This window comes from Eulemur rufifrons, chromosome 1 (assembly GCF_041146395.1).
Source record: "Eulemur rufifrons isolate Redbay chromosome 1, OSU_ERuf_1, whole genome shotgun sequence".
Lineage (NCBI taxonomy): Eukaryota > Metazoa > Chordata > Mammalia > Primates > Lemuridae > Eulemur > Eulemur rufifrons.
This window is the reverse complement of record NC_090983.1, coordinates 13974175-14118353: the sequence shown is the minus strand read 5'-3', so window position 1 is coordinate 14118353 and position 144179 is coordinate 13974175. Positions and strand designations below refer to the sequence as shown.

General features: G+C 40.8%; 1 protein-coding gene across 2 annotated transcripts; it reads left to right on the top strand.

Annotated features, from left to right (window-relative positions):
* Positions 1-63522: 63522 nt before the first annotated feature.
* ACSL3 (acyl-CoA synthetase long chain family member 3) lies at positions 63523-122042 on the top strand. Of its 2 annotated transcripts, XM_069466879.1 has the most exons (15): positions 63523-63710; positions 87870-88287; positions 95218-95395; positions 96654-96763; positions 98307-98445; positions 100444-100594; positions 101905-102028; positions 102287-102358; positions 103834-103973; positions 107154-107326; positions 108977-109051; positions 110385-110576; positions 111991-112105; positions 113373-113530; positions 119308-122042. In XM_069466879.1, the coding sequence occupies exons 2-15, from the start codon at positions 87910-87912 to the stop codon at positions 119463-119465; spliced, it is 2163 nt and encodes a 720-aa protein (XP_069322980.1). In that variant the 5' UTR covers positions 63523-63710; positions 87870-87909; the 3' UTR covers positions 119466-122042. The 2 variants fall into 2 exon arrangements, with proteins under 2 accessions (XP_069322980.1, XP_069322979.1); XM_069466878.1 differs by lacking the exon at positions 63523-63710 and having other exon boundaries at positions 87868-88287.
* The last annotated feature ends 22137 nt before the right edge of the window (positions 122043-144179 follow it).

Here is a 144179-nt window from a genome sequence, read left to right as displayed (position 1 = left end):
ATATGAATTTTTTGCAAAGGAGTTGAAAAAGGATCTTACAATGTCCTTAGGACAAAAGGTGAAGTATGAGCAGAATGATCATGAGGTGAATTTATCACATGTTGAAGGGCCCTAGCTAAATGGTGATCAGCTTCACTTTAGAAAGAAGTAAAGGGGGACAGGTTGAAAGACTCTACTCTGACCTTCTGAGAGTGACAAAGAGTATAAATTTATCACAATTACAGATAATATCAATCTGGAAGGAATAACTAATGCCCTGAATAATAGAATTAGTATCTAGAAAAAACTCAATAAACTAGAAATACAAGTCAAATCTGATACCATAAAATATACTAATAATAAATACAAATTCTTTTCTAGGATCCCTAGACCAATTACATAAATAAGGAAGATGAAGAGGTGAAAAAGGTTCATGATCTTTCCTTAAGAGAGAGGGTCTCGCTCTGTTGCCCAAGCTACAGTGCAGTGGCATGATTATAGATTTATGTTCTTTAGTTGGCTGAATCACCAGCAGGAAGTGCAAAGAAGGTCATGCAAACTTGAACTACCTTAGTGATAATCCAGAACAATGGAGATAATTTTCTGACTTCTCTGGCTTTGCTGAAGCCACGTGTTGATCAGTGGTGTCATTGGGGGCAATGAAGTCTAACAGAAACATTGATAAACTGAAACACATGCAGAGGAGAGCAAACTGAAAGATGGGAACCCGTGAAGTCGTGTCTCATGAAGACCCAACTGGAGATGCTTCATGTGGCTATGAGGAGAGTTAGAGGAGATATGACAGCTGTCTTCAAATATTTGTAAGGCTGTCACCAAGAAGTATCCAAATTTATCTGCATAGCTCCCACAGGGCAGAACCAGCAACCACAGGGACAAGTTGGAGGAAGGGTGATTCTGATTCGAAATAAAAAATCTTTTTAGACCTGCCAAAAATAGGACAGACTGTCCCCTTGCCCTGAAAATTTTCAAGCAAGTAGAAATGGCCCGTGATTGAGGAAATCTGTCCATCACTCACAATGCCTACTTAAAATCCATCCTCTACTTCCTTTTTAACCACACCTCAGTTCTACTTAGGCATGAACGCACGACCCAGAGGACCACAGATCTTAGAGAAATTCCCTGCTGGGGCATTTGGGTGAGCTTTTGATTTCCTGATAAGAAGGGACAGATGTAGCTGGTGGCCACCTTCCTCCTTATTCTACCTGGAATGCAGATGTGAGGCTAAGAGCTGCACAAGCCGTCGTAAAATCATGAAGAAAGGCCAAGAGAATCAGGGAGAATGAGTTCTGACATCGCTGAGCTGCTAGACCAAAGTCAGCAACTGCACATCTACAGACACCTCACTGTGTGAGAAAAATACATCCTTATTGTTCAAGCTGCTGCAGTCAGACATTCTGTTATTTGCAGCCAAATGCATTTCTAACAAATATAGGAAAGTGGAATACGAAGAGCAGTGCAACAGATTTGATAAACTCTAGAGTCCTTCCAGCTCTAAGATTCTTTTAGTTCATAAACTAAGTTAATGTTCTTAAACTTTTCTGTATTTAGCCTGTAAGTATCTTTGTTAGTACTTACTGTGTGATGGTAATATAGTAAGCAGTAAACACTCTCTTATATGCGTACAGTACCAAAGCCTTTTAGTTTTTGCTGAGGGTTCAATAGTATGCTGGAAACTCACAACAATATCATTTTAAGGAAAGATGATTTATCTTTCAGTTGAGTTTTGTATAGCAATCCTAGTGCAATTTTGTAATCTATGATTAGTGCTTCAGACCCAGATTCATATTTGTTTTACAAAGCCTGGCCAGGCACGATGGCTCATGCCTATAATCCTAGCACTCTGGGAGGCTGACGTAGGAGGATGGCTTGAGGTCAGGAGTTTGAGACCAGCCTGAGCAAGAACAAGACCCTGTCTCTACTAAAAAATAGAAAGAAAATTAGCCAGGCAACTAAAAATAGAAAAAATTAGCTGGGTGTGGTTGTGCATGCCTGTAGTCCCAGCTACTAGGAAAGCTGAGGCAGGAGGTTAGCTTGAGGCCAGGAGTTTGAGGTTGCTGTGAGCTAGGCTGATGCCACAGCACTCTAGCTCAGGCAACAGAGCGAGACTCTGTCTCCAAAACAAAACAAAAACAAAAACAAAGCTTATGCCCTTTGGCTCAGGGCCTGTGAAGAGGGTTTTGGGGATTTCCAATAGGTCCTACCTATTTAGGTCAACTTCTCCCCTTCCCTCCACCACACACACAATATGGGAGTGAGAATGTCACACTGAAACTACTGGGGAGGGTGTCTTGGGGAAACAGAGTGGGACTCTAAGCCAGGGGGCAATCTGTGATCATTGCCCTGCTTTTGAACATGGGGAAGAGAGAAGGGAGAAGTCTCAACTCCACTACTTTGTCTGGAGACACTCACTGAATAGCTTCCTCCAAGGATAGCATCTCCATTTCTGTTATACTAGCACAATCCTCGCTGGCTGAAAATCAGGAACCCTCAGATTGAGGAGTCTGCTGCATACAAGCACACTGTCAGAGACAGGATAGGCAGTGACCTAGGAGCAAGGGTTTGCAGCACCACCTCTGCAAGGTAGTAGAGGCACCTGAGCAGGTATACCAGGGTTAGCCGTGGAACAAGAAGGCAGTCAAATCTGGGAGAGTGGAGCCAGAGCTTAGGCCAACTTTGACCACAGTGGAGGTGGAGACCATCCTGGTGCCTTGGTAGTGTCCAAGGGCAACACCACCAAGGGAAGATGAGGGAGCAGGAGGAGAAATTACTCTGAGGGCTCTGTCCTGCTTTGCCAAGAGCAGAGGTTTCCCAGGCTATTTGGAGGAGGGATAGAAACCACATCTCCCTAAGAGAGGGGAGAAAACCTCTGGAAACATAGCTGGGGAGTCTAGCTCGCATTCCATAAACTTTGGTCGTAGTCTTGAGCTGAATAAAGCTTCCATTGTAACCCAGGTCTGGGCTCTCTCAGCAGCAGCAGCAGAGGCAGGTGTGGTGTCAGAAATTTGGACATTGTACATTAGGCCAGTTAATAAATGTGTTCAAACTGTGAAATGCAACCCATTAGTGAGTCATGAAATCAACCTAGTGGGTCTCTAACAGCATTTTAGAAAATCAGAAATAGAATAAAATAAAATAAAATAGGCTAAAAATAAAATACAAGTGCATTCCTTATAGTAAAGGTAATTAATGTGAAACTTCTATTATTGTGTGTGTTTGTGTACCAGATTCTGATGGAAAATATATTTCTTACTGTGAGTCAGGGCTAAAAAATGCTTGAAAGCCACTGATTAAAAGTCTTACTGCCTCGATAAATACTTAACTTGAGTAATATAGCCTTCAGGACATTTTGTAGCCTGTTTCATTTTTATGACGAAACTAACAGGAAGCAAAGTGATCCAGGGTATCTACTGATATTAATTAAACAAATGTCTCCTGATTTGGGGATGGCGTGTTCTGGTTTTTGGTTGCTCTTTTGGCTCACACAAATGTGTATACTTTATTCAGGGAGCGGATTGTTTGTTCTTTTGCTGCTCTTATTTCCTTCTTTCTCATCTTTAGTGATTTATTTCCTGGAACATTATCTACCTCCATTTCCATAATTTTGGTCATTGGTTCCAACATTCCTCCTTTCAATCTGATATGAATTATCTGTTTGTTTGTTTTTTTTTAAATCAAACTGTCTCTCTCTTTTTTTTTTAATGTAGTTCAAGGGTCATGGTGGTGTTCCTGGCTTTTCATTTTCTCACTTGGGTAGGTTAAGGACCTTGTTTTATTTCCCTTGGTTTTACCAAGCACTTGTTGAAGATCTCAAACAAGAACACAGCTTCTAGAACCTGCTGACAGAGGCTGGTGCTAGCAGGAAAAGATTTTCATGAAGAGGGGAATGAAGTGTTCTGCTTGAATACATATTGCTTCGGGGAAATTATCACATATATTGAAGTAATGAGAATACTCTTATAAAATAATTAGGATCATACTACAGAGCCAAGAGGGCTCAAGGACCCTTCCACCTTTGGTCTGGAAGGGGCACTGGAATTCCAGGCTGGGTGATGCCACCAGAGCCAACATAGTCTCAGGTCCTTTAAAACATAGTGCTATCTCATGGGAGGGGATGTTAGGAACTTAGGAAGTTATTGCTAATCAGAAACTTAGCAGGGGGCTATGTATGACTTTCCATTGGGGCCACAAGACTCACTAGTAGACTAGTCTCTAACCTTCATACGGTGCCAGACTCTTAACCCAGTAAGACCTTCATTGGCTACTTGGGCCCTCATCCCTGCCTGCTGACCAAATTGGAGCTTATCTTGCTCCAATCCTGCCCTGACCCTCTGATGTTCTCATACTTTGGCTTTATCTCCTTCTGGGGACTGTACCAGGTCCTCATCGCTGCCGTCTTGTACTTCAGCCCTGCCTGTGCCATGCTCCCCTCACCTGCTTTCCTGAGGGTTGTGTCTTCTGCTCAGTTCCCTCTATCCTGGCCCACCACTGTGATGATCTGCCCAGTAATACACCTTCTCTGTCCCCACCGTTACCATCACTAACACATACATTTTTAGTATCATACAGTAAGAAAATCCTGGGCATTTAGATGTTGGTTGTTCTACTGGTCACCTGTTTTGTTTATGTTACTTTGAGATGGTTTTTATGACATTTATAACCAAAAGGATCCTGACTATAACATATTAATTCCCATGCTGCCATTAACTAGCTATGGAACATATGACTTAATCTTTCTGGTCCTCAGTTTCCTAATCGGATGGAGGAGGGAGTTGTAGTAGGTTCTTTCTAAAGTCTTCTCTCATATCCAAAAGTCTCTGAGCATACTTTTACTGAAGTTGAAAAGAGAGAAAGTTATCAGAAGACAAAAAGTCCAGAATCAGAGACCACCAAAAGCATGAAAATCCACAGAATGAAAGACCTTTTTTTTGCAAATTGTACATTTGATAAAGGATTTATATCTAGAACATATCAAGACCTCTCACAACTCAATAATAAAAAGACAAATAACCCAGTTTAAAAATTGGCAAAGGATCTGAATAGACATTTCTCCAAAGGAATTACACATGAAAAGACTGTCAACATCATTAGCCATCAGGGAAATGCAAATAATGAGATACCACTTTCTATCCACTAGGATGGCTATGATCGGAAAATAACAAGTGTTAGCCAGAATGTGAGGAAATTGAAAACCTCATACACCACTGATGAGGATATAAAATGGTATGGCCTTCATGGAAAATAATCTGGCAGTTTCTCAAAAGGTAAACATAGAGCTACCACATGACCCAGCAATTCCATGCCCAAGAGAAATGAACGCATATATCCACACAAAAACTGTACACAAATATTTACAGTAGCATTATTCATAGTAGTCCAGAGGTGGAAAAAATCCAAATATCCATTAACTGATTAAAGAATAGACAAAATGTGGTATATACATACAACAGAATATTATCCAGCCATAAAACAGGGTGAAATAGCAATATATGCTACAACAGGGGGGATCTTTGAAAACGTTATTCTAAGTGAAAGAAGCCAGACACCAGAGGTCACAAGTTGTATGATTCCATTTGTATGCAATGTCTGGAGTGGCTGGAAATGAAGAATTTTAAAGCTGGGATGCAGTGGTAAAGGCATCGGAACTCAGAATCCTTTTCCAGTTGGGATATGCACATGAACTTCATAAACAAATGTAAGGAAGATACTCTTTAGAAACATGTTTAAGTATGGTTCCATATCCTTATAAACTTTATTTCCCTGTAGGTCTCCCACTCACTGAAACAGTACGTTTCAGGGCCTTAGGAAAAAGGTGAGCAACTTTTGAGACTTGACTCTTAAATGAGAAAACTGCATCCAGAAGCAAGAACACAATCAGCTTGACGGTCACACTTGAGAGAGTGTGGGAAAGAGTGAGATCAAAGATTACTAAATTATTTTAGGTACTAAAGTTATAAATCAAGCACCAAGGCTGGATCATCAAGTTTCAGTTTCTTCCTTAAAAATTAAAAAAGAAAAAAAAAAGGTCTTTTTCACCTTTTAAAAATTTATTTATTTCTAATATTTTAAAAATTTGATATATCATTTTTTTTTTCACGTCATGGCTAGGAAGATATAATGAAGGGAAAGAGTAAAACCCTTGCAAATGGAAGAAGAGAGAAAAGGGAAAAGCAGAGAAGTGAAAACAAGGATTTTTACCTGCTGCTTCCTGAAGCTGTCTGTAGTTCAGGGCTGTCCAACATGCACTGGAGGTGATGGTGGGCAGGTGGCACCAGGGAATGAGACCTCCTTGTATGGCTGGAAGGGAGGGTGTGGAGGTTCTGAGTGCATAATGGAACAGAAGAGGCCTGGGATCAGCACGGATGGGGACCCCAAGACCAGGGAAACCAGCACCACAGGTGCCAACTAGAAGAACCAGCGGATCATCCCCAAAGCCAAGATGGGACCAGGAATGTCTCAGGTGTTTAGACCAGGATACCAGCCCAGCCCCTCTGCAGAGCATCCACCCCCAGGTCCCTGTAAGCTACACCCCCACCCCATAACCCCAAGGCTGTGTGGGAGAGGAGCAGACAGAAAGAGAAATGGGAAACACCCCAAGGGATCTAGCCTTTGTCTAATGGAACTGTTTAAATGATTGAATTGGAATAAACTGCACTAAACCTTAGGTGTTTTCCCCTATTGTGGGCCAAATTGTGTTTCTCCAAGATTCACAAGTTGAAGTCTCAACCCCCACTACCTCAGAATGTAACTGTATTTAAAGATAAGGCCATTAAAGAGGTAATTAAGTTAAAATGCATTTATTTAAGGCCGACCTTTATCCAGTCTGACTGGTGTCCTTATAAGAAGAGGAAGTTTAGACTCACAAAGCCCCCCAGGGACGTGTGTACCCAGAAAAGAGACCAGGTGAGGGCATAGCAAGAAGGCAGTCGTCTGCAAGTGAAGGTGAGGGCCCCAGGAGGAGCCAGACCTGCCAGGTACTTTGATCTAGGACTGTCAGCCTCCAGAACTGTGAGGAAATACTACTGTTGTTTAAGCCACCCAGAGTGTGGTACTTTCTCACGGCAGCCCTAGCGGACTAATATACTCCCCCACCCTCCCCTGGGTTTACCCAGTAAATGGGGGCCTTGAGGAAAAGCAAACCACTGAATAGGAAAATAAAGAAGCTATAGTTTCTTGAATTTGTTCAAATCATTTAGAAAACATTTTTTCAAACTTAATTTTATCTACAAATAATCTACTCTCATTTATCTAGTTGTTGATGAAGAGGAAAGAAAATCTTTACTTACTAAACCTGTATATATTCAAAAGCAACCCCCCCAAACTGTCTTTCTTTATTTCTAATCTGATGGTTTTTAAAAAATTAGACTAGTGCAATTTATTCCAAATTAGTAAATTATACCATATTTTAATTTCAAAGTCAGTCTCAGAGAATGCTAGGTTCATCCTTACATTCAGTAAAAATAAAAGATCTTATTTTCCCACTAAAAAAAAGGCCCCTGAAATTAACTTTACAAGTATTTCCCTACCTTTGGTATTTGAATGTATGTTGCTGTTTTGTTCCCTGTGGTCCATGGTTCTATTTTATATGTTAAATTTTCAAACAGAGATGTGGAATTTTCTCATGAGTATTTCTGCTCAGAAGCATTATTTGAACAGAAACGGGACAAAGTCGGCCAGTCCTCGGTGAGAGCCGCCCTTGGTCTTTGTTCGGGCCCAGGCCTTTCCCTCTTCATTGTAAGTAGGACAGTCGGTGCCTTAGCCGATTGCCCCATTGAAGCCGAGCCCTACAGAACAAAACTGCTGCCTCTGACGGCGAACACGAACCCTGGACACCGTGTGCTCCCGACTGTGCATGTTTCCATTTGGCGTCTGTGGAAATTGTTGCCAAGTCTTTAACAGTTGCAGCCTATTAAACACACTTCCCTAATGTTCACGACTTCCTTTTGCAATCATTTAATTCATCACGGGCTCTGTCTGACAAGTATTAGGACCAACGCCAAACACTGTCTTAAACGTCTGAAAAGAGGGGTTTCCAAGCACTAGTTCCTTCCCCACAGACCAACCCACCCGCCTCTCACGGCAGACCAATTGCTGGGAAGACCGACCTTGGCTTTGACCGGAGGATTTTTCTGGCTAGTCACAGTCCCTCCTCCTTTTCCCAGTCTAGAGCTGTCTGTCTTAGAGCAGAGAATGTGTGGATTCAGCACAAGGCTCCCTGGAGACATGCAAATGCAAAAAAGGAATGAATATTTGGACGGAACATGTCAAGTCAATGCAGATGGCGTGAGGATGTTTGTAGGATTTGCAGGACGGTGGAGCTTTGTGGAGTCTGGGCAGGAAAACAGGTCATCCGTGACACTGTTAGGCAGCTGTGTATCTCTTCTTTTTAAGTCTATTGCTTTTCCAAAAAAAAGACTCCTTGCTAGTGGTTAACTAGCCCAAAATGTGAACCCATGATAAAAATTGCTGTGTCACTTTTTGGAAACCCTCCTTTATTCTTTTATTTCCAAAATAAAGCTGCTCCTCCCTCTCCTCCTCCTCTTTCTTCTACTTCAATAAAATGTTATTTCTGGACATCGTCAAAATTCAAGAGGTATAAAAAGAAATACTGCAGACTAGTACTTTTTTAAAGGGCAGAAATAATTCTCTTAAAGCATAAAGAAAAGTACAGAAGTATAGAAATATTATTTTTAAAGAATTCCATCCTTACCCTCGATTCTTCCTCTGAAGACAGTTACTATTACCAATTTTTTGTGCAAATTTCCAGAGATATTCTGTATATAAATGAATTCTGACATATTATTATTATTTTTTTAATTTTTTGTTTCTAGAGACAGAGTCTCACTCTGTTGCCCAGGCTAGAGTGCCGTGGCGTCATCCTAGCTCACAGCAACCTCAAACTCCTGGGCTCAAGCGATCATCCTGCCTCAGCCTCCCAAGTAGCTGGGACTACAGGCATGTGCCACCATGCCCGGCTAATTTTTTCTATATATTTTTAGCCGTCCATATAATTTCTTTCTATTTTTAGTAGAGACGGGGTCTTGCTCTTGCTTAGGCTGGTCTCAAACTCCTGAGCTCAAACAATCCGCCCTCCTCGGCCTCCCAGAGTGCTAGGATTACAGGCGTGAGCCACCGAGCCTGGCCCTGACATATTATTTTGAGGCTTGCAAAATCAAAACAAGATTTGCAACCCAGTGAAAGACCATCCTGTTGTACCCAGGGAGAAAGGAGAGGTCATGATGTGGATTATGCAAGATCATAAGGCTCCCACCTAGATTTTCTGATCCATGTAGAATTCCCTATAGGATTGTCCAGCTTTTTATCCATAGGTCAAAAAACACAGTCTGTCCCTGCTTAGGTTAGGTACAGTAAAATAGAATCTTTTTCAGAGTTTTTCCAATTCTAAATTGTGGGGCACATGGTGCTGCTAAAAAATAAATAAATAAATAAATAAAATAAAATAAAATAAAAATTGTGGGGCACAAACGAGTAGATTATTTTGCCAGCAATATCGATGTGGAGTCTGTCTTTGGTCTACAAATGTAAATCAGTGTTTTTTTGTGTTTTTTTTTAATATTTTTATTTTTACTTATTCTGGGTACATAATAAGTGTACATCTAAATCAGTGTTTTGATCAGCTTGGGCTGCCGTAAGAAAATACCATCAGAAAATGTTGCTGTGGGTTAAACAACAGATTTATTTTCTTTCAGTTCTGGTGGTTGGAAGTTCAAGATGTAGGAGCCAGCAAGGTTGGTTTGTGGTGAGACCTCTCGTCCTGGCTTGTAGATGGACGTCTTCTCATTGTGTCCTCATGTGGTCATGGTCTTTCCTCTGTGCACAGGAGGGTAGAGAGTGAGCTCTCTGGTATCTCTTCTTCTTGTAACTACACCCATTCTATTAGATTAAGGCCCAGCCCTTATCACCTCATTTAACCTAAATTACCTCCCTAAAGACCCTAACTCCATATACAGAAGATCCCCGACTGACAACAATGCTACTTACGCTTTTTCTACTACAATCGTATGAAAGTGACGTCATTCAGTAGGAACCATATTTTGGGTACCCATACAACCATTCTGCTTTTCATTTTCAGTACATTATTCAATAAATTACATGAGATAATCAGCAATTAATTATAAAATAGGCTTTGTGTTAGATGATTTACCCAACTGCAGGATAATGAAAGTATCCTGAGCATGTTTAAGGTAGGCTAGGCTAAGCTATGATGTTTGGTAGATTAGATGTGTTAAATGTATTTTTGACTTACAATACTTTCAATTTATGATAGGTTTATTGTGGCATAACCCATCCTAAATCAAGGAGCATCTGTATAGTCAAATCTGGGGTTAGGGCTTCAACATATGAATTTGGTGGGGAGTTAGGAAGCGGACACAGAATTCAGTCTTCAACAATTAGCAATAATGATAACTATTTTAATAAAATAATGGCTACTATTTATTTAAGTACCAGTTATGTGTCAGCCTGCTGCATGCATATTACTTACAGTCCTTAGAATAACTCCATCAATTACCTCCAGGGTGACTGATACTGGAATTATGTCACGAGGGGTATGGCTGAGCACTGACTAGTCAGAATGAACACTGGCTAGAAACAGCCAGGTGGTTGCTATTCCAGTGCATGCTGGCTGAGGATGAGCCCTGAATAACCCCAGAGAAGGGGAGGTTTGGAGAGGTTGAGGAAACTGGACTAGCTCACACAGCTGGCAAACGGTGGAGCAGGGCATGTCTGTCATACTCAACGTCATTTTGCCTCTCTGCCATCTTGCCAGGAGCTATCTGTTGGAGATCCCTTTATATCTCCGCCCCAGCAAGTCTTTGCGTGTCTTCCACCATACTCGCATCTCAGTTACAGCGCCTGCCATGGCAGACGTTGGCTCAGGATCAAATCAGTTTGGCTGCTGGCTCCTCTCCGAGCCGTCCCAGACCCCGGTAACAGGGAATCTTCTTCACTGTCCACACTGCCTCACATCTGACACTATAACAGGGTTTCTGTATCTGGGTCCTTGCATTGGGCCCAAACTGTTTTTCCCCCAAAAGGTTTATCTGGGTCTCTGAGGTCATTTGCCTCCTTCTATGAATTTGACCTCCACAGTCTGCCTAGATCAGGGTGTGTGCTAACTCCTGCTTATTGTATAGGTTACACGTTGCCTTTTTCCCCTTCCCTGATCTGATCTTGGGGCTCAGACTACAGCCTGATTTTCCATCACCAAGTACCCAAAGACTGAACACCATGCCCTTTCACGGTGAAATCCTTCCTTTCAGCTACTCCAGCGTCAGCTGCTAACACTTTGCTTCACAGGTCTTTACTCCACTCCCCAGTGAGCTCCTCTTCCTATCCTAAATGCTCCTCATTCTTTTTCTTTCTTCTGTTTTTTCTTGCTTTCATATTCCTTCTTTTCCTCTGATTTGGAGCGGTGATAGCACATACCCAGACAAGCAGCCTTCGTTCTTGACATTTAGAACTTAGAACCACCCCTGTCTCCTGGGCTGTCAGGGGCACAGTGGATCTGTGGGACATTATATGAACCTCTCCATCTGTTAGTAAGTCGGTGACACCAACCGGCAACCAGAATGAGGCCAAGGGTAAGGCGCCATCATTAAAGATTAAAAGGCAATCTTGCTCATTCCAACTATACCACACTTCCCTCCAAATGTCACCTTGCCCAGAGGGACAAGGTAAAGTTCTGTGATCAGTAAATTTGCCGTCACATTCAAACTTTACCTAGACATCCTCCATGTTTTCAACAGAGTTCCAGTGTACGTAGCATTCTTTGGTCCTACATCCTGCTGTATTCATTGTTACTAGAATAAATATTTGTAGAACAAGCAGAACTTTGCTCAGAGGATAAATCTAAAGGATACTTAGCACTCTGACAGATGAAAAGCCACTTTTTGTCTGCCTTTTGTTGTGTTTTCTTTTTTGGGCTATGTATAATGTGCCAATTCAAGGCACTCCTTGAAGAGAGCTTGTTATGAAAAACTGCCTCTAGACAATGACTCTAGACAGCCTTCCCCTCCCTGAAAATATCCCTCCATAGCTCTGAGGGTCTCAGTCTAAGGGTGAGGTCCTGGCCACTTCTTTGCTTTTGCACCATAAATGAAATGACAGTGAAGACATCAGCCTTGCCATGTTGGAAAACTGCCTAGGATGTTTCTTGGAACTGTGAACAATGCCAGGAACAGAAAGCCGTAACGCACACAGAAGGGCACACTTTACGCCCTCATGCTGGAGAGTTGCTGCAGGAAAGGGCTACTCATTTCTTATATTTACACTGCAGTAGTTGACACCCAGAGATCAAGGGACATCCTGGCAAGACAGTGTAGATCCTGAACCAGAAACCTCAGAATTGGCTGCCCATGAGCTGATGTTCCTTTATTTAGTCGTCACTCAGCACATACTTACTGAGTGTTGTCTCTGTGCCAGATACTGCACTGGGTGTGAATGTCCAGCAATGGAGGAAACAGGCCTGAGACCTGGCCTTAAGGAGCTGACAGTCCCCTAGCAGATGGACCGTGGCTCCTTGCAGTGGGTCACCACCCTGGGCACTGAGGAGCAGTGGCACAAGCTTGCTGAGCCATAGGGGCTGTGAGCTGCTCCTGCTATACCCAGGCCTCAGGCCTCAGGGAGCCTCCCCTGTTGCACCCAAACACCGCAGGTAAACCTCAGCTTTTGAAATCTGCTCTTAATGTGTCAAAGACCTTAGCTTTTTCTAGGTTGGAGAAAATTGTTTTCCTACATGACAAAGATTAAAAACAGGAGCCCGACAAGCGGGATCTATACCTAATGTTAAAGGAAAGACTACCGAGGGACCATGCTCCAGAGATCATTTTCAGGAATGTTTAATCTTGTTAGGACAGATTTCTGTGACTGCTGTGAGGGTCTCTGAACCCCAAGCAAATAAATGCAGATGACATTTATTTGCTCAAGTTAATGCTACCTCAAATAAATATAAAAGGGTCACCATCTTTCCCCCAAACTCCCCCTTCCCCCAAAATAATCTTTCCTGAAGCTTATCTTCTTTGGCTGCAGGAGGCATAGGCTTCCCATCAAGTCTTTATTCCTTTTGAACTTGATGCCATCTGCCTTTGGGAAAAATTGTCCTAATATTGCTTTTGAAAGGAATTATTTGAAAGTTTTAAAACCCAGTTCCTGGCCTTTTATTTTTTAAGCTCCAGTCATTCAGTGATCAACTTTCTGCCTATTACTTTGTCACTGCCATTTAATTTGCATTTAAGTACAGACATGCATCGAATAAAATGGGCCTCATATACAATGGTGGTCCCATAAGATTATAATGGAGCCGCCCTATATAGATGTATCATTTTTAAATCTCTTAAATTGTATTTTTGCTGTACCTTTTCTATGTTTAAATATGTGTAGCTGTACAAATACCACTGTGTTACAGTTGCCTACAGTGTTCAGCACAGTAATATGCTGTGCAGGTTTGTAGTCTAGGAGCAACAGGCTATGCCCTACAGCCTAGGAGTGTAGCAGGCTATCCCATCTAGATTTGCCTAAGTACACTCTGTGATGTTCACATTATGACAAAATCTCCTAACAATGAATTTCTCAGAACATATCCCCACTGTTAAGCAATGCATGACTGCAATTATAATTCTTAAAGACAAGACGGTTTAGATTCAGGAAGAGGATGACTAATGACTTATTTTAACTCTGGTGACTAAAACACAGTAAATCTCCTGATTCTGAGTGGCACCTAGAAACATAATTCCTCCTTTTCCTTTTAATTATTCTAATTTTCAAGGTAATATTTAAAGAATGGTGTGGGTTGATATTTTAAGATCCCAGCCTATCTATTGTCCAGAAAATGCCCTGTAGGTGATACACTGAGAGGTGACTCAGCTGTGTTGACAGGTGACTCAGGGTGGCATCCCCCTCTGCTTGCACCTCCTGGGACATGGGAACTTGAGATAAGCACATATCACTGAAGGAGTAGGTGTGGCCCAGGTGTAGCTCATTGGACCAACAGCCCCTAACTCCCCCACCCCTCCACCCCGCATTAACGTGACAGATTTGCTCATTCTGATATGACCTGCTACTTGACTGGAGAATACTTCACCAGAAAGCCACTTGGGGCACTTGGTTCTATAGTGGGGATCTCTTCCAGGCGTACAATTATGTCTGAATCCTAATTCCAGTAGCCTTAGGTGTGAGGTGAGATTTGGATGTCGGGCAGGTTGGGCCCATGGCCCAGTGACACCTACTGGTGTTCATTCTAGGTTCACATTCAACTGTAGCCAGGACCTTAAAGGAGCCATTTTACCAAGTTCTGGAAATGAAAGCTATGCGCACAGCCCATACATTTTTAAGTGTAGTTCCCTCTTGAAGCTGGCAAATTGCTATCCGTACAAAAATTATTTTCTGCCATACACTTCAGGGTTTCCCATTTCCAAATTCAGATAATCACACTGCTATAACTTAAAGTGATTTAAGGATTAATTCATTAAAATGTTAGGTCTTTTTATTATTCAACGTTGCAAATGTAATTTTGGAAATCATATCACTATACCAAATGATGGAATTCTTCAGAGGAAGGACACGTCTTAGAGTTCCTATATGTTGTTACTTGCATGCAATTTTGTGATTACTTTCTTGAAGATTTGTATTGCATTAACTAAGAGGAATTAGTTGTCTTTATCACTCAAGGAAAGGTGAAGAAGTTTATGGAGAAATACTGAGTATATTATTAACTGTTACATGTTTAAGGGTACAGATAAGCTGGTTATGAAGGATCCAACCTGGAATTTCGCTTTGCACTGTTTTCATGGTCCTGGTGAGAGTTCTGGATAGGAAGGGGAGGTGATGAGTGAGGAACAGAGAGGAGATGAAGTTCAATTCCATGCACAGGCAGTTGAATCCAGTAAGACTGGCATCTTAGTCTGTTTAGCCTTCTCTTCATGATTCTACCCCTTCACTCACACAATTTGATGATCATGCTTGATGTGTGGTTATTATCTTCCAGAAAGAAGGCAAAATATATAGATAAACATTCATTAAGCCCTTGCTCTGTGAAACCCATGTACTACATAAACTTTTCAGGAGAATACAAAGGACTATAAGACACAGTATGTGCCCTCTTAAGGACTTTGATTTAGCAGGGGTAACATTAAACACCATTAATGACAGTAGTGATGATGTCACTGGTACCTGTCCCATCCAAAACAGTACCGTGAGCTTCCCACATGCACTCAAATGAATGGGGATAAAGTGGCTAGTCAGTCCCAATGTCCAGAGGACCCCTCATCTCCGGTGCAGAGCTTCACCCATTAGCGGTGCTTGGGCTATAGAAGCCGAAGCGAGAATGCCCTCACTGCCTTCCTATCCTCAACTGGAAGGCTGTGCACATGGAACAAGTGGACTTCCTGCCCATGTTCCAGCCAGTTGCAGAACACGGAGTTGGGCCAGAAAGTCTGCAGATGGCCCAGTTCAGAAGGCAGGGAATACTGGAAGAGTTTTCTTTTTTTTTTTTTTTTTTTGAGACAGAGTCTCGCTTTGTTGCCCGGGCTAGAGTGAGTGCTGTGGCGTCAGCCTAGCTCACAGCAACCTCAAACTCCTGGGCTCAAGCGATCCTCCTGTCTCAGCCTCCCGAGTAGCTGGGACTACAGGCATGCACCACCATGCCTGGCTAATTTTTTCTATATATATATTTTTAGTTGGCCAGATCATTTCTTTCTATTTTTAGTAGAGACGAGTTCTCGCTCTTGCTCAGGCTGGTCTTGAACTCCTGAGCTCAAGCGATCCACCCGCCTCAGCCTCCCAGAGTGCTAGGATTACAGGCGTGAGCCACCGCGCCCGGCCCTGGAAGAGTTTTACTCACTGCTGCACCCTCAGGGTCAGGCATAGAGTAGAAACTCAACAGATACTGGCTGAATAAATGATTGACTGGAGCATGAGTGGATTCCATTAGGTGCATAAAATATGAGCTAAGAAATTCTCACTGTATGTTCCGGGAAAAATGTGGCATTGTTGTTAGAACAAACATAAGCAATTAGACATATATTCTTGCTGCATTTTAAAAAATCACTGCCATTCCAAAGTTACTTTTAATTTTAGTAAACATTTTCCTATTAAGCCATAAAAATATCTTTCTTTTCAAATTTATTTTTCTAGAACCCAAGAAGGTTAATATAGAATCAGTACATTAATCAAGATGACAAAATTGAGGTTACTATTATTTAAAAATTATCTGTGGATTGATTCTATTTTCTTTTACGTAAGAAAACTGTTAGGTATTTCCAATGGAATGTTTATGGTTTGGGATGCAAAATACTAAGGTTAAAATATGCAAATAGAAAAACATTAAGGAACACTGTTGAATTACGCAAATGAGGAAAAAAAACTCTTGAGAAAAGCTCTCAGATTTTTTGTTCAATTGTTTTTATTTTAAGAATTAGTGAACTGTCAGTTATCTTAGTTTATATCACAATGCAAGTAAATTGATTTATTGAAACCACTCTTTGGAAATAATGACAAGAAATCAATCACCCAGGGTATACCATGTCTAGCTATTTAATTTGTCCTGTGCGTGACTACCCAATTTGAGGGAGAGAAATATTGATAGAAGAGAAATCAGTTTTGTGTTGAGAACATTTGTACAAGAAACCATGATTTATCAAGGCTGCCTTCTGATGTACTGGATGTCTATACCTATCAGATCCCTCCTGAGATTTCTTATCTGTGTTCTAAAAGAGAATATTTTTATTATTTCTTGGGACTATAGAAAAAATTATGCTAACTATAAAAACACAGATAAATGAAATAAAAAGTTAAAATATCCTTACTCTCAACAGTAATCACTATTAAGAGTTTGATACATATTTTTTTCTAGTTTTCTTCCTAAGCATAATAAAAATCATACTTTCTAAAGTAACATGATGTATTATACATACTATTTTTTCAATGTTCTTTTTTCAATTAATATCTTTTCATGTCAGTCTTGTCTGGAATAAATGTCTCACCATAAATGATTTTGCAAAACTCAGATTCATTAAGGGCAATATTAAGACATTTGGGATGAACGTTAACAGGACAATGTTTTGGACACAGTAACATAAATGATACAAATGCAGAAGTTAATGCTGATTTTCCTTAATCTAAGAATGGTGCCTTTTTCTCAGATCCTGTGGTATACTGTAGTTTGGATAAAATAGGGTGAATAAATAAAAAAATGACAACAGACTCTTCATTTTAGGGCTAGCTTCATCTCCCTTTTCCAATCCTTCCATAGAGTTTAAGCAGGGTACAAGTGACTTCTATATGGGGTCTGAGTTTATATGCAGTATATTTATTAATAGTTTTCTGACACAATATATTTTTTATTAAGGAGGTTGTTACGGTTGACAATTTGTCTTAAGAAAGAATGCATTTTTTGTCATCCCTAATTTAACGGGGGTTTCCACCATTTTTATTAAAAATAATTTCTTTTAAATTTGTTTTTCGCTGATCCTGATAAAATGGAGTAACTGGACAATTCACTGAATTGCGGTCTAAGAGAAATAACATGTTTGACATTTGAAGTTTGTGTTTTTGCAGACAGAGACTCCAACAGAACGTCTAGAGACACACACTGAAAAGTGAATCCCCAGGACACAGGTAAGGAACAACCGTACCACGTTAGCTGTGGACTTCTCTCCCTTGCTGGTGTCCAGGGCAACGCCATGCCGCCCACCAGCTCTCAGACAGAACAGCATGCAGTGCCAGCTTATGATCTGTCTCCATTGTGGAGATGGATTAAAATCAGTTGAAAGAGCTGAGATTGTATTAATATTTGGAATCTGTGAATTATAATTTTCTTTCAAGTATCAGAAACCAGAACTCAACAGCTGCTGCTTCATCTTCAAAGCACTGTATTAAGGTGAATCCGTTCCATGTGTCGCTTGCCCTCATTTCCCTTCCTGGTCACATCAGCAAGCATGTGGGTGACAATCTGTGGTGCTGGAGAACCTTGCCACAGTGGTATGAGGAGCTCCTTGCACATGGGCTGAGAAATGGAGCTTGGGGACACGTGCTAGATGAAGCCAGTTCATCAATTCATCCAGATGTCTCTGCATATTTCTAGCTGTGACTTTTCCATCCTTTGCTGAGTCCAAGTGCAAACATCTTCTAATAGAACAAACGAGCACACTATCAGGGCAGTTTGATAAAGCTATCTGTTTGGGAAAAATAATGTGTATATGCCTGGATAATTTAAAATATTGTCCCAAGATTAAAACATAGTGCTAAGTGTGTGCATTGGCTAAACCAACCATATCAAATTAATACCCGTAGCCAAGAAGTCTGGTAACAAATACATGGACACTTTGGCTCTGTCTATTGTAAGGTTTTAAGACAAGAGTCCAGGGGAGGGGCGGCACAGCTGAAAGTTAAAGTATCCCCACTAAATCTAAGGTTTTTTTGAAGTACCAGCGCCAGAGAAAGAAAGACTAATAGAGCTGAAAGGGATAAGTAAAGATGGTTTATTGGAGCGCTCCCGGGTGGGGGTAACGAGTCCCCAAGAGACGGACCTGGGTGAGCCTCACAGTCCCACGAGTGGGACTAGAGAAGCCGCCCCGCCCAGAAGTCTGAGTGGGTTTATATACGTTTTTAGGGATGGGGGATGGGAGCTTTTTTGGGCAGGAGATGTAGGCGCAAGGAGTGAGGAATTTCTATGTTTCAGCTTTAGGGTGGGTATTCAGGAATAGGAGGGGCTTCTTTTTCATTAGGGAAGGGAGGGGTGCCTGCCACCAACCTTACATTCCAGCCTTTTAGTGATAATAGGGCGCCATGGTCTTTCTGGCTACTTCCTGCTTTTGAGGGGCGTAGTGGGGACTATGGGCCGGAGTCGGCTGGTGAGGGGTGACTGGAAGGGGAGAGTAGGGGTGAAGAAGCATCTGGTTTACTGCTACTCTGGATAATTCCTACAGGAGAAACTGAGCCAGAGAAGTCAGTTGTCTCTGCAGGGAAGAAAGTGACACAGACGTGGTTTCCAGGGACAGCTGTAGGCAATCTGCAAAGTCTTGGGCAGAAATGACACTGTGGCCCAGGGCACCTCCTGCAAGTCCTGAGGCGTATAGAGTTAATTGAGGGACGACCATGACAGGGAAACAAGGACCCGGGGTGGATGTATTGAGGTAGCGGGTAAGTGTTCCGTTGTACCAGAAGAACTGTCCCGGAGCAGAAGAGGCAGTCGTGGTCACACTATGGTTAGTCAGACAGAGTCTGTGAAGTTGTAGGTTGGGGTCATCCAGGGTGGTGAGAAAGCATATGTGATCCGTATAAGGTTGGCCTGTGGGCTCAGGTTCCCATAGGGGCATTTGACTGAGTGGAATGGAGCATGAGGGACCAGATGAGGGAGTCTTTTAGAGGTTAGAAAAGTTTAGGGGAACAGCAGCCAGTAGGGAGGCACAGAGGAAACAGTGGGAGACATTAGAGATTATTTTATTTTTTATTTATTTATTTTTTTTTGAGACAGAGTCTCACTCTGTTGCCCAGGCTAGAGAGAGTGCCGTGGCATCAGCCTAGCTCACAGCAACCTCAAACTCCTGGGCTCAAGGGATCCTCCTGTCTCAGCCTCCCGAGTAGCTGGGACTACAGGCATGCACCACCATGCCCGGCTAATTTTTTCTATATATATTTTTAGCTGTCCATATAATTTCTTTCTATTTTTAGTAGAGATGGGGTCTCGCTCTTGCTCAGGCTGGTCTCGAACTCCTGAGCTCAAACGATCCGCCCACCTCGGCCTCCCAGAGTGCTAGGATTACAGGCGTGAGCCACCACGCCCGGCCTAGAGATTATTTTAGAGGAGTTTAGGAAGGTGAGGGTATGTTGAATAATATTTAGCCAGGAGGTAAGAGGGGGATGTTTAGGGCAGGAGGAAAGTTGTCCTGCTAGAGTTTGTTCTGCTTCCAGAATATTGATAGATATTTGAACCTGTGTCTGGTGGGCCAGGACGTATTCACGGCTGACGTGAATAGTCGCTGAAGGGTAATAGTCGTGTATGTTGTAGTATAATTTGCCTGTGACTTTAAGTTTTTAACGCTGGTCTCAGGGGTCGAGGATATCTGTGTGAGAGATATCTGAGTCGGTATCTGGAGGCTGAGGTAGATATCTGTCCAGGTGGGCCCAGAGACGTTGCCTGGTGAGGGAGAGAGATGGGAGATAGGAGGCCAAAGGTGGGGGCTGGGCTGGAAGATGGTGGTTAATGAGAAAAGGCCGGCCGTACATGAGTTCGAAAGGGCTAAGGTAGGTAGGATGTCGAGGGGCTGTCCTGATCTGGGTGAGAGTTAAGGGTAAAAGGTCAAGCCATGATTGGCAGGTCTCAATAATGAGTTTGGTGAGGTGGTCTTTGATTAATTTGTTGGCCCTTTTAACCTTTTCTGAGGACTGAGGCCTGTAGGGAACATGAAGTTTTCGCTTGACATCGAGAGTCTCACAGACCTGATGAACAACCTTAGAAACAAAAGCAGGGCCATTGTCAGACTGAATGGAGGAAGGCAGGCCGAGACGTGGGATAATTTTAGTAATGAGAGTGGAGGCAACAACAGCAGTAGTTTCATCAGCAGCGAGAAAGGCTTCAACCCATCCTGTAAAGGTATTTACCAGTGTTAAAAGATGTTTGAAACGCCTATGAAGTGGCATATGGGTGAAATCGACCTGCCTGTCTTATCCAGGGGGGTGACCACACATCTGGTGGGTGGATATAGGGGGTTTGAAGCCCCCTTGAGGTTTAACAGAGGCACAGATGTCACAGTTTGAGCAAATAGTTTTGATGAGAGAATATAGGGCAGGGTGTGAAAATAGAGGCTGGAAGAGGTGGAAGAGGCCCTTAGTGCCAATATGAAGTGAAGAGTGGACCTGGCCAACGAGTTCCAGGGCCTGTGCCTTAGGGAGAGCCAGCTTGCCATCTTTTAGAAAGACCCACCCTTCGGTGGTAGTTGATCCCCCTTGGGTGAGAAGGCTGTCGTGCTCCTCTGGAGTGTAGTGAGGCTGGAGGGAAGGAATGGAAAGGAAAATAAGAGAAGCCAGACTCGGATGTTTTGGGAATGTTAGACTATGGAAGACAGTATTAGCATAGTTGCTTTTTTAGTGACAAGGGACCCATCCATCTGGTGTCCCTTGCAATGTATGACAGTTAATTGGGTGGGTAACTGAAGGGCCTCGGGGAGACTGGAGATAAGAGTGGCGTTAATAACAGGGGAGTCCTTAGTGGAGAGAAAGCCCCGTTCTCTCCATATGGCAGCATGGCAGTGAGGTATTATAAACATGTATTTGGAGTCCGTGTAAATATTTACATTCCTGCCTTGGGCTAGGTGTAAGGCTCAGGTGAGAGCAATGAGTTCTGCCTATTGGGAGGTGGTGCCCTCTGGATCTCAGGAGGCTTCTATTACCTGAGAGGCAGAGACAATGGCATAGGCTGCCCCGCGTTTGTCGTCCTCACCTGTGACAGAGCTGTTATCAACAAAGAAAGTGAAGTCCGCTGTAGGAAGTGGCTTGTCTGACAGATTGAGTTTAGGGGTGTTTGTAAGAGAGAGTTGAGAAGTTTTAGGAACACATGGCAGACAGTCTGATGGTTTAATAGATGGCCAGTGGAGGCATCACGTGTCGCCTTATAGAAGGGTTTGGCAAGGAGAGAAAAGTTGGGGATCTAGTGTCGGAAGAAATTAACAAACTCAAGGAAGGATAGAATTTGTTCTGCAGTGGTGGGAGGCTGGAGGTCGTGGAGGGCCTGCCGGCGATCAATAGTGAGAGGACGGGAAGTAGGGGTGAGACTAAGTCCAAGGTAAGTGACAGTAGGCTTAGACAACTGAACTTTAGAGGGGGACACCTGGTAGCCCTTAGAGGCAACAAAGTTAAGTAGAGAGGCAGTGTGTGTGTGGCTGTCAGAGTATGAGGGGCTGCAGAGTAATAAATCATTCACATATTGGAGGACAGTACTTGGCTGTAAGGGGCATTGAAGATCTTGGGCAAGAGCCTGGCCAAAGAGGTGGGGGCTGTCCCTGAAACCCTGGGGCAGGACAGTCCAAGTGAATTCTCGAGACATGTTCGTGTTGGGATCTTCCCACGTAAAGGCAAAGAGATTGTAGCTGGCTGGGTGTAAAGGAATAGTAAAGAAAGTGTCCTTGAGGTCCGGGACAGAAAAGTGGGTGGTGGAGGGTGGAATATGAGAGAGTAAAGTGTAGGGATTAGGCACCACAGGGTGTATGGGGACAACTGCCTCATCAATGAGTCTGAGGTCTTGGACTAGCTGGTAGGAGTCATTTGGCTTTCTTACCGGGAGAATGGGTGTGTTGTAGGGAGAGTCGGTTGGAATTAAAAGCTTTTTTGTGCAGAAGACGTTCTATGATGGGTTTTAGACCTCTGCGGTGGGTTGGTGAAATAGGGAACTGTGGCCGGGAAGGGAAGAATGAGGGGTCTTTGAGTCAAATGAAGACAAGGGTGTGGTGTGTGGCCACCAGTGGGGTGGAGGTGTCCCAAACCCGAGGGTCTACGAGTTCAGGTGGGAGGGGGTATGTAGGACTTGGTAAGGCGGGAGAGGCTGTGGGCGGAGCTGAGGAAACTGGAGAGAGAGATAAAAGAAGCATGGTGGAGGTTCCGGAGGAAAAGTGGAGGGTGGTGCCCAGCTTGTTTAATAAGTCCCTTCCTAATAGTGGAGCAGGACAAGAAGGCATGATAAGGAAGGAATGGGTGATGGGACGGTCATCTATTAGACAGGTTAGGGGACCCGTGGTGGGGGGTCAAGAGGGATTGCCATCAATACCCATGACCCACACCTGGGAAGAATAAGTAGGGCCTGAAAAGGAAGGCAGGACAGAGTATGTAGCCTCCGTGTCAACCAGAAAGGACACTGCCCTGCCGGCTACCTTGATTGTTACCCTGGGCTCAGGGAGGATGATGGGGTCGTTGAGTTGGGGTCTCTTCAGTCTTCAGCAGCCAGACCCAAAGCTGCCATCGGCAGGTCTAGGGATGGAAGGACTGACCCTCCGGACTTCTATCCCAAGGGGCAGTCACTTTTCCAGTGTCCCTCTTGACCACATGCTGGGCAAGGCATGCTGGGTGGACGTGGCTGCGGGCACCACTTGGCCCAGTGGCCTTCCTTACCGCACTTGAAGCAGGTGCCTGGTGGAGCGCGGCTGGTCGCTTTAGACGAGGCTGATGGTTTTGCAGGTCCGGTGGCCTCAGGGCTGCAAACAAGGCTTGGGCCTGCAGGTGTGCCTTTTGGTGGACACGGGCCTCCCTTTGGGCCTCTGCCTGTTCATCTCAGGAATTGAATACTTTAAATGCCATATTTACCAGGTCTCGGATAGGGGTCTGAGGGCCCTCCTTTGTCTTTTTTTTTTTTTTTTTTTTGAGACAGAGTCTCACTCTGTTGCCCAGGCTAGAGTGAGTGCCGTGGCGTCAGCCTAGCTCACAGCAACCTCAAATTCCTGGGCTCAAGCGATCCTCCTGTCTCAGCCTCCCGAGTAGCTGGGACTACAGGCATGCACCACCATGCCTGGCTAATTTTTTCTATATATATTTTTAGCTGTCCATATAATTTCTTTCTATTTTTAGTAGAGATGGGGTCTCGCTCTTGCTCAGGCTGGTCTCGAACTCCTGAGCTCAAACGATCCGCCCACCTCGGCCTCCCAGAGTGCTAGGATTACAGGCGTGAGCCACCGCGCCCGGCCCCTCCTTTGTCTTTTTGAGTTTTTTTCTGATGTCAGGGGAGGGCTGAGTAATAAAGTGAGTTGCAAGGAGAGTAGTCCCTGCAGGGGAGGTAGGATCTAGGCAGGTTTATTGGATAAGGGCATCTGTAAGGCGGCTGAGAAAGGCCGTGGGGTTTCTGTCTGTCCTTTGAGTGATTTTCCTGAGTTTATTATAATGTACAGCAAGGTGGGTGGTGGCCTGGAGGCCGGCAAGGGCACACTGCAACAAGTGGTCCCTCTGCTGCCCAGACACGATCTTTTTCATCAGTAGTAAGGGTAGAGGACAGTATGATAAAAATATCATGCCAGGTAAGGTCATATGCCTGTGTCAAGTAACGGAATTTTTTGGTGTAGGCTGTACGAACCTAGGCATTTTTTAATCTGAGGAAGGTCAGAAAGGGAGAAGGGAGCATGTACCCATACAAGCCCTTCGGCATCTGCCACCTCCCGTAACGAACAGAGGAGGGGCTGGTCTGAGGGGTTTGCGTGGAAGCAAGTGTGCTGGCTGACTGGAGACATCCTCGGTGAGTGGCCGGGTGGTGTGGGAGGATGGGCGGGTGCCTGTGGGTATGGTGGAGGTCAAGTGGAGGGGGAGGGCTGAGAGAGTCGGGTGGATAGGAGAAAGCAGAAGGGGTGTCTGAAGAGACATCCGGTGGAGAGTTAGAGGGAGAAGAGACGAAAGGGGGTCTAGCACAAGGAGGACTTGTGCAGAGTGACAGGTCAGACAGACAGAAGGACGGGAGTGCAAACAGAAAAAGTCTTGGACATATGGGATCTCCGACCATTTGCCATTCCTGCGACAAAAGTTATCAAGGTCTTGCAGAATACTGAAATTGAAAGTCCTATTTTCAGGCCATTGGGAGTCATTGTCCAATTTCTACATTGGCCAGGCAGTGTTGCAGTAAAGAATGAGGCACTTGGGCTGGATGTCTAAATCCAGGGCCTTCAGATTGGCCAGCAGACACCCCAGGGGCATCTCGCGGGGAAGTTTGGTCACCCATGTGACCTCAACCCAGATGGGAAACAGCCAGGAACAGCTTCCTGGCTACGGAGGCAGCAAAAGTCTGGGGGGACGTCTCCACCCAAGACTAGTGTGCCGGCACGGAAAGGGGTGAGAGGAATTCAGGCGTCCCCGAATAGCCTCAGCCCCAGGAACGGGGGAGCCTCCGACGTGGGCCCACGGTTTAACGGACAGCTTCCCGAAAGGAAGGGAGGCTCCTGGGGGATCCGGATTGGGATAACACGGGGTGACTCACCCTGGCCGAGGTCATCAATCAGGGACTGGAAGGCAGTCAGAGGAGGTCTGGGTCTGGAAAGTGAGAGTTCTCGGAAGAGGGTGGTGCAGCCAAATGCCCCTCCCGGGTTTCGGCACCAAATGTAAGGTTTCTTTGAAGTAGCTGGCACCAGAGAAAGAAAGAGGAGCAGAGTTGAAAGGGATAAGTAAAGAGGCTTTATTGGGGCGCTCCCGGGTGGGGGTAACGAGTCCCCGAGAGTGGGACCCAGGCGAGCCTCAGAGTCCCATGAGTAAAACTAGAGAAGCTCCAGAAGTCTGAGTGGGTTTATGTAGGTTTTTAGGGATTGGGGATGGGAGCTTATTCGGCCAGGAGATGTTGGCGTGAGGAATAAAAAATTTCTTTGTTTCAGCTTTAGGGTGGGTATTCAGGAATAGGAGAGGCTTCTTTTTCATTAGGGAAGGGAGGGGTGCCTGCCACCAGCCTTACATCCATATCTTCCCCCACCTCAGGTGAGCACTTTAATTAGTTTCATGTATATCCTCTTTCCCAGTGTTTATTTATGCATATGAAAAAAACCCACATTTTTATTTTCCCCTTGTCCTACTTAGAAGATTGTATAATAAGTTGACTGTTCTACATTTTGCTCTTTTTAATATATCCTAGAGACCTTATATCAGTATGAAGAGAGCATCCTTATTCTTCTTTCTCTCTCTCTCTCTCTCTTTTTTTTTTTTTTTTTTTTTTGGTAGTCTTGGTCTGAGACAGATATTCTTTTGTAATACAGCTTTATTGAGATATAATTCACATGCTATACAATTCATCCATGTGAAATGTACAATTCAGCACTCTGGGAGGCTAAGGTGGGAGGATCACTCGAGATCAGGAGTTCGAGACCAGCCTGAGCAAGAGCAAGACCTCGCCTCCACTAAAAATTAGAAAGAAATGATCTGGACAACTAAAAAATATATATAGAAAAAAAATTAGTCAGGCATGGTGGCACATGCCTGTAGTCCCAGCTACTCGGGAGGCTGAGGCAGAAGGATTGCTTAAGCCCAGGAGTTTGAGGTTGCTGTGAGCTAGGCTGCTAGGCTGATGCCATGGCACTCTAGCCCGGGCAACAGAGCGAGACTCTGTCTCAAAAAAAAAAAAAAAAAAAGAAAGAAAGAAAGAACAGAAAAAGAAATGTGCAATTCAATGACTTTTACTATATTCACAGAGTTGTGTGTCCATCACCATCTTCAATTTTATTGCATTTTTATTACCTCCAAAACAAACCCTATACTCCAGCCAAATTCTCCACCCCACTCCCACCCCTTTGCCCAAGACAATCACTAACCTGCTTTCTGTCTCTATAGATTGCCCATTCTGGACATTTTATGCAAATGAAATCATATAATATATGGTCCTTTATGACTGACTTCTTTCACATAACATAATGTTTTCAAGGTTCATTCACGTTGTACCACTTGTTCTTTTTTATAGCTGCATAGTATATTATTATGCACAAGCACTATAGTTTGTTTGACCAACCATTTCCCCTTAGATGGATGAGTTGTTCCTAATCTTTGCTCTTTCAAGCAACAGTGTAATGAATAACCTTGAACATATTTCTTTTCCTATGTGTGCTGGTACATATGTGTAACACATTTACTGAACTGAGATTTCTGGAGCAGACAGTAAATGCAACTGCAATTTTGTTACATATTACCAAATCACTCTATTGCACTCCCAACAGCTGGATATGACAAACTTGTTTCCTCTAGCCTTGCCAGCATTGCATGTTATCAAACTTTTGGTTTTTTGCTAATTCTATGGGTTGGGAAAAAAGGGGAATTACCATGTGGTTTTCATTTGCATATTTCTTATTACGGTTGAGATTGATATCAATACTTATTGACAGCTCTCAGAAGTTCCTTGTTTGAATTATATTTTCTTGGCTTCATTAGAGTGGCAGTCAGAATCTACCAGCTATGATAATTTGGTTTTCCACAGTGTTCGATTTTAACAACTTTTATATTTTACAGTTTGCAATGACCGTTACAATAAAGGTATATATTTTAAGCATAAATAATTATCTTCATACCACAAATATAAAAATGAATATAATTTGTTTATTCCCAAATTATTTTGCTCTTCTTTTCCTAGAATAATTGAATAAGAAATTATCTTTCACTAGAGATGACTATTTTGGTTGGCAACATAACTGTTCTTATTATGAAACTGCAATTCACATTAAATAAAAACAAAACATCTATTTATAACAAATTGAACTACTTTATTATACGTTAGATGCCTGTCATCAGTCCCATTTTGAATTTCTCAGAAAAACCTATGCTCTAATATTTCCTGAAGAAAAAAAAACTTTCTATGAATATTCTCCTCCTTTCATATAATTTTATCTAGTGTGTTTGTCTTTTTGAAACTAAGGTTTCTTTAAGGAGTAAGCAAATCTATATATGTTCTGATTTATTTCAGCTTCTTGTACTGAAATTCTGAGACTTCTCCACGAGTTATTTGTATTTTTCCTTGGCAGCGAGTAAGAGGTAAATATTTTTCTCTCAAAGAACACTGTTAAGCACTGAGGTATAATCTGCATATCTACCTAAGAGACTCTGGGGTGTCAGAGCAGGACAGCAGAAATCCTTGCGTGGGGTACCCTTCACCTCCTGAAAGGAACAATGATGAAAGCAGGGCTGGTGGCCAGGCCCTTAGGACCCTGACATAAACACTCACAAAACAAAAGCAGAAACAAGCCTGCCCTAACTTGAAAATGGGCTATCCTGATACCTCCCAGAGAACCAGGCATGAGACAGGGGTGCTTCAAGTAAAAAGTGTCAGAGTTTGAAACAGGTGGTTAATTGCTATGGCGGGAGGCAGAAGTGCTCTCGAGGGTGCCAGGGAGGTGGCCCTCAAAAACTCTAAGACAACAACACACCAGCATCCACAGCAGGAAGAAGTATACACTGTAAGTCAGACCCTCTTGCATTAGCTGAATTCTCTGAAAGGCCACACCATTTAATATTATGCAATAACAAAAACAACAACAACAATAATACAAAATGTAGTGTATTTTGTAACTTGTTTGACCTCAACGGGGAATATGCATGACAAGGGAGTGGCAGGCTCACATTTTTCACTGCTCTGAGCCTGTCCACAAATGACCAAGAAAGCACAGGGGGTACTGACTTGGGGGTTATGATACATTTTCGCGAGTAGGCGAATTTGCAAGTATAGAATCTGGAATAATGAAAAGTAACTGTCAATGCAATCATTGAGAAAAAAATAAATCCTTCCCCACCGTTGAGGAACATGGTTGCAAGAAGCAGTGAAGCGAGGAAGCTGATGTACAAAGAGCGAGCTACAAATTTCATCAGTTTCTCACATCGGCAAAACGGACATAACAATTCCTGATCTGCCTATTTCAAAGGGATGTTTGGAAACTAAAATGTAGAAAACCCAAGGGACTAAATAAATTAGAGAATGAATTATAAAGAAAACACAAACCACAATAGCAAAAAAAACCCCTAAGGTAATTTTTATTTCCTTCTTGGAATCTCTTTAAATTTTTTCACAATGATCTCTATTTAATATGTGCTATATTTATAATGAGAAAGAAATCTTTAAAAGGCAAAGGACCCATGAAAATAACATAAATTCATATGAAACTGCTTTGAAAAGAAAACTTAAAATGTTAAAGATTAGAGGGTATCGCTTTTCTGAAATAAATCAACATAAACAGAGGGTTGGTAAACTGCACTGAATTCCAACCTGCTCTATCATGAACGGAAAAACAAGTCACACCTGGTTTTTATGGTTAATCTTGTCAGAGCCATTTGGGTCAGAACTACGTTTATAGCATTAAAGAAGCTCCCCAGCTTGGTGCAGACTCCGCCTGCCTCCCTGAGCTGCCAGAACTGCCCTTGACTTCATTTGTCCTGAAAGGAAAAGGAAGGGGAGGAGGGCAAGTTATGCTCCCCTGTAACAGCAGCGTGTAATATAACATAAGGGGCCGGGAGATGGGAACGCCGCTCTCCTAAAAGGAGAAGGCTGCACTGTTTCCCCTTGACTTAGTAAGGCAATTTATTAATAAAAAACATAATGCTCTTGTGTTCTTTTGGTTCCAGGAACTAAATCGACCTACTGTTTTAGAAGCAGTGGTGCTTTTGAATAAAGAGTAGGTTTGTCTGATTGGAAAGTACCTTGCCTTCTGTAAACAGTCGTTTACTTGACGTCAAATTTCTCCCTGTCATTTCAATTGGACATGCGACTCTTTTTCATTTTCTAATCTAAACTGCCGTGTGGTGTGGCTGAGGGCAATTCAACAGCTGGGATGTTTTATGATAGAGATAGTCGTTCTCCACCTAGGTAATGTGATCCTAAAATAGATTAAGAGTGAAGCCTAAGCCCTTCAGCCCTTCAGCTCTCCTCTCCGGCTTACGTAAAGCACAAACCTGGTTAATATATTTTATTGATTCCTAGACAATTAGGCCCCTTGCAAAAGTCAGCAATAGCATCACTGTGTAAATACGTAAAATGAATTTTAGATAGGCCAGAATAAAAAAAAAAGTTGTAGAATTAATAAGGAACCATCTACACGGTTATTATTTTTAATAAGAAATATAAAATAATTAATGTTTTTTGAAGCGAACATTGTTTTAACATTAATTCTGTTGACACAACTAACATACTAGTAAGCTGGGTTTAGAACATGAACTAAGTGTGCTCCACGTAGATTTTCACAGAAAAGTCTGCAGTTTCACAATAATCCTTCAAAAGGTCACTTCAAAGGAACCCAGAAATGCTGGCCGGCTTGGGAGGGAGCAGAGAACCAGCAGGAGCTGAGAGACTAGGGAGGGACGCAGTGTGAAATCCAAGGAAGTAGAGTCTGGCAACTAAGAGGTCATTAAAACAGAGATTCCAAGGAAAGGGGTTGACAGATGACAAGTTGAAGCCAATCATGTTTAACTAACAGTTAACACAACTGATGTAGGTAGAAATTTAATTTTAAAAGACTTTACCAACTGGAAGTGGTTATGAACACATGAAATATTTATTATCATCATGATAATATTAATATTCAAAGATCCAGTAGTATATATCATCAAGTCATTTAAATTTCTATATTAGGGTATTTTGGGGTTGTGCGTAGAAGAAACCCAAACCAGCTTAAACTGCTAAAAAAGGGCAGGCAATACGGCAACTCTGTACTTTCCACTGAATATTGCTATGAGCCTAAAACTGGTGTAAAAAATAAAGTCAATTTTAGAAAAAGGAGTTACAGGCAGATCTTGGGGTAATTGAGAGTCTAGATGTAATATCTTTGTAACCTGGATTAATCATTTAGAGCAATCTGGACAAGATCTGCTCCTAGAACTACCCAAATGCATGAGATTTTGGTTCAGTCCTTCATGATTTTGTATCATGAATTAATTATGAGGATATTGCTTTATATAATTCTTTTTTTAGGAAAAAAAAACCATTGTACTGTTGTTAGAGAATCACTAAAAAGTGCTTATATGAGTAAGGCAGTTAATACTAATCCAAAATAGGGAAATTTGGTAGTGGCATTTGTAAGCATATCCTTGCAAGGAAACTGAGTCTGGAACATGGTGAAATTGATGACTGTACTCTTGGCAGAAACCAGTCTATTCTGACCTCTCTGTTAATTCATAGACAAAGTCCTATTTGAAAATAGTACCATCAAGTTACATTTCATGCATCTAAAAAGAGTCTTGGAGTTTGTCGGGCTCTCAGGCTGTTGGAATTTCATGAGCAAGGGAGAAAAAAGAAGAAGAGATAGATAAGTGAAAATAAAATGAAATTAACCAGGGGCCATGAAACAAACATTTGGTTTTGTGGAACATTCAAATAAGTATACAGGCAAAGTATTTTTGCTGACATGTATAAAGTAAGCCTTTCTTTGAAACCATTAGATAGAAGCAGATGTCAAAGGTGAAATAAAAGAAGATAGCATTCTTGGTAGAGCTTAGAGGGACCCCTGAAATCTCTCTCCAGCCCTGTCATTTTAAAGTTGGAGACACTGAAGCCCAGAGAACCCAAGTGACTGGTGCAGCTGAGATTTCTTTCCTCCATGCCTCACTTCTCTTGAAATAAAACACACTAAAAGAGCCAGCAATTCGTAGAGCCTCCTCTGTGACTACAAGGAAGAACAGAAGAAGGAGAAGGAGATCCTTGCTCAAGAAGGAAAGCATTTTTCTTAAATTTCAGGCTGCCTGTTCATCTTCCCACCTGCTCCTAATTATCATTAGTTATCAAGGTACTTATACCCTATTAAAAATGAAATGGACTTGAATGAATAAACTATGGTACATCCAGACAATGGAATATGATTTAGCAATACAAAGAAATGAGCTATCAAGCCATGGAAAGACATGGAGAAAACTTAAATGCGTTATTACTAAGTGAAAGAGGACAATCTGAAAAGGCCACATGCTGTATGATTCCAGTTGCCATTCTGGAAAAGGCAAAACTATGGAGACAGTAAAGACAGCAAAGTGGTTTCCAGGGACTGAGGGGAGGGAGGGATGAATAGGCACAACACAGGACTTTTAGGGCATTGAAAACACTCTGTATGATACTACAATGATACATACAGGTCATTATACATTTATCCAAATTCATAGACTATACAACACCAAGAGCGAACTCTAATGTATACTGTGGACTTTGGGTCATAATGACCTGTCAATGTAGGGATTCAGCAGTTCTAATAATTGCTTCACACTGGTGGGGTTGATAATGGGACTGTGCATTAAACCTTGCACTTAAACCTTGAAGAAGATCTTGGGTGAGAGCCTGACTAAAGAGGTGGGGGCTGTCCCTGAACCCCTGGGACAGGACAGTCTAAGTGAGTTGTCGAGACATGTTCATGTCGGGATCTTCCCACGTAAAGGCAAAGAGATTGTGGCTGTCTGGGTCTAAAGGAATGGTAAAGAAAGCATCCTTGAGGTCCAGGACAGGAAAGTGGGTGGTGGAGGGTGGAATATGAGAGAGTAAAGTGTAGGGATTAGGCACCACAGGGTGTATGGGGACAACTGCCTCATTAATGAGTCTGAGGTCTTGGACTAGCTGGTAGGAGTCATTTGGCTTTCTTACCGGGAGAATGGGTGTGTTATAGGGAGAGTCAGTTGGAATTAAAAGCTTTTTTGTGCAGAAGACATTCTATGATGAGTTTTAGACCTCTGCGGTGGGTTGGTGAAATAGGGAACTGTGGCTGGGAAGGGAAGAATGAGGGGTCTTTGAGTCAAATGAAGACAAGGGTGTGGTGTGTGGCCACCAGTGGGGTGGAGGTGTCCCAAACCCGAGGGTCTACGAGTTCAGGTGGGAGGGGGTATGTAGGACTTGGTAAGGCGGGAGAAGCTGTGGGCGGAGCTGAGGAATCTGGAGAGAGAGATAAAAGAAGCATGGCGGAGGTTCCGGAGGAAAAGTGGAGGGTGGTGCCCAGCTTGGTTAGTAAGTCTCTTCCCAATAGTGGAGCAGGACAGTAGGGGATGATAAGGAAGGAATGGGTGATATTGGATAAGGGCATCTGTAAGGCAGCTGAGAAAGGCCGTGGGGTTTCTGTCTGTCCTTTGAGTGATTTTCCTGAGTTTATTATAATGTACAGCAAGGTGGGTGGCAGCCTGGAGGCCAGCAAGGAACACACTGCAACAGGTGGTCCCTCTGCTGTCCAGATGTGCTCTTTTTCATCAGTAGTAAGGGTAGAGGACAGTATGATAAAAATATCATGCCAGATAAGGTCATATGCCTGTGTCAAGTAACGGAATTTTTTGGTGTAGGCTGTACGAACCTAGGCATTTTTTAATCTGAGGAAGGTCAGAAAGGGAGAAGGGAGCATGTACCCGTATAAGCCCTTCAGTGTCTGTCACCTCCCATAACAGACAGAAGAGGGGCTGGTCTGAGGGGTTTGCGTGGGAGCAAGTGTGCTGGCTGACTAGAGACATCCGCAGCAAGCGGCCGGGTGGTGTGGGAGGATGGGCGGGCACCTGTGGGTATGGTGGAAGTCGAGAGGGGGGGCGGGGAGAGGGCTGAGAGAGTCGGCTGGATAGAAGAAAGCAGAAGGGGCGTCTGAAGAGACATCCGGTGGAGAGTTAGAGGGAGAAGAGGCGGAGGGGAGTCGGGGATCCAGCACAAGGAGGACTTGTGCGGGGTGGCAGGTCAGACAGACAGAAGGACGGGAGCGCAAGCAGAAAAAGGCTTGGACATATGGGATCTCCGACCATTTGCCATTCCTGCGACAAAAGTTATCAAGGTCTTGCAGAATATTGAAATTGAAAGTCCCATTTTCAGGCCATTGGGAGCCATTGTCCAATTTATACATTGGCCAGGCAGTGTTGCAGTAAAGAATGAGGCCCTTGGGCTGGATGTCTAAATCCAGGGCTTTCAGATTGGCCAGCAGACACCCCAGGGGCGTCTCTCGGGGAAGTTTGGTTACCCATGTCACCTCAACCTGGATGGGAAACAGCCAGGAACAGCTTCCTGGCTACGGAGGCAGCAAAAGTCTGAGGGGACGTCTTCGCCCGAGGCTAGAGTGCCGCAAGGAAAGGGGTGAGAGGAATTCAGGCATCCCAGAATAGCCTCAGCCCCTGGAAAGGGGGAGCCTCCGACGTGGGCCCATGGTTTAACAGACAGGGAACAGCTTCCCGGAAGGAACGGAGGCTCTTGTGGGATCCGGATTGGGATAACACGGGGTGACTCGCCCTGGCCGAGGTCGTCAATCAGGGACTCAAAGGCAGTCAGAGGAGGGGGTGGTGCAGCCAAAGCCCCAGAGGGGCCGGTGCAGCCAAACGCCCCTCCCAAGTTTCGGCACCAAATGTAAGGTTTTAATACCGGAGTCCAGGGGAGGGGCAGCGCAGTTGAAAGGTAAAGTATCCTCCCGGGTTTTGGCACCAAATGTAAGGTTTTTTTGGAAGTAGCCAGCGCCAGAGAAAGAAAGAGGAGCAGAGTTGAAAGGGATAAGTAAAGAGGCTTTATTGGATCCCTCCTGGGTGGGGGTAACGAGTCCCCGAGAGAGGGACCAGGGCAATCTCACAGTCCCACAAGTGGAACTAGAGAAGCTGCCCCGTCCAGAATTCTGAGTGGGTTTATATATGTTTTTAGGGATGGGGGATGGGAGCTTCCTTGGCCAGGAGATGTCGGCGCGAGGAGTGAGGAATTTCTTTGTTTCAGCTTTAGGGTGGGTATTCAGGAATAGGAGGGGCTTCTTTTTCATTAGGGAAGGGAGGGGTGTCTGCCACCAACCTTACAATATATAGCTTTCAGACAAAGTTCGAGCTCTCAGTTTAAACAGTCTCAGCATGAAGGAGATCATCTTCTGGTACTTCAGGGCATTTGACCCGCCTCCGCTCTTCCCCAGTGGCTCCAGGTGGTGAAATGGCAGCAGCATTCAAAGACCTCAGGTCTTCACATCATACCTTCTGGAGTAGTTAGCTCCTCCAGAGGCCTTGGGAGTCATGATTTCATTGACCAAAATTGTGTAACTTGTCCATTCCTGAGCCAATGTCTGTGGCCAAGCAGATGGAACATGTTGATAATCAACCAACCCAAATCCTTTTCCAGAAACGAGGTTGATCCCTTGGACAGGAGTGAAATGCCTGCTGTTCTGGGTGGCAGGAGATGGGGTAATGGATAGAGAGGGGGCACACACAACACTCTTCTCCTCCATGCTCTCTTCTTTCCCAATGCCTTTTCATGGGACACATGAGAATGTAGAAAATAGGTCCCCAGATGTCAGCAGCCCATTTGACTGCTTTCAGAACTGTGTCCTCCAGAGTAGCCTATTGTCTCTGGCCATTTCCACGGGGCAAAACAAATGTTCCTACTCCTTTGTTGATGTGATTCATTCAGCCACCATTTCATTATTTCATCCATTCATTTTTCATTCAATATACATTTATGTTCCCCATATTGTGCTCTTCTTCTCATCTCTTCTCTGAAGACTGAGTGAAAGTGCTGGGCCTGGATGAAGGAGCTGAACCCAGGCAGAGCCAGTGCAACGGAAGCAGAGGGGACAATGTGTAAATAATTTTTCTCACTTATATGCAGGCCTGCCAAGAGCTTTTCTTTATGGACATGTAACTCACTCCACCTACTCTTACCTAGAAATGCCTGGGGATTTTCAAGGTAGTTAATTAGCTATTCAAAGATAATCCTTGGGAAGCTGCAATTTTCAAACAAGGTATCTTTTAATGGTATTTTAAAATTCTCTCCTTAGATAACAAAGGTAATCACTGCCATTTGTTGAACGCCTACTAGGCACTACATTATTCATTTTACTTACATTATGTTATTAATTCCTTACAACAAACCTCCAAGGAAGGAAGTATGATCCCACTATAAAATGAAGGCAGGGAGAGGCCAAGTGAATTTCTCAAGGTAGAAAGTGCCAGAAGCAGCAGGTAAACCTAGATCTGTCTAATGCCAAAGCCAGTGCTTATTCCATGGGCTTCTCTTTCCCACGAGTACGCTGCACCATGCCACTAAACACTGCCTTATTTTCATTTTTAAACGTGTGTGTCCTATCAGTGTCTATTTAATTCAATTTAGTAAGTAATTCTGAAACTAACATATAGATTTCAAATGGATCTAAGAGATCATGTAAATAGAACTACATTTTACTGGGAACTAATAGTAGAACTTAGGTTTCCTGACTCCCAACTTGGTTTACTTTTCTGGATCCCACAAAAGAAAATAAAACAGAGACCCTTTCTGAACTTATACTCTAGCTGCGGAACAGATCTTATGAAAGCAAACACTACTCTTATTTATCTAAGCAAATTGTGCAAAGGTAGTCAAATGTCAAATGGAACGCTATCAACAGCAAGAACTACAGGAGGAGCTCAGAGTGTGCATTGCTCCTGTGATTTCTTTTCATTTTCACAGTTGTGGGAGAAAACTTCTTTCACCTTCCCCATTGTTCCACATGGAGAAACTCCCATTAGAATCACATGCCTACATTGGAGGTGAGTTGTCTGATGGGCGGATATCGAGGGTCCCACACCTAATGGTGCATGTTCCTTGATTAAAAGTAATCCATTACAGAGCTGCAAGGCTGCAACCATCAGAGAGGTTCATTCTTTTCCCTCCGCCAGGCCAGTGAGTCGGTGATCCCAGGTAAGTGCATGCGCTCAGGTGCCCTGTCCCACAGTTTAGTCTGCGCCGTATGGGCTCACAATGTTATTCAGCCCTGCGCTTTTCGCCATAGGTGTAACTTCATGTTCTCTAACCAACTGCCCCTTTTATCTCCATCTGTGAGTTTCCTGTGTCTTATATCTCAGTTGCTTCAGAACTCCACAGAGGAAAAAAAGAGGCGTTATGTATTGATCTCTTAAAAGTCCAAAAGCATATAGCATTCACTTTCTTCTTTATTTAAAATCCGACCAACATCATGTCTTATTACCACTGAGGTAAAGGAACTCAAAATAAAACTTCTTTATTAATACCTTTATTTGCTGTAAGAATGCTCAGCAATGATTTACTAAGAGGTGCCTTTTTAGAAAACATGTGACTGCTTCTCACAGGGCCCTTGGTAGTCCGACTGTAGCCAAGGTTTGTGGTAGCCCATATCACAGCCTTCTACCCCCTCTAATTCCAGCCACAGCTGACGTGGATAATTCCTTATGACCTCCAATTACCCCACCTCAAGCAGATGCCCTGTGTTCTCCATTTTCAACCCCCGAGTGTTCCCCCAAGTGTGGGAGGCTGCTCACTTAACCTGAAAGCACAGCCTGGGCTTGTGGAGGAGCCAGTGTAATCGCTCCAGGGTCCTGTCCCGTGGGCGGACCATTCTGGGAGTTCATTCTGAACACTTCCCAGGAGGTCCCAGTAGAATAAAGTCTCTTTGCCCATAGGCATGACAGTTAATGTACTCTTTTATTGGCATTTCCTTCTTTCTGGTCTCTGACTTCTCTCTCCTGCTACCAGGGATCACCCCCAATTAAACTACCTGCACTCAAGTCCTGGCATTGCTTTTGGGGAGACCCAAACAGTCAGTGACAAAAGAGGATATGGTCTATCCAGTAGGAGCAGACTGCTCCCTTAGGGTAGACTCTGTCATCCCAACCTACCCAGCACACACATAGAAGAGTTTCTGTCATTGCCGCTGATCATGTTTAGCTGTCATCACCTAGGGTGAAAATAAAGACTATCTCTTCATCAAAACCATGCCCCTGAATTCTGTCCTTTTCTCACAGCCGGGGCTTGTCCACATTTATTCTTAATTTGTCCTGTTCACTACAATCAAGCAACTAGTTCAAGTGCAAAACAACGGCTCAGAACTGTGAGAAAATGTCAAGGTGTCAGTTAAGCTGAATTACAGTTTCACGTTCCTCTGTTGGTGTTTTCCAACTTTGAACCATTAGACAATGTTTTATGACACCTATTGCTATCTTTTCCCCATTGTAGACAATAGGCTTTTTCTTTTAGATCCTGACCTTTAAGTTTTTCCTAGACCACCCTTCCTTTTTATTCTTTTGTTTGGGTTATCTCTATTGAGTACCCTGTGGGGTTTGTGGAGAAACATATATTTTTATATATACGCACATGCAAATGATGCATCACTTAACAACTGGGATGCATTCTGAGAAATGCATCATTAGGCAATTTTGTCATTGTGCAAACATCACAGAATGCACTTACACATACCTAGATGGCATGGCCTGCTACACACCTAGGCTATCGGGTATAGCCTATTGCTTCTAAACTAGGAGCCTGAGCAGCATGTACTGAATATTGTAGGCAACTGTAGCTCAATGGTAAGAATTTGTGTATCTACACATATCCGAACATAGAGAAGGTACAGTAAAAATTTGGTATTATAATCTTGAGGGACCACCATTGTGTATGTGGTCCATCGTTGACCAAAACATCATCATGCAGTTCATGACTGTATTTCCATTTGGATTCCAGAACTATTCTTTGATATGCTGGATGAAATAATCACTTTGGAAATTGCTTCCCTCTCAATCTTTCCTGCAGTCTTACTATAGATACAGCCTAGAATCCTGCTCCATTTTATCCCCATAGTTGGCTCTTTCTCTTGGAGTCTCCGTATTTGGGGTCCTATCACAGTTTGGGTTCCCTGGGAGTATCCACTGAGATTATTGTTCAATAAGTTTTTAAGGAATGTTCGTGAGATTAACAATTGAGGTAGGTGTGAGGGAATCGAAGTAGAATTGGGCATGGGCTGTCATACAGGTGCAGAAGGCCTCACACCACAGAGCCCTGAAGTCGGGATGGCTCTTCAGAATCATCCTGTGTTGGGGCAAAATGCATGGCCTTGATGACCTCCTTGCAGGCCAGTCCTTGGATGCAGGCTGCTCTGGGAAAAGGTGGTGACTGTAAGGCTAGGGTGGCAGGTACCCCTCTTTTCCCTAATGAAAAAAGAAGTCCCTCCTATCCCTCAATGCCCGCCCCAAAGCTGAAACAAAGAAATTCCTTACTCCTCACGCCAACATCTCCTGGCCGAATAAGCTCCCATCTCCCAGTCGTAAGAACCTATATAAACCCACTCAGACTTCTGGGCGGGGTGGCTTCTCTAGTTCCACTCGTGGGACTGTGAGGCTCGCCCGGGTCCCTCTCTTGGGGACTCGTTACCCACACCCGGGAGCTCTCCAATAAAGCCTCTTTACTTATCCCTTTCAACTCTGCTCCTCTTTCTTTCTCTGGCGCCGGCTACTTCAGAGAAACCTTACATTTGGTGCCGAAACCCAGGAGGGGCGTTTGGCTGCGCTGGCCCACTCTGCGGCTTTGGCTGCACCACCCCCTCCACGACCTCTCACTTTCTGGACCGGGACCTCCACTGACTGCCTTCGAGACCCTGATTGACGACCTCGGCCTGGGTGAGTCACCCCATGTTATCCCAACCCGGATCCCCCAGGAGCCTCCGTTCCTTCCGGAAAGCTGTTCCCTGTCCATTAAACTGTGGGCCCATGTCAGAGGCTTCCCCGCTCCAGGGGCTGAGGCTATTCAGGGACACCTGAATTCCTCTCACCCCTTTCCGTGCCGGCACTCCAGTCTCAGGCGCAGACGTCCCCTCAGACTTTTGCTGCCTCCGTAGCCAGGAAGCCGTTCCTGGCTGTTTCCCATCCGGGTTGAGGTCACATGGGTGACCACACTTCCCCGGGAGATGCCCCTGGGGTGTCTGCTGGCCAATCTGAAGGCCCTGGATTTAGACATCCAGCCCAAGGGCCTCATTCTTTACTGCAACACTGCCTGGCCAATGTATAAATTGGACAATGGCTCCCAATGGCCTGAAAATGGGACTTTCAATTTCAATATTCTGCAAGACCTTGATAACTTTTGTCGCAGGAATGGCAAATGGTCGGAGATCCCATATGTCCAAGCCTTTTTCTGCTTGTGCTCCCGTCCTTCTGTCTGTCTGACCTGTCACTCTGCACAAGTCCTCCTTGTGCTGGATCTCCCACTCCCCTCCACCTCTTCTCCCTCTAACTCTCCACCGGATGTCTCTTCAGACGCCCCTTCTGCTTTCTTCTATCCACCCGACTCTCTCAGCCCTCTCCCCCACCACTCGACTTCCACCATACCCACAGGCACCCGCCCATCCTCCCACACCACCCGGCCACTCACTGAGGATGTCTCCAGTCAGCCAGCACACTTGCTCCCATGCAAAGCCCTCGGACCAGTCCCTCTTCTGTCTTCTATGGGAGGTGACAGACGCCGAAGGGCTTGTACGGGTACATGCTCCCTGCTCCGTTTCTGACCTTTCTCAGATTAAAAAACACCTAGGTTCATTTTCTAATGACCCTACAGCCTACACCAAAAAATTCCATTACTGGACACAGGCATATGACCTTATCTGGCATGATATTTTTATCATACTGTCCTCTACCCTTACTACTGATGAAAAAGAGCGAGTCTGGACACCAGAGGGACCACCTACTGCAGTGTGTCCTTGCTGGCCTCCAGGCCGCTGCCCACCATGCTATAAATTATAATAAACTCAGGAAAATCACTCAAAGGACAGACAGAAACCCCACAGCCTTTCTCAGCCGCCTTACAGATGCCCTTATCCAATATACCTGCCTAGATCCTACCTCCCCTGCAGGGACTACTCTCCTTACAACTCACTTTATTACTCAGTCCTCCCCTGACATCAGAAAAAAACTCAAAAAGGCTGAGGAGGGCCCTCAGACCCCTATCCGAGACCTGGTAAATATGACATTTAAAGTCTTCAATTCCCGAGATGAACAGGCAGAGGCCCAAAGGGAGGCCCGTGTCCACCAAAAGGCGCAGGCCCAAGCCTTGTTTGCAGCCCTGAAGCTGGCGGGACCCACGAAATCATCAACCTCGTCTAAGGTGACCAGTCGGGCTCCATCAGGCACCTGCGTCAAGTGTGGTAAGGAAGGCCACTGGGCTAAGCGGTGCCTGCAGCCACGTCCACCCAGCACACCTTGCCCAGCATGTGGTCAAGAGGGACACTGGAAAAGTGACTGCCCCTTGGGACAGAAGTCTGGAGGGTCAGTCCTTCCATCCCTAGACCTGCCGATGACAACTTTGGGTCTGGCTGCTGAAGACTGAAGAGACCCCGACTCAACGACCCCATCATCCTCCCTGAGCCCAGGGTAACAATCAAGGTAGCGGGCAGGGCAGTGTCCTTTCTGGTTGACAAGGAGGCTACCTGCTCTGTCCTGCCTTCCTTTTCAGGCCCTACTTATCCTTCCCAGGTGTGGGTCGTGGGTATTGATGGCAATCCCTCTCAACCCCCCACCACGGGTCCCCTAACCTGTCTAATAGATGACCGTCCCATTACCCATTCCTTCCTTATCATGCCCTCTTGTCCCACTCCACTTTTGGGAAGGGACTTACTAACCAAGCTGGGCACCACCCTCCACTTTTCCTCCGGAACTTCCGCCCTCCTTCTTCTCTCTCTCTCTCTCCCTCTCTCTCTCTCCAGATTCCTCAGCTCCACCCACAGCCTCTCCTGCTTTACTGAGTCCCACATGCCCCCTCCCAGCAGAACTCATAGACCCCCAGGTTTGGGACACCTCCAACCCAGTGGTGGCCACACACCAAACCCCCATCCTCATTTGACTCAAAGACCCCTCATTCTTCCCTTCCCGGCCACAGTTCCCTATTTCACCAACCCACTGCAGAGGTCTAAAACTCATCATAGAACGTCTTCTGCACAAAAAAACCTTTTGATTCCAACTGACTCTCCCTATAACACACCCATTCTCCTGGTAAGAAAGCCAAATGACTCCTACCAGCTAGTCCAAGACCTCAGACTCATTAATGAGGCAGTTGTCCCCATACACCCTGTGGTGCCCAATCCCTATACTTTACTCCCTCATATTCCACCCTCCACCATCCACTTTCCTGTCCTGGACCTCAAGGATGCTTTCTTTACCATTCCTTTAGACCCAGCCAGCCACAATCTCTTTGCCTTTACGTGGGAAGATCCCAACACGAACATGTCTCGACAACTACTTAGACTGTCCTGCCCCAGGGGTTCAGGGACAGCCCCCACCTGTTTGGTCAGGCTCTCACCCAAGACCTTCTTCAATGCCCCTTACAACCAAGCACTGTCCTCCAATAGGTGGACAATTTATTACTCTGCAGCCCATCATACTCCGACAGCCGTACACAAACTGCCTCTCTACTCAACTTCTTTGCCTCTAAGGGCTACCGGATGTCCCCCTCCAAAGCTCAGCTGTCTAAGCCTACTGTCACTTACCTTGGACTTAGTCTCACTCCTACTTCCCGTCCTCTCACTGTTTATCACCGTCAGGCCCTCCTAGACCTCTAGCCTCCCACCACTGTGGAACAAATTCTATCCTTGCTTGAGTTTATTGGTTTCTTCCGACACTGGATCCCCAACTTTTCTCTCCTTGCCAAACCCCTCTATGAGGCAGCACGTGACGCCTCTGCTGGCCCTCTGTTAAACCCTCAGGCTGTCTGCCACACATTCTTAAACTTCACAACTCTCTCCTATAAGCACCCCCTCTAAGACTCCCTCATCCTGAAAAACCCTTTAATCTCTACACAAATGACCGCCAGGGCCTGGCCCTCGGCAGCCCCACCCAACCTCTGGGACCTACTCCATTTCCACCCCAGTGGCCTACTTATCCAAACAGCTGGACACCACGGTCCGTGGCTGACTGCCCTGTCTCCACGCCTTAACAGCAGCCACTACTCTCATCAGGGAGGCCCTCAAACTCTCCCTGGGACAGAACTTAGATGTTTCTCCACCCACCACTTACAGGACCTTCTAACTCACCACTCTTTAGCCCTCCTCACTCCGACTAGACTACAGGAATTCCATCTCTTGTTTATTGAAAATCCCACCATAACTTTATCACAGTCCTGGACTCTAAACCCTGCCACTCTGCTCCCCATTCCCTGCCTAACCCTGTCCTCACACTCCTACTCAAAAATGGTTAAAGCTTCCACTATCCCTAAACTCGATCTGTCAGACAAGCCACTTCCTAAGGTGGACTTAACTTTCTTTGTTGATGACAGCTCTGTCACAGGTAAGGACGACAAACGCGGGGCAGCCTATGCCATTGTCTCTTCCTCTCGGGTAATAGAAGCCTCCTGACTTCCGGAGGGCACCACCTCCCAAAAGGCAGAACTCATTGCTCTCACCCGAGCCTTACACCTAGCCCAAGGCAGGAATGTAAATATTTACACGGACTCCAAATGTATGTTTATAATAGCTCACTGCCATACTGCCATATGGAGAGAATGGGGCTTTTTCTCCACCAAGGACACCCTGTTATTAACGCCACCCTTATCTCCAGTCTCTTCGAGGCCCTTCAGTTACCCACCCAATTAACTGTCATACACTGCAAGGGACACAGACGGATGGGTCCCTTGTCACTAAAAAAAAACAACTATGCTACTACTGTCTCCCGTAGTCTAACATCCCTAAAACATCCGAGTCTGGCTCCTCTTCTTTTCCTTTCCATTCCTTCCCTCCAGCCTCACTACACTCCAGAGGAGCATGACAGCCTTCTCACCCAAGGGGGATCAACTACCACCAAAGGGTGGGTCCTTCTAAAAGATGGCAAGCTGGCTCTCCCTAAGGCACAGGTCCTGGAACTCATTGGCCAGGTTCATTCTTCACTCCATATCAGCACTAAGGGCCTCTTCCACCTCTTTCAGCCTCTATTTTCACACCCTGCCCTATATTCTCGCATCAAAACTATTTGCTCAAACTGTGACATCTGTGCCTCTGTTAAATCTCAAGGGGGCTTCAAACCCCCTATATCCACCCACCAGATGCGTGGTCACCTCCCTAGACAAGACAGGCAGGTCCATTTCACCCATATGCCACCTCATAGGCATTTCAAATATCTTTTAACACTGGTAAATACCTTCACGGGATGGGTTGAAGCCTTTCTCGCTGCCGATGAAACTACTGCTGTTGTTGCCTCCACTCTCATTACTAAAATTATCCCACGTCTCAGTCTGCCTTCCTCCATTCAGTCTGACAATGGCCCTGCTTTTGTTTCTAAGGTTGTTCATCAGGTCTGTGAGGCTCTCAATGTCAAGTGAAAACTTCATGTTCCCTACAGGCCTCAGTCCTCAGAAAAGGTTGAAAGGGCTAACAATTAATCAAAGACCACCTCACCAAACTCATTATTGAGACCCGCCAATCATGGCTTGACCTTTTGCCCTTAGTTCTCACCCGGATCAGGGCAGCCCCTTGACATCCTACCTACCTTAGCCCTTTCGAACTCATGTACGGCCGGCCTTTTCTCATTAACCTCCATCTTCCAGCCCAGCCCCCACCTTTGGCCTCCTATCTCCCATCTCTCTCCCTCACCAGGCAACGTCTCTGGGCCCACCTGGACAGATATCTACCTCAGCCTCCAGATACCGACTCAGATATCTCTCACACAGATATCCTCGACCCCTGAGACCAGCGTTAAAAACTTAAAGTCACAGGCAAATTATACTGAAACATACACGACTATTACCCTTCAGCGACTATTCACGTCAGCTGTGAATACGTCCTGGCCCACCAGACACAGGTTCAAATATCTATCAATATTCTGGAAGCAGAACAAACTCTAGCAGTACAACTTTCCTCCCACCCTAAATATCCCCTTCTTACCTCCTGGCTAAATATTATTCAACATACCCTTGCCTTCCTAAACTCCTCTAAAATAATCTCTAATGTCTCCCACTGTTTCCTCTGTGCCTCCCTACTGGCTGCTTTTCCTCTGAACTTTTCTAACCCCTGAAAGACTCCCTCATCCGGTCCCTCATGCTCCATTCCACTCAGTCAAATGCCCCTATGGGAACCTGAGCCCACAGGCCAACCTTATACGGATCACATATGCTTTCTCACCACCCTGATGACCCTAACCTACAACTTCATCGACTCTGTCTGACTAACCATAGTGTGACCACGACCGCCTCTTCTGCTCCGGGACAGTTCTTCTGGTACAACGGAACACTTACCCGCTACCTCAATACATCCACCCCGGGTCCTTGTTTCCCTGTCATGGTCGTCCCTCAATTAACTCTATACGCCTCAGGACTTGCAGGAGGTGCCCTGGGCCACAGTGTCATTTCTGCCCAAGACTTTGCAGATTGCCTGCAGCTGTCCCTGGAAACCACGTCTGCGTCACTTACTTCCCTGCAGAGACGACTGACTTCTCTGGCTCAGTTTCTCCAACGCCACCTGCAGCAATTATCCAGAGTAGCAGTAAACCAGATGCTTCTTCACCCCTACTCTCCCCTTCCAGTCACCCCTCCACCAGCCGACTCTGGCCCATAGCCCCTACTATGCCCCTCAAAAGCAGGAAGTAGCCAGAAAGACCGTGGTGCCCTATTATCACTAAAATGCCGGAATGTAAAGCCAGTGACAGGTACCCCTGCCTTCCCTAATGAAAAAAGAACAAGTCCCTCCTATCCCTCAATACCTGCCCCAAAGCTGAAACAAAGAAATTCCTCACTCCTCAGGAGGACATCTCCTGGCCGAATAAGCTCCCATCCCCCATCCCTAAAAAACGTATATAAACCCACTCAGTCTTCTGGGCGGGGCGGCTTCTCTAGTTCCACTCGTGGGGCTGTGAGGCTCGCCTGGGTCCCTCTCTCCGGGACTCGTTACCTCCACCCAGGAGCACCCCAATAAAGCCTCTTTACTTATCTGTTTCAACTCTGCTCGTCTTTCTTTCTGTGGTGCCGGCTACTTCAAAGAAACCTTAAATTTGGTGCCAAAACCTGGGAAAATACTTTAACTTTCAACTGTGCCTCCCCTCCCCTGGACTCCGGTGTTAAAACCTTACAGTGACCTTGGGTGTGGTGGGTTGTCTCAGTCTAGGTAATTCCTAAAGAGAGCTGATAGCTGAGGAACATTCCCAGCAGCTGAGGAAATAAATCCTTTAGCCCTGAAGGAGGAGGTGTCCCGGAAGCATGGTAACCACAAGTGCCACTCCTTAGTCTCCATTATTCATTCTCTAAGTCTCGTCCTAATCTCTGTCTAGAGATCTTCAGGGTAAAAATCAAAGACCTAGCAACATCTTAACAAACAAACAGAAAATGTGTAAAAATTGTGGTACAAGGTAGTCCTATTTTCTTTCCAAAAAAAATTGAAACATCAACCCTTTTTTTTTGGTAAAAAAATGTCTGTGTTCCAAAATACATTTCCGAAGCCTAAAGCTTTCTTTTCCAGATATACTAAACTTTGCGAATGCCCTAGGAAATTGCAGCTGTTTTCAAAAATAAACCTTGGAGCAATTTGAAAATAAAGAGGATCTTCCTTTTGAACCTATGCTCAAAGTTAAGCAGGCCCACAGGCGCTGTGAACCTAACTTCTTAAGACTTCTTCAGAATTTGAAAAAATTGTAATAACAGATGTCCTAGAGTATGTGGCAGGATTTTAAAGTAGCTTAGGGAATACTGAGGAGGCTTCCAGTGTTTTTTCTGAACTTAAAGTACATTCTAAGGTCCTTCAGACTTTGTGAAGTTATGTGAAGACAGGAGTGCAAGCCCATTTGGAAGTATGAACAACTCAGTGTTAAGCCATCGCTGTGGGATGAGCTGTGTTTCCAAGGCTCCTTCTTGCCACCCCCCCAACCCCCAAAAGATATGCTGGTGTCCTAATCCCCTGGACCTCATAATGTGACCTTATTTGGAGACAGGGTCTTTACAGAAGTGAACAGTTTAAAATGAGGCCATTAGGGTAGGCCCTAATCCAAATGACTGATGTCCTTATATTAATGTAGACCCGGAGTCAGGAATAGAGGGGAGATGATGTAAACACACAGGGAGAACACCATCTATGCCAAGAAACACCTGAGGCCACTGGAAGCTGGGAGAGAGGACATGGGACAGATTCTCCTCTGCATTCTTCAAAAAAAAAAAAAAAAAACCAACCCTGCTATCATGTTGATTTTGAACTTGTAGCCTCCAGAACTGAGACAATACATTTCTGTTGTTTAAGCCACCCAGGTGGTGGTCCTTTTGTTGCTGCATCCCCAGGAAAGAAACACAGCTACTCTGACAGCATCTTCTCTGCCTCACACACTCATCTTCCACAAATGTAGCTCAGAAGTTGAACAGACCTGATCCTGGTTCAGTCATTTGGTCACATTACTTAATTTCTCCAGCCTGTTTCCTCATATGTAAAAGAAGAACATTAACAATACCTACTATGGAGGCCTTTTGAGTATTAAATGTGCTAAAATAGATAAGATTCTTCCTTTCTAGGTGCTTATAAATTCAAGGGTGTCACATAAGGCCAACTGGCTATCTTCCAACGAATGCTCCTAGTCTAATGGTGGATAGTCTGATCCTTGTAATTTTTACACCTCTTGGAGATTCAAGTTCAGCATCATTCTTCTGTCCACTAGTGCTGATTGTTAATATTGCTGTCATTTCCTTCTTATCGACTCTCAAGGATCAAGGCCTGAAACAAAACAATTTGTTATCTCTATGTATCGAAGAAATCATAAACCAGAAAAACAACAGCCTAGACCCAGCACTCAGCCTTTCTGGATGAGCCATGGGAATCAGTCTGGGGACCTTGTATATTAATTATCACTGTGGTCAGGCTCAAGAAGTCACCCAGCCAGGTACCAGTGTCCAGTCTCTTTTGAGCCAGATATGTACACGGGGCTTTCTTATTTTGAATGTATTTTTTAAACCAGATAATCATCGTTGGTTTCTGTGGCACAGATACTTTCAAATAATACCTCTGCATTACAAAACTAAATACAGATAGTCTTTGGACTATTGGTTAGATTTGATTATCTGAACTGTTTTCTTGCATTGTCAGAGATAACTAAAAGCCGATTAAACCACAAGATACCATTTCACACCTACTAAAATGTCTATAATCCAAAAATTGGAAAATAGCAAGTATTGGTGAGGATGTGGAGAAACTGGAACCCTCCTATGTTACTGCTGGAAATGAAAGTAGTACAGTGCTGTGGAATGGTTTGACGGTTCCTCAAAAAGTTTACCTAGAATTACCATATGACCTAGCATTTCTTAATTTCTGTTTGAATGAAAACATCAACCTACCTGTTGCCCAAGCCAGAAACCTGCGAATGCCCCCCACCCCGGAATCCCCTTTCCTCCTTTGTCTTTTCCTGCACCCATCTCACTTTCTCTGTCCTGTGAATTCTGTCTCTTGTGTGTTATACATCCAGTCTGTCTTCTCCACCCTCACTGTGCTTCATTTAATTCCTTCTAATCAAAGCCCATCTGGACTACTGCAGCAGCCTGTGTTTGTCTCCCTCTCTTCAATCTTAGTCCTCTGCAATTTGTTCTCCAGGAATGTTTAAACAAACAAACAAAACCACATTTGGTTGTATTTTTCTTCTACCTAAAAGCATTCAGTGGCTAATGCTTGCTCACAAGATAAATTTCAAACATCCAGGCTTGGCATGGCTGACAAGTTCGTTCATGGTCTTTACTACACATTCTTGGGCCACATTCTTACACACAACCTGAGCTGTAGTCATTCTGGCCGATTTGTAATTCCAAAGATGCACTGTGGCCCATCATGCCTGCGTGCTTCAGCACAAATTGTTCTCCCCACCTGGAATGTCCGTCCACCCCCTTGTCCTTTACCTCTCTGTCTACCTCTTACATGTCCTTGGAGACTTAAGCTCAAATATTGTCTTCTCTCAGGAGCATGTCCTGACCACCCTGAGCTGATGTGGAGGCTTCTCCTTTTAACCCTCCCTTATCAGTCTGTGCAGAACTCTACCTACTCCTTATTGCACTGTCTTAATATTGATTTTTGTGTATAATACCTTCACTAGGCTAATTATTGTAGGTGGGAACTGGTTCAAACATACGTTTGAAACATAGAAGGGGACGAAAGACATGTTGAATCAATGTTCCCTGCCTAGAAAATTATTCCATCTCAATCCAAATCACAGGGAATTGATAGACAATCCCTTCCCAGCAATGACAGTAATGCCCCACAGGCTCCTTGAGACTCCCAGGTTGAAGAGAAAAGACTAACAGATTGAGACCCGACAGTCAGAGCCTGTTAGGCATTAGAGCCCTAAAAAGGTCAGTAATGATGATGAGCCTGGATTATCTGGCGTAGCTACTCATCAGGGAAACTGGTAGACATCTCTTGTTTCTGCTTCCTAGTAACACTTCCCCTTCCTGTTACTGATAGTACCTTGATATGCCTCAGAAATAGCAACCTGATCCCTGTGGTTCAGATGGGGCTGACCCCAGGCTTCCACGCCGTTGGTAAGCACATGACCTAAGCCTGTCCAATCAGGACGTTCCATTCCCATTGCCTCAGCAATTGGTGCACAGATTGGGCACATGATCCAGGCCAGACCAATGACAACACCAGGATGTTCTTTGGCGCTATCTAGAGAGAGATGTTCTTTTTCCACTAGAGTTGCTCGTTGGAAATATACAGTAGGATTATAAGGCTGCAGTGACTTGTTTGCCATCTTTGTCTCCATATGGGAGAAGACTTGAGAATGAAGACTGTGTAAAAGAAAGAACACCCGAGAGGCTGAAAAACATACTGCTTATGATACTGTTTGAGTACCTACTCCAACTTTGCATGACACCAAGCCTGTTTTGTTTTGCTTTTCTAGTTACAGGATAAAAATAAATTCCCCTTTTTGAATAAGGAAATTCAGTTTGGATCTCATCACTTACAACCAAGAGTCTTAATTAATATAGAAATCAGAGCAGTTGACAAATCTATAGAGAAAATGTGAGGACAGATGTTCTGTGGCCATGTGACAAATATGTGTTTCCTTCCATCCAAATCATTTCACCCAGTGACCCTCTGGTATATGGTCATTGACCCTCTGGACATGTAGTACAGGTAAGAGTTCCTTGGAGGGAGTGTGAGTCTCAAACTGCTTTAACTATGGCTCATTTAGATAGAACACACTTACTTCCCATTCCATTTGCATTCTTCAAAAAATTTATTTTGTTTTACATTTGTTTTTAATTACCAAGCAAAACATGAGTATATTCTTCTTATAGAAATTGAAATATTACAGAAAAAGCAGAAAGTCCCCTGACTTTCACTTGACCATTCTCTTGTAGTAGTTACCCTGTCTCCAGCTAGTATCCTTTAAAGCCTTATATATAACTCAGCACAGGCACACGCTGGAACACAGCGGTTTGTTTCACATGGGGGCTGTGCAGGGGATGGTGACTGTAATTACGTAGTTTCTTCCCACATGTACACAAAGACTAAAGATGCATTAAAAAGTCCCGCCTGCAAAAAACACCTCCCTTCTCACTCTATCACCCAACCCCAGAGATGTCTCAAACTGCCCCTTCTTTTAAATCCCTTCTATGTATTTAGAAATACATAGAAGCCTGCTATTAAAACATTTTCCATGAAGGGGAGGATGAGCTAAACTATAATTTTTCTCATGTTTTTTTCACTCATTTAAAAGAATTATATTAGTAATATATGAAAATGTGCTTAATTTAAAAGATTAAAAAATACAGACCAGTCATGGTGGCTCATGCCTATAATCCCAGCACTTTGGGAGGCCGAGGTGGGAGGATCACTTGCGGCCAGGATTTCAAGACCAGTTTGGGCAACATAAACATGGCAATACCCTGTGTCTGTAAGAAACAAAAACAAACCACAACAAAAAAATCCCAGAAATATATGGAACATGAGGTGAAAATCTGCCCTCATTTCATAATCTCACCTCACCATTCCCTCCTCTCCTCATTATATTGTATTTTTCTAGTCCTTTTTCTATGCATTTTCATTTTTACATATGTCATGCAGCAATATATTTTAGAAACTTTTCCATGTTAGTTTCATATGATTGAAAGGTTAAGTTATGAAAAACAGAGAATATGCCTTTAGGTAATGACATACAGGATGGGCAAGTTTTGAAGGGTGGGGAGGGGCCAGGAGATTGTTGTACACAAGCCTGAATAGGGAGAGCTGGCTGGGTGGGGTGTTGAACATTTGTATGGGTGTAGCGCTCAGTGGGGCCATGTCAAAAGCAAACTTCACTGATTTCCCAATTTTTCTAGACCTGCTTGTCAAATCCCAAGACTGGGAGGATGGTTGTGTTATTGGCAATAGTAACACTCTAATTGTTTCTATTCCTAATTGCTATTTAAATACAGTATTTTTTTTTAAACTACAATGTTTACTCTTCCTTTTTTTTCAGAAAAAATCAAGCTAAATATCTTTCCTCTCCCTGTGTGCTAATTTCATAACATGAGATGAATAGTCTTTGAAGACTGATTCTTGCACTCTGGGAGGCCGAGGCAGGAGGATCACTCAAAGTCAGGAGTTTGAGACTAGCCTAAGCAAGAGTGAGACCCCGTCTCTACTAAAAAACAGAAAAAAATGATCTGGACAGCTAAAAATATATAGAAAAATTAGCTGGGCATGGTGGCACATGCCTGTAGTCCCAGCTACTTGGGAGGCTGAGGCAGAAGGATTGCTTGAGCCCAGGAGTTTGAGGTTGCTGTGAGCTGGGCTGATGCCACGGCACTCTAGCCTGGGAAACAGAGTGAGACTGTCTCAAAAAAAAAAGAAGACTAATTCTTGTTTTGAGTTCTCTTTTTTATCTGGCAGAAATTTCCTCTTCCTGTGCTCCTCTTCCTTCTTCTCTTCTTCCTCTTCCTCTTCTTTCTTCATTAGTCTTTCCTCTAGTCAATATGTTTGTGGCACCGGGGAATGCATTTTCTTTATTTCTTTCTATTTTGGACTTTCATTCAATTCAGGCTCAATCCTGTGATTATTTTTCTAACATGCTAACTATTTTACGCTGAGGCTTATAGAATGTTGAATACACTTCCAAAATACTAGAGCATATGGGCTTTGGTGTAATATAAGACATACCACCAGGATGACTGACAATCCTGCCCTGTTCTCTGGAAAGCAATGTAGTGTCAGGGAGAAAATCATGGGCTGTAGGGAGTCAAACAGACCTGGTGTATATCTAGGTTTTACCACTTAGTTTCAGGATCTCAAGAAAGTATCTCACAAGGTCTCAGTATTTCTTCTGTAAAACAGGGAAATTCTTCATGGGGTAGTTATGAGATTCAACAAAATTTTATATATGTATATATATATATAAAACATTGATTCAATAAATGAGTGCTGTTTTTCCATCTTAACATTTTGATTTTGACAATAATTGAAGGAAATTTTATACCATTCACCAAGTCAACCAGGGCAGAAAGGGAGAGAGTGATTCAGTGAGAAGATCTGTCTAAAAGAACACACTGCTTTATACTTCTTTTTTGCTGTATTCATTCAGAAACCTGAGCTTGCCTGACCTAGTGCAGGAAGAAAAGGAAGCCCTAGAAATTTGATTCCTGCTTTACAGAGACAGGATGATAGAATATCTGCAAAACACTTACAGGAACTAGCATAATGTCTTGCCACATGTTTGTTTAGTAAAGACATAACCGTAGTTTCACAATATCAACAAGCTACCTTTGCAAGTGTCAATGAATTTCATTTTTAAATCCCTCTTTCATTTTCCTGTTGGTATATCAGGAAGTATGAGTTATGAATGATCCAAAACTAGCTTAAGCAAACACACACACATGTACTGACTCATTTTTCTGGGGAGAATAGGAGGTGCTGACCTCAAGCACTGCTAGATTTGGGGATTCTCGTCCCCATCTTTTTCCTGGGTTCCCCTCTGGCTATGTTGGCCTTATGGCTTCTGAGAGAGAATTGATATGGACTCAGTGAACTTCAAGCTTAGGTGGCTCCAAATCATTAGGGATACAGATGTAAAATGCCAGTGATGGACTCTGATTGGTCTTCCCTGGATCATGTCGACTGCCCTTTGAGCCAATACCTGTGACAAGGGGAGACGGGATGTTTTGATTGGTGGGTTGAGTTCGGTGCTTATTTCTGTGGGTAGTGTGGACAAAGTTTGGTGACCTATAGTTCCTCCAGAAACACACAGAATGGGGAGGGGCTGTTTTCCAAAGGGAAGGAATGACTTTTCTTAGAAAAAGTGGGGGAAGGTTTGCTGGGCAGACAATGCAACAAATGTCCATACTTGAGATAATCTTTTACAAAAGATCTTCTAGCTAGAATTTTACTGTGATTGTATAAAGCAGAGCTTTGAAATGTTATATATATCAAGTTCTTTATACCTTATGAGAGTGTGTTTGTCACATAATTACTTCTGGTAAATGTATCCTAAAGTATTCAGGGAAATGATTACTTTTCAGATTTGCTTTAATAGTGATAATAGGTAGGGCTATATTGAGGTATCTCTCACCAGAACCAACAAATTCTCACTAATTGTCCATTTAGTGGTTTTCTTCTTTCTGTCCTTGCTAAAACTAGCTGATTGAAAAGTGGAGAGATGAGAATTTGTGATTTTGTAGTTAAAACCCATGTGTGATGAATGACTTTGATTTTCTTGAGTATAAAATGAGGCTGGGAAGCGTGTTCTGATGTTTTAAGTACTCCTTGGCATCGCTTAGATTAGTTCTGTGAGGGGGTGGGAGTAGGGAAGGTTATCTTTGAGAAGATTAGGAGACACTTTGGGAAAAACTTGGTTCTTTAAAACATGTATGTACTTTTTTTGCTTTTTTTTTCAGCCTAGATGCTCAGGGGCTGGCAGAAGCTCCTGCTTTTTTGATGAGTAGCAAACAACCAGGATAAACTTAAGGTCTGTCTTCCCATCACTCTTCCCTCCAGCTTTTGCTCCAGCTGCGGAAAGCTCCATTGTGTCCCTGTTCAGCAAGCCAAGGCACTGGATATCAGGGATCCCGTAGCTGTTCTCTGAGCCAGTCTTTTTTTTTTTTTTTTCGTCTCTCTCTGTGCCTGGCTGTAAGGTAAGCAGCAGGTATATCTACATTTGGGATAGAAGGAGCTGACAGTAATGCCGAGTCACTGCTTCTCAAACTTTCATGTGCACACGAATTACTTTGTTAAAAATGTTACTAAAATGCGGATTCTGATTCAGTAGATCTGGGCAGGGGCCTGAGAGCCTGCATGTCTCAGAAATTCCCAAATGAGGCAGCTGCTGCTGGTCCACGGAACACAGTTTAAGTAACAAAACAGTAAATCACAGTTAGGTTTTCCCAAGTTTTAATTAAAGCTGTTCTATACCTAGGTGAAGTAAATTAGGTACTCTTGATAGACTTTTAGTTAATGCTTTGACACTTCCACAATTCATGCAAGTTTGAGAAATACATTCTTAAGCAAGGTGTGATGACAAGAAAGTGATGATTTAAAAATTACATAGAAAATATATAAAACAGATAAAATATAAAACATACAAAAATGTTTTTATAGTTGTATGTGGATCCTAGAAATGTTCACAAGATCATTAGAGATTCAGTATGAATAAGAATAAATTAATAGCAAGATGCATATAAACCACCTTTACAAGTAGGTTTTTTTTTTTTTTTTGAGACAGAGTCTCACTCTGTTGCCTGGGCTAAAGTGCTGTGGCATCAGCCTAGCTCACAGCAACCTCAAACTCTTGGGCTCAAGTCATCCTCCTGCCTCAGTCTCCCCAGTAGCTGGGACTACAGGCATGCACCACTACACCTAGCTAATTTTTTCTGTATATATTTTTAGTTGTCCATATAATTTCTTTCTATTTTTAGTAGAGACGGGGGGTCTCACTGTTGCTCAGGCTGGTCTCGAACTCCTGACCTTAGGCAATCCTCCCGTCTCAGGCTCCCAGAGTGCTAGGATTACAGGCGTGAGCCACCACGCCCGGCCTGGTTAAATATTTTAAATATCCTTCCCCTCAAACGTATAAATTCGACAAGCACTTATTGAGTGCCTGTTACACGTCAGACACTGAGCGAGGCACTGGGATACAGGGGTGAGTGAAACAGACGCAGTTTGTTGTTTTCGTGCATCTTACAGTCTAGAGCTGCGCTCATCTGTACAGTTGTCACCGGCCACATGTGGCTGTCGAGCACTTGAAAGGTAGCTAGTCCAAACTGAGATGTGTTATAAATATAAACATGGGGTTTAAACGAATACCCCCGAAAGTATCTCATTAATAATTTTTATATTGATTACAAGTTGAAATGACAATATCTTGGGCATATTGGGTTATACAAACTATATTATTAAAATTAATTTCATTTGTTTTCTTTTTACTTTTTTAATGTGGCTACCAGAAAGTTTTAAATTATATATGTGGCTCATTGAATTAGAAGAAGTGATGAACACAACTGATAATAAAACGCACAAGAAGCACTTAGCTCAAGGTAGTGCCCCATGATGTTTTTTTTCCTTTCACCCTTCTTCTAACAACTGTACTCTGATTTTCCTGCGAGGAATTCACAGCTGCCTCTTTAACCACATTCTTTAAGTGTTTTGGGGTGCGGACTGGGGAACTCCACCCTAGGATCTAATGGTGAAGCTAGTGGGTGAGGCTTGGACAGATAGAGCCATGTTCCAGACACAAAGATTGGGCAAGGAGGGACACACAACCTCTCAAGAGGAAATAAAATTTCTGGGAGGAGACGCTGAGTTTCCAGGGGGACAGGATCCTGAAAGGGCCTCTGGCCATCTTGCGGCCATGGGGACCTCAGGGTAGAGCAAACGCCTACACTGAGAAAGCAGACCTGCAGAATGAAGTGTCAATGCTGCTCTTTCTGACATCTTTTTAGCCCAGTATCAAGCTGTCCCTGAAGGCAAATATACTCCAGGACCATTTGATTTTGTAAGCCAATAAATTCCATTTATTTAAGCAAGGTTAATTTGCATTTTGTATTCCTTGTAACCTAAAGAGGCCTAACTGGTAAACCAATAGCATGAACAAAACACAGAAAATGGGACAAGTAATTTTGCAAATGACAAAGCAAGATCTAATAGGCCTTTAGATATGATAGGATTGTGTTCCTTATTATGTTTACAGATTCTGCAAATTGGGCAGGATTCCTACAAATGCCAGGTCAAGTTGACACGATACAAGAATATGTTCCTAATCTCTAGGGGAGGCTCTTTAAAGCTGGAGAAACATTTTTCCTGCTATAAATATCAGTTAGTTCCTCATTAGGGCTTAAACGTCACCTCTCAGAGTTGGTTTCTCTGACCTCCCCATTCAAAATTGTCTCTCTTCTTCATTTCTCCCAAATATCCTGTTTAAATGTCTGAAGAGCAATTTTGACTCTGTAATTATCTTTTTTTATTATCTTGTTTACTACTTTTATTTATTTATTATAACGATCTTAAACTCTTTAAGGGTCAGGACATTTTCGGTCTTGGTAAGTGCTATATCTGCAGTGTCTAGCACAGCACTTGTCTTCCGGTAGCACTTACATTTTGTTCAATTAATGTCCAATTAATTAGAGCATTGAATCCAGGCTTGGCTTCCAAATAGTTTTTAATGATTTAGAGAAACCATAGCATTTCCAGAGAAAAGAAACAAAAAGGATGAAAGGGGTGAGAAGCAAGTTCACTAAGAAACTTAGAAAGAAATTAATACGAATAATTTCAGAGAAGAGAACACTCACGGATTATTCATTTCATAATTATATAAAGGCTCTTTATTAGAAAAATGTAAATAAAAAAGCTGCTTTCTACTGTCACAAACTTCTAAAGCAAAGGGAGAAACAAACAAGAGCACTTTCATTGGTCCTAAGGAAGCAGCTTGAGTATTATCAGGTTAAGTGAAGTATTTCAGTCCCCAACATATTGTGGCTTTCTTCAGCTGCTCTCCTTTTATCAAGAGGGCAGAGACTGTTGGTTGCTTTCCCAATAACTCTTCTCCCCTTCATGGCTAGTAATAGAACCCTGATTTTAGTTAGGATGACACTGTGTGCTTCTAAGAAATTGCATGTTCCAGCTAATGAATTTCAGGCTATTTTAATGGAATTCTGATATATAAGGACCGCGAATAGATCCTTTCAATATGTTTTACAATTGTCAGGTCCTTGATAAAATCTAGGTATTCTATTTTATCCTCCAAATGATGAAGGGGGGAAAAGAATAATAAAAATGATTAAAGGGATAGAAAATAGGTTATTTGGGAAAGGTGTTTTTTTTTCTTTTTTCTTTTTTTTCAAGGTATCAGAACTGTAGGAAGGTGTTTTTTTTTTTTTATTTTTTGAGGCAGAGTCCCGGTCTGTCACCCAGGCTAGAGTGCCCTGCATGGCATCAGCCTAGCTCACAGTAACCTCAAACTCCTGAGCTCAAGCAATCCTTCTGCTTCAGCCTCCTGAGTAGCTGGGACTACAGGCATGCACCGCCATGCCCGGCTAATTTTTTCTATATATTTTTAGTTGTCCAGCTAATTTCTTTCTATTTTTAGTAGAGACGGGGGTCTCGCTCTTGCTCAGGCTGGTCTTGAACTCCTGAGCTCAAACGATCCTCTGCCTCAGCCTCCCAGAGTGCTGGGATTATAGACGTGAGTCACCGCGCCCAACCAGGTTTCTTTTTTTAAGTTTTGTCTAGCATGGAAAATAAAAAGTAAAAGAGGACTTAAAAGTATTTCAAGCATGTGAAAGAGTAATTAAAAGGGGGCTGGCCAGTTTTTAATCATTAAAGTAGAACAAAATCAAATTACCTTAAATGGAAGGAACTGCTTAATGAGAGAGTGTTTACCCAATCCGGTATCACCGAAGGCTGCAGTAGAATCTCAATCCCTAGAAAGCTTTATAAAGTCTAGCATGGATGTGAGGGTATCCCACCGTGATGTCTCAGTCACTGATCAACCATGTGAATCCCTCCTGAAGCTGACAGCCTGTGTTGAAAAGAACTTCCTAGAAAGAATGACATTTGGCCACAGGACCTCTTAGAATTCTTCTTTTGATTCTTTCTTTGTCTGCTTGAAAGCTCATAGCTCACTGTAACCTCAAACTCCTGGGCTCAAGCAATCCTCCTGCCCTGGCCTGACAAGTAGCAAGGACAACAGGCATGCACCACCATGTCCTGCTAATTTTTAAATTTTTTTGTAGAGATAAGGTCTTGCTATTGTCCAGGCTGGTCTCAAACTCCTGGCCTCAAGTGATCCTCCTGCCTCGGCCTCCCAAAGTGCTAGGATTACAGGTGTGAGCCACCGTGCCCAGGCCTGATTCTTTGAAATTAGGTAACTAGAAAATTCTTTGAAATATGTTCCAGTTTTTTTTTTTAAACAGAATTATAAATGGCAGACATTGTTGATTGTCCACTTGCAGCAGATTTTGTGGGTGTCCTGCACATACCCCCTTGGCATTCCCATGTTCAGCACGTGCTGATGACATCTGGGAATATCCATCTCAGGGCTTTCCCTCCACCAGTGAGTGCCTAAGGCAGTAATGCCTCCTTACTGGGATGGATCTATAATCTGGGTATGAGTTTGTTGTTCCTGCTCACTGAGCCAGGACCACAAACCGAGGGCTCACAGAATGTCTGATTTGCTCTCATGGACTCCTGTATAACATTGGTCTGGGACAGAGGGACCCACATTATGGCAGAGGAGCAACAGTGGCCATGTGACTATGGGTCTTACCATTTACTTCACCACTAAGAAGTGCTGCCTGATGGAACTCTTAGAGTCCTCTTAAAGGACAAGCAAAGGAGCCAGCTTGAGGATGATGTTCTGTTGGGCTGGGAGTTCACAACGTGGCATATGGTACTTTGAGAACCAAAGGACAAGTGATATTGTGTCCCCAGTAGCTAGAATACCCTGCCCCGGCCCCAGCAGATGATCTGTGATTGAGCTAGATTTACCAGAGTAAATTCATTTGCCAGTGATTGGTTTAGGGGAATTGGGCTGAATACATCTTGGAAAGATGTAGTTCCTCAATAAACATAAACTGACATGTAAGGAGAAGCTGTTTTTCTTTTCTGGTTTTGGATGTGTTGTGCAAGCTAATGCTTGGTGCAGTTGCAGCCACCTTAGAACCGTGAAGGGAGGGACGATGTGGAGACTGAGAATGGCAGGGTGAGAGAAGAGGTGGAAGGAGTTAGGTCCTTGATGACACCATTGAGCCTTTGAGGCAGCCCAGGAACTGCTTCCTCTGGACATTTTGTTAAGTGAGATATCAGATGGTTTTATTGTTTAGGCCATTTTTAGTACAAAATGGGTAATTTCAGGGGATGTCCATGGCAGATATTGCTGGCTAAGCTTTCCTACATGTCTCCCTTCCCATGGCTTCCTCTGTGCTGATGGTTCCTACCTTCCATTACAGAGGCTGAAAATGCCTAACACTTTCCCAGCCTCCCGTGCAGCTAGGGTATGGATGTGTGACCCAATTCTGGCCAATGGGATTTATGGAGTGGTCTGTTGTGAGCCTCCTGAGAAGGGGTTTCCTCCTTAATAAAAAGTGGTATTTAGGGAACATCCCCCTATCTTTTGGCCAGATGCTGTTGTGTCTTCATGTGACACTTGAAACTGTGGCTGCCATCTGTGACTATGAGTGGACGGCCTAAGGATGAAGCCAGTATGCTAAGAATGACAGAGTGAAAGATGGGAAAAACCCATGTCCTCAACTGAACTGATCTTGGATTTTCCCCGCCTCTTGAGTTCTCTGTATGTGAGATAAGAAATATCATTCATTTTAAAAGTTTTTTTTGTCATGTTCTACTCTTTGAAGCCAGAGTCATCTTGACCCAAACATAAGTATCATATGCCACCTTAATTCCTGCCCTCTGCCCCCCAAATCCACCAGAAGTGAAAGAACAAAAAAGTTTCTGTTAAAATCTTAAACATCAGCTGATCCTCGTATTATATTACAATGATTATGGAAAATGCCAGTAGTATTTTAGGATATAGTCACAGACTATTTCTGTGACCCTTCATATGAAACAGATCATTAGGTATTCAAGATAACAACAAAGACATCTCCCTTCAATGTTCCTGCAATTTGGAGAAATAACACAACTATAAAAGGGACTGCCACGCTCCTATAGATGTTTTCATTCAGTTGGACATTATAGTTTCTGAATTAAATTTTAATAAAAAGAAGGAAGATATAGCCCAATTCGATAACTCTCAAAAGCTATCAATAAAAAATGTACTGAAAACCTTTCTAAAAGAAAAGCAACTGTACATGTGTTTTTTTTTAATTTAAAAAATAAAAACCTTAGTAGAAATACTACAGGCATGCCTCATTTTATTGCACTTTACTTTATTGTGCTTTGCAGATACTGTGTTTTTTGCAAATTGAAGATTTGTGACAACCCTGCATTGAGCAAGTCTTATCACACCATTTTTCCAGCAGCATACACTCACTTTGTGTCTCTGTGTCAAATTTTGGTAATTCTTGTAATATTTCAAACTCTTTCATTGTTATTATATCTACTATGATGATCTGTGATCAGTGATCTTTGATGTCACTACAGTAGTTGTTTTGGGGCACCAGGAACCAAGCCCATATAAGACGGTAAACTTAATTGATAAATGGTGTCTGTTCTAACTGCTTCACTGATTGGCCATTCTCCTGTCTCTCCCTCTTTCTCTCTCCTTGGGCATCCCTATTGCCTGAAATACAGCCATATTGAAATTAGGCCAGTTAATAACCCTACAATGGCCTGTAAGTGTTCAAGAGAAAGAGACACATGTCTCTCACTTTCTATCAAAAGCTAGAAATGATTAAGGTTAGTGAGGAAGGTATAGTTGAAAGCTAAGATGGGCTGAAAGCTAGGCCTCTTGTGCCAAACACTTAGACAAGTTGCAAATGCAAAGGAAAAGCTATTGAAGGAAATTAAAAGTGCTACTCCAGTGAACACACAAATGATAAAGTGAAACAGCCTATTGCTGATACAGAGAAAGTCTGAGTGGTTTGAATAGAGGATCAAACAAACCGGCCACAGCATTCTCTCAAACCAAAACCTAATCCAGAGCAAGGCCCTAACTCTCTTCAATTCTGTGAAGGCTGAGCAAGGTGAGGAAACTGCAGAAGAGTTTGATGCTAGCACAGTTGGTTCATGAGATTTAACGAAAGAAGCCATCTTCATAACATAAAAGTGCAAGATGAAGCAGCAAATGCTGATGTAGAAGCTGCAGCAAGTTATCCAAAAGATCTAGCTAAGATCATTGATGAAGGTGGCTACACTAAACAACAGATTTTCAATGTAAACCAAATAGCCTTCCATTGGAAGAAGATGCCTTCTAGGACTTTCATTGCTAGAGAGAAGTCAATGCCGGATTTCAAAGCTTCAAAGAACAGGTTGACTCTTTTATTGGGGTCTAATGCAGCTGGTGACTTTAAGTTGAAGCCAATGCCCATTTAGAATTCTGAAAATCCTAGAGCCCTTAAGAATTATGCTAAATATACTCTGCCTGTGCTCTATAAATAGAACAACAAAGCTTGGATGACAGCACATCTGTTTACAGCATGGTTTACTAAATATTTTAAGCTCACTGTTGAGACTTGCTGCTCAGAAAATAAGATTCCTTTCCAAATATTACTGCTCATTGACAATGCATCTGGTCATCCAAGAGCTCTGATGGAGCTGTACAAGGAAATGAATGTGGTTCTCACATCTGCTAACACAATATCTATTTTGTAGCCCATGGATCAAGGAGTAATTTCAACTTTCAAGTCTTATTTTTAAAGAAATTTTGTAAGGCTATAGCTGCTATAGATAATGATTCCTCTGACGGATTTGGGAAAAATAAAATAAAAACCTTTCGGAAAGCATTTAGTATTCTAGATGCCATTAAAAATATTTAAGACCCAAGGGAAGAGGTCAAAGTATCAACATCAACAGGAGTTTGAAAGAAGTTGATCCTAATCCTCACTGATGACTTTGAGGGTCAAGACTTCAGTGGAGAAAGTCACTTAAGATGTGTTGGAAATAGCAGGAGAACTAGACTTAGAAATGAAGCTTGAAGAAGTGACTGAATTGCTGCAATCTCATGATAAAACTTGAATGGATATCGAGTTGCTTCTTATGGATGAGCAAAGAAAGTGGTCTCTTGAGATGGAAACTATGCCTAGTAAAGGTGCTGTGAACATTATTGAAATCACAACATAGGCTTTAGATTATTACAAAAATTTAGTGGATAAAGCAGTGGCAGGGTTTGAGAGGATTGACAGCAATTTTGAAAGAAGTTCTAGTGTGGCTAAAATGCTATCAAACAGTATTGCATGGTTTGGCAAATGTAAAGGAAAAGAAAAAGAAAAAAACCCAGCATTTCGTTCTACAAGGAAATCTTTTGTAAAAGGAAGAGTCAATTTATGCAGCAAACATCATTGTTATCTTACTGTAAGAAACTGCCACAGCAACCCCAACCTTTAGTAAACACCACCTTGATCAGTCAGCAGCTAACGACATTGAGGCAAGACCCTCCTCCAACAAAAAGATTACTATTCACTGAAGGCTTAGATGATTGTCATGTTACGATGTTTTAGGAATAAAGTATTTTAAAATTAAGGCATGTACTTTTTGAAGACATAATGCTATTGCACACTTAATAGACTATGGTATAGTGTAAACACAACTTTGATATGCATCGGAAACAAAAAAAGTCATGTGACTTGCTTTATTGCTGCGGTTTGGAACTGAACTTGCAATGTCTCTGAGGTATGACTGTACATTTCTGTTTAGCTTAAGTGTTAAACAGAGGACAATTTAGAATTTTAATTCCCCGGAATGTTTTCTTTTAAATATAAATACACGTCCATAACATATAATATATATTCCATAATATGGAAAGACATAATGAAGAAAGATGTTGCTGGAATCTACTAGTCTGTTTTAGGCTTATTGATGGAAAAAAGAATTCAGTATTAGTTTTCTTCTCTTGGAAATTACTTGGTTTTTCTAGAGGCTTTTTGGGGTTCTGGAACTACCACTTCTTTTTGTGTTTTACAGTGTTTTTAGTTGTTTATTTGACTGTCAACATACCACTTTTAAAGCATGATTCCCTCTGCAGAGTCATGAAGGTCTTTTTAGATAAGAAATTCTACAGTCCACTTATCTTCAGGGTGTATCCTTTCATAACATTTCGATAGATTAACCAGCAATTGAAATACCATATTTTGTTGTGGGAGAACAGGTTGCCTGAGTAAGGTATTCATTCCTTGAGGTAACTAAATTGGCCTGTGCCCAAGGTGAGTGAGCTTTCTTTGCTCTGTACATCACTGCTCCACCTAGTTCAAGTTCTGGCAGCTTCCAGATTTTGAGATTCTCTTGAGAAGTGAGTCCTTGCTTTTAGCCTGAGGCTGGCTCATGCAGGCAACCTTTCACCTACTTAGGAAAAGTTCAAACTAAACAATATGTTGGGTTAAAAAATAAAAGAGCCCAACCCTGCTACTACTAGGATAATAAAAGTCTTCTTTCTTGTAGTACACAGTAGTTGTTATTTTACTCATTTGTGTTTTGGTGTGCGTGTGTGTTTTGTTTTGTTTGCTTGTAAGGCAGTCCACCTGAGTGGGGTGGCTTTTTACCCTTGTGCAGTGTCCAAAATGCGATACAATGGCAAACTCTTTAAAATACACACTTTAGCTACCTAAGAAGAACGTTCAAAAACAACAATTTGGAGTAAACTTTATTTTTTGAGAAGAAATATCAATTTTGTATAGTGAATGCATTTAGGGGAAAATGGGTTATATGCTGGGTGAAGTGAGGCCAAAATGAGAAATAATAATGGACACACTTTTAGTTCTTGAGCCTCTTCCGGCCCCAGCCATTTCCAAGAGTCATTTTATTTTGCACAATTTGACAGAAATCTGTGCAAGGACAGAGCTAATCTAATCTAGTTAAAAATGAAAACGAATATGCATATAATCCCATAATCTATATTGAGATTTATACATTACAGCAAGCGCAGTGCGTTTGCAGTTCTCTTTTTCGGGGGGTGGGGGGTGGGAGTGGTCTTTCCTCCTAGAGGGACGGCTCTCCTGCAGACCCTACTGGAGTGCCCTCTCCTCCTCCCACGTTGCGGCCGCAGATCCCTGCTTCCCTCCCCCACCGGCCGCAGTCCGTCCCTCCCCGCCGACCGGGTCCCCCCCCCGCGCCGGTTGCGGCCGAATCCCGGCCGCCGCGGCTCCGCGGAATGACCCATAGTAACCCCGCCCCGCCCCGGGCCCCCAGCACCGCGCTCCCCGGCCCGAATTCGATAGGCCCAGCTCCGCACGCGCCACCGCCAGCGGGCCAATGGGCGGCGTCCTCTCTGCATATGCAACGAGTGCCGGCCGAGGGGTGCGCGTCCCGGGCGGTTCGGCTCAACAGACGCTGGCCTGCCGGCGCCGGGGAGCGGCGCTGCAGTTGCGGGGGCGGACGCGGCAGCAGACGGTCGTGCCCTCGCAGTGCTACCGCGACGGCTGCGCCAGGGTCCCCAAGAGGCGGCGCGGAGCGTGGATGCTCTGGGGCTCAGCCAGGCCTGCGTGGGCCCAAGGCCGGAGGAACCCGGGCTCCGGCGTCGTGGTAAGTGCGGCGCCCGTTGTGGGAGCGGCGGGGGCCGGTTGGCGGCGCGGCCTCCGCGTGCGGCTCGGCTGGGCCCGAGGGTCGCCCCGGCCTGGGGGAGGGACGCGGCCAATCTGGGGGCCCGGGTGCCCAGCGTCGCCGCCCAACGTGGCCCCGGGGGTGTGTGCGCAGGCGGCCCGCGGCGCTGGGAGAAGCAGCGGGCAGGGTGGGAGGCATCCGCGGTGGGTCCGGGGAGCCGGCTGACGTGGGGCCTCGGCCGCAGGGCCCACGCGAGTGGGGGAGCCGCAGCCCGAGCGGCGTGGGGCGGTGCTAGCGCCGCGCCGTCCCAGGGAGGAAGGATGCACTGGGTCCCTCCGGGCGCTTTGGGGGCGGGCGCGGGGTAGGGGGCCGGCCACTGGAATTAGATGGGGTCTACCGCGGCCCGAGCAGTGAGGTGTCCGTGGGAGGGAAACCTAGTCCTGCGATTTCGGAAAACCCATGCTTGGAGGGGCAGGAGTGTCTGTTGCTGCATGGTATGAGAAGAAACTGGGTGTGTGAGTTGGGTCGATCATAGTAATTTGTTCTGGACAATGTTTGTGGTGGTGGGGTTGGAATTTAGACTGATGTCTGAGGTTGAGAGTTTGTGAGTTTGTTTTTCCCTAAGTGCGTTTTAATTAGACGCTAGTAATAGGATGTGTAACACTTAGGGAGTGCTTACTACTGGCAGTCCTGTGGGGTAGGTATTATCAGGCCCGTTTCACATATATGAGGAGCCCGAGGCACAGATTTAACTGATTTGCCCAGGGGGTCTGGCATTATTAGAAAATGTGCTCTAAGCTATTGTATATATAAGGCGCCTCAAAAATAGAAAGAGTGGAACAACATCTTTAAAATTATATGGAAGCTAGAGAGGGAATAGGCTTTGTGAATGAGATTATAGCTGAATAAAATGACAAATAACTGGCATTTATTGAGCCTTTATTACATGTCATGGCACTGTTCTAAGAGCTTTATGCTCATTGTCTTTACGCTGTTAACAGTCCTCTAGAGAAGAGGTTATTCCCATTTTACCACGGGAGAAACTGCAGTTTGAACATGTTAACTTGCTCAGATCTCAGCTAGTAAGACAAGAAGCTGGGATTCAGACAGGCCTGTCTAAATCCAGAGCTCTCATATCTGACCACTATATTATGCTGCCTCTCCTCGGTGGCTGGCGGAATAGTTTTCACAGTGGATTTTAGTCTGGGTGGCCAGGAGAGCTGTAGTTTGATATTATTTTCTTTCATAATCATCACATCCTATTATGTATACTCATATTAGTTCCGAGAGTTAAGGATGCTGCTGAGTTGCTCCTGAGAGTGTCTTAGAAGGTAGTTACAGGGGGGAGGTGGTATGACATGGTAGTCTGTTGCACAGACTTTATTCTTTTGTTTTCTGTGCAGTTCTTACACTTAGGGATGAGTAAGGCTTTTCTTATTATTCTGGCACGGATTTTCTCTTTAGACTTCCTGGTTTCCCTGTCCTTTTTTTTTTTCCCTTGTGAGACAGGGTCTTGCTCTGGCTCTGTTCCCGAGGCTAGAATGCAGTGGCATTATCATAGTTCACAGCAACCTCAAACTCCTAGGTTCCAGAGATCCTCCTGCATCAGCCTTCTGAGTAGCTGGGACTATGGGCATGTGCCACTATGCCCGGCCAATTTTTCTCTTTTTTGTAGAGATAGGATTTGGCTCTTGCTCAGGCTGGTTTTGAACTCTTAGCCTCAAGCAATCTTTCTGCCTGGCGCCTCAGTCTCCCAAAGTGCTAGGATTAGAGGCATAAGCCATTGTGCCTGGCACCTGGTTTCTCTTTTCTATAAAAAATATTGGTTCTGTAGCAAGGCAGTGTTGTTGGGTATAGAGCAGAACGGTCCATTGGACCTAAGGGTCAAGGTGACAAGTCACCTACTATCTTTGGATCTCAGTTTCTGGATTTGTAAGATATTTGGCCTAGGTGACTTAAAGCTCAAATATTCTGAGAGTCTAAAATGTCCTCCTTGAAGGAAGAAAGATGGGAGAAATGCAGGATGAACAAATTATAAGGGAAGATCATCCTTTTTTTCTCTGGGACCAGGGAGTGAGGTAGGGGATGCTGGGAATATAGCAGTGAATAGAATTGATGTAATCCCTGCCCTTGTGGAGGAAACAGACAAGAAGCAAATGATCATACAGATAAACACATAATTCCATGTTTTGATATGTGCAATGAATGAAAAGTATTTTTTGAATGAAGATTATAAGTAGGATTGTGATTTAGATAGAAATCTAGGGATCTTTTTTGAATTAATGTGATGAGATTTTTTTCTAGATGACAGTCTTGAATTCTGAGGCCATAATTAAGTGTGTATAATGCAAGAGTTTGAGAACTTTTGAGCAACAATAATTCTTTTCAGTTCACAGTGTCTGTTCCTACCCAAAATGTCACTCCAGCTCACAGTGCAAGATATGGAAATGAGTTAGAGAACTTTTTCAAGCAGTCAATCTGTCTGCCTTCGGGGTACTTAAAGCTTAAATATTCCTGTAATACTTGTGTGTTCCCCTCTCAAGATGAACAGTTGGGAAGCAAGACTCTTATGTGACATTTTCTTTTTTTTTTTTTTTTTTTGGAGACAGAGTCTCGCTCTTTTGCCCTGGCTAGAGTGATGTGATGTCAGCCTAGCTCACAGCAACCTCAAACTCCTGGGCTCAAGCGAGCCTCCTGCCTCAGCCTCCCAGGTAGCTGGGACTACAGGCATGCGCCACCATGCCCGGCTGATTTTTTCTATATATATTTTTAGTTGTCCAGATCATTTCTTTCTATTTTTTTTAGTAGGGACGGGGTGTCGCTCTTGTTCAGGCTGGTCTTGAACTCCTGACCTTGAGCAATCCTCTTACCTTGGCCTCCCAGAGTGCTAGGATTACAGGTGTGAGCCACCGCGCCTGGCCAACATTTGGTCCTGAAGATAGAATTATAATTTTTTTTTTTTTTTTGACAAGCTAGGCAAAAGGTGACAGGCTTTGTAAATTTTAGATAAGCAGCATAGTAGTTATCAAAACTTTATCCATTGTAGTTTACATTTTACAGGGTGATTTAACTTAAAATTCTCACCTCTTAGAACATTGTTTTTTGATGGCAGGATTGGAAAATATAAACTATTAAATACCTAAATATTTCGGTTGAACATGTATGGAGCTAATACAAATAATTCATTGCAATATATTTACTGAATGCCACCTGCATGCAAAGCACTGTCCTAGGTTTACCATGTTGAATAAATAAAAAGATGAACTTGACAAAGTCTTTGCTTTCAAGGAGCTTTTAGTTTAATGAATACTAATATCCAAATTTAAGTTTTTTTCTTTTTTCAGAGTACCGTCATATGTTGGCTCATTTTATGTCCTTAAGATCCTTACATAGTGAGTCAGAAATATTGAGAAAATGAAGATTTTAGATATAAAATTGTCAGGACATGATGATAAATAGTATATGGAGTGGGAAAAGATGGTATCAAGCACTAGATTTCAGACTCATGCAACTGAAGGAGTGTGTGTGCTATTCACTGAGCTGGGGCCTACTGGGAGAAACTGGGTTTTGTATATGGGGAGGGCATGGCTTTAGTTTAGGAAGTGTTCCTTTGGAGCTGACTTTGAGACCTCTGTTGAGGTACTGGTTTAGTGCTCAGAATCGGAGTGGACATTTCCATTTTGGAGCCCTCAGTTTAGAGGTGAGAGCTGAAACCATAGGCATGGGTGAGTTTGCCTATGGAGAGAGACTGAAATAAGAACAGATGGAGCTGGGTAGAGGAGTTTGAACTTGGAAAAGAGACAGGAGGAGTGGCCAGGAAAAGTGAGAGAACAGCCAGAAGCAGCTGTCCCTGCAGGAGGAAGCGGTTTATACTCTGAGATGCTCCTGTGAGAGGAGAATTGAGAACAGTCCATTAGATTCAGTAACATGAAGGTCATTGGTGACGTTTGAAAGAGATGCTGGTCTGGTGGCAGGGGTGGAAATGGAGAGGAGACAGCAAGTGCAGGTTACTTAAAGTCTTGTTCCCAAGAGGTTTGATTTCAGCATGTTTAAGCGCTGATGGAAGGCTCAGTGGAGAGGGAGAAGTTGAGCATAGACTAAAAGAGGGTTTGTGCAAAGTTCCTGAGAGGATGGAAGCGGATGGGATCCAGAGCACAAGTGAGACTTGTGTTTTAGCTGGGAGGAGGGACACCCGTTCTGCGGTAACAGAAGACAGGCCTGTAATTTACCAGGGAGCCCTAAGCACATTCCAAAAAATTGTTAAGAACTGTTAAATTCCTAAAAATCAGCCCAGTTTTAGCTGATTCATGACATAGTCTTTTAGAAAACTCCACTACAAGAGCATTGTGTGAAATTGATTTAATATATGATTTAGTTTTGATTTCATCCCCTCAGTAGGGTATATATTTTCATCTAACTTTTGATTATAGTTTATTTCTCTTCTGAAAAAGGAGACATTATAAACATTAAATCTTGTGATTCCTTCTCTACATGCTTATTTTTGGTTTTGTAACTAAAAGCTTTCAGACTGCTTCTGTTTTCCTGACATTTTAAGTGTCTTAATTCTTCTTTTTATTTGAAGTTTTGAGCTTCTGTTTTTATTGGAATATGTTTATTTACATGTTTGTAATGTTTCCCATTTTGAGGGATAAAGAATTGGATGATTCAGTGGGCTCAGTTGATCTGCTAATTTTTACTTATAATAGAATTGAAGATATTTAACTTTTTGGATAAGTCACCTCCAAATACAGACTTCTACTTGGTTGTGAAGGAAATACACAGGGGCATGGGTTCATTCCTTTATGTATTTATATTGTGCCTATCTAGCAAGGCACTGGGAATTTGGAAATGATTAATAGAGAGTTCCTGCTCTCAAAGAGCTCACTGTTCATCAAAGGAAGGAGGTGTTTCAACAAACCTTACAGTATAGTGTAAGGGAAGAAGGCATAGGAGCAGGTATATTATAGTATGGTAATACTAATCAGTACCTCAGTGGAAGCAGCTAGGAAATACAGAAGAGGAAAGTAGGCACAGAGTAAAGGAGGAAAATCGGGATATGCAGTGGAGGTGATAGCTGCACCAGGTTTTCCAAGATGAATTAGAGTTTTGCCAGGTGAAAAGGGAGCCAGGGAATAGAATGTTTTACCTTGAATTTGGACTGTGTGTGTGTATGAATTGGAGATGTTATAACAGTATCAAAGAATATTGTTAGAAAAATTTTAATAAAGCTTATCTTACTATTCTAACATTGATTGCTCCAGAGGTAAAAAGCTGCCCATTTTCCCCTGGTTCTGTCATGGTCAACTTTACTGTCTCCTATTTTATGCAGAAAGTAATTGAATTTAGTTATATTCTTTTGATACAAAGCCTAGGTTTTCTTTTTCTAAGCTAATGGTTTTTGGAATAAGGACAATAGCTAACACCTTAACAGCATCCTGTGACTTGGTGCTGTTCTAATTTTCTTATCAGTCTTATGAGATAGGTTCTTTTATTTTTACAGATGAGGAAATGGAAGCACAGAGGAACTTAAGTAACTTGCTTGAATGTGTGCTGGATTTCATCACAGGCAGTTTGGTTCTAGAGTCCATGTTCTTAACCCTGGGCACTGCATCTTCTCTCTGGGGTGACGAGGCATAATTGTTTCTGGAAAGGAGCCACGATGACATTTAGGGGCAATGTTTAAATCTGTTTTAATTACATATAGTTACTTCCCCAAATAAAACCCCTGATTTTTACAGGGAGGGAAAGCATCAGAAATAACAAACTAAATTGAGAGAATTTAACTAGAATTTTCTTCTTGTACTTCAACGTGAGTATTTCAGGATACATTTTCCTTAACCTTCTTTCACAAGAATCATTATCATTGCCCTTTTAGAGTTCTTTTTTGGATCAGGAATATAAAGGAATTTGAGATGCCATAAAAATGGAATGCTAATTCCATTCTCTTTTTTAAAATTTTTATTTATTTTTTTATTTTCTGCAACAGAGTCTTGCTTTGTTGCCCCAGCTAGGGTGCAGTGGCATGATCATAGCTCACTGCAACCTCAAACTCCTGGGCTTAAGTGATCCTCCTGCCTCAGCCTCCTGAGTAGCTGGGATTACAGGTACGAAACATGATGCCTGGCTATTTTTTTTTTTTTTTCTTCCAATTTTAGTAATGTTAGGGTCTTCCCTTGCTCAGGCTGGTCTGGAACTGCTGAGCTGAAGCGATCCTCCCTCCTCAGGTGGGAACCACCATGCCTGGCTGCTAATTCCATTTTCTTTTTTCTCTTTTAAATAAAATATAGACATGTAGGCCAGGCGCAGTGGCTCACGCCTGTAATCCTAGCACTTTGGGAGGCCGAGGTGGGTGGATCGCTCGAGCTCAGGAGTTCGAGACCAGCCTAAGCAAGAGTGAGACCCCCGTCTCTACTAAAAATAAAAAGAAATGATTTGGACAGCTAAAAATCTATATAGAAAAAAATTAGCCGGGCATGGTGGCGCATGCCTGTAGTCCCAGCTACTCGGGAGGCTGAGGCAGAAGGATCGCTTAAGCCCAGGAGTTTGCTGTGAGCTAGGCTGATGCCATGGCACTCACTCTAGCCCGGGCAACCTAGCCTGGGCAACAAAGCGAGACTCTGTCTCCAAAAAAAAAAAAAAAATACAGACATGCTTTCTGTATGTCTAAACTGTATTTCATAACATTTAATCTAGTTAAAGAAACTACTCTACCTCATATCTTTCAGTTAACCACTGCTCTGAATTTGGTATGCATTTCTATACAGTTTTACTACATGTATGTATCCCCAAACAGTGTATTGTTTTGTATATTCTAAAATTTATATAGATGGTACTGTGTGTGTTCTTTTTTTTTTTTTTTTTTTTTTTTTGAGACAGCTCGCACTGTTGCCCGGGCTAGAGTGCCATGGCGTCAGCCTAGCTCACAGCAACCTCAAACGCCTGGGCTCAAGCAATCCTTCTGCCTCAGCCTCCCGAGTAGCTGGGACTACAGGCATGTGCCACCATGCCTGGCTAATTTTTTCTATATATATATTTTTAGCTGTCCAGATCATTTCTTTGTAATTTTTAGTAGAGACGGGGTCTGGCTCTTGCTCAGGTTGGTCTCGAACTCCTGACCTCGGGCGATCCTCCCACCTCGGCATCCCAGAGTACTAGGATTACAGGCGTGAGCCACCGCTCCCAGCCAGTACTGTGTGTGTTCTTGTGCAGCATATTTCCCCCCCACTCAGTGTCACTTACCAGTGTGGTTTCATGAGTTGAATTTCAGCAGTGTGGGTACATGTCGATTTAGTTCATTTATTTCTACTGTGACATGGTATTACATTTTGGTGCTATACCACATTTGTTTTCCCTCTGTTGGTAGACTTTTAGGTTGTTTGAATTTTTTTTTGTTCTTAAAAATATTAATATTACTACTGTAGTATTCTTGAGCACAAGCCTGTTTTTATCTAATTCCATTTCTGACGCTGTAGTTACCCTGTGCTTCTTTTTCTTTGTTCTTTGCATTCTTGTTTTGGTCTTCCTCTAATTTTTTCATTACTTACCTTTGTCTGTTCTACTTACAGTACAAAATTACCATGGGCACTTTTTTCTAAGGCTGTTTTTAGTAACCTTTAGTTAACCTTGTTTTACTTTCTTTGTTTTTATTTTTTTTAATAATAAAAATATCTTAACATATCACTATATCTTAGCAGATATCCTGTAGATACATATCTAATATTATTTCACTTCTAATTCCATAAATGACTGTAGGGATAATTCACACGTGCCCTTTCTCTTGGGAAAATGTTTTGTTTCTCTCTTTCTTTCTTTTTTTTTTTTTGAGACAGTCTCGCTCTGTTGCCTGGGCCAGAATGCCGTGGTGTCAGCATAGCTCACAGCAACCTCAAACTCCTGGGCTCAAGCGATTCTTCTGCCTCAGCCTCCTGAGGAGCTGGGACTACAGGCATGCGCCACCATGCCTGGCTAATTTTTCCTGTATATATTTTTAGTTGTCCAGCTAATTTCTTCCTATATTTTTTTAGTAGAGACGGGGTCTCGCTGTTGCTCAGGCTGGTCTCGAATTCCTGAGCTCAAACGATCCTTCCACTTCAGCCTCCCAGAGTGCTAGGATTACAGGCATGAGCCACCACGCCTGGCCGGAAATGTTTCTGTATTAAAAATCTACTTTTGGTTTAGCCGGATCTGTATTTTAGTGCTTGTTTCCTTTAAGTAATTTTCTTTAAAATGTAGTGGGTAGGAACATAGACTTGGAGATAGGATTGCTTAGAATCCTGGCTCTACTTCTTATTAACTGTGTGACATTGGACTGTTTATTTAACTTAGCTGTGTGTCAGTTTCTTCATCTGTAAAATAGAGACAATAAGAGAATCTATAGATTGTTGTGAGATTTAAATAAGTGTCAGGCATATAGTCAGTACTCAATATTAACTATTTTTATTAGTTTTATTTATTTTTAGAATATGCAGCATCTCACTGTTACCTTCTTTTCTGAAGCAGCATGATTATTTTCATGTATACTCATATACCTCAGGGAAATGTCTAATGTTTTATAACCTCTTGTTAATGGGGATTGGGAAAAGATTGTAGATAGTAGAAAACTGTAAGTTAAGGGACATTAACTGGATTTTGTTAATATAATATGTATAATATATATTAACAGGAATAATTTGGGGTTTATATTTTGCTTTAATTTCCTTGGAAATAGGCATAAAGCACATTGAAAGTTGACATGGTGAAATTCTCATTTAGATAACTATTCAGGGTCTATTTTTGTTAGTTTTAAGGACCTTTTGAAATATCACCTTGAGTCAGTGGTGTTTCTAAATATATTATCCTATATCATCAACCTGTGTTGTTGATGGAGAAGGAACCATTGCCATCGATGTGTAAAACTTGATAGGTTAAATTTGAGCTAGTTACTTAACCTTTCTCGGCCTTCCATTTCAACACCTGTAACATACAGATTTTAATTCATACCTGACAGGGTTATTATGAAAATTGAGGGAGGCAACTGATAGTAGTAGTTCCGGACACACAGTTGGCCACCTGTGTTGGTTGCTTTCTTCAATGTCTCTTCCTCTGCCTTCTCTCTTAATTTCCTTTTTTCCTGTTTTCTCTCTTGTCTATTTTTCCTTTCTTCCTCCTTCCTCCCTTCTCTGACCTTTAGAAGTAGTTTTTGGTAAATGGTAACAAAGCATTCTGAATCCAGCATGTTAGCAAATCCATTATATTAATAACAACATCATTTAAAGAGGGCTAGCAAACATTAATTCCTTCAGGATAAGAGTTTTGAAGCTTTGTGAGGGTATAGATGTTAAATGAGCAATATAGAGGAAAAAGAGGTCATGTTTGGCCAAAGTAGCCAGGGAAAGGTCAGCTAAGCAAAATGAGACTAATGTTGGAATTGAAGAAAGAGTTGAGTGTGAGGAAGGTACTGAAATTGGATGTCCAGGGCAGTGGAGTTTGGAAGAGCAGAATTGACCCATAAAATTAAACCGTCAACTGCTTAGGAGGACCAAGGAAGCTGTGAGGATAAATCACATACTGTGGGGAAGGGAGGAACAGAGACTTGGAGGACAAAAATAATTAAGTCCTTGCATAAACTCATTTATTTACTTATTCAACTCAGAAAGTACTTGTTGAATGAATGAAAAGTTCTAGGAATAGGAAGGGAGACCAAGCAGCTAGCAAGTACAGAGAGCAGCATGGGCTCTGAGTTGTTACAGGAAGAGCACTGGCGATGTGGCCAGAGTTGTTTGTAACCCTGCTGCTGTGACTCACAGCAGCATGGCATTGTCCTTGCCGTTTAGTCTGACTGGACCTCTCTCTCTCTCTCTTTTTTTTTTTTTTTTTTTGAGACAGAGTCTGATTCTGTTGCCTGGGCTAGAGTGCTATGGTGTCAGCCTAGCTCACAGCAACTCCTGGGCTCAAGCGATCCTCCTGCCTCAGCCTCCTGAGTAGCTGGGACCACAGGCACGCACCACCACGCCTGGCTAATTTTTTGTATTCTTAGTAGAGATGGGGTCTCCCTCTTGCTCAGGCTGGTTTTGAGCTCCTGAGCTCAAGCAATGCTCCCACCTTGGCCTCCCAGAGTGCTAGGATTACAGGCATGAGCCACTGCGCCCTGCCTGACTGGACCTCAGTTTTCTTGTCTGTAATTGTTTCTTGCTCAAACAAACAAACAAACAACCAAAAATAACACAGCAAAAAGAAAACAAACAAGCAAAACCCCTGCTTATCCACCACTGTTCTTTTTTTTGTACCTCCGTTTCCACCTCTTCTTTTTACTTGGTTCAGGATTTTGTTACCTATGCCCTATTTCTTTCTTATGTGTCTTTGATCAGTCTTAGCTTTGTGCATTTCCCCTTGTATGTTCATTATGTGTTTACTACCCGAAATTCACCGGGGGCATTTGCGTGGGTCTCTTCCTGTTTAGACATCTCAATAAATAGGATTCTCAGAAACCATCTCAGGGGCAATGGGCATTAAATAGATGGAGCTAGAGATGAGGCAGACCCTTTCTCTGATGTCAGGATCTCACAGGCATTCCATTTTGAGATAGCTGATAAATTCACAAATAATTCATTGCAAAGGAAAATGAGTGCCTTGAGGGTTCAGTGGATGGATAGAGAAGTTCAGACTGGAGTTGGGGCTGGTGGAGGTTTGGTTACCAGAGAATGCCTTATCAATTTAGATGTTAAGAAATTACTAAAATTTGGGTATATGTAAAACAAGAAAGGCCATTCCAGGTAGAGCTAATAGGCAAAGTAAGCAAAGGCAGACAAGGCAGGTAAGGGGGAAGAGAGATGCATACTTGAATATAGAATGTGTGAAGTAGAGAATTGGGAGGTGAGAGTTGAAAAGTAAGCTGACTTTAAGTTGTGGAGGGCCTTACATGCTTGGCAGAGGAGTTTGGAATTACTGTTTTCCTTTTTCTTTTCTTTTGGACAATGAGGAAATTAAGACTCTTGAGTAGAGGATTGAGGTGGTAAAATTTGGGTTGTAAAGGAGTGACAGTGTCACAGTGCAGTGTAGTTGCAGGACGTATTAATGTGGGAGGGGGAGCAGGGATTAGAGGCAGGGGGTAATTAAGGAGATAGTTGAAATTTGCTAGGTGACAGGAGTAAGGACTTAACCTGCCAAAGTAACAGTGAGAATGGGTGGAAGGGGCTGGATATATCAAGTCAATATGCTTCTTTGGTACTCAGTTACTAGAAAAAGTTTAAATTTTATTCTAATAAAATATGGAAACAGTTAACTTTTTTCTTTTTGTGGTCTGAATTGTATGATTAGGAATGTTACAATTTACCAAAATGGTCTTTAGCAGTATTAAAGCCTCTATAAACATTTATAATAATATACCTAATTCTAATGTATTATGTTGGTTTTGGGATTGCTCACATATTGAGTTAAGGCCAGTGGGAAACTTTTCAGCTAGATTAGGTAATATTTCATAATTCCATAGAGTTGTGTGTTTTGAACAGAAATATTTTAAATTGGTGTCTTTATTCTCTGGGTTTACTGTTCAGTTTCTTGTTTAAAATATCATAAACTGGCCTAGTGTTTGAGGGATGTTAGTAGTTTCTACATACATTTGTAGAAATTATAATGCACTTGCATATTTGCTTAAAGTTTTTCTTAATTCTAACATGTTCAGTGAAAAAATTTATAAAATACATAAAAGCATAAATTCTACATTCTAGATGTAGCCAATGCTGAGGTACTTTTAGTCTTGATATCTGTGTGTGTTTTAACATAAGTGGAAATATTGTGTATATTTAATATTTAACCTATCTTTTTTCATTTATCATTATATTATGAGCAATTTCTGTGTTATTAGATGTTCTGTGAAAATATTTTTAGTGGTTGTGTAATAGTCAACTATATGTACGTATCATAATGTATTTGACCATTTCCCAATTATTAGATATTTGCTTATTTTTGTTTCTCCTTAGTATAAATAACTAATGGAAATTCTCAAGGAAATTTATTTTTCTTCATTAAATATTCACAGAAGTTGAATTTTTGGGTCAAAAGGTATGAAAAATTTAAAGGCTCTCATTAAAAATTATAAAATTGCTTTCCAGAGAGATTTTTTTGCCCTCTAGCAGTTTACGAGAGTGTCTTTACATTGCACTTATATTTATATACCAAAACCAGGAGAAAGATGTTATTGCATATTAATAGTATTTTGTCTAATTTTGGGGGGAATTTCTTAGTAACTTACTTATTTTAGTTAAACCAGTCTTAATCTGGATCTCATTTAATAAGCAATAATTTTTGTTCATTAGATATATCCTGCTGAGGGATTTGAAGAGTAGAAAATTTCTAGATTTAAAGTTTTTGTTTAAAGATTTATATGTTTATAATTAAAGTTAATGAAGAATATAAAATTTTCATTTCTGTAAAAATATGAATGGAGAGGTAAAGTTGGGAATAATTATAAAGATTTATTTTTTTATTTTCATTTTTTTTTTATATATTTTTTAACCTTAAAATCCTACAACCATTTTTTATTATACAGGTGAACCCCGATCCTCGTGATGGGCTTATCGGTAAGATTTCTGGTAGCGAGCACGGTCACCAGGGCCTCCAAACTTTTTGGATTCGCAGCGACGCTTCCAGTTTACCTTTCTTTGTGTTACATATAACCTGTTAATGTTAAAGCTAATATGTGCAAAGTGATTAAAACAGTGCCTGGCACATAGTAAATGCTCAGTTAATGTACCTATTATTTTTACACTAAAAATTTCCAGCTGTCTGAGATATATTAGCTCATATAACACAATGTCCCTCCGAGTTTCTTTTGTCCCCATCACTGATACAATCAGTACAGCTGGGGAGGGAGGGAATGAGGTTTTCTTTGAATAAAAAGCCTTAAAGAATGGTGGGGTGGAGGGAGGAGCCTCTCATCCATTAGGGATGATTCAGATCAAAATAATAGTGAGTTGATCTGTATAGTCAGTTGAAATCTGGATTTTTATTCAGTAAAATATAGATTGGCTTTTCACTGGTTGATTTGTACTGCATTCTATATTCCTTTACTTCTGGTTCCGGTTTCTGGAAAATGATTGGAATAAGTTCTGTAAATTTGACCTCATGGCAAATTTTATGACATATTTTAGAAAGAAATGTCTATTTACTGAGGGAGATGATTTATTGACAAGGCTTCTTCTTTTAAAAGATAGCCTTTCTGGACAGATATTTGAGCAGGAGCTAATTGTTACTTTATGGCTTTAAAATATTTTCCCCATACCTATTTAAAGTATTGAATAAAAAATAGCATTTATTAAAGTATACATTTATTTATACCTATTTTGTATCACCTACTTGGCTACAATTCAGGAAAGCAGAAAATAAAACAGTTTTTGCTTCAAGAAGCTCAGTCTGTTGCAGGGACACAGAAAAGTAAAGTTAAAATGCAATTGCAATAAGTTATGTTAATGGTATACCTAATGTGCTTTGAAAGCTGGAAGGACATCTAACCCAGCCTCCTTGGTGGAGAAGGGGAAGAGAAAGGAAGGAGGTGAAAATAGGTGGAGAGAATTCAGTCAAAGATGGGTTAGAGTTTTTCTGAGTTAGCAGGGGATTGGAGGTGGGACTGGGGGAATACAAGTATAAAGGCACAGGGCAAAAAAATACATGGATTGTCTGGGGGAAATTGAAGGCAGGGTCAGTTTAATACTCAGGGTCTATTTATGTAAATCTGAACTGCTTTATATTGAGATTGAAAAGCAAGCTGGCCTGGTGGTGCCTGTAGTCCCAGCTAGCCAGGAGGCTGAGGCAGGAGGATCTCTTAAGCCCAGGAGTTCAGGGCTGCAGTGAGCTAGGATTGTACCACTGCACTCTACCCTGGGTGGCAGAGCAAGACCCTATCTCTCTTTTTTTTTTTTTTTTTTTTTTTGAGACAGAGTGTCACTCTGTTGCCCGGGCTAGAGTGCCGTGGCATCAGCCTAGCTCACAGCAACCTCAAACTCCTAGGCTCAAGCAATCCTCCTGCCTCAGCCTCCCGAGTAGTGGGACTACAGGCATGCACCACCATGCCAGGCTAATTTTTTCTATATATTTTTAGTTGTCCAGCTAATTTCTTTCTGTGTTTTTTTAGTAGAGATGGGGTCTCGCTCTTTCTCGGGCTGGTCTCAGACTGCTGAGCTCAAACAATCTGCCCGCCTCGGCCTCCCAGAGTGCTAGGATTACAGGCGTGAGCCACTGTGCCCAGCCAGCAGATTTTGATTATAGAATTTTATATTCATTTTCATGCTTTCAGGAGTCCATCTAAAAATGACATAGAATTTGAAAGAAAACATTAACAAATAGGATTATGTATGAATAAATTTAAACTTCTATTACAGCTGTTATTTAATGTTTTGAATCTGTTATGGGTTTGCAGCAAGTTCATTACTCTCATTTTTTTCTTGATGTTTAGTTATATTGATATTACAAATTCACATTTAAATATTTTATAGGTTAGACAAGTTTTGATGGCTTTCAGGACTTAAATGCTTATCTTGATGACTCAGTGTTTCATATTCAGATGGTAGCAGAAAATTTTGTATATATGGCCCTATGTAGAGAAATTATTGAGAATATTTTCGTTTGTATGTGAAAGTGACCTAGATTAGAAGTATGGAAGGAGATGGGGACAGCAGCAGGTTTGCTACTCCCTTGGCTTAACAAGAAAAGGTTTTTCAGAGTTGGGCTAAATATTTCTCATAGCTATTTGAGGTGGATCTTTTTTTCCTGTGCCTTCTATTTTTAAAATGTAATCTAGTTTTTGAACACTTACGGAAAAGCTATAGAGGCCAGAAAATGACACACCAGAGAATGAAGGTGAGGAAAGGGAAGACAACTGTGTATCTTAGTAGCTTTGATTTTGAAACATGTTGTTTAGGAAAAGCTTTTTTAGTGGTAAAATAATTGAGAATTTGTGGGAAGAAGAAAATACTGTATGCAAAAAATTTTAAAAGGAAAAATAAAGTGAATAATATATGAATAAAATACAATAGAAGACTAAGCATTGAATGAAGGAAGTAATTCCGTGTTTAAGCCTTATTCTTAGCTATTTCACTTTTAGGTAGTGCAAATGAAGGTAATATAATGTCAGTTGTGATGCAGATAATTTATTCTGTAGTTATATGTAGTTCCATAGCATACAAGTTCTAATTATGTGTATTTTGCTTTTTCTTAAGTTTGTGTTGTAACTGATCTGCCCAAAATATAATTAAGAAACTGGGCTTTGGGGGTGGGGAGGGGAATGGAAGAAGAGAAAAGGAAACACCTAGGGAATTTTACTGAACAATATATAAATCCTTGAAATTAAAAGAGAAGGTATTCTGGGTAGATAGACTTAGATTGCAAAATTATTCCAAGCTGTTTTCACTCTTACTCATAAATGGAATAAGCGTTTTAAAATCATCTTGAAAAATCTTAATTTAGAAACTTTAATCCTTTTACATTTTCAAAGGCTAACCTTACCTGAAGAGCCATCTTCTCTCAATCACGCATGCTTTACTTCACTCATTATAAGTACATTTACTTGTGTTAATATTTTATACGTTTGGGGCTGTTATATTTTGCCTCTGGCCTTTGAATTTTCTTCAATTTTTTATTTCATCTGGGGAAGAAAACGGGTAGATTCAAAAGTGCATTTGTTACTCCAACTAAAACAACCTTTACTTAAAAATTAGGGTGTTTGTTCTCCTAGGTATAGGTTCATGTAATACTGAATATAGTACTTAGTTGGATTGAGTTGGAATTATTAAGACCCTTAAGTATTAACTGCCCAGGTTGATGTCATTATATAATCTAATAGTTCATGTTTTTCTGAAACGTATATATAGCTGGCTTTCATTAACCATTTTGTAGGAAATAACTGGAATAAATAAGGATCGTGGCCGGGCGCGGTGGCTCACGCCTGTAATCCTAGCACTCTGGGAGGCCGAGGCGGGTGGATCGCTGGAGGGCAGGAGTTCGAGACCAGCCTGAGCAAGAGCGAGACCCCGTCTCTACTAAAAATAGAAAGAAATTATATGGACAACTAAAATATATATATACAAAAAATTAGCCGGGCATGGTGGCACATGCCTGTAGTCCCAGCTACTCGGGAGGCTGAGGCGGTAGGATCACTTAAGCCCAGGAGTTTGAGGTTGCTGTGAGCTAGGCTGACGCCACGGCACTCACTCTAGCCCGGGCAACAGAGTGAGACTCTGTCTCAAAAAAAAAAAAAAAATAAGGATCGTACCAAAAGGGTAAAGAGTCCTATTCAATACTGTCTTAATAGTGTCAAGGTATTCAGGTCTTGGCCAGTTAGGGCTTCTAGGGCCTAGTTTCTCTGTCCTGTCATTTGGATAATATAATGGTGATGAAACATGTCATTCCTTCCTGTTCCCTTGTAATGAATCAAACTTGAACAAAATTCTGATATAAAAAGTTATGCTTCTGTATGGAGAAAACTTCTTTAGGCTATAATACAAAGAGCATGAAATACGAGACACAGGAAAAAGTATTCATAGTGTGTGTATTATCTTAAGCAAAAATAAATTTGTACTGATATCTCTGAAGCTCATGGAGTAAGATCTCCAAAACTGACTAGCTAGCTAGGGATGCTAAGGGATTGATACCAATGCCAAACATAAGATGTGTTAAGTATCATTAATACTCTTTTTGCTTAGTATTTTATGTCATAAGGGACTTCATGGATAGTCTTATGATTTCAGCCTCTTCTAACCTAAACCTTAAATGTAGTAAATATGAATCAGTAATGATGAAAATAGCTGAGATTTGAGTGTTTGTAGGAGGCATGCACTACATAATTTCCATATTCTGTTTAATCCTCATAATAATCTTATAATGCGCATAGTCTCTACCTTTTTACAGATGAGGAATCTGAGACTTAGAAATATAATTTGCCTAAGGCAATATTTAGTAAGTAGTTGAGCCAAGTGTCAAACCCAGTCTGTTTGGCTCCATAGCCAAACGTTTCATTAAGAGTAAAGTTTTGACTTTAGTATTTTCGTAATCGGGGTGTAAGAAATAATCGTGATAAAATAAAAGTATTGGTACAGGTTTGAGTGTCCCTTATCTGAAATGCTTGGGATTAGAAGTGTTTTGGATTTTGTACCTTGGAATATTTGCATATGCTTACTGGTTGAACATCCCAAATCTGAAAATCTGAAATCCTAAATGCTCCAGTGAGCATTTCCATTGAGCATAATGTCGGTGTTGAAAAAGTTTTGGATTTTTGAGCTTTTTGGATTTTGGATTTTCAGATTTGGGATGTTCAACCTGTATACATAGGATTGTATAAACAACAGAATTTAAAGTACTGTTAAGACATGCATCACATTTTGCAGTTTAAGTAGAGTGCTTTTACCCGCTTTCCTTGTTGGTTCCTAACAGAAGTTTCGTGAGGTATTTATTATTGTTACTCCAGTTTTACAGTTGAATCTGAAGCTGGAGGATTAGGGACTTGTCTCCCAAGTTACACAATGATTAAATGGGTAGTCAGCATCAAACCCAGAGTTTATTGTTAGAGTTCTAGAAGGAGCGAGTCCATTGAATATTTTTAGTGCAGTCAAACCAATGTTACAAATAATAACACTTTCAGTAGATCATATAAAGTATATAAATAACAAGTACTTGTATGCTTTGAATCTGCATGAAACAAAACTTTGTACTCAGACTACCTGTACTAATAACTAGCTTTTATAGCACCCCTGTTTTTTTCTAAAGCCATTTATATCTACTGCATTTCACATTTTATCCTTACTTTAATTTTGTGCGTTAGATAAATGATGACATATATGGGGAAATAAAGTACAAAAAGGTTATTTCATGAAAAAAGATCAAGCTGAACTAGAGGTAGAGCCCAGGCTACAGTTAGTTTGCTGACTCCATGAGTTGATTAAGTGTAGGGTGACCAGCTCTTCCTGGTTTGCCTGGGACTTTCCTGGTTTATAGTACTGAAAGTCTTGTGTCCTAGAAAACCCTGCAATCCAAGGCAAAGCAGGATGGTTGCTCATCCTAATTAATTGTAACACTTTGTGGTAGATCGGGGTGGGGGGGATGGTAGTTAAGTTGCCATATAAAATGTAAGGCACCCAGTTAAAACTGAATTTAAGTTTGTTAAATGTGGCAATCTTAAAGTAAGAGTGAAGGGGTATTTCAGTGTGTAAGAAGTATTCTTAGCTGCTTAAGGGAGCACCATCTGACAGTTTCCTTTTCTCTGGAGTACTTAACTCTTGTTCTTTGAGCTGTGTGGACAGGATGCAGGAGGTCAGGATGAATAAATGAACACAAATTGTGCCCAATGCATATAAACTGATGGAAGTGTGTGTGGCAGGGGGTGATGGTGGTGGTACTTTGAAGCAGTTAGTTCTCCTTTACCTGTCTGGAAACTTAACCCAGATCTGAGCCTATCCTGTCTTTGTTGGATCAGTCTGTCAAACACCAGCACATTCTCAGATCATCTGTATTATATTGTCTTTAGACTGTATGTTAAATAGTGTTTTTTGTTGTTGTTAAGGTAGTACATTCACATGACTGAAAAATGAAAAGGAAACCAGGTGCAGTGGTGTACCTTCCTACTTGAGAGGCAGAGGGGAAAGGAGTGAAAGTCTTTCCCCATCTTCTTTCTTGCACCGATTCATTTACTCACCATGGATTTAATTTGATCTGATTGGAGAAGGTTAGAATTTTTTTTTTGAAATGGATCTTGGAAATCTTCTCATTTAATGATTTTTTTTCCTTCTTCTTCTTCTTCTTCTTCTTCTTCTTTTTCTTTCTTTTTTTTTTTTTTAAAGAACTGGGGAACTCTTTTTCCTACAGAGTACTTTGTATAGAAGACAGAATTCCTCAGGTTGGTTAAATCTTCATTGTTTGTTTGATAGCTGTCAGTACTCCTAAATTGATTTTGGAGCCCTTATGCATCAGTAAAATATAGTCTTAAATTTGATGCAGTTGAATTATTAATACATCAATATTAATGTTGAACAAATGAAGATATAATGACCTGTCAAGGTCTCATAGTAATTGGTGGCAGAGTTTAGACTAGTGTATGTTTGTGTGTGTGTATGTGTATGTTTAAAATGTCTGTTCTGTATCAAACTGAAAAAAGTATGTATTCCCATGTCTAATTTTTGTTTCCTATTGATTTTTATCTAGAAGAGGGAATAAAAGTGGTTTTTTTTTTTTTAATAATGTGTCTAAATCAGGTTTGGGGAAATCAAGGGGTTAGTATTTGCAGTTCAAGGAGAATACTCAAGAGTCTTCTTATTTTTTTCAACTGTCACAATAAAAGGACTGAAACAGTTTAAAAGTTACAATAGATAACTGAAATTTTAAAAGTTATTTGGTTCTGTTAAACTGCTTTTTAATTTAAATATATTCATGGGGAAAGACTTCTTAAATGTCCCTCCCTCACTTCCATAATGTATCTTTAGTGCCAAAATTTCATTTTTTAAGGTTAGAATAAATACAAACGTGTTTTCTTAAAAAGAAAATACCAAATTATTATTTCTTCATAAAACTTGCTAGTTGTAAATTGAAACTTCATCTAATCCAAATTGTAATATGACTAAGTCTTCTAATGTCTAATTGACTTTCCTGTCTAGAATTTCTTGACCATTTTATTGTGGTGTTAAGGAAGTACTTGCACAAATTAATGATCTGTATTTCAGCCCTACGGTCATTGCAGTGTCATATAACAGTAACAAATAGCAGGTCAGAGTTGAAATCTTCAAAGTTGTTTAAAGATTATGTTAGTATTTGGGGATTTAGAAAAAGGCCTTTGTCTTTACTTCACTAAGAAGGAGTGAGTCCTCCAAGTTTGTTCTATTTCAAGATTGTTTTGGTTGTTCTGGGTACTTTGGATATCCATGTGAATTTTAGGATCAGCCTACCAATTCTGTATAAAAGCTTACTGAGATTATGATGAGGATTATTTAGGGGCAGTAATGGGGTGATCCCTTTCCTTCCCATAATAAAAACATATCAACAAGAGAAAAGCATAACAAACTTATTATGTGCACATGTGTGTATGGTAGTCATAGAAAATATGAACTCAAAACAGGGCCGGATGGTTGAGGCTTAAATGCTTTTTTTTATAGAGGAGAGAGAAATAGGGAAATGAATAGGTCTATAGGGGCAGAAAGGCACTAGAACATAGGTAATATTACTATACAAATAAAATACTCCAGATTAACTCAGAGCTGCCCTCTGAAGAGTAGGTGAAAAGTTTATGTGGGCATTGTGATGATTCCTGGTTTCTCTTCTTTTTGGGTGGTTGATCTTTGTTGGTTATTTGATGAGAGTCCTAGCGAGGGAGTCTTAAGACAATTGCATTTATTTTTTTTCTTTTTCCTTTTTAATTATTATGGGTACATAATGGTTGTATGTCTTTATAGGGTACATGTGATAGGATGTTTTAATACACACATAGACTGTGAATTAATCAAATCAGGGTAATTGGTAATTGGGTATCTATCACCTCATGCCTTTATCATGTCTTTGTGTTAGGAACATTCCAATTCCACTCTTAGTTATTTTAAAGTACACCCTAACTTACTGTTGTTATACTTTGTTGTGCTATCAAATATTATTCATTCTAACTAACTATATTTTTGCAACCATTAACCATCCCCACTTTATTCCCTCCTTCCTGTTACCCTTCTCAGGCTCTGGTAACCATCCTTTTGCTCTCTGTCTCCATGAGATCAATTGTTTTTAATATTTAGCTACCATGTATGTGTGAGAACATGTAAGATTTGTCTTTCTGTGCTTGGCTTATTTCACTTATCAAAATGTTCTCCATTTCCATCCATGTCGTTGTAAATATAATATTCCATTGTGTATATGCACCACAATTTCTTTGTCCATTCATCCATTGATGGACACTTAGCTTGATTCCATATCTTGGTTATTGTGAATAGTGCTGCCATAAACATGGGAGTGTAGATATCTTTTTGATATACTGAACTTTCCTCCTTTGTGTATATACCCAAAAGTGGAGTTGCTGGGTCATAGTAGTTTTATTTTTAGTTTTTTGAGGTACTTCCATACTGTTATCCATGGTAGTTGCGCTAATTTACATTCCCATCAACAGTTATAAGGGTTCCCCTTTCTGCACATCCTCAACAGCATTAGTTACTGCCTGTCTTTTTGATAAAAGCCATTTTAACTGGGGTGAGATGGTATCTCATTGTAGTTTTGATTTGCATTTCTCTGATGACTAATGATGAGCATTTTTTCATATACCTATTGGCCATCTGTATAAGACAATTGCATTTCTTAAGAAGATTTCTTAGATGAGGAAATTTCAGAATCTCTCCCTGAGCTTAGACAAGACAAGGTTAGAGGGACCTTGATTCTCGAACTCCTGGCCTCAAGCAATCCTCCTGCCTCAGCCTCCCAAAGTGCTAGGATTACAGGCTTGAGCCACTGTGCCTGGCCATTTAAACATTAAGTCTTCTCCATGAACAGAATGTTTTTCTATTTATTTAGGTCTTCTTTAATACCTTTCAACAATGTTTTATGGTTTGCAGAGTATAAGTTTTGCACTTTTTGTTGTATCTGTTCCTAAGTATTATGTCTGGTGGTATTGTAAATATAATTGCTTTTGTAATTTCATTTTCTCATTATTCATTGCTAATACATAGAAATACAATTGATTTTTCTATATTCATATTTATTACTATTTTTTATTTCAGCTTATTATGGGGGTACAAAAGTTCAGGTTGTATCTATTGCCCATGTCCCACCCATCCCCCCGAGTCAGAGCTTCAAGCGTGTCCATTCCCCAGATAGTGCGCATTGCACTCATCAAGTAGGTATACACCCATCCCCTCCCCCTCCCCCCCCACCTCAGTCCGATACCCAATTGGTGTTATTCCCAAATGCGCACTTAGGTGATGATCAGGGAAACCAATTTGCTGATGAGTACATGTGGTGCTTATTTTTCCATTGTTGAGATACTTCACTTAATAGAATGGGTTCCAACTCTCTCCAGGAGAACAATCTATATTCATCTCTAAAGGAAGAAACTATTTCTCTAGTCACAACTCTTCTGACATTAAATGTGTGACATCAAGCAATTCTCTATTTCTCTGGAGACCAACTGGTACAATTTAATTCAGTTCTTAGAATAACTACCCAGAATTATCAGAAATCCCACAGGTTAAGGGCTCAGTCTCACAAGGATGCCCCCCACTTCAGATACCAGTTGCAAATAGGGGGTCCCCAGATTACTCACACTTGTGTCTGACTTGGCCACAAATTGGGGGTTTTCTACAACCTCCTCCTCCTCCTCCTCAAGTGTGATAATTTGTTATACTGAATTCAGGGAAATGCTTTATGTACTATTACCAGTTTATCATAAAGGCTACAATGGACAGTTCAAATGAACAGGCAGATGAAGAAGTACATGGGGTGAGGTCTGGAACTGTCTGGAGCTTCTGTTCCTATGGAGTGGGAGTGGGACACCCTCCAGCACGTGGATGGTGGTTTAGGGTTTTTATGGAGGTCCTGTTACATGGGCATGATTGATTAAATCTTTGGCCATTGGTGATTAGCTCTTCCCTCATGTTGGGGGATGGAGCTGAAAGTTCCAATCCTCTAATCATATAGTTGGTTCCTTTAGCAAGCAGCCCCCATCCTCTAAGACTTAGTCACCTCAGTGAAATCTCAGGTATGGTTGAAAGGGGCTTATTATTAATAAGCAAAGACTTTCTTCTTACTCCCATTGCTCAAAAATTCAAAGCTCTTAGGAGCTCTGTGCCAGGAACCAGCGATAAAGACCAAAAATATATTTCTTATTATATCACAGTAATCACAATCTTATCACAATCCTACAACCTAGCTAAATTATTTTTATTAATTCTGATAGTTTTTTAGTGGGTTCCTTAGGATTTTCTGTATACACAATCATATCATCTGTGAATATAGTTTTTTTAATCATGATATTTTTATTTCAAAATACAAACACGGAAAATTAAATTTTGGAGAGAGTACTTAGTTGGGTAACATCATTCTCCTGGGTTATTAGGATGCATTTATTCTTTGCAACTCTCATGTCCTGGAAGTAGCAAGACCATTTGTTTTCATTTTGTCACTTTCCTGTACAGAAGCCTTCAATGGCTCCCCATGAACTTTATGCCAAAAATCTAGTTTCTTAGTCTACCAGCAGTACTGCATACTTTTTTCCCCAGCATAGGTACATGGCACGCTTTGTCTCTTCCTTGTGAAACTCTGTTCAGATATCACTTGCCCTCGAGACTCTCTCTGACCACCTACATGATAGAGCTCCTTTCCAGCTTTGCCCAAGTCACTTTGTTTTCTTTGATAATATGTTTTGTAGTACCCTGGAGACGACCTCAGCATTTATCACCACCTGGCGTGTGTGCATGCATAGATACATACATATATATTTGCTTGTCTACCTCTCCCATTGAATGTGTAAATTCCATGAGAGTGGGACTTAGGCTGTTTTGTTCACTGATATGTCTCCAGTACTGAGAACAGTATCTAACATCTTTTTAATAAATCTCATGAATGCAAAGTACAGAATGACCAAATTTTACTACCTTTTTGCTTCACAATGTAAACCTGCCTAGGTTGAAAAAGATCTAGAGCGACCATAGAAAATGAATTTTATGTGTTTGCCAACTCCAGTTGGTTGTTGCTGCCTAGGGTAAGAATGGGGCTCACAGGGAAAGGATGCAGATTATTTAGCAATGGCAGCTAGGACCCTGAGAGAGGAGCATGTGACATATGCAAAGTATTCGCCATCCCTAATGCAATGAGATGCTAAAGAATAGAAAATGGGTAAGTTTTTGGTCTCTTATTTTTTCCTCCTCTTCTGGCTTGCTTCCTTTTACTACTGGGAAATGTTTGTGGATACTTGGGGTTAGGTTGGAAAGGCCACCTGTTTATGGTATGGTGTGGAAATTTTTCTGTGTAATTCCGTTGTTAATAGATATGGTACAAATGAGTCTCTTAGAAATATCAGGACATTGCAGGGGGCTGGTACACTACCTTCTGCCTGATTGAAAAAATAATAATTTGTCTATGTAATATAAGAAGAATTTTTCTTTAAAGTTATTTTAAAATTATTTTGAACTAATATATTTTTTTTCTTCCTTCTAGATTCTTGCTGAAATCTGTTAATTCTACTTTTTGAGTACACATGAATAACCACGTATCTTCAAAACCATCTACCATGAAGCTAAAACATACCATCAACCCCATTCTTTTATATTTCATACATTTTATAATATCACTTTATACTATTTTAACATACATTCCATTTTATTTTTTCTCTGAGTCAAGAAAAGAAAAATCAAACAAAATTAAAGCAAAGCCTGTAAATTCAAAACCTGAGTCTGCATACAGATCTGTTAATAGTTTGGATGGTTTGGCTTCAGTATTATACCCTGGATGTGATACATTAGATAAAGTTTTTATGTATGCAAAAAACAAATTTAAGAACAAAAGACTCTTGGGAACACGTGAAATTTTAAGTGAGGAAGATGAAGTACAACCAAATGGAAAAATTTTTAAAAAGGTAAGGTAATCTTTCATTGCCTTTGAATTCCCTCTGAACAAAGTATACTCTTAGAAATGATAGCAAAGGACAGGCACAGCCTGCTTTTATTGGAATTTGTTGATGTTGCAGGAGAAACAGTATAGAAAGGGGACTAGACTGTGCTATAATCTTTTTTTGTACATATCAGCACTGATTTGTTCTGAATTTTCAGAAAGACATTGAGAATGCTCACTGGTGTGGAGCACTTCTGAACCTGCATGTCTGCCAGGGCTTGGAATAGAATATCTAGGGCAGTTTTGGGTATGAAACCATATTCTTTGGTTTCCAGGAGAACCTAGGTGCTTGAAATGGCTCTGAGTTTAGCGGATGACCTCCTGTTTTTGATTTTGATGTGGGTTGCAGTGGGTGCTTATTGTCCTGGTAATTTGGTCATGGCAATTGTGTGGTTCTTAAAAAATTTCTCTTCACAAATATAGAGGAACTTGCCATTGTTAATTTGAAACAGAGGACATGATGATGTCTGTAGAGGCAGCGTAACAGTGATTAAGAGCCTGGACTCCAGACCAAGACTATAGGTTTGAATCTTGGATTTGCCACTTACTAGCTTTGTGACCTTGGAAAAGTGATTTATTTTTTTTTTAAGAGACAAGGTCATGCTCTGTAGTCCAGGCTGGAGTGTAGTGGCATGATCATAGTTTGCTGCAGCCTCAAACTCCTGGGCTCAAGTGATCCCCCTGCCTCAGCCTCTCCCGAGTAGCTGAGATTACAGGCATGTGACACTACACCTGGCTAATTTGTTTATATTTGTTCTCTGGAGCTGAGGCCCAGGCCTTCTGACTCTAGAACTCATAATCCTTAACTAATCACAGCTTGCAGAGTTCTTGTAAGGATTGAGTGTGTGTGCACACATCTGTAATGTGCTTAGAACGGTTTGTGGTTACCTAATGTAAATGTTCTAGCATTCATTATTATATTACTATATTATTATATTCTTGGGAATTCAGTGGGGAAAATTATATCAGTGAGTACAAAAGGACTTACATCATGGAGTAGTACTTTAACTATGAATGATAGTGAATGTAGAAATGGCATAAAAATCTTACTTATGAACTTGGGTTCATGGTTTTCTTATAAACAGTTCTTAAAACTCTGGTAGGTAAAAATTAAAGTGTTTTTTTTTTTTTTTTTTTTGAGACAGAGTCTCACTCTGTTGCCCGGGCTAGAGTGAGTGCCGTGGCTTCAGCCTAGCTCACAGCAACCTCAAACTCCTGGGCTCAAGCGATCCTCCTGCCTCAGCCTCCCGAGTAGCTGGGACTACAGGCATGCGCCACCATGCCCGGCTAATTTTTTGTATATATATATTTTAGTTGTCCATATAATTTCTTTCTATTTTTAGTAGAGACGGGGTCTCACTCTTGCTCAGGCTGGTCTCGAACTCCTGACCTCGAGCGATCCACCCGCCTCGGCCTCCCAGAGTGCTAGGATTACAGGCGTGAGCCACCGCGCCCGGCCTAAAGTGTTTTTTAGAGGCAGTACTATCTATAGTTGGTTGATAATTTGGTTATGTTATAGGCTTAAGACCTTTTTAGGCAAAGTTGTTTTTCTCTTATCCAATCCTAGCTATATCTTGACTCCCCCAACTGTCTTTTTTCTGTCAGCCACAAGGAAACTCTCCGATCTTGAAGGGGGAATCTAAACCACAACTGTGGAATGAAAAACTCAGAGCTCTTCCTGTTACTGGAGGGTCAGGGGGATGTTGCTTAACCTCTTTCATGGCCCATTAATTTTGCAACTTACCATACAAATTCCCTATGTCATTTTCCTCTAAACATAAAGGAGATGGCAAGCAAGTTGATGTCAGTAATTCCTAGAAACTATAAACATTTTAACTCAACAATAGGATCTATAAATTTCCTTGCTTTTAAACAGAGTGACCGTATGTCTTGTTTTGCCTGGGACAGTCCCAGTTTATACCTGTTATTCTGACATTAGTAGGGCCTCCAGGCAATCTCAGAAGTGCCCTCGTTTGGATAAAGTTGTATGGTCACCTTACTTTTAAGGCATATTCCCTACTTTGCTGACTTAGAAAAAACTGAATTTTTTGCTACTTAAGATCTAAGTGGACATAAAGCACATTTCTAGAAATTGAAGTCATGTCCCTATTATGCATGTTTTATTATTCTTCTCCAGCCTGTAGTTTATAATTTGCAAACCATTTTATCATAACGAAGTCAGCTTTTGTCATATTTAATTGATGCTTTTTATAGTATACTATCCTTGAGTCTGTCTTTGAGAGATCTGTTAGTTATAAAAGGTACGGAAAACACATTTTTATGTGCTTAAGTTTTCCACTCTTCTGCCTTCTCTATGCTCCTTGTAGCATTTCTAAAAGGTATTCATTTTTGTCTTTTGATCTAATATGCTATTTCAATTCAAAGTTTGGGTTTTTTTACTTTTAGTTTAAGTGTACATAACAGAGGTCTTATTTTACAGGAAGCTTAATTTTTCTCTAGTATCTCACATACATTATATGTGACTTGTAGTTTTAGTCATTATTCAGTACATACAGCAGCAAACTAATTCCGTATTATGTAAAAAGGAGAAAAGCTTGTGTAGTGAATATGAAATTTCTTCTTAATTCATGTGTCAGTATAATTAGGACAAAATAAAATCCTAGCGCTATCATAGATGTTCCCTAAATGCAGTCTGCACAGGAAATAAGGTGGACACAAGGAAAGTTTTTCTTCCCATGTGTATCCAAGTGTATGTGGCTCCGCCCTGCCTGTCTTGACCCTGGTGCCTTTGTATTCATTGATTATTCAACCAATATGAAATATTTGAACTCACAGAATTTAAAAGGTGAGACAAACTGTTTTTAGTCAGCAACTTTTTCTGTTGCTAACTATTAGCATTATTGATCTAATTGGCGTTTGTGGTTCATCAAGCTTTGTTCAGAAGGCTATATCCAGGCTCTGACATGGAAACAGGTTATATTTTTCTTGCCCGAAATTAGGTCCATTGGGAAAGTAGAATTTTTGGGTTTTGTGTATAATAAATGCCGCATATATTTTCTCTTGGCCTTACTCAAGAAGAAAGTGTGCGGTACCGCTGTTTTGGCTAAGACTTGAGTTTCTGTTGGTCCTCTGTTGCAGCTGTGGCAGGAATCTGCAGACTGGAGAGAAGGTGTCTCAGCTGCATGCTAAACAGGCTAGGCTCCCTTTTTTTTTTTCCTTTCCTCTCTTGGTCTCTTGTCAGACCCATTGTATGGCATCTGCCATGATAGGATATTAAAAAGGGGAGCTTTTCACAACTGCTGGGTTAAGCTGTTGGACATCTGTCCTTGGTGCCTACTCAAGCTCAGGTGGGAGCTCTAGAAGATCAAGCTCAGGAGGGAGATCAGAAGACATTTTTGAAGTGTATTGTCATTGAATAGTTTCCATATTTGAAGATAGTCTTCAGTTAGAGGAGGAAAGCTAATGATGTAGCAATATCTAAAATTTTTTGAGGGGCAGACTTTTGGGGATTAACCCCCAAATGTATCTGAGATGGTTGAAGCAAAGATGCAGAAACCTTATTTCAAATTAATGAACTTTGAAGTTTTGTTTCCATCTTATCCTAATAGTCTGTTTTGAGCTCCCAAAGGAAGACAAACAGAAGAAAAGGCAGTTGTGATGATTCTGCTCTAATTATGCCCCAGATTGAGGGGCCATCAGCTTCACCAAAATGAGACTTTTTTGTGGGGCACAGAGAAGCACAAGGCACCTGTGGCCTGGCAGGCCTTAAGGACTATTGTCTCATCCTTTTAAGTTTCATATGGTTTTATAAAACTGTAGCAGAGTTAAAATCTGGATATGTGTCAGTGTCACCTGATTCCAGCCTTCCCAGCAATAAGTGCATTGCACTCATGTCTTCTTGAAATGTAGAACTGTGAAACAATTGGATTTCAGAACAACTTTAAAATATATGTATATTTGAAATCAAACAAAGTTGCAAAGAATAAAAGTAGCAGAAACAGAAAAGAGCACAGGGTGGTTCAAATGTTTTATGAGCTATCAAACATTTTAATTTTTTCTTATAGATTTTACACAGATTAGAGACAAGAGAATAAATGGGATTAGGTAATCATAGTGCTTAGAGAAGACTTCACTATGACATTCCCTCAAAATTGATCTAAAAAGTTAATAGAAATATTCATTTCTGTCCTTGTAAGTTGACTTAGCTTTATTTTCCTCTTAATGCCTGTTTTTGTGTTATTTTTTACTCCACTGTCAACGGTTTTTACTGTTTGCACATATGTATGATATCTATTTTCTGATTTATTAGGACATTTATATCATAATTTATATAACAAATAATGGTCGATTTCTTGGCCAGTATTTATAGTGTGGTTATTATATTACTCTTCCCTTGGTTTCCCGTTCCAAACTCTTCCTTTCCCTGTCATCCTGTTTCTTACAGGCACTACCATGTACCAAATTGCTCAAACCACAAAAGCAGGAGTGTCTGATTTATTTCCCTTACAGCCTGCAGCTCTTCCCCCCACTTTTTTTTTTTTTCATGTCTTCCTGCTTCCACTCTTGCCCTCTGCTATGATACACTCACATACAGTAGTTAAAATATTTCTATAGTTGTTAATCAGGCCACTTCACCTGCTTGATAAGGTCCTGGCTCCTTTTTATAGTGCAGTCGAAGCATTGTGATTTTGTACTTAAACTCTGGAATGAGTTTGCCTGGGTTCATATTCCAGTTCCATCATGTATTAGTTGTATGATTTTGAGTAAGTTATACTTTCTCTGTGCCTCAGTATTTTCATCTGTAAAATAGGGACAATAGTCTCTTACAGTTACGATGAGAATTTAGTAAGTTAATAATGTTTGCAACATACTTAGCACATAGTAAGCAATAGTAATGGTTAGCTGCTCTCATCATTATCTTAATTGTTAACAAACATCCAGATCTCTTGGATATTTTCACTCTCTTTGGCTCCCTTACAATAATTTGTTCATAATGATCTTCAGTTGCAGAGAGAAAGGTTAAATGAAACTAAGTGTACTTTGTTCAAGACAGGAAAGTGTATAATTTTGAAATATTTCTATCCCAAATAGTGAAAGTAAAAACAGTATAAATGCTTAAAGAGGTTTCAGTATGAGACAGGATCATCTTCTAAAATAAAGAAGGGAGAGTGGAAGATATTTGAGTAGAGAGAAAGTTTTAAAGCTATTTCAGAGAGTGAGAAAATGAACATACCAGGGAAGTATAATAGGATTGTGGGGTGGTAAGGTCTGTGTTCCTGTATTTAATGAGGATGAGTGTTTTTCTTGTAGCAGTGTTCAACAATATAGGCAGGGAATAAATAAATGAATTTAATCTTGGGTTAGGCTAACCATAGGGACAAAATAAGGATTAGAAACTTTTTCTAGTACGAGTTAGATAAAATTATGGAGTGGAGGGTCCTCTAATGTAATCTTTATGAGAAAGATAATTACTAGAAGATTCAGTGGTTTAAAGAATTAAAGTAGTGAAATTCAGATTTTGGTTTATATTTTGTTTTTTATATATGAGGAAACCTTATTCTTGTATTAAACTCATCATGATTTGATTTCTTTGCCACATGGTGGCATCATTGCACAAGGTTATATATTTGGATTATATATCAAATTACTTTTCACAGCACACATATTCCTTGAAATTTATGAAGCCCGTCATTTAGATTCTAGAATCTAGAAGGTCACTCATTCTTATCTTTGGAATGTAAAATTCTTAATAATTGTAATCCAGTTCCTGCACGTTTTGGCCAAATTCTCATCTGTCTTCTCACCCCCACAGAGCTCCTTTTGAAGTCATTGGAGCTCCCTGTGCTGAGCATTTCATGGGGGTGCAGAGCAAGGTAACAGTTTGGGACCACTAAAGTTAAATATCATCTTAAATACAGTTGCCTTGTCCATCGAATTAAGAATTTATTTCTTAAATCCATCATTGAATAGGACACTAGAGGGCAGCATTTATCCTTTTTCCATTTTTATCTTCATCCAACCTCTTATTTTTAGAAAGCTCTTAAATTTTGTTTGCATTTTAAAAAATGAATATGGTTAGATTTTAAGGTGTTTGAGTCATATATTACTGACGCAGCCACGTTGGGAATTATCTGTATATTTTTGCAGAGAGGAGCCTTTTATTCAATCTATATGTAATTGGGAATTTACAGTCTTGTCTATGTTGAAGAAAATTCCTAAAGGCAAAAATATGTTGCTTTAAAAGGGGGTTGTGATTATTGCACACTTAATGTTACTTGTACTTCTGATAAACAGGAAATGTTGAAAGCCTGAGGGTACCTGTGAGCATTTAAGACATGAACAGGGGGACTTTGATGAATAATATAACAAGTCCCTACCTGGTTAATTAGAGACTTGTTTGCTTTGCTTATCCAGACTTTGAGACAATAATTCAAATTGAACAGCCATAAATACTTCTTAACTTGGGTAGGGCCAGTTTTTGTTTATGGATCATATTGTGCTAATGAAATCTGGGAATTCCTGAGTAGAGGGAAAGAAAAATTTTGTTATCAGTAGTACTTGGTACTAGGTTAAATTTTAAATTAACACATAAATCATTTAAGTACATTACATCTCTAAGTGAGTTTTTAGTATATGACCATTTGGCCAAGAAATTGACCTTTAATATCCCATCAAACTGAATATTTTTGAAAACCAAAAATAAACCCAAAAAATGCTTAATGTTTAAAGATTTAGTATAAGATTTGAGATATCATAAAATAGCTAATTTTTAAAATAGATTTTTTACCTTGAAACTCAATTTCTAGCTTTTTATTAGGAAAAAATAATTTTATGCAAACATAGCTTTCTATTTTGTCATAAATTTTAGAACATATTCTCGTTTCTTTCTGTAAATTAATATCTTGGTCATATTAAAAAATAATTTTTTTATCAGGTTATTCTTGGACAGTATAATTGGCTCTCCTATGAGGATGTCTTCGTTCGAGCTTTTAATTTTGGAAATGGCCTACAGATGTTGGGTCAGAAATCGAAGACCAACATTGCTATCTTCTGTGAGACCAGGGCCGAGTGGATGATTGCTGCACAGGCGTGTTTTATGTATAATTTTCAGCGTACGTAGGCTTTCTTATCTTCTAAAAGAATGGACTTAACGCTTTTTATTATAATACTTCAATCTGAAGAGGTTAGAATTCTGATGTTAATTTTCACCTTGTGTCCAATTAGTGGGGACCTCTGTTATGACTTGGAAGTTTTGGTCTATTTTGGAAAAGGAATTGGGTATATAACAAATTGTGCCAGTCAATGTAGTGAGGGGGCTTGAACCTATTCACAGGGTACTTTCCAAGTCCTGGGGAACTAGACCTACACTGAGGGCTCATTGTTATACTACCATTTCTCAGGAATCCCCTTTTGAAATTACTGTCATTTTGTTATGTCACTTCTGACAGTAATAGCAGTTGTCTAAAACACTTTCATACTCAAACCTGGTGAACTTCAAGGTGCCAGGTTAGACGATAGAGAATTTTAATGCAATTATTTGAGTGGTAATTGTGATGGCTCAATCTGCAAGATAGTCCAGGAACCTTAAGTTCAGAGATCATGGTGCCAAAATGTGATGGTAATTGTGAATTTTGTCACATCCTTCAAATGAAACAGAAATAGACTTTCATCAGATTTCTTGCTGTAAATGCCTTTTTCTTTTAAACAAGCATACCATATTTGTTTCAGAGGTTGAGATTTACATCATGCTTCTTTTGAAAAACTTTAAAAGAATTATCATGGTTTTCAAAAGTCATTTTATATATATCTCTAACTTTTTTGAATTATACAGAAAGTAAATAAAAATCCATATTATTTGTACTATATAACTTTAGCATTTCTAAGAATATTTTTGTTTTAGATATTTCTGCTTTAGAATAAGCAGGGCTGCCACTGGTTTGTGCTCTTTTCTTGACATATAATGACTTAAACCTGACATTCAGTGTGTCATCTTATTGGTACGTGTTCTTTTTCACCTTTTAGTACCGAGTAGCCAACAATTAAGATTTTGAAATTTTAAAAATCACTTATAATTCCTTCCCAGCATGATAATCTCAGAGTAACATCTGTAGGTGAAATAAAATTTTAAAAATATTATTTTGAAATATTGGAAATCTTGAGGAAATTAGGGGAGGGTGAGTGGGTATACTGTTGATTAGTGTATTAAGAGTTTTAAAAACACAACACTGTTTCTTACAGACTATGGATTTAACAATTTAGGGTTCAGAATACTCCATTGTGATTCATATCCATTTTCAGAGGCTTTGTTGACCTATGATTGTAGTTCATGAAATGTTCAAATATTTGACTTGATGCTGCTTTTCCTTGTAGTTGTTACATTATATGCTACTCTTGGAGGTCCAGCAATTGTTCAGGGATTAAATGAAACAGAGGTGACCAACATCATTACTAGTAAAGAACTCTTGCAAACAAAGTTGAAGGTAAGGACTGTAGTTACTTTATAACTGTCTGATACTTTAGAATTTTCAGTGTCATGAGCCTGATTTTTTTTTTTTTTTTTTTGGAGACAGAGTCTCGCTCTTTTGTCCTGGCTAGAGTATACTGTGCGTCAGCCTAGCTCACAGCAACTTCAAACTCCTGGGCTCAAGCAATCCTTCTGCCTCAGCCTCCCGAGTAGCTGGGACTACAGGCATGCGCCACCATGCCCGGCTAATTTTTTCTATATATTTTTAGTTGTCCAGATAATTTCTTTCTATTTTTTAGTAGAGACGGGTTCTTGCTCTTGCTCAGGCTGGTCTCGAACTCCTGACCTTGAGCCATACTCCTGCCTCAGCCTCCCAGAGTGCTAGGATTACAGACATGAGCCTGATTATTGATACGTAGTTCTTTTGTGACTTCTCAATCCTACTATCTTTGTAAACTTTTAAGAATACCATACTTTATTCCTTTCCTTTAGAAAATAAAAAGTAGACTTCATGTGTATTCCTATGTAAATAGTCCAGAATTATAAATTAATTGTTAATATGCCTATGTCTAAATTGAAGGAATTACAACTATTTTTTCTTATATTGTGCTCATCTATTTTCTAGTCTACTTTTAGTGATTTTGTAATATTGGGTTATATTTTAAACGAGTAATTCCTTTATTTTGTTTCTGAGATATTTAGTAATTATGAGTTTTCAGAATTATATGTTTAAAGGAGATGTTTCATGAAATTATGATAAAAAGAGGTTTCCTCAGTCTCTAGAAAACTCCTTTTATCTGGACTGTTCTTTTAAAAATAAATTTACATGTGAATTCCCTCCTCCTCTCCCCATATGTTTTTATTTAGTCTCCAGAAAACACAAGGAGCTTTTGGTTTCTCTCTAGTTCAGGCAGCCTATGTTTGTATGCCCATTTTGTAAGGCAGTACTCTTGATGATGAGAATTTTACCAAAGAACGGGTACACACAGTAAATCTAATGCTATAAAATTGTAATTAATTCAGACTAGTATTTCTTCATGTGAAAAAAGTGAAGTTATGCCAGTGCACGCTTTCCTCTTGCTTTTTTAAGAAATTACTTCAGTTTGGCCGGGCGTGGTGGCTCACGCCTGTAATCCTAGCACTCTGGGAGGCCGAGGCGGGTGGATCGCTCAAGGTCAGGAGTTCGAGACCAGCCTGAGCAAGAGCGAGACCCCGTCTCTACTAAAAATAGAAAAAAATTATATGGACAACTAAAAATATATATATAGAAAAATTAGCCGGGCACAGTGGCGCATGCCTGTAGTCCCAGCTACTCGGGAGGCTGAGGCAGGAGGATCGCTTGAGCCCAGGAGTTTGAGGTTGCTGTGAGCTAGGCTGACGCCACGGCACTCACTCTAGCCCGGGCAACAGAGTGAGACTCTGTCTCAAAAAAAAAAAAAAAAAAAAAGAAATTACTTCAATAATTCACTTAATATGGTAAGCTACTTTTCTTATGTCCTGAACTATTTGCTTAACTGTTTGAAAAATAATGAACATGATGAATGTTTGTGTATTTCTAGGATATAGTTTCTTTGGTCCCACGCCTACGGCACATCATCACTGTTGATGGGAAGCCACCAACCTGGTCCGAGTTCCCTAAGGGTGTCATTGTGCATACCATGGCTGCAGTGCAGGCTCTGGGAGCCAAGGCCGGCGTGGGTATGTCACAATTTGCTAATGCCTTATGTAAGCTCTCCAGTGACTACGCTCTCCAGAATTATGCCAGAGTTTTGGTCCTACTGTTAGGTCAAATGACACATCAGTTTTCTAGACTGTCAGTTGGGGAAGTAGGTCCCTCTAGGTACTTTATCATTTCGCCTTTAAAGAAAGGTCTAAGGAAATGCCAGTGTTCTAAAGTAGTATTTGAAATTAATTTAAAATACTTCAACATTATTCAATTTTCTTGTTTCCTTTTTGTGATCGTTTTGGATGGTTTAAAGTTTGTTTATAAATAATGCCATTAAACGTTTCCTTTGTGAATTACTTGTCAATATTAACAGATACAGTGGCTAAACTTGGAGGCCTCTTTTTTCTTGTTCCCTTTCCAAAAGGATCAACCTTATCCTTCAACTGGAATAGGCATGGTGACTCTAGAAGTTCCTACTCTCACATAAGTGTCAGAAAATGTTAGAAAATATATAAGTATTTAGAGATATTGCAAAAGCTGCTGGGATGCTGGAACTGTATTTCCTCTGTAGTTGGAAACTTAGTGATTAACTAGATATAAGTAATCACTGGGCTCAGGGACAAGGTTATACTGACATTAATTTTGGTTATGTTGAATTTTAGGTGCTGATGGGATATTCATATGTAGATATCTAGTAGGCAGTGGCATATACAAGTCTAGTACTCTGGAGTTAAGTTTGGAGTTAAGAGTTTTGGAAACTAGAAACAGTGGGAGAAGTTGAGGTCATCCACAGGGAATGGGTGGCGCCAAAGGTCACTGAGATCTAATCAGAGAGGAAAGAAGAAAACCTGTGGTGTGTGGTTCATAGAAGATAAGGGAAAGGAGATCTTGGCTGGGTATCAGCAGGACCTGATGTGTGGAGGTCAGATGACACAAGGATTGCCATTTCCAAGAAGTGCTGTGAGTTGAAGGAGTGAATGACAGATTTGAAAGCAAAGACTTCCAAATGAAAACAGTTCTTAAGAAGTACATCTGGATGATTAGGAGAGAAAGGATATTCCATTAGGAACATGTTTAAAGAATTTTTTCACACTTAGAAGTTGATATGGAGGGTAGTTCTGAGAGTAGTTCACACATATCAAAAATGTCATCCATGACTTACTTCTCTTTGTCTTTCTGCTGTGCCACCTCTAGAGCATGTTGGTTGCTGTCCTTGGGCTTGTAGTCTTATGATTGCAAATGGGTTGCATTATCTTTTAATCTAGGGTTCTGAGTGTAACCAGGTTAATAACTTTGCTACTGTGAAACAGTGAATAGTTTTTAGTGAATATCTAGGTACCCTGTCCAAGCTATCCTTATTTCTTAGTTGAATTACTGGAATAGACTTTCGTCTCCCTAATTCCTTTTTTCCCTTACTACAGTTAGGTGGGGACATAGTAGGCTAAGTGATCCTTGTTACAGATGATGACATGCCCCTATTCAAAATAACATTGCTTTTCATCCAGAGTGAAATCCAAAGTCAGCATGGCCTTTGAGACCCTATGTGTGGTCTTGGCAGCTACTTCACCTTGTCATCATCTTCTTGCACACTCCATTCAAGCCACACCCCTTGCTGGTCTTTAGATATGCCAAACATGCTCCTACATTGGGGCCTTTGCACTTGCTTATTTTCTTCCACTTGGAACACTCTTCTCCCAATTCCAGGGTTTTTATGGTTCCCTTTCTCACTTTATTCAAGTCTTTGCTAAAGTAACAATTCTACAGAGAGGATTTCCCTGACTTTTCCATCTAAATAATATCTATTATAACCTTCTCACTTTGTCTTGCTTCATTTTTCTTAGTAGATTAATCTTTGTCTATCCCAATAGATGTATCTCCCTCATGTGCAGGGACTTAATGTGTTTTGTTGACCTCTGTATGAGGTCAATTAATACTTGTTAAATTGAGTTAAATAAATGATTGTTAAAAAAATTGGTGATGGGGCTGAATTTCTCAAAAGTGTGCTTGGTTGTTTTTTTTCTTCAATACAGAAAACCAAACTCATAGCAAACCATTGCCCTCAGATGTTGCAGTAATCATGTACACAAGTGGATCCACAGGACTTCCAAAGGGAGTCATGATCTCGCATAGTAACATTATTGCTGGTATAACTGGGATGGCAGAAAGGATTCCAGGACTGGGGTATGTCACAGTAAATAACATTGAGTAGTTCAGTATTTGTCTGTTAATAATGTTAATGTTTGTGTCATTTTAGTAGTATATGGTTATTTACTCCTTCAGAGTCTGTTTATAGTAAGCATTTCATTTTAAAAAGTACATTAAAAGTCTATTAAAATTAATTGCAAAAGGGTTATAATTGTGAGGTTTAAAATAAAGTTGATACTTTATTAAATTTCACTTTAAGAACCACTGGTATGGAAGTTCATAAAGTATAAATTTTAATTGTGTTTATAGTTGTAAAGCTTTTAATTAAAATTATCTTAATCAGCTGGGCATTGTTGCCTCTATGGTCATTTTTATATCTAAATATAATTCAGGTGAACAGATAGCTTAATCTAGTATTTTTTGAGTTTCTGTGTTCGGTCTCTGCTTTTTCTTTTTAAGACAAACTTTAGTGGTAGCTGGGGAGGGTATAGTAGAGTTGGAAAGAGACTGATGGAGGAAACCAAATGGAAGTTTGTCAAGGAAACATAGAAATGAGATCAGTATTCTGATGACTGAAGTGTGCAGTGGTTGGATATGTTTGATGCCTTTATACATAGAAATTATACACCCACAGACACACACACACACACACACACACACACACACAGTTACTGTGGGATTGAATTTAGGAATGGAGAAATTTTTCTTATGTATTTATACATTTCAGAAAAAATTAAGAGCAACAGTTCCCTTAAAGGTTTGCCTCAGTTGCCTTCTATATTTTGGATGTGGGGGCAGTTCTTGAAATATATGCACATACATGCACATTTTCTTATATATTAAGATATAATTTATTATTTAATCCAAGTCCCTTCTGTAAAATTTCTGGCAGAGAGTTGTGGATTCTATTTGGACTCTTCTGGTTGGTAGTATATTAGATCTAAAGATGTTTTCCTCCTCAGATGATTTCATCTGTTCTTCAAAAGAACTCTTCATTTTTTATTTTTTCCAAACTCCTATTTCTTCTGCCTTCGCACTTTGCTTCTGTAGCACTCATAATTTGTGAGTGCCTTCAAGTAGGAGTGGAAACAGAACCCTTTCCTGAGAGTGCCTGCCTCCTTAGTTTTAGGTTGAGCTTTAGTTTTTCTTTTTTCTACTATCCCCAATGTCTGTCTGTCTATTTCTATCTCTCTCTCTTTCACACGAACACACACATACACACACTCCACCAGCAAAAGCAATTTCTTGAGGGCCCGTCTGTGTGCCTTCAAGCTTGCTCCTATTACAGTCACTTTTGGCAGAGACAGCATCTGGCTTTTGCTTCTTATATCTCCCTTTTCTTTTAGAGAGGAAGATGTGTACGTTGGATATTTGCCTCTGGCCCATGTTCTAGAATTAAGTGCTGAGCTCGTTTGTCTTTCTCATGGATGCCGCATTGGCTACTCTTCACCACAGACTTTAGCAGATCAGGTAAATTAAATGTCTGTGACTTGGAAATACTAAAAAGATTGTAATTATTTTAAATACTTTTTTTCCCAGTCAGTATGATAGTATATTGTAAGGATGACAGATAATCATTTTAAAATAAGTTCTTGCCTTTTAAGTGCCTCTTAGAATATTAGTGCGTTAAAATGATGAATTTATAATATGCTTTTTGATCTAAGAATTCCATTGAATTTTAAAATAAATATCACTTTATATGTGTCACTTTTTGTCTCTATTTTATAGTCTTCAAAAATAAAAAAAGGAAGTAAAGGAGATACATCCGTGTTGAAACCAACACTGCTGGCGGCTGTTCCGGTAAGAATCTACCATTATCCAATGCTGAATACTAAAGAAGTCTCATCTACAAAATGCTAGTGAAAAAGATATTATTGATAAGATAGTTTATGTAGGATTTATTCCTTATTGATTATTGATATTGCCTTAAATTTTACAGGATTTATTTAATCTTGCTTTAGCTTTATTCTTACTAAACATTCAATTTTAGCTTCCATATGAAATTATCAGCTCCTTTTTCTAAATAGCTTCTTATTAAAATAAAAATCGTTATGATATCTGTTTGCTGACTTATGGAAACCTACAGCCCAGCAGGAGATGGTGGGGAGGGTTTGAGATCACCTCCTTCTAAGCAAATTATTTAATTACCTCTTGAGTCCTCAGGGAAAGTCTGGTCTATACCAAAAAAAGTGACAGACAAGCTAGAGCAACTTGGAGTTATGTGAGAAGTACTGTGCATCCTGATACAGTGGCCTGGGAATAAGAAAATAGAAACGGGACAGCAGTGGTTTTCTGGCTCCCGCTAATGTAGGCTTTCTGAGTTTGTCAGAAAGTGTTTAGAATTGTTGTCGGATAGTTGAGTGCTTACATCAAGCATAATTATATAGTTATTCCAAAGTCAGTTATAAATGATCAATAGTTTTAGAGTTTTTATAATTATAGTTTACTAAGGTAGTATACTACTTTAAATTCTTAGTTCACTTAAAAATTACAAATAATTTAAAATTGTAGGGGAAAAATTTATGTTAAATCATGAAAGTATACTTCATAGTAATGTACATACCTAGCAAACAAAATGCAATGCTGACAAAGGATCATTTCCTGGATATAGTATTATAAGACAAACAGCCAAAAAAAAAAAAAACACCCCAAAAAATTCTTGTGTTCCTTTTGTGAGCAACAAATGGTGGTACTCTGTATCTTTATAAGATAAAATTAGGAGATTTTAAAAACCATTTTAAGTAGTTCATTTCTTTTTTGAGTTTAATTTTTAGATCAGAATAAATAAGATAAACAAAGTAATATAAAGAATCAATAATGGTATATTCCTAAGATTTTTTTTCCTTACTCTCTTATTTTTTTTTATTTATTTTTTATTTTTTTATTATTTTTTTATATAGATTTTTAGTTGTCCATATAATTTCTTTCTATTTTTAGTAGAGACAGGATCTCGCTCTTGCTCAGGCTGGTCTCGAACTCCTGACCTCGAGCAATCCACCCGCCTCGGCCTCCCAGAGTGCTAGGATTACAGGCGTGAGCCACCGCGCCCGGCCTCCTTACTCTTCTTATGAATATCTAGACATATTTCAACCATTAAAACTTGCTTTTACCGAAACCTCATTTTTAAACTAATTTTGTTTCTGTTTTAAAACTTGTATCCTGATAGAATACATCTTTTAAAATGCCTTAATATTGGCATTGGAGTTGGAGTATTATAGATTTGAATACGTAAGGCAGCTGATATTAACTATGTTAACTCATTTTTATACATCAAGGAAATCATGGATCGGATCTATAAAAATGTCATGAATAAAGTGAATGAAATGAGTAGTTTTCAACGCAATCTGTTTATTCTGGCCTATAATTACAAAATGGAACAGATCTCAAAAGGACGTAGCACTCCATTGTGTGACAGGCAAGTAAAAACTTCCCCATACTCTCCCCTATTGATAATTTAATCATTTAGTTCATATTAATAGCCCAGTTGAAATAATTATAAGAAATAAATTTATTTAAAAAACCTAAAGGCACTCTTTAAAAATCCATCCTGCATAAGAATGTGAGCAATTTAAAAAAAACTGCAATGTCATTTAAAAAATTTTTTTACTTACAATTTTGCTATTATTTAATAGTGTGCTTATATTTTCTGTGTACACTTAGTTGAGAAGTATTTTGAGAAATAATTTCTCTTTGCTTTGGAATTTATTTCAGTATGAATATTAAATGGTAACTAAATATGATTAAATGTTTTGTGTTTAAAGTTTTAAGTGACCAGTTTTATTCCATAGGTTTAGTTTTGTAGTGTTAATGGAGTACATAGATTTATAATTTTGTTATAAAATAGTTTAGGAATTAGAAAATGAAAGTATGACATTCAAATTATTTCTTAGGGGAATATTAGTATAGTTTTCAGATGCTTCATATCATTTAGAGCTTTATAAGTTTTTTTCTTATCTTTCTTTGGTTATCTCTTTAGTGGGATATACAGTCAGCTGTCCATATCTATGTTCTGCATCTGAGGATTTAACCAACCTTGAATTGAAAATATTCAGGGGGGAAAAACAATAAAAATACAGTATAGCAACTTACATAGAATTTATTAGGTTGGTGCAAAAGTAATTACGGTTTCGGAACATGAATTTTAAATCATTTTAACTAGGCTCAAACACATCTTTATTAATCAGAATAGGAACCATTACAATCAAAACATTTTTGCCAAAAAGAAGTAAGTTTTTTTATTCCTGTAGCATAAAAATCTGTGCTTTGGGATTTGACGAACTCTTAGAAAGCATTTGCTGCATCCTGCTGGTTGTAGCAGCATTTTCCCTGCAAAAAGTTGTCAAAATGCTTGAAGAAGTGGTAGTTGGTGGGCGAGAGAGAGGCCTGGTGAATATGGTGGAGGAGGCAAAACTTCATAGCCTGATTCCTTCAACTTTTGAAGCGCTGGTTGTGCAATGTGTGGTCAGACGTTGTCGTGGAGAAGAATCGGACCCTTTCTGTTGACCAACAGGTGTTGCAGTTTTCAGGCATCTCATCGATTTGCAGAGCCTACTTCTCAGATGGAATGGTTTTGCCGGGATTCAGAAAGCTGTAGTGCATCAGACCGGCAGCAGAGCACCAAACAGTGACCATGACCTTTTTTGGGTGCAACTTTGGCTTTGAGAAGTGCTTTGAGCTTCTTCTCAGTCCAACCACTGAGCTGTTCTTCTCGGGTTATCGTATAAAATCCACTTTTCGTTGTACGTCACAATCTGATCCATCAAGAAATAGTTCATTGTTGTTGCATACAAGAAGAGAAGACGACACTTCAAAATGATGATTTTTTTGATTTTTCAGTCAGCTCGCTTACAGAGCTTTTTCACCTTTCCAATTTGCTTCAAATGCCGAACAACCATATAATGGTCAACATTGAGTTCTTCAGCAACTTCTCGTGTAGTGTTAAGAGGATCAGCTTTGATGATTGCTCTCAGTTGGTTGTTGTCAACTTCTGATGGCCAGCACTGTGCTCCTCATCTTCAAGGCTCTTGTCTCCTTTGCGAAACTTCTTGAACTAACACTGCGCTGTATTAGCAGTTCCTGGGCCAAATGTGTTGATGTTGCAAGTTGTCTCTTCTGCTTTATGACCCATTTTGAACTGGAATGAGAAAATTGCTGGAATTTGCTTTGTGTCTAACATCACTTCCATAGTCTAAAATAAATATAAAATAAACAGCAAGTAATAAGTCATTTGCTAAAAATATAAAGGGAGAAATGTGCATTAAAATGATATATAATGTAACCACATTTATTTGAGAATATATTCCAATATCAAACGGCAAATTTCAACAATGCTAAAACCACAATTACTTTTGCACCAACCTAATACATTGTATTAGGTGTTATAAGTAATGTAGAGGTCATTTAAAGTATATGGGAGAATGTGTGTAGGGTTATGTGCATATATGCCATTTTATATAAGGGACTTGGGCACCCAAGGATTTTGGTATCTGCAGGACCAGATACTGAGGGATGACTGTATACTGGCTTTGGAGAGTTTGTTAATATTATTTTTTTAAATGGTCACCATTTAGTTTTCACCTTTTTCAAAGTTTTTTTGTTTGTTTATTTGTGTTTTTTTAAAGAATGCCCTGCCTTTTTTGATCAAGGTAGTATGCAGTCTTTTTTATTAGTGTATTTTTAGAAACATATCAGTTAGATGTTTGAATTTTTTTTTTAATGCCTCATGGATAATTTACTAGATTTTCTAAAACAAACACTTCAAAACTTGAATTAGTGAAACTTTAAAAACAGCTAGATTGATGATATAAATATGTACACATTTCTAATGAAGTTAAAGCAAAAAATTAATTTGACTTTAATATATTTTATAGATACAATAGGATTATTCAGCATTAATACATAATAATATGTATTATATTAATGCTATATATGGTATATAAATAATGATATAAAACTAATTGCTCTGGCCATAAGTGAAGGGTTTTCCATCACTATACAAAATTAAACCTGACAGTTTTCTAATTCAAATATTACTTGAAAAGTTCTGTGTTTTTGTTGTGGGTTTTTTTTTGTTTTTTTTTTTTTCTGAGACAGTGTCTTACTCTGTTACCTGGGCTAGAGTGCAGTGGCTTCATCATAGCTCACTGCAACTTCAAACTCCTAGGCTCAAGCAATTCGCCTGCCTCAGCCTCCCAAGTAGCTGGGCTACAGGTGTGTGCCACCACGCCCAGCTAATTTTTCTGTTTTTTGTAGAGACGGGATCTCGCTTTTGGCTCAGGCTGGTCTCAAACTCCTGGCCTCAAGCAACCCTCCTCCCTTGTCCTCCCAGAGTGCTAGGATTATAGGTACAAGCCACTGTACCCTGCCTTGGAAAGTTCTTAGGAGGAAACCATGTATTTTTTACTTTGCTGAAATTCTAGAAATTAAGATTTAAGTAGTGGGTCAACAGAATCTTCCAAATGGGCCATAAGACCTTGGATAAATCACTTAATCTCAAAATCTCGTATATCAAAATTGGGAGATTAGTCTAAATGTTTTGGAAAATCCCATTTAGTTTTAAAATCCTGTGATTCTCTGTTCAATTTTTTTTCTTTAGCTTTGTTTTCCGGAAAGTTCGAAGCTTGCTAGGTGGAAATATTCGGTTTCTCTTGTCTGGCGGTGCTCCACTTTCTGTAACCACCCAGCGATTCATGAATATCTGTTTTTGCTGTCCTGTTGGTCAGGGATATGGACTTACTGAATCTGCTGGGGCTGGAACAATTACAGAAGGTTAGTGTTGTCCATGAAATGGAGCGTCCATCAGCGGCTGGGGTGCAACTCCAGGCACTTTTTTGGTATGAGCTTTTCCTGCAGATATATAGAAGAGTAATTAAGGTGTTTGTGTCGCAGAATAATGGTTAATTCTAGGTTCTGTGATTATTGATATTATAACAATTTCTAGAGTGTATTAGGTGCATCTATGGTCAATATTTCATCTAGAATAGTTTTTTATATTAAACTGTAATATGTAATATTAAAAACTTTTAGCATGCTAGAAAAGAAGCTTTAGTAACAAGCATTGACTATTTTGTATACATTTATTTTCTCACATTGGTTATTTTTTTATGTAGAAAAATTAAGGTGTTTTTGTCTAGTTGTATAAGTAAGTTTATGGGGATCTGGGTAAGTGTAGAGAGAAACTAGATTCAGGTCTAGAGAATATTATTACGAAAGTTATCATGGTGACATGGTTGAGGAGGGGATCCACCTCAACCACGTGGTTTCCAGATGAATTACATATTGCTTCCTGTGTCTCTTTTATAGAAGAAAGTTATTTTGCTTTCCACTAGTAGATAAAGCTTTGTATGCTTCTCCTGCTTGTATTTTGTAAATACTGATAGATGCTAAACCTTTTAAGTCATCGTTTTTCCTTCTTATTTTGAGTGCTTCTGCGTACCATTCTTATGCCAGATTTATTTGGCAGTACTTTTCTTTATTTTTCTGCTTTTCATTTATCTTCTGTATATTTTATATATTTTTCAAAGCTGCTTGTAAGTCTTGTTTTGCAGGAAATAAGCAAGCTTAAATACATGCATGTGTGGTTTGTTTCTTCTGAGGATCCTTAATTTCTTCTATTTTTAAGATTCAAATTGAATGTGTGATTTAATTAGTAACAGTTTGTTTTAAATAAAAGTCTTTGACGTGTTAAATATCAACCTTTCATTTTTGATATTTGAATGATGTTTGAAGAGGAAACATAATGCAGTAGTTAATTCATAATAGTGGAGGGTTCTTCCCTCAGATCCTTGAAAGCTAACAATCTTATTCTCCAGCCTGGTTCTGAGCTATTACGGTATTAATTTTAAATATGGCATGATAGCATAAACTGATGTGAGGGAGGCTGCAGAGATCTTTCTTTGAAATGGTTATATGTGGGAAGACTGGAGAGGTTTTTTTGTATTGCAAACCTATGAGGCCTGATAAGAAAGTGGAATTAGGTATAAACCATTGTACTGCATCATCTTTTAAGCTAAGGACTACAAACTTAGGAGTAGCTGCTTAAATGAGTGAAGTGGCCCTGATGTAAGGAAATATGATGGGTGAGGATTCTGGGGGAACTGGAGCAGGCGTACCTATCTAACAGAGGCTGTTAGTTGTTGCCGTGCCTGAAATGTTGGCCTATCATTGCTGGAGAGTTCACATTTATATGTAAAATTTCCTGATTTTTTAAATGGTAATCATTAATTCAGGTTTTAGAAAACCTCAGGGTGGACCAAACAGTACGATTGTGCAGTTCACTAGTTTGTTTGTGACTTATTTTAAGGATTCTTTGGGGATATCTGAGCTTTGGGATGAATCATCATTTTTGGTAATTTAGAAAAATGAAACAGTTTATTAACTACTTTTCTCAAATACTTTTTTCCCCCATTTATGTCTTAGTGTGGGACTACAGTACTGGCAGAGTGGGAGCACCATTAGTTTGCTGTGAAATCAAATTAAAGAACTGGGAAGAAGGTAAATTCAACCACATAGCATTTTTATAATTAATATTAAAATTTTAAAATTAGATTGTACTTCATCTCCTTCTTTATCTTATTTTAGAATATAAACACCCAGAAGTTCTCATTGTTGTTCTTTATAGTAGATATTTTTTTATCTAGAGCTACATTAATTGCATTTGTTTTATTCATTTCAATGATGGTTCTGAAGAATTAGAGTTGTTTTTATTTTGCCTATTATTTTATTATATAAATGCAAATAAGAATTATGGCAAAAACTTGAGAAATGTGCTAAATGAATAATGTCAATAAGTTAGGAGTGATCATAACTTTGTTTTGTAAAAGCAAAATTAGAAGCTTCTATGAAGCTGGGGATTTTTACATGTTTTTCCTTTTCCCAGAGGGTGTTAACCTGGAATTATCACAGGAAAATTTTCACAGTTCCGTAAAAGTCTGTTGCTTGTGCCATTTAAAATACTAATCACTTTTTAAAAATTCATTTGATCCTATTAAAATGTGCAAATCATCTGTGATTTATTGGGATGCATGTTTCCTCTGTACAAAGTAAAGATAAAGATTCTAAGGCTCAAATGTCATTTTTCAGTTGTCTTTAGCAGAGTTAATGAAGATGTTCAATAAGTTTAAGCTGGGAGATTTGTTCTCTTATTAAATGCATGACTTAATACTTGTATCAGTTTATTATTATGATATTTAAAACTCTATAGACTATTTTAAACAATTTACCTCTGTAGTATTTGTAATTATTTTACACAATGAGTGGAGAATGTTGGATTTTTTTTTTTCCTGAAACAGAGTTTTGCTCTCTCACCTAGGCTGAAGTACAGTGGCGGGCTTCATGGCTTCTCTGCAGCCTTGAACTCCTGAGCTCAACCTATCCTCCTGCCTCAGCCTTCTGAGTAGCTGGGACTATAGGCATGTGCCACCACGTCCAGCTAATTTTTTAATTTTTTATGAGACAGGATCTCAGCATATTGCCCAGGCTAGCCTTGGACTCCTGGCCTCGAGCAATCCTCTTGCCTTGGCCTCTCAAAGTGCTGGGATTACAGGCATGAGCCACCGTTCCTAGCCAGATGTTGGATTTCAGAGTGTGATTTTTTTTCCGGAGTAGTAGTTTAAAAGCATAAATGCTTTTGGTTAAGCAACTGAAATTTTGCACCTGTTTTTAAGTTGATAAACTTTGTTCATTCCTAGTGTCTGCCTCGCTTCCTTTGGGAAGCTCTAATTGGATTAAAATAAATGTCCTTATTTAGAAACTAATAGTTTCAAATTTTCATGTGTTGCATATAGGGATTAAAATATTGAATTAACTCCGAATTATTGTTTATTAGGTGGATACTTTAATACTGATAAGCCACATCCTAGGGGTGAAATTCTTATTGGTGGCCAAAATGTGACTATGGGATACTACAAAAATGAAGCAAAAACAAAAGCTGATTTCTTTGAAGATGAAAATGGACAGAGGTGGCTCTGTACTGGAGATATTGGAGAGTTTGACCCTGATGGTTGTTTAAAGATTATTGGTGAGCCATCTAATAATTTTTTTAAAGTGAACATTTCTTAAATAGTTTTATACAAGAGGTACAATGTATTTACAAAAGACGTTTATTGATGTAAGTATATCTTTATGTAATGTTGGCATGGGCTGTTGCATCAAGCCTGGAATATAAAAATTTTTAATATGGACTGTGGAATTTGAGGCTTGACATGTTATGAGGTCTCAAAAATGGTTCAACAACAGTGGTATTTTAAATTACTTAGTCATTTTTTTCCTGTTTGTATAGGAAATACTCATTTTTGTGAATTTTTTGACACCTAGAGATTATTGGATTGGGCTCTCCTGTCTGAACTGTGTCCTTGCCTTGCCCAAGAGAATGAAGGAAAGCCAGGCAGCTCAAATACTATGACCTATGTGGGGTGAAAAACACCTTCCTCTTCTTCTCACCCTTTTTTTCAGTTAATGGCATTTCTACCCCGGTCATGCTAACTAGAAACCTGGGAAGAGGTGAAAGACTCTTCTCTTCAGTCAGCTCCCACACCTATTTCATAGCCCACTGATTGATCTTACGAGAGATATTCCTTGAATTCATACTCTTCTCTCTTTCTCTGTCCCTCTTGCAATGATTGTAGCTCAGGGCTACACCTTCTGCCACTCTATTGTGAAATTCCTCTCTGTTGCTATGCTTTCTGCCACTTAAACACACCCTCTCACTTCTACCATGTGATTACTAAACACTGTTTTTACTGGATCACTTTCTTACTGTAAACCTTTTAATGGCTCCTAGAAGCTCAGTTCAGGGTGTCTCAGTTACATGACTGCTGTTCACTTCTCCACCTCCATCTTCAGTTGTTTCCTCTTCCTCTATCCCTCTTCCTCTGTGCCACTGAAATTCGAACCGACATGTTTCTGGCCTTTGCCAGTGCTGTGCTGCTGCTTGGCTGCCCCTCACTCTTCCATTAAGGTGCAGGCCAGGGCTTACTTGTAAGAATTCTTTTCAAATCTAGTTCGGAGAGTCTTAACACTTAGCACTACCATATTGTATTGCGGTAATATGTTTTTGCATTATACGTCTCTCCAGATAGAATGTGAACTTGCAGATGGCATTGAGTATCTTCTTCACCTGCCTGGTATTAACAGATACTAGGATCTTATCTATTCAGCAGAACATACCCGAACCCCTGACATATCGGGGTCCTGTAAGCAGAAGCTAATTGTTTTTCTCTTAAGAGAATGTATTTACTAGTACAAATATTAGGGCCTAATTTTATTATGTACTTTTAATTTTAGCATAACCATTAGTGCTTAATTTAGCAAAGTTTTAAATAATTTGATGGCAAATTATGTAGGGAATGGCCAGTATTTATATGTGTTAAAGGTGTTATTAATACTAATGTTCTCAATGTTTTCCCCTCCCCACCTTTGTTTGTTTTGCACAGATCGTAAAAAGGACCTTGTAAAACTACAAGCAGGAGAATATGTTTCTCTTGGGAAAGTAGAGGCAGCTTTGAAGAATCTTCCACTAATAGATAACATCTGTGCATATGCAAATAGGTAAGAAAGTGGAATTCATGCTACTTTTACTTAAAACATTTGGCGTGTTACAGGGATTTCTTCCCTGCATGAACATTCTTTGTAAAATTATCCCAAGAACTCTTCCTTCTTTTCTGTTATCACTGGGAGCAGTCTCCTCCTCATTATAGCCATTAGCTGACTCATTCCTTGTAATGCTTCCCCTCATCATCTTTCTCTGTATGCCTGTTTTCTCCTTTACTTCTTGCTGCAGTGTCCTATATGGTTAGGAGGTAAAGAAAATAAAATCTTGCTTCCTGCAGCTTTGGTATCCCTAGCTACCTGTCTCTCTGCATGGGGAGCTTCACAGAACCACTCCAGGGGAAAGGGGAGTAAAGAAATGTCAGTGAGCAGTACACTGTTCAGTACTTACTTCTCCACTCTGAACTTGAGTCTACTTAGGACCCTGGCCAGGGCCAGGGGCTCCCACCTTAAGCTGTGTTACACTATGGCCTAATACATAGCATCCCTAGCCCATGATGATACAGAGGCAGCTGAGAACCTGTCTACAGTAATTGACAATTATTATGGGAAAAGAAAATCTGGTATCAGAAAAACCAATTTAGAAACAGGCTTTTGAGTACAGCCCATGTTAAAAATGAACTACATTGATTTATAAATGATTCTGCCCTTTAATTCTCCATTTAGTATTCTCTTTAGTGATGCTACAGTTCTGGATTATACTTATGTGATGGTGACCAAAACTATCCTTCTCTTCCTGTGCAGTAGGCATTTTTTCAAGTTATTGTTTTATGATCTTTAAAAAAAGTATCTGCCTTCATTGGGTGTACTCAGTGTTCCTCTATAAACAAGTTCTCATGGTAACAAAAGCAAAAATAAATATAATCAAATTATTTTGATGCTTTAGATGCAGTTTTTAATTATATTTTAGTTTTGTTTAACCTGTTGCCATGAGTTACTGATTTTTTTAAAGATGAATTTTCTAATATTTGTAAGTTTCTTTTAAAATGTATGCATGGCACTATTCATAATAGTTATGTTTTCTTGAAATTTATCATGAAATGTCAGATTGAGGTTTATTTAACAGTGAATTCTGCCAAAGCATTGGAGCATACTATGAATCAGACAGCAAAACTAGCTGTTGCATGAAATAAATACGCCAGTACCAAGTGTGGTACGTGTTTTTTAAAAATAGTAAAGAGTTAATTACTGTCATTGTAATCAGTAACTGTAGTTAACATAGTATACCATTTTGTTCCTTATCTAAGTTGTCCTTTGTGTATTTCAGTTATCATTCTTATGTCATTGGATTTGTTGTGCCAAATGAAAAGGAGCTAACAGAACTAGCTCGAAAGAAAGGACTCAAAGGGACTTGGGAGGAGCTATGTAACAGCTGTGAAATGGAAAATGAGGTACTTAAAATACTTTCTGAAGCTGCTATTTCAGGTGAGTGTTCTGTTAAACTGATTCTAAGAACTGAGACGGGAAGAGAATAGTTAGATCCATTTAACCTGTTACAAGGCTTAGGGCACATTTCCTGCTCAGAAACCATTTCTGCCATTAGTAGATGGAAGAAAATATACTTAACCGGTTCTCCAGTCAAGACCCCTCTCCAGGAAACACAAATCATCTGCTCCCACCAAACTGATGTACATGTATATTGGATGGTCTTGTCTCTGCAGCTTTTGTTTTCTGGGTTGGCCCTTTCTTTCCTTATCTTAGCTGTTGCTTAAGACCCTGCTGGTCACACTAGCCCTCGGTGAACCATCCAAAACTCGTTTTGGAACTTTATACAATGTTAGGGTACAGGTACTTGATTGTACTAATGTCCTGTACTTGTTTTTTCTTTTGGTTCAAGACTAGTTTAATATTGTTGCTTTAATAAAAACAGCTATGTTTTTTGAGTCATCAGTATTAAGTATAATACAAGCATACATTTGTATTCTTCTTGGGATTGTCATAAGGTTATAAAAAAATGTAAATTTACATTTTAAGTAAATGGAATCATTATTCTGGTCCTTTATTTCAACATTAATTGTGTTTTGTAGTATGTTAGCTTAAAGATAGTTTCCATTTTTAGGTAACTTAAAATCTTAGACCAATGCTAAAATTGTTTTAATTAATGGATATTCATTAGAAACCTGCATCATTTCTAAATAAGGTAGAATACTGAAACAATAATTAAGTATAATTTTAGGTTCATACTCTTACTAGCTTATTTTTGTATATATTGTAACAGCTTTTTTCATATAATTAACATACTATACAACTCATCCATTTAATGTGTACAATTAAATGGCTTTTAATATATTCACCAAGTTGTACAACCATCACCACAGTCAGTTTTACAACATTGTAAGAGACCAAAGAGACCGCACACCCATTAGCAATCACTTACCATTATTCCCGAAACCGCCTGTTCCTCAGCAACCACTGATTGACTTTCTGTCTCCATAGATTTGCCTATTCTGCAGATTTTGTATAACTAGAATCATAGAAGGTCTTTTGTGACTGCTTTTTTTCACTTAGCATGTTTTCAGAGTTCATCCATGTTGTAGCATGTATCAATACTTCCTTCTGATTGCCAAATAATATTTTATTGCATGGATATATGCCACATTTTGTTTATATGTTCATCATTGATGGACAGTTTGTTTCCACTTTTGGCTATTAAGAGTAATGTGGCTGTGAACATAAATTTTTGTGTGGACATGTGTTTATTTTTCTTGAGTAGAGATACCAAATTGGTGACTCATATGTTAACTTTATATTGAAACTTTTGAAGAATAGCCAGACTGTTTTCCAAATATTTTCCAAAATGGCAGCATTATTTTACATTCTCACCACTGGTGTATGAAGGTTCTAATTTTCCCACAGCCTCTCCAAGACTTCTTATTGACTGTCCTTGTGATTCTAGTCATCCTAGTGGATGTGAAGTAGTATCTTACTGTGGTTTGTGTTTCCCTAGTCGCTAACGATGTTGAGCATTTTTTCATGTGCTTATTGGCCACCATATATCTTCTTTAGAAAATGTCTATTCAGATCCTTTGCCCATTTTTTAATGATGTTACTTGTCTCTCTATTATTGAGTTGTATGAGTTCTTCATATATTCTTGATATAAGTCCATTATCAGGTATGAGATTTGCAAATACAGCTGGCTTTTTATATCTGTGAGTTCTGCATTCATGGATTCAACCAACTACAAATCAAAAATACTCAAAAAACAATACAACAAAAAAATTTAAAAATAGTAATAACTATTTACATAGCATTTACATTTTATGAGGTATTATAACCAATTTAGAGATGATTTAAAGTATATAAAGTATATAAGAGGATGTGTGTGTAGGTTATATGCAAATATTATGCCATTTTATATAAGGACTTGAGCATCTGTGGATTTTAGTCTCCATGGGAGTCCTGAAACCAATCCCTTGCATATACTGAGGGACGACTGTATTTTCTCCTATTTGTGCGTTGTCTTTATACTTTCTTGATAGTGTTCCTTGAAGCACAGAAGTTTTTAATATTTATGACATGTTTTGATCCCCTTCTCATTTCTCTCTGAGTATATTCTATAGATGCTTTCTTTGTGGTTACCAATGCAATTAGATAAAACATGTAGAAGTTTTAACAATATGTTTTAAACTGACACCAGCTTCACTTCCATCTCATATAAAAATTCTGCTCCTTTACATTCCTGCCCCTTCCTTTGTTATTGATGACATCAATCACCTTTTTTATTGTATATCCATTAACATAGATTTATAATTACTTTTTATGCCTTTGTTCTTTAAATTCCATACCAGATTTAAATGTGATTTATGCATCTACATTACATTACTTCAGAGTTCTGTATTTCCCTATGTATTTAACTTTACCAAGGAATTTTGCAGTTTTTTTGTGGTTTTATGTTACTGTTTACTGTCCTTTTGCTTCAGCTTGAAGGACTCCCTTCAACATTTTTTGTAGGGCAGGTCTAGTAATGATAAACTCCCTCAACTTTTGTTTGTCAGGGAAAGTCTTAATTTTTTCCTTCATTTTTTGATGGACAGGTTTAGGTTATAGTATTCTTGGTTGGCTATGTGTGTGTATTTTCTTTTAGTATTTGCAATGTATCATCCCTCTCCTTTCTAACCATTAGGCTTCCTGCTGATAGTTCAGTGGGAGCTCTTTTGTATGCGATGACTCTTTTTTCTCTTGCTGCTTTCAAGATTATTTGTGGCTTTTGTCAGCTTGATTATGAATGTGTCTTGGTGTGGTTCTCTTTAGATTTATCTTAGTGGAGTTCTTTAAATTTGTACCTCCCATTTCTCTCCTCAGATGTAGGAAATTTTCGGCCATTATTTCTTCACGTAGGCTGTCTGCCCTTTTCCCTTTCTTTTCCTTCTGGAACTCCTATAATAAATGTTTTTTCCACTTGATGATGTCCCATAAATTTCTTAGGCTTTCTTCATTTTTCTTAATTTTTTTTCTTTTTACTTTTCTATCTCAGTAATTTCAAGAGTCCTATCTTTGAGTTCACAGATCCTCTCTTCCACCTGATCAAGTCTGCTCTTGATCCTCAAGTGAATTTTTCAGTTCATTTATTGTATTCCTTAGTTCCAGAATTACTGTTTGGTTCTTCTAATTTTTTTTAAATCTCTTTGTTAATATTCTCATTTTGTTCATGTATCATTTTTTTGATATTGTTTATGCCTGTACTCTCTTTTAATTCCTTGAGCATCTTTATAACTGTTATTTTGAATTCTTTGGTAATTCATATATCTCCATTTCTTTGGGATTGGTTTCTGGAGATTTGATCTTTTTGACAGTCTTTTCTATTTCATTATTATATCTTAACTTTTGCTGGGACTTTAGCATTTGGAAAATCATCTACCTTTCTCAGTCTTTGTGGTCTGGTTTTGTATTGGGAAGACTTTCTCCAATCAGCGCTGCTAGATTCTGGTGCCATTTCAAGCCTTTTCTGAGGATGTATCTGTCCTCTGGGTTTGTGGGTATAATTGAAGAGGTTTGCCAGTTTCAACTCAGGAACTCCCCCTGTTGCCTGTGATACTGTGTCTCATTGGTGCTGTAGTACGTTATGGCACTGGCCTGCCACCTAGTGTCTCTTTGTGATATTGTAGCCTCTGGTGTATTTTTGTCACCTTTGTTCTTGATAGACCCCAACCTGGTGCCCTATTCCTTTCAATGTTTTAAATTCAGGCCAGATAGAAACCAGTCTCTCACACCCCGGAAGTCAGAACATTACATGTATGTTCCGCTTCTTTTCTTTTCCAAGGGGTAGTCAGAAGTCTGGGTTTTTTTTTTCCCTCTCTCTCTGCACTGTGCTGAGGGGAGGGGCTCTAGCAAGTGAATGCTGTGTATTTTTCTACCAGACTTTGATGCAATTGGTTTCATACTGTCCTGGAGTGCCTGAACCTCTTAACTGGTTTCTAAATTTCTTACATAGCCAATAAATAGGTCTGTATATTTGTTAAATCTGTGTCTCTAATGGGGGAAGGAGGGACTGAGTTTTCCTTTACTGACGTCTCTCCTCCTTAGCACATTTCTTTTGTATACTATTATGGTGAGGCGTTCACTTGTGTTTTCTTTTTAGATAGCCTACCGCTTGAGAGCAACAACTATTTATTCATTTTTGTATTTTTTAAGAATGTATAGTGTAGCACTTTACACTTAGTCATTTTTTTCAATAAGTATTTCTTGGCCAGGTGTGGTGGCTCACGCCTGTAATCCTAGCACTCTGGGAGGCCTAGGTGGGTGGATCGCTTGAGCTCAGGAGTTCAAGACCAGCCAGACTGAGCAAGAGGGAAACCCCGTCTCTACTAAAAATAGAAAAAATTAGCCGGGCATGGTGGCACTCACCTGTAGTCCCAGCTACTGGAGAGGCTGAGGCAGGAGGATTGCTTGAGCCCAGGAGTTGGAGGTTGCTGTGAGCTAGGCTGACGCCATGGCACTCTAGCCTGGGCAACAGAGTGAGACTCTGTCTCCAAAAAAAATAAGTATTTGTTGAATGAATACTTGAAAAGTAAGTCAGTCCTACTAAGGACATAAACTTTTTCAAGACTACATCTTCCTCTTAACGTCCCTTTGGATGCTTTCCTTTCCTCCCTTCCTCCATTTGTCTTAGTACGAATCTACTGGCAGTGTGTTAGGAACACGATGGTGAGGAAGCCTCCTGTCTCCATGTAGCTTACAGCGAATATCCTGGTTTAATGACAAGATTCTCTTTAAACTTTATTATTTTTTAATTTCTGAAGTAATTGTACTCTTTATAATAAATTCAAGGAAAACAAATGGGGGTAAAGGAAAAAGCAAAATTCCCTCTTTTACTTTCTCCTGGATCCCAGTCCCTAGAGGTGCATGGTTTTCAGCTTTGTGTGTGTTCTCCTCATTCTATACATCTAGATGTATTTAAATTTATCTAGCCTGTGCTATAACTTGTGGGTTTTTTTTTTTTCCCTAACAATATGTAGTTATGCACTGCATGATGATGTTTCAGTCAATGACAGACTGCATATATGACAGTGGACACATAAGATTATAATACCATATTTTTACACTACCTTTTATATGCTTAGCTATGTTTAGATACACAAATACCGTTGTGTTACAGTTGCCTACAGTATTCAGCAGAGTAATATGCTGTACAAGTTTGTAGCTTAGGAGCAATAGGCTATACTCCACAGCCTAGGTGTGTAGCAGGCTATTCTATCTAGGTTTGTGTAAGCACATTGTACACTGTGATGTTCACATGATGACGAAATCGCCTAACAACTCATTTTTCAGAATATATCTTCTCTCTTTAAGCATTGCATGACTGTATTAGATACCTCTATAAATCTAACTCACTTTTAATGACAAAATTTTATCCCATTTTGTGCTTATATTGTATTTAACTCATTCTCCTATTGGTGGGGATTTGTTAAATGTTTTTTTGCTATTATGATTCTCATAAATCTTTTTTTTACTTATGCTAGTATTTTTGAGGGATAGATTGCTTATTTATTTATTTAAAAATGCTAACCTCTGTATTATTCCAGTTTTAGTACATGTACTATTGAAGTGAGCACGAGGGATAGATTGCTTAGAAGTGAGATTTGCGGACCTTTTGTTGGTTGTGCATTTTGATAGGTACTCAGAGACTGGGAGAGTTACACTATTTATTCATTGTATACTTTTAATGTCTTTGCCCTTTTTTTTTTTTTTTTAATAATTTTAGCAAGTCTGGAAAAATTTGAAATTCCAGTAAAAATTCGTTTGAGCCCTGAACCCTGGACCCCTGAAACTGGTTTGGTGACAGATGCCTTCAAGCTGAAACGCAAAGAGCTTAAAACACATTACCAGGCGGACATTGAGCGAATGTATGGAAGAAAGTAATTATTCTCTTTTGGCATCTGTTTGCTACAGTGAGCTCAGATCAAATAGGAAAATACTTGAAATGCCTGTCTCAAACTGTGAGGCAAACTCCATTCCTCATATTAAATCTAAAATGTTATTTCTCATAACATCACCATTTTTAACTGACAGGATTAGTAAAATATTAAGACAGCAAACTTGTGTCTGTCTCTTCTTTCTTTGACCCCTCCTCCAGTTTACTTTACCACCTATGTGCTTGTTAGTATGAGAATTTTTCCGAATCATATTGAGGAAACAGTGATTTTAAAACCTCAAGTTTTTAAACATGATTTATATGTTCTGTATAATGTTCAGTTTGTAACTTTTTAAAGTTTGGATGTATAGAGGGATAAATAGGAAATATAAGAATTGGTTATTTGGGGGGCTTTTTTACTTAAGTGTATTTAAAATACAAGGGTATTGATGTGAAATTATGTAAATTTCAAATGCTTATGAATCAAATCATTGTTGAACAAAAGATTTGTTGCTGTGTAATTACTGTCTTGTATGCATTTGAGAGAAATAAATATACCCGTACTTATGTTTTGAGAAATTGAGATCTTGTGAATATATGCCTGTTAGTGTCTTCTTTATCTATTTATTTTTTATTAGGAAAAAAATAAAGTTTGGTTGGTGCTGCATGAAACAAAATAGGAGTAGAGGGTTATGGTTTAATAGTAAAGGAAATAAACACAGCAAATGTAGCACCCATTGATAATTAGTCTCCAGTAGCTTATTATCAACATGTTCAGTGTCTTCTATTTAGCTGTTAAACTAGGAATATATCTAAATTAAATGGAAGCAATTCTGAAAGTTAGGGTAGAATTTAAAAAACAGAGGTTAGAAAGTTAATCTTTATTTCATTGACCATGTGTACATTGCGTTGTCTGTATTTATGAACACAGTCATGAAAAATTATTCTCCAAACTCTTATTCTACTTTTAGTCTAGCTATTTAATCATATATATCATTTCAAAATTAGGATTTTTTTTTTTTATAGTTTACACTGGGGGGATGGTGTGTGTATGGGTATGTGAGAGAGAAGGGAGGGAGAGAGAGGGATTGTCAGGGGTGGTAGCTTATTAAAAAAGCACCTTATTCTTTCTGTCGTAATCTTTCTACACTAGAAAATGAAATAATTTAGAATGTGTTTGATACTGGAATTCTCACTAAGATACATGAGAATTTAAGTAACTGTACAATGAGGTGAGTTAAGATTTAATTTGTGGGTTTTTATGTCAGTGTAGAAGTTATTTGTGATTCAAAAAACACTGTATGATACATAGTATTTTTATATGTATTGCTCGTCTTTTGTTATTTCTGGATTATCAAGAGTAATATTGCTCCAATTAAGATATGCTCGAATCAGGACTTAAAAAATCATAGGCACTACATTTTTTCATTTCAGACTAGTTATTTTCTTGATTCTCAGTTACTTTAGGCCTCAAAAGGCAAAATAAATAAATATATATGAAAAGATACAGACATAGGTCTGGGTAAGATAGGATGCTGAGAGAAGCCAGGACCTTGTAGGTTTTGGTCACATCACAAATGTTATGTCTGGAGACATTGCAATATAGTATTTATTTTGTGTTCAACTTTTCTTGAATTCTTGTATATTTGTATTATGTTTAAATGCTTTTCTCTTTGTCATAGTTTAAATTTTAATAGTAGTTGGGATAACTGCCAAAAGGAAATAAAAATATGAAAGAAAGTAAATGGAACTTCTCTATATCAGGATGCTATGATCTAAAAATTAAATCAGAGTAGGTGGAGAGAATTTGTTTCTGATGCTTTGTCTTTACAATAGTTGTTTGCTTTCAAATGATTAAAAAAAAGGTATTTAGAAAGAAAAGCTTTAATGTTCCACAGGAGAGATACTGATAATTGTGACTTGAAATAGTGTCAGATGAATATGTAGCTTATCACTGGTCCAGAGTAAAAGTTGCTTCTTTCCAGAAACATCTAATGAGGCTCTATATCTAGTTCCCTTTGCTTTCTCACATGATTAAAGTTTATAATTCCTTTCAGTCCTAAAATAGCAGATGCCTGGTATCAAATGTCACAGTAGAACATGAAATGAAATAATTTCATGTCCCATTTCAAACAAATTTCTCTGTAAGCCAAAAAATCTTTAGTGAATAACAAAAAAACCTTTAATACTGCTTTCAAGGAGAAAAAATTGAAGGAAACCATGCAACAATTACTATATCATTCTGTTATATAAGAAATACTGGTTTAACCAGGAGATATTTGGGGAGGACAACTTTAAGGAATTTCAAAGTAAATTGCTAAATCTAATATGCATATGTGGAAGTAGGATATGGATCCTAACAGAATGGTTCCTAAGAACCATTTTTTTCTGGAAATAAGTTATATGAAGAATTCTTTTTTTTTTTTTTTTTGAAGAATTCGTAAACATTTCATATTGTAGTGAGTTTAGCAGTTTATAGCACATGGACTGGTGGCCACCTCCATTCCTCCTTCCACTCCTTCCATCCGCCCACCCTCCGATATTTGTCTTGGCTTAAAGGTCATTAAGAAGTTTTTGCTGACACAGAACAAAACTGAAAGTGGTGTCTACTTTCTAAATACTACTTTGCTTTTAAATAGCAGAGTTTATATCCGTGATGTTCTCTAAAGCTTGTACGTTTTTCAGCAATATTTAAAAATAGACTAACCTGGAATAACTTTTTATTTACCACTAAAATACTCAAGATTTTACAGTTTTTAAATAATAAGTCCCTGTGCTACAACTTTAACACGTTTTTAAAAATCTGTGTGGGTTCCTTTTTTAGTAAGAATTATGTGCATCTGTGATGTTCTAAATGGGGATCCACTTTTCAACAGTGTACGTATTGGACCACACTGACATGCAATGCATCCTTTCTACATGTAACATTGGTTATTTACTGTGAGTTCATTTCCAATGTATTCTTGGTTATTGCTGTTTTCTGCCTGAAAATGTGTACATCATAAAGAAGCTACATAGCTACATGGTATGGACTATTTTTTTGTAACTGGACATGAAAGTTTGAAGAATAAAGATATGTAAAAAGTTTCTGATATTAAAACTAATGGTTTGTTTTTTTTTTTTTTAAAGAAAATCTCTCCCCATAAAAGTCAAATTTTAATTGACATTCCTGAAATACGTGTTGAAAAAGTAGTTTGGGGAATTTTCTTCCCTGTCCCTGGCCTAGCCATCTATTTGAAGGGAAAGTTTTTATTCTAGAAACTCTGTTATTAATCTCCTTTGTTTCCTAATGTTCTTGTATTCTAACTTTGCCCTAATCCTTTCTGAATTCTTCCTTTTTCATTTCTCCCTTTTGGTTTTGACTGCACAGAAGGCTGTGCTGTCAGCATTTTAAAGGCAGTGCTGATAAAATGTTTTCTACACTTAAAATATTCACATTGCCTGAAGTCTTGAGAAGGTCAGTTAAAATTTGGCATCAAAATTTGTGGAGTAGAATCTGCATCATAGCAGCAATAAAATATATAAATTCTGTGCTAATATTTAATCCAATGATTGTGGGAAGAAGAGTTTTAGCATACCGTGGTATCTCAGAAACTAATCCCTCCCTGCCTTTGCCAGTCAATGTTTGTTTCTGGCAAAGCTGGGTTTATGTAACTTTATACTAACTTACACTTGTATAAAAAGTATGTCTTTGTATGTAATCCTGTGACTAACAAAACCAGTTCAGGTGTTTTTACATAAGCATCTGGCAGCTTCTATGTGTTTTGCTTTAACTTAAACCAATAGTTGTGCCTTATTTCTCTTTATTAACTTTGCTCAGATTATTCTTTTATTAATGTTTATTGGTAGCTTATTATTTCTACCACACCAAATATGTAAGTGATTTAGCACGAGGCAGGTCTATATTGTCATAGAAAGGTTTTTATGACGTAACATAAAAACAGGCTATATACAGATATGGGTGCTTTAGTGCTTCTTTATATCCCCAAGTCTAGTGTTATGTATCTTTTTTCTAAGAGATGCTGAGTATTGGCTATAATATTTTCATTGATCAGCCTTTCGTCCACGCTGAAACGCAGGAGCCCGGGGAGAGACGGGGTGCAGTGTGAGCCGGGGCGGTCTCGTCCCTCTGTGCCTCCGGATCCTGTGTTAGGTTTTGGGTCCCGTCTTTCCTGTTTTCCTTCCTTCCTTCCTTTCCTTACCGTCCTTCCCTCCTTGATTATAAAAACCGATTTCACATGCCCATTCACGCCATTTCACAGATGAGAAAGTTGGGGCTTACAGACATTAAGGGAGTAAGTGACAGAGCTGGGTTGGAAGCTGACAGTCTGAAGGTCACTGCAAACTAGCTTGCGGGGGTCAGTCTGGGAGACTGGGGAGACCCCAGCCTCTCTGGCCTCAGGCTGCTCATCTTCCTGAGCCACCACTGGCCCCAGCTTGGTGACTAACTCCAAACCCCTCACCCTTGCCTCAGTGCCTTGCTGATGGCGATGTTTGCCTGCTATGCCCACCTAGTCTCCAAGTGCTGCTTCTGTGGGCCTGCCCTGGCGCCCGAGGATGGCCCTGACCACCTGCCCTGAACCATTAAACGACACTCAGCTGACAGCTGATCCTGTACCCCGGCATCGTGCCAGGTGCTCTATATAGGACCAAGTATACGTGAGCACGCTGGGTATGTGCAAACGTGAACACTACTGTGTTCTTAGAATGGAGTTTTGTTAACTTTGGCTTAGCGTAGGCAACGTAATTACCCCGTTCTTGAGACTTCAGTCATTCTGGCTATTTCTAGTCTGGTTTGCATATTAAAATTAAGGCCACATTTCCCATTAAAATTTTCCATCTAAGGGTTTTCATTTTCTTTTTTTAAACAGCTTCACTGAGGTATAATTTACATACCATAAAATCCACCCATTTTAAGTGTATAATGTAATGGCTTTTAGTAAATTTATAGAGTTGGGCAATCATCACCATAATACAATTTTAGAACATTTTCCTTACCTCAGAAAGATGCCTCATGCCCATTTACAGTTACTCTGGGGGCTTTTCTGCTCCCTCCTGCCCCCTTGCCCTGGACTTTTAAATAATTCCACAGGGAGGGGGCAGGATTTGCACCGCGGACCCTCCGCCCCTTCCCTGCTAGCTTCGGCTGCAGTGTCGTTCCCGCCTGGTGTAGGCACCGTTCTAACATCCTGGGTGTTGGCTCTCAGCCCAGGGTGGAAGATGCTGGCTTCTTCCGGTGAACGCAGACACCTGCAGCCTCTCACCTGGCGACTTCGCCCAGAGCCTCCCGACATGGGGAACTGTGGGGACACCACCACCCGCTGCAGACCCCGCGGCATTCCCGCTCCAGCCTTGCTTTGGGTGCCTTTCACCTTGACGGGGAGATTCAGGGGAGGAAAAGAGCCCTGGCGTGTCCTTAGCTACCACTGACGGCCCTTCTGGGCCCACGGCTAGCCCAGATGTCCCCAGGGTGCCTGTGCCACCTCTGTGCTGGGGGAGTCCTGCTGCTGCTGCTGCTTCAAGGCTCCTGCTGACTCGAGGGGCTGCCCTGTCATCTGTCCAGTGAGCCCCAGGCTCCAGTGACCGTGGAGTGGTTCACCAGTCCCGCCGCCGATCGGACTGCTGGTGAGATGCACCCCCACCTCACCCCAGGAGACGAGTCCGGGGACAGCATACCAGGACCCCTCCTTTTTGCCCACTTACGTATTTATTTTCTCTTTGGTTTGCAAAAGACGTCAGAGCAGATCTGCCTCATATCAATTGTCTTGTGAACTGAGATCCTCACACCAGGAATGGGGCTCTTGGAACTGAGCCCTGTGAGTGGTGAGACTTTGCTGTCACCAAGGCGCTGTCCACAGCAATCCCTTCACCTTTCCTTGGAGTCTTTCACATACCCAGTGTTACAAGTCCACGCTCCCCCCGTGGTTAAGGAAGACTGAGGCTCAGAGACAATAAGCAAACCTGACATGGCCGCACAGCAGAGACACACAGACCACGTATGACTCCTGACTTGGGGGAGGAACAAGGAACGAGGAAGAAACCAGCAACAAGCTAATCTATTCGTCAACACCAGGAAAATAGATAACATGATGGTATAGTCCTATGGTGGACTACTACGCAGTCATTAAAATTCATCTTTTTAAACAAGTTTGAGTATCTATAGCAGTTAGAATCCATGGGCTAAATGGAGCGTGGGAGCTTGCTGAGTGAAAAATGACACCAAGAGGAGAATGGGGATGAAAGAAATGAATTTAAAAAGTTCTGTTGATAAAAGTACCATTTATCAATAGTACTAAAAGTGCTATTCATAAATATCAATATAATCAAAAGCGTGTCATTAACTGAGAAATAAACAAAAGTCTGTCATTAACTGACTAATTCAACCCATCACCTTTAGAACATTTTCATAACAAGAGTGATGCTAATGATAATATTCCATAAAACCAGGAGCATATAAAATTGCATATAAAGCATGGTCTGATCCCAGTGGTACAAAAAGGCTGTACATGTAAGTGTGTACACAAATGTAATGAAAACTGGGCTGACCATCAGCTTCTGATTTACAGCTTTCAGTATTTTCCACATTTTCTTGAATGAAATTCCTTCCATGTTTTTGAAATAGGAAAATAGCAAACTTGAAGAGCAGAGGAGTGGTAGCCTGGCAACTTTTCTCCTGAAACTGTAGTTAGTGTGTTGCAGGTTCCTTTATTGTAAAAGGAATAAGTAGGGTTGGTATTAGTTTTCTTTGAATGCTTGGTAGGATTCAGCAGTGAAGTCATTGGGTCCTGGGCTTTTCTTGGATGGGAGACTTTTTTATTACTGCTTCTATCTTGTTACTTGTTATTGGCTTATTCAGGTTTTGGATTTCTTCCTGGTTCAACCTTGGTAGGTTGTATGTGTCTGGGAATTTATCCATCTCTCCTAGGTTTCCCAATTTATTGACATGGATTATTCTTGAGGACAGATCACGTCTTAGACCACAAAACAAGACTTAAAAAATTCAAAACAATTGAAATCATACCAAGTATTTTCTCTGACCGCAATGAACTAAAACTAGAAATCAATAACAAGACAAACATTGGAAAATACGCAAACACATGGAAAATCCTAAATGCCAGAATGCAGAGATGTTTCCAGTGGGGCCATTTGGTTTGTTTTAAGGACCCTCTGATGATTATACTGGGGAGTGGGGTGGGGGGAGATGTCTGGCTTCCAGGTGTGCTGCTGTGCAGTGGGGCAGAGCAGCAGAGCACACACCTTCCTTTCATTGCCTTTATCGTTCTCTGTTTCCTAGTGCTGGACCTGATCAGGGTTTGGCAGAGTAGAGAGGCTTTTTCCTGGGATGTGTTCCCTCCCACGCAGGCTCTGGGCCATGGTTCCTCTGCTGTATTTCCCTTTGCTGTGATTTCCTTCATCCTCTATCTTCTGGTCATTTGTTGAATTTCCATCCAGTGACAGCCCCATCCCCCTTTTAGTTTCTTTCTTCTTGGGGGTTAATTTTTTTTAAAAAAATTTTCTTGCTGCCATTTTAATGAGAACTCAGATGGGGAGGAGTTACATACACATTCACCTTCCATTTAGAGCTCAATTCCTACTTTCTATATTACCTATTTAATTAGCTATTAAATCAGGATAGTTTTCTGTTTATGGGACCAGATTTTTAAAAAATACACAAATAGGTTATAATCTACAGTGGGCAGCAATCGTGTGTTAGTCTTCATTTATTGTATGGCGACTAGCCCAATGTCTTTTATGTGGTAGATACTTAATTAATGTTTATCTCTGGAGTGTGCTTCTACATTTAAGCTCTACCACTGTTCTTTGTGTTTCACGTTTTTATCTGCCCTCACAAACGTGGTTTCTCATAGGACTGACTCAAATATCCGGAGAGCCATTTGGATCTCTATTTTATGGCCATTCATATTTTCAGTCTTGACTATGCACTTCTGCAGGGTCCGGAAAAGATGAGATAATAGAGTAAGTGCCCTCTCCGGAGAGATTCATATTCTGTAACTTGTCTTCAAAGTTACGGTCCTCTTGGCTTACTTTCCTTCTAGCTAAAAACATGACTTGGGCATTTCATTGTCCCTTTGTTTGTTTGTTTGTTTTCCAGGGAAAATAGGTTATTTCCTCTTGTAATCCCCAGAGTTCTCTGCAAATTACAAGGGACATTCTTTCCTTCCCTCCCCGTGGCCGTGAGCACGAGGATGTGCACATTTGCACGTGTCTCTCCCACCCCTCCGCCACCATCACACATACTCTTGTATCCTCTGGACATTTTCCTTTTCAAAAGTAAACCAAGTTGGTGATGTCGGCTCATCCAAATAAAAACCACCAAACAGAGCAGCGTGACATGGTCCTTAAGTCCCACAGGTCACATTTTTGGCAAATAGCTGTGTCCTGTAACTGTCATTCCCATGATGTCCAGCTTACTCACCAGCTAATGCGTGACATTTTCTTGGCCTTGAAATGTTCCATCTCAATTAAAACTGGAAGAAATAAAGCCATTCTTCTACATTGTAAATGGAAAAGAAAAAAGTACATCATGGACACTTTTCTCATCGAGCTACAGAAGAAGAGAAGTTGCCTGCCCTGCTGAGGTCTCTGGCAGGTGAGAGCTGGGCCCGGGGGGCATCGGCTCAGAGGGAAGCTGGAGGATTCTCTTCTGCTTCGTATGGTGTATTTGGGAAAATTGATTGCAATGTTTTTTCTTTTTGTGCTTCAGTAATCAATAAACTACCCCAATTAACAAACCACATCTACCCAACATATTTTTCACACAGAGTAAATTTTAATAAATACACAGTTCAACAAATTTAGAATTAGACAATATATTAACAGTAGGAGGAACACTGATTTTTTAGGGCTAAGAACGACATGACTTTGAATAGTAACTCAGCACCATTTTCCATCTATCTGTTATTCATTGATCTATTTATTATGGTTACTATATATATATAACACAAAATTTACCATTTTAACCTTTTTTAAGTGTACAATTCAGTGACATTAAGTACATTCACAATGTTACATGACCATCTCCACTATCCATTTCCAGAGCTTTTTCATCATCCCAAACTTAAACTCTGCACTCATTAAACACTAACTCACCATTCCTTCCTCCCTACAAGATCCTAGTAACCTGTTCTACTTCTTATCTCTGCGCAATGAATTTGCCTATTCTTAGTACCTTAGTGGAATCATACAATATTTGTCCTGTTGTGTCTGGCTTATTTCACTTAGCATGAATGTTTCCAAGGTTCATCCATGTTGTAGCATGTGTCAGAATGTCATTTTTTTTTTTTTGGTTTGTTTGTTTTAAGGACAAGAGTCTTGCTTTCTCGCCCAGGCTGGAGTGCAGGGCATACTTCTTTCAAACCATGTGCTGATCACAAGTCATGGTTCTATTTCTACATCTTTTCTCAGGCAGCCTCTGGTGGCTGTAGTTGCTATGGCTTGAAGGTTTTGAGAGTGATTCGAATTGCTGTATAAATTATTGGAATGTTGGATTCTCACAGATGAAGAGTGATCCGGCCCCTTCCCTCTCCTCAATCCCTGACACGCAGAGGGGAGTCAGTGAGCTCGCCCTGTGCAGGGCCGGCTGAACAGCAGGTGGGGTGTAGCTGTGTGAAGTTCAATCTGGAGCTCAGCTGACCTTTCTTTGTCACAGGCCTGCCCCTTGCTGTGCAGCTTTGTCCCTTCCCTTCTAGGTGGTGGGTGGCTCTTTCCTGCCTGTAGGTTGGCTATTGGTCATCTGCGTCTGTATGATCGGAAATCAAGCCGTTACCTCTCCCAGGAGTCTTTACATCTAAAACCCGAGTTCTGACAGTGGAATAAAAGGCATATTACAGGGCTTGCAACAGGCTAGAGGGTGTTGGGTTTTGTGGACTGAGGGTGGGCCGGCCTCCCCCGGTGCCCCTGAAAGTTTACGTCTTAGGACACCCAGTTTGGATACTGAAGACTGATCTTACCCACAGGGCTTCCCGATTTAGGGAGTTGACCTGGATGACTCTGCTAAGAAAAGGACAGTCTGGGAGAAGTGAAATGTCAGGCAGCCACCAGGAAGACATTTTTTTTTCCCTGAAAAAGAGTAAGAATCACCAACTTAAAGCACTGCCAGCCAAGGGCCTTTGGGAAGTCGAGGACTGGTGAGGAGAGGCGGTAAGGTATTCCTTCCGGGCTGGGGAGGAGACAGCAGTCAACAGAAGCATTGATTGCACTGCACGCACCCCCGCGCGGACACGGGAGACGGTGTAGTTCCCAGGGCTTCCACCAGATGGCGCAGAAGCCCTGCTCACAGCCGCCTGCGCGCGACGTCGCCCAGTAGCGACTGGCGGCCTCTGCCAGACCCCTGGTAAATTGACAAACCTGCTTGGAGAGCAGCATGAATGAAGCCTTCACTGTGGGAAGACACTTTGATATTTTAAGCATTCCGATTGCATATTCAATTAAAAATCGATTGCGTTCCTAATAAACTAAATGAAATGACAAATGTGTACAAAGGCTGCGCATACAGCGCCTGGCCCGGGCGAGCGATCCGTGTCCCACGGGGAGGCACAGACGGAGACCCGAGCAGGAGGCTGTGTGCATCCGTCCACCTGGGCGTCCGGGCGTCCGGCCTTCCTGTGGACGTCACTCACCTGCCGTGCTGCGGGGACAGGAAGAAAAAAAAGTGCAGCCTTTAGAGAGCTTGCAGCCCACTGGGACAGTGAGGCAACAAGTCAGATAAAAACAATAACTAGTGTGCCGGGGGGTGATACGCCCTATGGGAAAAATACGAAGGCGGGGAGGGGAGGACTACACTTGTCACTAGGGAGGATCTGAAGGATTGATGGGGCCAGCCACGGGGACTTAGGGGAAGACCGTTCTAGGCAGAGGACACAGCAGAGGCAAAGGCCCTGAGGTTGGAAGGTGCCTGGAGGACTCAGGGAAGACCAAGGAGGTCAGCATGAAGACCAGGGGATTTAAGCAAAGAGAGTATATAAAACCTTATAGGACAGTATGAGGACTTTGTCCTTTGCCTTGGGATTGATGGCAGCCACTGAGGGTTCTGAAGGGAGGAGCAGCATGACCCGACTTGCATTTATTTGCTGAGGCTCCTTCTGGCTCCTGTGTTGAGAAGGGCACACAGGCAGGAGCAAGGAGACCAGCCAGGAGACGAAACGACTGCCGGGCTCTGCAGGAGAGATGGTGGTGGCCCGGCCAGGGGCACGGTGGTGGCGGTGGAGAGAAGTGGTCAGATTTTGTTTCTCTTTGGAGCCAGTGGATTTGATGGTAGAGTGATTGAGTGTTTGAGAGGAAGAGAGGGGTCAAGGATGACTGCAAGGTTATTTCCCTGAGCAGCTGGACAGATGGAATCGCCATGAACTGAGATGAGTTGGAGGAGCAGGTTTTTGGGGGAAAGAGCAGGAGCTCAGTCCTGGAGACACTGAGTTTGGGATGCAAGAGACGTCCAAGTGCAGATGTTTAGAGCTATGATTCTAGAATTCTGGGGCAGCGTCCAGGCTGAGAAATAAATTTGAGAGTAGCAGGTCTGTTGACTAGAGTGAGGCTGGCTAGACGAGAGATTAAATACCAAGGACCCTCCAATGTTTAGAGGTCGGGAGGTGAGGCAGGGACAGCACTGCTGACGGAAGAGGGTGGGCCCTGAGGTTGCAGAAAACCCAAGCCTTGAGAGTGTGGTGTCTTGGAAACCAAGGGAAAACATAGCTGGGGAGGAGGGAGAGGGCAGCTGTGTCAACTGCTGCAGCTGGGCTAGCAGTGAATCCTGTCAGGCAGTTTCTCTACCTTACTGCTGCCGATGTGTGGGGCTGGATAATCCTTGTTGTCAAGGCTCCTGTGCATTGTAGGATGCTTACTGGCCTCCCTGTCTTCTACCCTCCAGATATCAGTAACACCTCCCTCCCAAATGTCTCCAGACATTGCTACGAGTCTCTGGAAGGACAAAATTACCTCCAGGGCTTGAGAACCACTGCTCTAACTGTGCCAGGGAAGGAGGCTCTCTTCCATCTGAGGGCAGAGGAAGCTCCTGGAGAGGCTAATGCTTCTGAATTGAACTTTGAAGTTTGGATTGAATATTGACAGAGAGTAGCTGGGGTAGGTGGGAAGGCACCTTAGCCCAGGAAAAATCCCTGCCGCTTGACAAATGTCCCTGCACAGAGACCAATATCTCCTTCCAGAGTCTTGGAAATAGTTGTATCATTTTCACCACCTCTTGCTTTAGGCACAGGCCTGGTTTCCATGACATCTGTCTTCCCAGCAAAGGAAGACTGGAGGGAGGTACGGCTTTTTCTCCAAAACACATAATTGAGGGAGATTTAGGCATGACCATACATGTTACACCATTTAAAAACTGATTAAAAAAGGAAACCTGTTCCCCTGCCCCCCTCTCCTCCCACCTTCCTGCCCCTGGCCTCTTTTCAAAATGTTAAATGAGAAACTAGTCTCCCCCGGTTGCCACATACAAGATCAGATTGTTTTCCCCCATTGGAATATAAAATTAATTTATTGCTTTGCTTAAATTTGATTTGAAAATCTTTCCTTTCCTCCAACACACACAAACATACACACAGACACACAGAGAATTGAAATATAACATTTTTTTTTTTTTTAAAGCATCTACTCCTTGGTCTTACTCAGTTTTACTGAGCACTTATGGGAGTGATTATTTTTCTGGGATTTTTTTTCTGGATGTTTATCCAATATGTCCAGAGGACAAACTCAAGTTGCATATATAAGAATCTCAACCAGAAAAAGTCTTCAGCTTGATCTCGATTCTACTTTGAGACAGGGGAGATTAAGAAACGGCTCAAAGTAAAGGCCAATTTAAGTAGGAAGTGTTAGGACTTTGGAAGGAGAAAGGGACTTTCACAGCAGAGGAGCAGGGAAACCCCTGGGCAAGTAGAGGGGACAGGCTATCAGTGTCACGTTATCCTTTGGGAACTTGCTGGGCAGGCTTCCTGATGGCAAGTTATAAGGAAAAGCACGAATTAATGAACATGACACTCAGATGCAGACCCTGTGAATGTGAGCATGAAAATGGCCTATCCCAGGGGTTCCAAGGCTGGTCGCCCATGACAATCATCAGGGGCGACCAAAGGACGGATTCACACTAGGGATTCTGGGTCAATCCGTGTGGGGTACGCACAAGGCATCTGCAATTTATGAAAGTCCCCCAAGGGATTCTTACTGGCCCTGGGACTCCACATTGCCATCTGGGAATTATTTGTCCCACTTGAATAGAAATGAAGAAGTTCCAGGTCTAAGACAAGGAAGAGATTCTGTAACTTTGTGAACTTGACTTCTCCATTTCTTAAAAGTAAACAATTTTGTATCTAAATGAAGATGGTAAGATCCAAGCTGATATGTAGCTGAGAAAAAATGGATTTTTGACTTTTTATTTTAAGGAGACATCCACTGGGCATGTGGCAGATGTTTTTCTTCCTCTTTTTATCCTTCCATTTTGTGTTGGCAACGAACACTGTCCTCCAGTACTATGTGTGCTGGTCTGTGATGCCCTGGCAAAGGACCCTGGTTAGAGTCCAGGTCAGAACCAGTAACCGAGACTTTGCTTGCCCAATAGTTTATATATATTGATGTGTGTTTGTCATCCACACGAAATGATAGTGACTTAATGCCTTCTCTCTTTTGAGTCTGTTGGCCTGGAAGCAATGCCCACCTCTTACAGTGTCCTCTCCAGAGTGTCCCTGGTAAGCAGAGCTGGATAACCCTATTCATTAGGGGTGGGAAAAGCCAAGAGTTTCACAGTGAATGGCCACTGCTGCTCCATCCCTTTTTCATGAACAATTATGCGAAGTCAGATTGAAGGGAGACTGACTGCCCTGTGTCTGCCCTCCCTATTTTTATGGCAATATCCCAGTAGCAATCCAAGAGATCCTTCTATGCTAGCCACAGAAAGAACAAGACAAATGGAAGATCACTCTTTAAAGATCTTGGCTTGCTTTGGAACCACAAATATACAATGATGTATATATTTAAGGAATGTTTCCTCTGTGGGATCTTAGTGGCTTCATGCCAGGTCCCAACTAGCCTCGATCAAAGAGTTGTTTTCTAAGCATGCAGGTAGAAATATGTTCATATAACCAGCTCATTTGTGGTCTTCATTGAGAGGAGTCCCATCTTTTCTCCCTGGATGGAGTAACAAAAAGTGGTTTATACCCTGTAAAGACAGATGGTTAAGTTATAAGACATTTTCAGAGGCTAACAAGAATAATGGCAATATTAGCTGATTTCTGTTAGCACTTTGTCAGGAACTAGACACTACATGGAGCCTTTACATGCCTTATTTCTTTTTTTTTTCTTTTTTGAGACAGAGTCCCACTTTGTTGCCCAGGCTAGAGTGAGTGCCGTGGCGTCAGCCTAGCTCACAGCAACCTCAAACTCCTGGGCTCAAGGGATCCTCCTGTCTCAGCCTCCCAAGTAGTTGGGACTACAGGCATGCACCACCATGCCCGGCTAATTTTTTCTATATATATTTTTAGCTGTCCGTATAATTTCTTTCTATTTTTAGTAGAGATGGGGTCTCGCTCTTGCTCAGGCTGGTCTCGAACTCCTGAGCTCAAACGATCCGCCCACCTCGGCCTCCCAGAGTGCTAGGATTACAGGTGTGAGCCACCGCGCCCGGCCTACATGCCTTATTTCATTTAATTTTCTCAACAATCATATGAGGTAGGTACAATTATTACCACTATTTTACAGATAAGTGAAACTGAGGCTCAGAGGGGTTAAGATGCTTGCTTGAGGCTAAGTACGGGGCAGAGCTAGGAGTCAAAAAAGGTTTGCTTGACTCTGAGTTCATGTTCCTAAAACATCTTTGCTATGCTGCCCCTGCACAGTGAGGATGTTGGGTCCAGGCGGGGCCTGGCCAATATAGATTTGTGCAATCTTACCGGGAACCAGCCATCTGTATGTGAAGACCACTGGCCTCAACATGGCTGCTGTTGGGTTGGGGGTGGAGGGAGAATGCAAGAGGCTAAAACTCTTTATTTCTCTTGCTCTACTGCATTACCCACATCCCCACATAAAAGATCTCACAAAGAATAGAATAACCCGTCTTGTTGTTTATCATCTAGTCACCCCAGGAAATCAAGTTAAAGATTAAATCTTGAACACACCAATATTGTTAGTCATCACCACCAAGAGCTTTAGCCCACCAGGTAACATCAAGTCCCTGACATGTCACTGATTTCTTAATTAGCAGCCTGTGACTCCCAGCTAAAGAAGGGAAGAAAAGCTCCACGGCAGTGCATTGTCCTAATTGCCAATCCAGTTGCTCTCCGAGGGCACGCTCTGTGTATTTTGAAAAGCTCATAGTGCCACCAGCAATTTCATGATCACTCAGGAAACTTCCAAATATCTTTAAAGATGTTACTTTCCTGTAACTGTTATTTCCACTAATGAGACCCGAGGGCAAGGCGACCTTGTCTTCCTCCTTCTGAACCTCCCTTCTCTGTCCTTCTCTGTCTGCTATTTATTGCCACAGGGCTGTCTTCACCTAGTCTCTGTTTCTCTGAAATGTCTTCCTGAATTTTAAACAATTTACTTTTATGTCTCTCAGAGAAGGAGCAACGCTTCAGGCTCGGGACGGTGCGATTAGGTACAACTGGATTCCGGCAGTGCGGACCTCAGCCGTCAGGGTCCCTCCTCACAGCCGAGGAGGAGGGGACACGGGCTGCATTCCCCCAGCTGTGCGCTGTCACTGGGGAAAGAGAGGACACAAGATGAAAAGACCCATTTTTCTGTCCTCAGGATGCTGAAAATCTAATGTGAAGAAAAGTACACAAAATAAGCACAAGGAAGAATATAAGGGATTTCTTAAGAACAATTTCCACCAAAGTGCTGTAGAAATTAAGAGAAGAAAATGGTATTTTCACACAAGCAATGTTTTTCAGACGCACTGCAGAAGCCCCCTACTTTTGAAACTCTTCTCCAGCATGGTACTAAATCCACTATTAAGTCTAAACCCTGCCTGATTCTAATTCTTTCCTACAAGTGAACAAATGTTGAAAAACCCAAGTTGTTTCACTTGCCGTTAGGTGGTTATCAGTCTTGCCCAGGCTCCATCCAGCTCCTTGCTTCTCTGTCTTTGACGGGGTGGCCCCCAAAGGCAGCCATTGTCTAGTGCAGAGTAGTGACGGTTCCCTCTCCCGGCAGAAACAGGCCACTGGGTGGGTGTTTCTGAAGGTCCTGGAAGAGTGGGGATGGATTCTGGATTCTGATAGTGGTGACAGGACGTGGCATTCAAGTTTCCTTGAATGAAGACTTGATGACTTGATGCTTCTCCAGCAAGTTTTCAAATCACCCAGATATTTCTAAAACTTGTGAAAAGCCATGACTTTTCTGTGTATATTATTTCCACTAATGAGACTGGGGATCTTTTCCCTCCATCACCCTGTCTCTATCCTTCTTTTTTGTTTTGGAGACAGAGTCTCGCTCTGTTGCCCGGGGTAGAGTGCCGTGACATCAGCCTAGCTCACAGCAACCTCAAACTCCTGGGCTTAAGCAATCCTCCTGCCTCAGCCTCCTGAGTCGCTGGGACTACAGGCATGAGCCACCATGCCCGGTTAATTTTTTGTATATATTTTTAGTTGTCCAGATAATTTCTTTCTATTTTTTAGTAGAGACGGGGGTCTTGCTCTTGCTTGGGCTGGTCTCGAACTCCTGAACTTGAGTGATCCTACCGCCTTGGCCTCCCAGAGTGCTAAGATTACTGGTGTGAGCCACCACGCCCGGCCTCCATCCTTCTTTATCTGCGGGTCACCAAGAACTAGTCCCAACTGGCCTGCTTGTCCCTCCTTATAACCTTTCCTCCTCCTTCTCTGAGCTCTTTTTCTCTCTCTTTTACTGGTGGCCTCATCCTTCCCCCATGCTCCTAGACTCTGCTTCTGTCTCTGAGTCCACCTGTTCCTTTCAGCCATTTTCCTGGTTTAATTCCCAATCGCTTCTCCCCTCATTTGTAAAGACTGAAGTATGATTTCCTTGCGTTAAAGTGAACACTTCTTAACTAGACGTGTGATGAATTTTGCTGATGTGTACAGCTATAGAGCTGCCCCCTAAATCAAGGTTAGAGCATTCCAGCCTCCAGGAAAACTCCTGCATGGCCCTCCCAGCCAGTCCCCCACACGGGAAGTCTCTATTCTGAGTCTCTATCACCGCAGATCAGCTTTACTTACTTTTGAACTTCATATGAATGGAATCACACAGTATGTACTCCTTTATGTTTAATTTCTTTCACTGAACTTTATGAGAGTCACCCATGTTAAGTGTATAAGTCACTTGTTCTTTTTAATTGAAGGGATTTCAGATCCTCTCTACTGATAGCTGCGTCTCCTAAGCATGAGAACTGCAGTAGGGGGAAGAGGAAAATTACAGATAGAAATATAAATAATACCAAATCTGCTGACTATAATGGCTTGGGAATTCCAAGGGAGTTTGAGGATTTTAAGACTGTCTCAGACAGTGATGAGTCTTTGGTGGTTAAAGTATAGCCAGAACTGTTTCCGCCCAGATGACCCTTTGAGTACGATGGTGTGTTAACATGGCGGGGAGGCTGTTTTCCTGGGAGAAGACAATGTCTACGTCACAGTGCCCAGTGCCTTGGTGTTTGTTGAATGGTTGGACACCTAGACTGGCACTGCCTGTTTTGAGCAGAGATGGGACCTCATGCTCCTGGGACCTTTAAATTCCTGTGAGGAACCGTGGATGTGTCTGTGTACCAGGCATTTAGGCCGCATAAATACCACGTCTTGCAAATGTATTTACTCCTGCGTTTGTGATCTGCATCGATGCTCTTCTAATTAGTAAATGTACCTGTGTTAAAAATATCATTGAATCCATTGCTTTCTGCCATTTAGATAGGTTCTAAAATGATGAAGCAATCGGAAAAGTATGATGGCTTTCACATACACAGGTTTTGGAAATTTTCTAGTGTGACGATATAGTCTTATATACCTGGAAAGGTTGGAACCCTCCTCAGTTTGTTGCACCTAGAAAGTATTTTGGGCTCAAAATATGCTTGTTGAATGCTGAGCAAATGAGACGGTTCTCCTGGGAGAGTAAATGACTAGACTAAGATCTCATTGCAGCTAATGGAAAAACTGCACTGGAAGTCAGGTCTCATGACACCGAGGCAGTCTCAGTTTACCCCTAGAGTTCTGCATGGATAGTAGCTCCTGGGAAACCATCCCCCACACCTTTGGGATGTCTGGGGCTCTGTAATTAGGTTTTCTCCCTTGGATACCAACATTTCCCATACATCACTGAAGATTGTAGGCCTTAAATTGAAAACAAAATGATATCATTTTGTCATAGTGCAGAAGTTAGAATTTAGAAGCAAATGCTATGTTTTAAGCAAAACATTGTCGTTTAGTGATTTGATTTGAGAAGTTTGGAGAGTTATTTGTGCACAGGCATCTTAACCAGTAACTGCCGAGCAGTCTTGTCTGCATCCAATTTGGCCTTTAAAAGGAGCAACCTTTGACCAACATCTCCCCACTTCCCCTACCCCCTACGCCTGGTAACCACCGGTCTACTCTCTGCTTCTATGAGTTCTACTTTTCAGATTCCACTTATGAGTGAGATTGTGTGGTATTTGCCTTTCTCTGTGTGACTTATTTCACTCAGCATGCTGTCTTCCAGGTTCATCCATGTTGTTGCAAATGGTGGGATTTCCTTCTTTTTAATGGCTGAATAATATTCAATTATAAGTGTGTGTATATCCCACAATCTCATCTGTCAGTGGACACTGGGTTGTTGCCATGCCTTGGCTATTGTGAATAGTGCTGCAATGAACATGGGAGTGCAAGTATCTCTTCCAGCTACTGATTTTGTTCCTTCTCACAACACACACACACACACACAGTAGGTAAGGTGACAGATGTGTAAGCTAACTTGATTGTGATGATCATTTCACAATATATGCATGTATCAAATCATCGTGTTGTACATCTTAAGCTGATACCATTTTTATTTGTCAATTATACCTCAATGAAGCTGGAAAAAAAAAACAAATTAAAAGAGTAGCGTGCCAGCTTTCTCTGCAGGGCAGCCTGACCCAGCAGAGCCGCGTTCCGGCCACTGCGCATGCGTGTGTCCCTGCGGGAAGCCGCCGCTGCTCCTCCGTGACCGGTGAAGCTGGACGTCGTGAGACGTTCTATCCTTGGGGAATAGCTGAAGCAGCTTCTGCAATGTTCAAAGGCTTCTGGGACGACTTCCAACCCAGCTCTAGCCTCTCTGCCTAACTCGGCTTCAAAGAGTGCCCTGGACTCTGCCTGAAGGGGTTAATGAGGTGCCCATTTTCCCTCCTGCCCTGAGACCCTCATCTTCCCTGTGTGCCTAAGGGTGTCCCCGGTGCCAGGGAGTCCCCATCTCTTTTTCACTCATCTCTGCTCAGTCTGTGTCCACAGGGCGAGGCACACCCTGCTGGAGAAAAAGAACCTGCGCTCAGCTTCCTCTGTAGAACGGGGCCGCTTCGGTCTTTTCCTAAACAAACTACCAGTGAAAATTGCCCGGACAAAACTTGAGAATGAGGGATAAAATACCAACCAAACCAAACCAAACAAGATAAAACAAAAGACAAATCTATGATAGTTCCTTGAATGTAGCATGTTTCTGTTTATGGTCCTGTTTAAAAAGACTTTAAGTAAATCTCTTTGTTGTAAGATTAAAGAGAATTTCCCATATTAAATGAATCTAAAAGCTGGGATTAAAGGAAGCAACACTGCCGGCCAGTTTTCTCCCACTGGCTGCATCATCGACATCTTTGAACCCCGGGATCTAAGATGAAGCAACTTCTAAAAACTCCTTTCAAGGTCTATTTCCGCAGTGATCCAGAGCCACCTGTCTGGCGGGTGGAGGGCACTTCAGCCTCTTGCTCTGGGTGTAATCACTTTGTTTTCCACACATGACCTGGCAGAACTGGCGCGACCCAGCGCCTCACACAAACAACACGCATTTGCAACAGACGGAGACTGTGTCTTTCAACTCTTTCTGCTCTTGTTTATCCTTCTGATCCGGAAGATAGACTTGCCTGTTTTGGAAACCTGACATCTGTGCTTTGAAGTTGAGGAAAGTGAGAGTCCTGAAGCCATGACAAGATGGTCTGCCTGCCAGAGGATTAGGCTGCATTTTGATGAAAATGAAGATTTTAAGATTTTAAAGCCTTGTTTATCTATCAGGGCTTCAATTTAAAAAGTCACCATGAGTAGACATCTTCTGATCTCAAGGAGCACACATTGTGAGTTCTGGTTCACTCACCTTCCCACGGCATCCTCAGTTTTCCCAGAACCTTTGTTGCTCTTAGCAATCCTTCGCAAAAACCACTTCCTCTGGATCCTGCCGCTGGCTCCTGTCTGCAATCTTCCCAGCTGCCCTTTCCTAGAGCTCCTCCACCCATCACTGGCCCACCGCCTGCCTCCCCTCCACCTGCCCCCTTAAAAACTTGACCTTGCTCAGTCTTCTCCTAAGGGTGAGAAGGAGAGGAGGAGAAATACTTAGCGTCATGCTTTTGTTTTTAGACTCCTAGTAGATCTGAGTGCTTCATTCGAGGAGGACATCAACTTTGATTTTCCTTCACAGCAAAGTGCTTTAAAGGTGAAAGTACATTTTCAGAGAGCTCAGGCCACCTTGCATCACAGCCTTGAGCCATTTCTGTGTGGCAGAAGGAAGCCCCTTCCCACACAGCATTGACAGGCTTCTCTTTGACGCCAACTTGTGACTCTGACTCTCTGCAACCTTGAACTTTCAGCGTGGCCTTTTCCAGCTGGCCATCCCACAGCTTCATCACCTGGTTGCAGATGTGGGTAGAGCTCATTTTCACTACGTCGTGACCCACTTTCATCTCATGCGGGAGCAGTGGTTTTGGCGTTGATAGGGGTTGGAGCTCTGCGTCCACGTGCCTGGAGGGAATCGCGAATTACTAGCTGTGCGACCTTGAGCGAGTTAACTGATGGCTCTGTGCCTCAGCTTCCTCCTCTGCAAGAGGAGGGTAGCAAAGAACCTACTCTTGAGATCATTAAAAGAATTATATGAGATAGTATCTATTAAGAATTTAAAATAGTTTGTGGCATATAGTAAATGGTGAAAAAATGTTAGCTAATAGTCAGAACAGAAGTAGATTTAATTACATTTGTAAAATCCCTCAAGTCTGCAAATGCCCAGTGCCTGTGAGAGAGGCGCACGGCCATCACTCTCCACATCTAGTTCCCGCTTCGGCCAGCAAGAAAATGCCGGGGCCCAGGGACCTGTCCTTTGTCTCTCCATCGATGAGGTGGCAATATGAATGCCTGTCTTCCTTGCTTTTTCTCTGGGTGTCAGTGGCAGGATAGATAGTGTATCCTACACTAGGACTTCGCACATGCACATGTGCACAGGAATCGCTTGGAGATCTTAGAAAAATACAGAGTCTGATCTGGTAGGTCTGGGGTGGGGCCTGAGAGTCTGCATTTCTTGTAAGCTCACAAGGGGTGCTGCTTCCAGTCTGAGCACATTTGAGTGACAAGGATCTACACAATGGTGTGACCTGAAGAAGGGGCCCATCGGGGTGAGTATTGGGTGGAAAGGAGTACCAGGAGCTCAGCTGCTCTGGCTTGGTGCACCCCAGACATCAGAAGATGGACTTGTGCTCAAAGGTTCTAACGTGGGCACAGATATTTGGAAACCCTGTGACCAAGGCCATCTTAGTTTAGACTCAGGCTTTATATATTTATTTATTTTTGAGACAGAGTCTCACTTTGTTGCCTGGGCTAGAGTGCCGTGGCGTCAGCCTAGCTCACAGCAACCTCAAACTCCTCGGCTTAAGCGATCCTACTGCCTCAGCCTCCTGAGTAGCTGGGACTACAGGCATGCGCCACCATGCCTGGCTAATTTTTTTCTATATATTTTAGTTGTCTAGCTAATTTCTTTCTATTTTTAGTAGAGACGGGTTCTCTCTCTTGCTCAGGCTGGTCTCGAACTCCTGACCTCGAGCGATCCACCTGCCTCGGCCTCCCAGAGTGCTAGGATTACAGGCGTGAGCCACCGCGCCTGGCCTTATGTATTTATTTTTATTTTAAAGATTTAAATATATATATATTAAATATACTTTTTATTTTAAAGATTGAAAACATGTATAGCAAGGGAGTCCCATTAAACTTTTAAAGGTGACTCAGATATGCATGTTGAAAGCAAAGTCAGTAAATGCAGGTAAAAGATATAATATTTCTGAAAAATATATTTCCAAAAAATATATTTTCAAAGAAAATCACAGATCTTTTTTTTCAGCATTGTTAAGTTTTAGGAATACACGATATAAAATTCTTTTGACTCTGGGCCCTCCTTTCCTCATTATCCCCCCTTCTGTTCTTGTACAAACCACCGCCCATTCATATCCATATTTTCATTTGGCTAAAATTATAACTTTCTAAGGATTGCAATTCTTCACAGTTTACTGTAAGAGAACCTTGAAGGACGAGGTGGGAGGAGTACAGCAGGCCCGACCTGGGGGGCAGCAACAACTGCAGCTGCAGCAACATCCTCAGCCCCACGGTTTTCAGGGCACGCTAGTAGTTCTGTGGTTTCCTGTCCTGTGTTTCCAGGTAGTTATTTGAGATTTAATATTGATCATTCATATGTCTCGGGGCACATACTTCTGTATTCTAGGCCAAAGCCACCACTGGGAAATGAAAATGAGGGATTCCGTTCTAGACTTTAGAGGTATCTGTGATTTGCAGAAGAGTCCAGCTCATCTTTGGTGGCGTTTTTCATGTAAGTTTTGTGGACCGTGGGTCTCTGGTTCATAGTGCGTGTCTGACTCGGAAGGAAGACTCCATAAGGGTGGCCAGGAGAATTTCACAGGGCACAGTCTGTCTCCGTGCAAGACAGCTTTCTCCAGACTTCCTCTCTCTGGGCACATTCTGCTGCTGCACTGGATATGTTGCTTGAAATTTGCCGTTGGCCCAGAAGCCTACGTTCATACTCTAAAAACGCGGTGGTAGAAATGTGTTTCCTGGGTGTCAGAGAAAACAGCCAGAAAAGAATTGACTCTATGCCCTTGAACCTGTAGAGCTCATATTCCCTGGCTGGGAAGTCTAAGATCAAGGACCTTGGGCACTCCATGCCTGTTTTGTTGCAATTAACATTATTAGCAGCACAAAATTAGGCCAGGAGGCTATCTGGATTCTTGCTTGTGACCTTGATAATATTGCTAACTTTATTTATGTTGTAATGTCAATGATTCCTTGACTTTATGAGGGGAATGTTTACTGAATGTACTTCCTTGAGTGCAAGTTATACACTTAATTTTTCTGTCCACACTTCCCACTCGGCTGATAAGCTCATATCATATGTGCATGTCTTTCCTCTTCTATGTTTAGGTCTTTGAATTTTATGGGATCCTAAGAAATGGAATTTTATATACTTTAAACCTTTTGAAACCTTTCATTTTGCTAGGACCATAAAGTTATACCCTATTAGATTTTGAATATTTTGTTTGGCTTTGTCTGATTTGAGGTCAGAACTCATTCTATTATTAATATTACTCCCCCTTGAGTTAAAAACTGCTTTTTATTTGATGTATTTATATTTACTGTTTCTATTCTTTGTTAATACATAAATGTGATTGAATAACAAAACTGAACTGAAATACATTAAAGTATTTCACCCTGTTTTAGAATGTTTTATGTTAACTCTTTTTCATTTTGTGTATAACAAACATTTTTCCAAATACTTTGTTTCTCAAGCTTTTTGAGAATCTGATGGGCTATGGACTCTCTTTCTAGAAAAACGTACACATACAAGTGCTTTTGTCTTGCTTCTTAATCACTGGACATTAACTTCTTTATCTGCACTTCACTGTTTATTGTATTGCTGTCTTCCTATTTTTCTTGTATTTTATCATTATTTGTTCTTTGTTTCAGTCACTTTTGTTGTTTAAATTTAATATATAAGCACTATAACACAGTTATGAACACATGGAATATTGAACAATCAACTCCACTCTGGCATCAGAGAAGATTGCAGAAGGGCAGGATAAAATTTGAGCTAGGAATGGAGACATGAGCTGAAGTTTCTAAGGCAGAGTAGAAAGAGGAAAAGACTCCAAATTAGAAACAGCATGTGCCAGGGCAAGAAAGTGTGGAAAATTTGGTGACAGTTTAGTGAGAGGGGCAAAGCAGTAGAGGGGACCAGGGCTGTGGTTGGAGCGGTAGAGAGAAGAGCAGATGTCAACAGGAATGCCCAGGAGGAAACCGCTTGCTCTGTGTTTAAGTTCCAACATCATAAACATGGTGGACGTTTCTATTCCTTCATTCTCAGGTTTAGCAGACCTGTAAGTATCCCCATTTGAAGCCAAGAGTAGCCTCAATCAATAATGTTGTCTTTAAAGATACAAGCTCAAACCTTTTGAAGGAAAAACTGGTGTTCAATCTTGTCTTAGTCAGTTAAGGCTGCTATAGCAAAATGCCTTAGACTGGGTCATTTAGAAGCAATAGAAGTTTGCTGTTCACAGTTCTGGAGGCTGGGAAGCCCGAGAGCATGACACCAGCAGATTCAGTGTCTGGGGAGGCCTGGTCCTCAGAGATGATGCTTTTTATGTGTCTCATGTGGCAGAAGGGGCCCACAGCCTCCCTCAAGCCTTTTTTATGTGGCCACTAATCCCATTCATGGAGTCAGAGCCCTCATGACCTAGCCACCTCCCAAAGGCCCTACCTCTTAATACCATTACCTTG

What these genes read in the sequence shown, in the direction of transcription:
- ACSL3 (XM_069466879.1), top strand. Translation starts at nt 87,910, where the DNA reads ATGAATAACCACGTATCTTCAAAACCATCTACCATGAAGCTAAAACAT. An exon ending in TGGTTGTTTAAAGATTATTG is followed by an intron (nt 110,577 to 111,990) that starts GTGAGCCATCTA and finishes TGTTTTGCACAG; the next exon opens with ATCGTAAAAAGGACCTTGTA. An exon ending in TTCTGAAGCTGCTATTTCAG is followed by an intron (nt 113,531 to 119,307) that starts GTGAGTGTTCTG and finishes TAATAATTTTAG; the next exon opens with CAAGTCTGGAAAAATTTGAA.